The sequence below is a fragment of the Geotrypetes seraphini genome, chromosome 2, assembly GCF_902459505.1.
Source record: "Geotrypetes seraphini chromosome 2, aGeoSer1.1, whole genome shotgun sequence".
Classification (NCBI taxonomy): Eukaryota; Metazoa; Chordata; class Amphibia; order Gymnophiona; family Dermophiidae; genus Geotrypetes; species Geotrypetes seraphini.
This window is the reverse complement of record NC_047085.1, coordinates 112,111,493-112,255,671: the sequence shown is the minus strand read 5'-3', so window position 1 is coordinate 112,255,671 and position 144,179 is coordinate 112,111,493. Positions and strand designations below refer to the sequence as shown.

Genomic DNA, 144,179 nt, shown 5'->3' with positions numbered 1-144,179 from the left:
GCCATCTAAAGCATAGCTAGTTAAGTGCAATATTGAGCACTTATAAACCGGTTATGGGTTACCGCATAACGACAGGACAGCTTTTTATGAGGTCCTAGTTATGTGGTTAAACTGAATATTGGCACTTAAGTGCCAAGTGCGGACTCTGCCCTAGAATACCTCCAAAATAGCCAGTTTGCAGTTTGGTGCCCCTGAAAAACAGCAGTTAGCTCAAACAGGTGATTTAACTGGCCAGGAGCCATTTCTAGCCAGTTAAATCTCTTTCAAAATCAACCCGATACTTTTTATACAGTGGTCCATGTCTGAAGGCTCACATGGGAAACTGGTTTCAGCCTATTTTATACAAAGGCATTTACCGTATGTATCTTCATAAAATTCTCCTAAATTGACATTGAGAACGATTACAACTGCTCAGACGCATGTGTAAAGGTGACTAAAGTAGGCACATATGCACATAAATCACCCATGCTCCATCCAAATTCCTCCCTTGAACATATCTATGTGTGGGTCATTTAAAGGTATGTGCCTTCCTGTTACTACACACACTTTTAGGTACATAACTCAAGTCATTTTATTTAAAAAAAACCTCTCTTATTTGTATAAAATGATACATATCAAGGCTCCTTCATATAATAACCACCATTGAGCATGTCTAATTGAAACAGTGGATAATTAAATACCATCTTTAATAATGGAGTTTTTGTTATTGATAATAATAATATCTTTATTTTTATATACCTCAATACCACAAGTTCAGAGTGGTTTACGGAGAAAGAGTCTGTATACAGACAGCGATATAACAAAAAAAAAAAAATTAGATTAGATTAGAGTCTAGTTGTGAAACAACACGATGAGAAATTCCATAGTGTTGCCATAGACTTCCAAGATCTTTCTCTCTCTATCACCTAAGCTACCTTCTTTTGTGGTTGTTTGTCATATTGACATTTGAAGAAGGTTTTTCTTCTTTTTTCCTCCATTTTGGGGGGGGGGGTATTTTGTATACCTATTGGCTAGCCATACTCTAAGAAATGAAAAGACTGGTTCTCTCATCCTTATTTTAATGTCAAAGGGTTACTTAAAAGGAAAAGACATTTTTCTTTTGGTTCTGGGTATTTTGCCTACATGAATGTGAACAAAACAATCTGAAACAAATGTGCATGTAATTTTGCTACACAGTGCACAAGTGTACATAGTGCACAAGTTAACCACCAATTATGCATTTTGCTACTACTATTCATCATTTCTATAGCACTAAAAGGCGTATGCAGTACTGTACATTTAACATTCAATAGATAGTCCCTGCTCAGAAGAGCTTACAATCTAATTTTTAGGCACCCAATTGGGGGTAAATGGCAGATAGATGCCACTTAGATTCCATTCTATAAGTTAGCACTTAAGTGCTTTAGTGCATAACTGCAGAGGAGTGTGCATGTAGGTGAAGCATGGGCAGGTCACACACATAAGCACAAAACATACAGAACACTGTAAATTGCATGCACATACCAACATAAAAGTTATAGTAGAATTAGGAAAGGTAGAGAGAAGGGCAATGAAAAAGATAAATGGGAAGGGACAAATTCCTTATGAGGAAAGGCTAAAATGACTAGGGCTCTTCAGCTTGGAGAAGAGACAGCTGAGTGGAGATACGAAAGAGGTCTATAATATGCTGAGTGGAGAGGAACGGGTCGATGTGAACCACTTGTTTACTCTTTCCAAATACAGTAGGACTAAGAGGCATGCAATGAAGTAGTAAATTTAAACCAAACCAGAGAAAATATTTCTTCATTCAAAGTGTAATTAAATTTTGGAATTCGTTGCCAGAGAATGTGCTAAAAATAATTTAGCAGGGTTTAGAAAAAAGGTTTGGATAACTTGGTAAAAGAAAAGTCCATAAGCCATTATTAAGATGGACTTGGGAAAATATACAGTTTATTCCTAGGATAAGCAGCATAAAAACTGTTTTACTCTTTTGGGATTTTGCCAGGTACTTGTGATCTGGGTTGGTCACTGTTGGAAAAAGGATACTGGGTTAGATGAACCTTCGATCTGTCCTAGTATGGCAATGTTTATGTTCTTAACTTCTTATATAACATTTAGGTACTCACCTGCCTTTTACATGATAAAGTTAGATGCCTAAATACCAACTTAGGATCAATTTTATAACAGACTCTAGGGGCCTGATTCTAAAAACAACATCCCGATTGTAGGTGGCAGTAGGCGTCCTACCACCATCTAACGGACCAATCGGGCTGCACGTTTTTGAAAAAAAAAATCAATGTGGTGAATGCCACCTACAATGTAGGTGTCGTTCGCATGTGTACAGAGGCATCTAAGTACACCTACAGATGCCTAAGGCTGGCATAGGTGTGGCTTACACCAGAAGTGGCCTTAGGCATCCGTAGGCGTACTTAGGCACTTCCATAGGTTCGAGTCAGACACCCTAAATGTAGGCCTGTAAAACACTGGCCTACATTTATGGCGTCTGTACTAAAAATAGGTATGATTCTGGATGGAGCATCTACTGGTGTTTGACACGCAGTAGGCGCCTATTTTGTAGGTGCCAACCATGGCAGACGCCATTTCCAGAATCAGGCCCTAGGTGCCCAGATGCCTTTGTAGAATACTATTTTAACACACAGATGCTGTGAATATTTGCACTTACTACTAATCATTTCTATAGTGCTACTGAAAGGTCACCTTGGGCAGCCACAAAACTTAGAGACTTGAAGAAAGCACAGATGTTTATTCAGCATATGCGGACCCTGAGCCCCAAGCTGGCTTCAGAAGTCCTGAAACCAGGAAGTTACAGAGATATTTATACATTCTTCTGGCTATACAACTGAATTCTAGAAAATACTTTTCATGTGTTACTTTTCTTAACAATCAGTGGTCCTAAGCTCACACTAGCAGGTTACTAGCAGGTCACTTATCTAAGCCCTGCAGTCTTTCTGTTATATGTCCAGGAGGGCGGAATACAATATCATGTATGCTGAGATAGCCATTAAGAAGCTAGAATGCCCAAACTAACACCCCCAGTGCAGGCAGGCTCGAACATGAGATAAGTTAGGTCTGCAGCTAAACATAATTCAGCATTTTATTAAAGAGAAAACTTAGTTCAACACTTAGGAAAACCAGTCCCAGACTCCTTCACTACTAGATGTACACATTATATACAGGTACTTTCTCTGTCCCTAATGGGCTCACATAGTAGTGTAGTGAGGGTGAGTAGCACCCGGGGAGGTGCTGCACCTCCCCCGTCCTCCCCTGGCACGCGCACGCTCCCCTTCCCTTTCCCCTTCCCACCTTTTTAACTTTTCTAGCATGAGGTGCGTGCCCATGTTGGTGTCGGCTCGCCCTCTGATGTCACTTCCTACGCCCGGGTCCCAGAAGTGATGTCAGAGAGAATGCCAATTCTGATGCAGGCAGCAACCTTGCGCCGGGGAAATAAAAAAGGTTCATGGGAAGGCAAGGGGCGCACGCGGCAAGGAGAGGAGAAGGGCGGAGAGGAGGAGGGGTGCCACGCCCTTAGGAAGACGGTGCCCAGGGCAGACTGGCCCCCTCACCCCCCCCCTTTAATATACCACTGGGCTCACAATCTAAGTTTTTGTACCTAGGACAATGGAGGGTTACCCAGAATCAAAAGAAGCTGCAGTGGAAATTGAATCTAACTCTCCAGGATCTCAGTCTGCTGCACTAGCCATTAGGCTACTCCTTCATGTACATAAATAAGCATCCTAAGTGCCCTTCTACGTGGGCCCATACTGTATACTGTATGTGCTAAGGCATGCAACTGGAAGAGAACATGGACAGAGCTTAATGGCTGATATAACTTCTGGTGCTTACATGTTAGGCACATCAGTGATGGCCTATACTAGTATTCTAAAATAGCATCTTGACACGTCAATGCCATTATAGAATAAGGGGCAAATTATGCAAATTGCACCTAAAGTTAGGCACCTACATCAGCGCACCTAGCAAATATAGGAGCCTAACTTAATTGATCAATAGGCTTAATCGGCACCGATAATCAGCACCCAACACCTCTTAATTAGCACTAATAGGAGTTAATTGAAAGTTAGACCCCCTTAATTACTGTAGTTAGATGTGATTCTACAACAGATAGACACCTAGGGCTGGATTCTGAAATGGGTGCCTACAAAAGATAGGTGTCACTTATTGTATGTCAATCACACTTAGGCACCCATTACAGAATTGTGCTTAGCGGCACCTAACAGGCGCCTGTAATATAGGCCAGGATTTTAAAGGCCTACATTATAGGTGCCTAAGTCCTTTAGGGAATCACGCCTAGGGACACTAAGCCTTCCCCCACACCTAAACAAACCTACTTTGGTGTTAGACGCCGCTAGGCGCCATGCAATAGGCACCTATCTTTTGTAGAATCGCACCTAAGAAAATAGGTTAATTAATTTTTTTTTTTTCAATTATGAGCTTGTTAAAGTTAGTTGCCTCATAGAATTTCCCCCCTAGTGCAAAGTGCAAAGTTTAAAGTGGGTGTGGTCAGGTGGCAGATTGTGGGCATGTTTTTGAGTTAGGCACCTATTTTTGAGTTAGGAGCCGTTGGGTGCCTAACCTAGTTGCAAGCATTTAGGCCAAGAAAACTCTGGCATAAATAGGGTGCGCCTAAATGTTAGAATGCTTAGAGCCACCTAACAGGTGCCTAAATTTCAAGTTCAAGTTTGTCAACACTCTAAGATTTCTTGCTTTGTACGGCATATTGTTTTCATGCCATGTTAACAACTCCTGTTCTTGCTATATATTAAAATCAATAAAATATTTGAACAAAAAAAAAATGTGATATTCCGCTTAGCAAACTTCTAAGCAACATACATTTTAAAAATATAAAATTGGGTTACATAAACTATGACACACGGACATACTGTTACAAAAGGGATGAAGGGGGAGAACTACAAAACAGGACAGAGAGCTATTGAAGGGTAGTACAAGGGGGGGAGGGAATCTGTAGTATAAGGTATTGAAAGAAATTAGATTAGATGTCAAAGACATCTTTGAATAAAAATGTTTTTAGTTTTAGTTTAAATCACTCTAGTAGAAACATAGAAAATGATGGCAGAAAAGGGCCAAGGCCCATCTAGTCTGCCCACACTAATGACCCACCCTCCCTAACTTCCTCCATGAAGAGATCCCACATGCCAATCCCATCTTTTCTTAAAATCTGGCACGCTGCTGGCCTCTATTACCTGTAGTGGAAGATTATTCCAGCGATCAACCACCCTTTCGGTGAAGAAATATTTTCTGGTGTCGCCATGAAATTTCCCTCCCCTGATTTTCAACGGATGCCCTCTTGTTGCCGTGGGTTCTTTAAGAAAAAAGAGATCTTCTTCCACCTCGATACGGCCCGTGACATATTTGAATTTTTCGATCATGTCTCCCCTCTCTCTGCATTCCTCGAGTGAGTATAGCTGCAACTTACCCAGCCGTTTTTCATACAGGAGATCTTTGAGTCCTGAGACCATCCAGGTGGCCATTCGCTGAACCGACTCAACTCTCAGCACGTCTTTATGATAATGTGGCCTCCAGAATTGTACACAGTATTCCAGATGGGGTCTCACCATGGATCTATACAATGGCATTATGACCTCGGGCTTACGGCTGACGAAGCTTCTACGGATATAACCCATGATTTGAATGGCCTTGGATGAAGCTTTCTCCATTTGATTGGCAGTCTTCATGTCTTCGCTAATGATCAACCCCCAGTCACGTTCTGCTACAGTATTGTTTTTTCTCGTAGTTCTGCGAACATTGAGTTCCACAGCTGTGAATGAGATCATTGCTTGGATCATGCTAATGAAATGTATCGAGGGGATGGATAAAAGGTGTTGAGTGTTTGATCTTAGGGATCTTAAAGGGGCATACGGGATTAAGAGTCTATCCAGAAATTCCGACAGATTTGTGATGCATGTTTGTATGTTAGGAGCAGAATTTTGTATGTGAGTCTATAGGGTACTGGGAGCCAGTGGGCCTTTATTAAAAGTAGTATAACATAGCCAAATTTTTTTACGTTTTATATAAGCTTTATTGCAGTGTTTTGTATAATTTGTAGGTGCCTAAGCTCTTTTTGAGTAATTCCTTTGTATAAAGCGTTGCAATAGTCTAAACAGGAGATAACAAGAGAATGAACCAGAATATTCAACAAGGGAGGGTCAAGAACTTTGGAGAGGGAATGTATCATTTGGAGTCAGAATTGAACTTAGTGCTGCACTAGTTAGCACCAAATGTTTAGGTGACATATATAGAATCAGGCCCTACGTGCTTACCACATGCCACCTGAGTGTCTCTCAGGAGATACCTAATTATAGAGTTAGCCCCATACTGAATCCTTTTTCCACATTTACAAACAGAAATAATACAAGTTAACCACTAATCTGCTTTTAAGATTTGCTGTAATATTTAAATACAGAGTCACTCTTTGTGACTTGAGCCATACAATTCATGTCTTAAACTTTCTTGCCTCGAAAACTTTATTGAGTTCTCTGCAGGGAAACAGCGACTATTTTTAAAAGTGGCCCTCAGACATACTCTCCCTGTCTCCAAAAACCTCACTTCCATACCTTGATTTTATTTGTTGCTCAATATAATTTAGAAACAATATTATAGATATCTTTTCACATTCTCTTACACACATGACATATTTACATTTTAGACTACAATACATGGTGGTCCAGAAAACATATATTAATGGACATCAAATGTTAATAGAATTGATTAAGTACTTTCTACAGAGTTCCTTTTCTTTTGATGAGAAAACTCTTCCCAGAATTTCACTGGACTGTACGGACAGGCCAACTGTCACAGCCGTCCATCAAGGCTGAATTACATGAAAGCAGACAATGCAGGCTTTGTACTTCAGTTAAAGCAGTGGCCTCAAAAGTTTCCATTTCTCATCCAAGGACACTGTGGGACCATTGTCTTCACCCTCTCTGAAAAGAGAATGGAACAATTATGTTAGTGAAATTCCTCTACTATGGGTTTGAAAGTCTATTTAATGTCCAACCAGGAAAAGAGCAAAAAATTTAAAAGCAGAGGTTTCGTGACAGCAGGAGTGGGAGTTTCTCCTCTTTCAAACCATGTCCTTTATTGGAATGAGTATCTCTGCAGACAGATTGGCTTTTTTAATATTTTGCCCTTTACAGCCTAATAAAAACAGAAATAACATGGCAATGTTTGTTAATTTGAATGCTACTGAAATTAATAAAAATATTGGGAGTCCTTGATAAATGTTTTAGAAAAGTGTAAAACCTTTAGTTTTTTTCTCTAATTCCAGAACATGCTCATGCTGACAAAGAAATAGATTTATCAGTGCTTACATCTGCATTAAAAATAAGTGCATAGTACTATGTAATTTTATGTGGATTTTGAATGAGGTCACTTTTCAAAAGAGGGCTAAACACTAGAGAATGACACTGTGGCTGTTACCCGTGGCTAGTCGCAGGTAGCCGCGGGTAACCCATCGAAACAGTGAGGGGGGAAAAAGTGCTCACTGCGGGTACAGCGCAAGGCCATCCACCGCCCCGTGAAGCGGTGAATGGCCTTGGCCCCGCAGTTAAGGGAGGGAATGCACGCGATCACCAATCGCGCACGACCTCCTCTCTCCTTCCTACCTACCTGATTCTATCTCCCTCCCTCCCCCTTACCTTTGCAGCGCATTTTGAGTAACTTCTTCACAAAGCAGTCGTAGCCTGAATGCAGTAGCATGCATTGATGGGTGAAAGCTTCTCCTCTGACGCAACTTCTGGTTGCGTCAGAAGAGAAACTTCCGCCCACACATGCATGCTAGTGTTTGCAGGCTCCAATGGCTTTAAAGAAGTTACTCAAAACGCGCCACAAAGGTAAAGGGGAGGAAGGGAGATAGATAGATAGATAGATTTGGGTAGGTAGGAAGGAGGGAGGGGGCTGTGCGAGGGGTGCCGAAGGGAGGTGAGGTGGCGAGAGGAATGGTGGTGGAGGAAAGGAACAGACGCTGATGGGGGGGAGAGGAACAGATGCTGAAAGGAAATGGAGAAGACGCTGAAAGGACATGGGGAAGACAGAGTGGGGAGAAGACGCTGAAGGGAAATGAGGAAGAGAGATTGGGGAGAAGATGCTGAAGGAAAATGGGGAACAGAGAGTGGGGAGAAGATGCTGAAGAGAATGGGGAAGAGAGAGTGGGGAGAAGATGCAGGAAGGGAAGAAGACAGAGATGCCAAACTATGAGGGAAGAAGAAGTGAAGAAGATGGGTACCAAACCAATTTGGGGGGGGGGGGTGAAGGGAGAGGCACAGTAACAGAGCAAATGGAAGACACAGAGAGAACATAGTAACATAACATAGTAGATGACAGCAGATAAAGACTCGAATGGTCCATCCAGTCTGCCCAACCTGATTCAATTTAAATTTTTAAATTTTTTTTTTAGCTATTTCTGGGCAAGAATCCAAAGCTGTACCCGGTACTGTGCTTGGGTTCCAACTGCTGAAATCTCCGTTAAAACATACTCCAGCCCATCTACACCCTCCCAGCCACTGAAGTCCTCCCCAGCCCATCCCCCACCAAATGGCCATACACAGACACAGACCGTGCAAGTCTGCCCAGTACTGGCCTTAATTCAATATTTAATATTATTTTCTGATTCTAGATCCTCTGTGTTCATCCTACGCTTCTTTGAACTCAGTCACAGTTTTACTCTCCACCACCTCTCTCGGGAGTGCATTCCAGGCATCCACCACCCTTTCCATAAAGTAGAACTTCCTAACATTGCCTTTGAATCTACCACCCCTCAACCTCAAATTATGTCCTCTGGTTTTACCATTTTCCTTTCTCTGTAAAAGATTTTGTTCTACGTTAATACCCTTCAAGTATTTGAACGTCTGAATCATATCTCCCCTGTCCCTAATTTCCTCTAAGGTATACATATTCAGGGCTTCCAGTCTCTCCTCATACGTCTTCTGGTGCAAGCCTCCTATCATTTTCGTCGCCCTCCTCTGGACCGCCTCAAGTCTTCTTATGTCCTTCACCAGATACGGTCTCAAAACTGAACACAATACTCCAAGTGGGGCCTTACCAATGACCTGTACAGGGACATCAATACCTTCTTCCTTCTACTGGCTACGCCTCTCTTTATACAGCCCAGCATCCTTCTGGCAGCAGCCACTGCCTTGTCACACTGTTTTTTCGCCTTTAGATCTTCGGACACTATCACCCAAAGTCCCTCTTCCCGTCCGTGCATATCAGCTTCTCACCTCCCAGCATATATGGTTCCTTCTGATTATTAATCCCCAAATGCATTGTTTGGTTTGGTTTGTGTGTGTGTTGGAAAATAGAAACATAGAAAATGACGGCAGAAAAGGGCCACGGCCCACCAAGTCTACCCACTCTAATGACCCACCCCCCTAATTTCTTCCAAGAAGAGATCCCACAAGGAAGATGCAAACCTGAGAACCACTGCAAACCTGAGAACCACTTTTTTTTTCTAAAGTTATGTTTATGGAACAATAAACTTTACCAAATAAATTGCACCAGGGTTTTTTAACTCTTTATTGAAGCATTACCAGGCTACCAAACAACCTCGCAAACTGCTCGGCCGAGGTTTGTGTGCACGGGGTTAGGTCACTTGCTGGGTCCAGCTTGGCAGCACCCGGTCACAATACTCAGGGATATTTATATTCACGGCTCTTGACAAAAGCATCACTTTTGTCTTCGAGACATTTAACATAAGCTTGTTATTATCCATCCATCTTTTTATTTCAAGGAACACAATTTCCAACGTCCCAATGGATTTCGCCAATGATTCTCCAATTGGGAAAAACAATTGTATGTCGTCCGCAAACAGCCGATAGGAGATATTCAACTGTTGTAATAACACACACAATGGACGGATGTAAATATTAAACAGTGTCACGGAAAGGGCTGACCCCTGGGGAACACCAGTTTTTATTCCTCTTTGACTTGACAATCTGCCATTGACAAAAACTTCCTGTTTCCTATCATGCAAAAATGAACTGAACCATGCATGAACTTTCCCCCCAGTCCAATGTCACAGAGTCGTTCCAATAGTATCGCATGATCAAGGGTATCAAAGACAGCTGATATATCCAAGAAAACTGACAGATATTCCTCCCCCTTCTCAAACCCACATCTCAATTCATCGAAAGCGAGACTAACAAGGTTTCAGTACTGTGATATTTACGAAACACATATTGATGGTTATCCAATATCTCATTCTCTTCCTTATGCTTTTCTAACTGAAGACAAAACACTTTTTCCATGATTTTTGATAATACTGGCAAAGCTGCCACTGGACGGAAATTATGGATCATCTCTACCTTTGATCTTCGGACAAATTGTAGCAATTTTTAATCTATCCGGAACTGTTCCGTTCTGTAGGATAATATTAATAATCTTCACTAGCGCTGGACAAAGCTCCTTATCCAAGCTCTGATGAACAACTGGTGAACACAAATCTCCAGTTGCTACTGTCGGCTTGCAAGTCTAAATTATCTTATTCACTAAAGCTTCCGTCACTGGTTCAAAACAAGTCCACTCTATATCCACATCCCCAGAGCACTATTACGAACAGCTGCCATCAGGATCGCATTCACAGCTGACTTCCTAAAACAGATGGCACATCCCAGATTTTGAAAAAGATAAAGAAAAAGCTGACTGCCGAGATTTTTCTAGATGCCTTGGACTATCCACATGTGGATGAAAAGACAACTACTGTGTCAGAGCAGGTTGATATTTGGAATGAACATTTAACAAAGACTCCAGAATAAACTGCACCACAAAAAAGGTCTTATGCTCCATACACAAATGTTCCCCTTAATTTTCTCAAGAGCTTTGGACCCTTAAATGCAAACGATGGAAACTGGAAATGGGATGGCATAAATCTCACTTGGATGAGGGCAGGCTAAAACTGCAGTAAAACCATGAAAAAGTACTGCCAAGCCTTAACAGCAACCAAAAATAATATTTCTCTCAATGCATTGAACAGGCTGCCAATTCAACTAAGTACCTGTTCAGCATAGTAAACATTCTACCGTAACCCCACAATGAATTTCCTGCATAATTTGCCAACATAATTAAAAGTCTCTGCCATATTTTACAGGCAGTCTCATTCGGTATCCTGTTAGGTAACCGTGATCACACAAACTTGCTCACTCCTCATCCAGACATGTGGGACTATTTTAATCCTATAATAGAGGAGAGGAGGGCCTCGACAAAATCCTGTAGTCCTTCAGCCAACTACCTGACCCCTCAACCCCTACTCATCAAAAATAGAGCAGAGGGACAGCATATGCCTCATAAAAGGAGCCACAAAACTCATGAACACCCCTCTTTGTAATGAGCAGCAATCAACAGCTTAAAAAAAAGGACAATGGTTGAGATACTACAGATATCCAGTGAATGTGTTGAGTGTTTAATCCACAAACAGCTGGGTATGCAGAAACTGTCAACCAAATGGATGCCCAAATGTTTGAATGATGATGAGAAACAACATTGAGAGGACACTTCCAAGTTGATTTTGCAGCATTTTCAGCAAGCTGGTGCTGTTTTGGGATGACTAGTTACTGTTAATGAAACATGGTTACACCAGTAGCATAGTAAGGGGGGGAGGGCGAGGGGTGGTCCATTCCGGGCACTATCTTGGTGGAGGCACCTGCACCAGTCCTCCTCTCCCATTCCTTCACCGCCTCCCTACTAACGTGTGCCCCTTCCCTTCCCCTGTACATCTTTAATGTTCCTGGCACGAGCAGCAACCCAAACCTGCAGCTCACACCAACATCGGCTTTTCCTCTGACATCACTTTCTGGACCCACGCCTAATAAGTGACATCAGAGCAAGAGCCGACACTGGCGCAAGCAGCAGGTTGAGGTTGCTGCTTGTGCCGGGAAGATTAAAGAGGTATGGAAGAAGAGAAGGGGCATGCGCACACAGCAGGAGGAGGCAGGGAAGAAGCGGATGGGGGAAGGGGGGTGGAGAAGAGGGCAGGGGAGGGATTGTAGGCATCTATCACGGGTACAGGGAGGCACCTAGGGATCCTTAAGCTCGCAGAAGGCTGGGCATGGGCATAGTTCCGCCCGGATGTGGCCTTAGGCGAGCTTAAGCGGCCCCAGGCATCTCCCTATAGCTGCAATAGGCACCTGAAATGTAGGCCAGCATAAAGACATGAGAAAGCCATGGGGCAAACCACTGATTGCCCTGGATCGGTAGCATGGAATGTTGCTACTCTTTGGGTTTTGGCCCAGGTACAAGTGACCTGGATTGGCCACTGTGAGAATGGGCTACTGGGCTTCATGGACCATTGGTCTGACCCGGTATGGCAATTCTTATGTTCTCATTTATTTGTTAAAATATTTTATTCCATAATTCAATAAGTAAACAATTATAATTGACTTAATTCACATAAAGATTTTATCTTCTTGTTATATTTACATTTAAGAATAGATATATTAGTTTCATTCATAGATTCACAGTTTTCAGCTCAGATTTTTAATTTAATTTATATAATTTTTATTTATTTAAGAAATTTATATTCCGCATATGACCTACACTGTTTACATAAGTAACATATATAAAATTTGACAATACAACATAATTGTTATTTAAACAAATCCTACATATCATAAAATAACATCAAAAGGCATAAATCATATCCTTTCCTTGACTATGCACACAGCTTCACATTTTGATCACATTCGCACTCCATTACATAAATATGTCGACAAACAAATGGGTTTTCAATAGTCTCTTAAAACCCAATCTGGGTACAGAAAACCACAAGGTTCCAGTCAAGCTATTCTAAAGCTTGACCCACCCACCCCATCCCCCAACACCATAGCATCTCGGATCTTGGAATGAACAATAGACTGACTTTTATTGGAATTTAATTGCATGCTTCTTTCAGATCTCAAATTTCTTTGCGGGTGGTTACAAGCCACTCCTTCAGTATAGCAGGAGAGACATGGTACACAACCTGCCAGATCTTTACGATCTAAGGGAGGGATGTCACTAATCAGTCTAAAAGAAAATGGGATTTGTTATGCAAACTCTAAAAACTCTATTTTTTTCCATTGCTGGTAAAAATCTCTGGAATTCAATCTCAGATACAAATGTTTTGTTTTTTATGATATTTTGGTAAAAAGAGAAATTTGTTGTATTTTATTATGTTTGTGTTTCAAATTGTGTTTGTAATGTATTTTTTTTGGCCAGCGCGGGGGTTAGCGCGTTAAACTCGCTAGCGCGGCTTTGTAAAAGGAACCCTTAGTTTTAAGCAATTCATAAATTTTTTAAAATAAATAAATAACTATCGACAGTACCTTGTATTGCACCCTATGCTTGATCAGTAAACCAGGGTTCATAATCTAAAGCACGCGAGGACAAAGGCGCGCCGACAACCGAGCGCGGACAACTGAGCGCAGGACTTCATTGTGCCGAAGAAAAACCGTATTTTAAAGGGCTCCGACGGGGGTGTTGGTGGGGAACCCCCCCACACACACACGCACTTAATAGAGATTGCGCTGCTGTTGTGGGGGTTTGGGGGGTTGTAACCCCCTCATTATATTGGAAACTTAACTTTTTCCCTGTTTTTTAGGGAAAAAGCTAAGTTTTCAGTATAATGTAGGGGTTACACCCCCCCACACACACCCCAACATGGCAGAGTGAAGCAGTGCGATCCCTATTAAGTAGAGTGTCTGCGCTCAGTTGTCGGCGTGCCTTTGTCCTCGCGCGCTTTTGACCCGTCACCCTAACCAGTGCAGTCGTTTAAGAATCGGTGTTATATGGGCCACTCTAGGCACCTCCGTTATCCATTGTGCTGCTGAATTTAGAAGTAACTGCAATGCCCATAACTTCACCTTTGCAACTCCTAGACACAATGCGTTACAATAATCGACCTTGCTTAGAATTAGCACCTGATTTGTCTTACATTTTCCCAGCATGTCAATAATATGGGCTCCTTTTACGAAGCTGCGTTAGCGGTTTAACGCGCGTAATAGCGCATGCTAAACCGCCGGCCGCGCTAGACGCTAACACCAGCATTGAGCTGGCATTAGTTCTAGCCGCGTAGCATGGGTTTAGCATGCGCTAAAAAGCTGCGTGCGCTACAACCGCTAACGCGGCTTCATAAAAGGAGCCCTATTTGTTTTAATTTACACGTTTTATTTTTTTTCAAGTATTTCTTTACAATCCTTCAATATAGTCTCCCTGCTTTGCAATGACCGAGACCCAACGTCCAGGAAGCTTCTTTATTCCATCCAAGACACCATTTTTGTTCAGTTGCCGAATGGCTCAGGTAACGGCGGAAGAAAGTTCTTCCAGAGATGCAAAACAATGTCCACGCATAGGTTGTTTCAACTTTGGAAAAAGGTCGAAGTCTGGTAGATTTATGTCTGGACTGTAGGGAGCATGAGGTAACACCTCCCAGCTGTATTCATGTAGTTTTTCAATGATGAGTGGAGAGCTCCATCTTCTCCACGACCATAAAAATTTAGATGAGCTCAATAAAAATTAAAAAAAACAAATGATGATTTTTGCTTATGATCATAAAGGCATCATCATCATCACAGACAAAGTTCCATGTGGAAGAAGTGTCACAGCAGTGTATTATTGTGATTTTTTGCAAAAAATGTGCAGAAAAATACACAAAACCTGACCTCGGTTGCTCTTGGCTGGGCCACTCATTCTTCACGACAATGCTCGCTCGCACATAGGGAATGTTGTCATTGAAAAACTACGCGAATACGGCTGGGAGGTGTTACCTCATGCTCCCTACAGTCCAGACATGAGTCCACCAGACTTTTGACCTTTTTCCAAAATTGAAACAACCTACACGTGGACATTGTTTTGCATCTCTGGAAGAGCTTTCTTCCGCCGTTACCCGAGCCATTCAGCAACTGAACAAAAACGGTGTCTTGGATGGAATAATGAAGCTTTCCGGACGTTGGGACTCGGTCATTGCAAGGCAGGGAGACTATATTGAAGGATTGTAAAGAAATACCATCTTATTTTTGTATACCATTTTGGGGTCCTTTTACTAAGGACTCCTTTTATCAAGGCACGCTACGGGGGTTAGCGCGTCGGACATTTCATCACGCACTAACCCCTGCGGCAGCCTAAAATCCTAATGCCTCGTCAATGGAGGCATTAGGTACTAGTGCGGCAGGCGGTTTAACACGCGGTATTCCGTGCGTTAAACCGCTACCATGCCTTTGTAAAAGGGCCCCTAAGGCACACTAGCTGTTTTAGCACGCACTAAATATTAGCATACGCTAAACACTACCGCGTCCATAGACTATAATGGACTTATTAGCGTTTAGTGCCCGCTAATATTTAGCACGCACTAAAATGGCTAGTTCGTAGTAAAAAGACCCCTTTGTTTTTATCATTGTTCATTAGTACCTAATTGTAAACCGCTTAGAAAACTTTGATAGGCGGTATATAAATACCTAAAATAGATGTATAAATTACCCCCCTCTTTTACAAAACCTTGAAAGCAGTTTTTAGCACAGGCCGGTAAGATGAATGTTCTGCACTGCTCCCAATGCTCAGAGAACTCTATGAGCTTCAGGAGCAATGCAGAACATTCCGCAGGCGGGCTTTCGTGGTTTCGTGGTTTTGTAAAAGGGAGGGTTAGGTCCTTACGATTTGTGTTTGATAATGTTTATTTTTTATTTTTATTTTGTTTTTAGACTCCTGGTGCAGGCCTTTGGCCGAAACACAAATCATGTTGAGTCATTATAGGGGGCCTTTTACTAAGGCGCGCGAGCTAAACGCTAATGCATCCCTTATAGGCTATGGACGTATTAGCATTTAGCGCACGCTAATATTTAGCGCGTACTAAAGCGCCTAAGTCAGGGGGTGTCAAAGTCCCTCCTCGAAGGCCGCAACCCTGTCAGGTTTTCAGGATTTCCCCAATGAATATGCATGAGATCTATGTGCATGCGCTGCTTTCATTGTATGCTAATAGATCTCATGCATATTCATTGGGGAAATCCTGAAAACCCGACTGGATTGCGGCCCTCGAGGAGGGACTTTGACACCCCTGGCCTAAGTAAAAGGACCTCGGTCTTTTGGTTTTTGTCTCCTTCACTGTGATATTGCCTGTTTGTGTTCTGCGGAGGATTTGTTGTCTTCTGTTTTTGCCACCCATGTGAATACCCACTTATAATTATTTGCTATGCCATTAGAGCACAGCATTATAGAACAGAATTTAGGCAGAATGCTGACATTCACATGGGTAAGTGCACCCTTATTTGCATATATGGCAGCATTCTATAACTTTATACTTGTGATTGGCACATAACATTAAGCGACTGTTAGAGAATGAGAGGGGTAATGAGATACGGTAAACAAGGCCTATATATTTAAGAGGTTCAGCCATCTTCATAAGAATAACCATACTGGGTCAGACTAGGTCCATCTAGCCCAGTATCCTGTTTCCAACCGTGGCCAATTCAGGTAACCCAAATAATAGCAACATTCCATGCTATCTATCCCAGAGCAACCAGTGCCTTCCCCACATCTGTCTCAATAGCAGATTATAGAGCTTTCCTCTAAGAACGTGTTCAAACCTTTTTTAAACCCAGTTACGCGAACTGCTGTTACCACATCTTCTGCCAACGAGTTCCAGAGCTTAACTATTTCTGAGTGAAAAAAATCGCTTGCTTATTTTATCCTGTCTTTTTTTCCACCCATTTCTAGGTATTGAGGGTTAAATGGTCATCTTTCCTCCTTGATGCTTGTTACCTTTTTTTTTGGCAGACTGTTGTGTAATTTGCCATGCATTCTCTATCTAGCCCCAAGCCTTTGCTTGTGGCCCCCACATCCAGACCTGATGCTGCTTGGTTTCTAACACATTCAGGCTTCGTCATGCCAGGACTGCAGGGTCTACATATAGTATATAAATGTTTCTGCTATGTTAGCATTTGACTGATTGCACTCTGCTTCCAAAATTATTCTCAAAGACCACAAAGTCTTGAATTTATGATACTGTGAAAGCAAACCTATGTTATGACATACTGACACTTTCTCAAACTCAATTAGCAATAAGCTAATTAACAAAATGGTTTTATGCAGTAGAGTGAGTCACATTTCTCTTTTTACCAGAATAATCCCTAGTGTGATATAAGGGTGATTGAGTATCTAATTACTTCTTAATTGAATGCACACATTATACATTTTTCTTTAGCTAGAGCTAATGCTTTTGGTCCAAGAAATCAAAGTCAATGAAATTAAGCTAAATTGGGATTTAGGAAGCTATTATAATGAAAAAGCATTACATTATGAAGTCAAATTATTTGTGAATGTAGATATTTTGGCACTGTTCTTATTATAAAAATCATAATGACTGTTTCACTATGTTACCAAGTGCTCATTTCAGTGACAAACAACATTATTACTAATGTGTCCTATCATTTGTTTATGTGAGAGAAGCATTCATTTTACTGCTATGCTTCAGAATCTACACAAAACATGGAGCTCAATGTATTTATGTTCCCTCTAAGCTGAGCGCATGAGCGATCGCTCACTATTTTCATTGGCGTTGCTCATAATTGTTCTCGTGTCGCTCACTAAAATACGCAGTGGGCGTGACTGGAATTGAGCATGGGCGGAGGTGAGAGGAAGCGCCGGCGGCGGCGGCTCAGGCCAAGCGCCGGCGCGGCACCACATCTTGATTGATCTGTGTACGGGGAAATGAGGTCAGTGGAATGCATAAGGTCAGTAGATTTCAAAAGTAGACAGTTCTGATTTGCGGGATTGTGATGATCTCCTCGGGCGACGCCGTGCCTGCGCGTCCTCCTCGGAGCCTTGTTTTTTCCCATCCGCCACTCCGCACCTCCGCCTGAAATGTTTTTTGAAGCTTTGGTCTGCTCTGCTCGCCTTAGTGTATTTTAAGTTGAAAGATGCAGCGGCAGCTCCTCTCAAGATCCCCGAATGCATCGGATTTCCGACGCAGGTGGGGATCGTGAGAGGAGCCGCTGCCACATCTTACAGCTTAAAAATACACTAAGGCAAGGCAAGGAGCAGAGCAGACCGAAGAACAGCATGAACATACCAGTAAGACTGGGGACTCGCGCATGCGCACTCCTGCGGCCACGGATCTACACCTCACAGAACACGCAGATAGGAGTGCGCATGCGCGGCTAGCGTTTTATTACATAGGATTAAGTTACTTTAAATATCAAAGAATTCATTATTTTTAAATAATTCATGGCCGTCTAAGCGGCGAGCTGAGGAAAGTTTATGTAACACAGGCAAGAAGAAGTGCTTGGGTTTTTAAACAGAATGGTTGACTGAATGCTTTGTTGAAACGGATTTACTGCATGGCACCGCACAGCACATGCTACTTGGGGAAATTTTTTATTACTCAGAAACTGATGGTGTTAAGTGCAAAATTTGTTATTCTTCTAAGTTTTGAGTATTTAACCCTCCCACAATCTCACGGGCACTCGTCCTCTGCGCCTGCTCATAAATTTGTGGAGTATGTAACTTGTCACTCATGCATTTTTTTTTTTTTTTTGCACACACCTAATCAATCCTTAGAGGGAACATTGCTCAGGACTCAGATATATTTCTTGTATAGCTGGCAAACATGTGCAGGAAAAGAACTGACCGACAAGACGAGAGCATCTATATTTCTGCCCACATACAGGTGAAACTGAGGTCCCAAGTGAGGGGTTGACTATAATTTGGAAGTTACTGTTATTTGAAGATGAACTCTGATCGGAATGGGCACGCAGAGTGCTTCAAAGTTCTCAATGCCTGATTTTTCACCACGGACAGCAGACTAACAGGCCTGTAGTATCTAGGGTCGCCATATTTCCTCTTTTAAAAAAAGAGGACACCTGTCCCCATCCCATTCCATCCCTAGCCCCGCACCATTCTGCCTCCAGCTCTGTCTCTCCTGTCTCCTTCCCGGAGGTCTGGAGGGCTTCTGCACATGTGCAGACGTCAATGAAATGACATCATGTGCTTGTGTGTGTGCAAATGAGGTCATTGGGTCGATGTTCGTGCATGCGCAGAAGGCCTCAATACATGGCCCAAAGCTCAGGGGCTTCCAAAATCTGAACAAACTGCCAGGTTTTAGAAATCCCTCCAGGTACCCGGACAGTCATCTAAAACCATTCTGAGTTCTCCTGGGGGAACGGTATAGAAAATTGACTAAATAAATAAAATACAAATGACCCAACACAGGTCGTGTTTTGGCCAAATAAAAATGCCTTCCTCAGGGGTCTATGGGGTCCTTGGTTGTCTTAAATATGATAATAAAACGGTCACAAAAAAAATCCAAATAGTTAAGAAACTACAAAAAATAGCACAACACACAAGCTTCCAAATCAAATCATGAGTATAGATGTTGCAGACAAGCTTGGCTCAGAATCTCAGATCTAGATGCTGATGTTTAAGATCATCTTTCCAACATGCCTTGCATGGGTGATGCAAGGCATGTTTAGTGACCATATAGAGGAGGCCACTCAAAAGCACAACAGTCATAAGAACATAAGAACATAAGTAGTCGCCTCCGCCGGGGCAGACCAGAGGTCCATCCCGCCCAGCGGTCCGCTCACGCGGTGGCCCATCAGGCATATTGCCTGAGCATCGGTCCCTGACTAATTTTATACCTACCTCTACACTTATCTCTAAACCTTCCACTGCTCTTATCTGTACCCCTCAATCCCTTTGTCCTCTAGGAACGTATCCAGGTCTTCCTTGAAACCCTGTACTGTGCTATTTCCTATCACGGCCTCCAGAAGGGTATTCCATGTGTCCACCACCCTCTGTGTGAAAAAGAATTTCCTTGCGTTTGTTCTAAACCTGTCCCCCTTCAATTTCATCGAGTGTCCCCTTGTTCTTGTGGTTTCTTTCAAATTGAAAAATCTGTCCTTGTCAACCTTTTCGATGCCCCTCAGGATCTTGAAGGTCTCTATCATATCTCCTCTGAGTCTCCGCTTTTCCAGGGAGAACAGCCCCAGCTTCTTCAGTCTGTCAGTGTATGTAAGGTTTTCCATACCCTTAATCAGTTTAGTTGCTCTTCTCTGGACTCCCTCCAGCATTGCCATGTCCTTTTTGAGGTACGGTGACCAGTACTGTACACAGTATTCCAGATGCGGGCGCACCATAGCCCGGTACAGTGGCAGGATGACTTCCTTCGTTCTGGTTGAGATACCCTTCGTAATGATACCTAACATTTGGTTTGCTTTCCTCGAGGCTGTGGCACACTGTGCCGACGCCTTCAATGTCGTGTCTACCATCACTCCCAGGTCTCTTTCCAGCTTACTGACCCCTAGCATTGATCCCCCCATTTTGTAAGTGAACATCGGGTTCCTTCTCCCTATATGCATGACCTTGCATTTCCCTACGTTGAAGCTCTTTTGCCACTTTTTCGCCCATTCTTCCAGTGTCATAAGATCCCTTTGGAGTTCCTCGCAATCTACCGTGGTTTCAACCTTGCTGAATAGTTTGGTGTCATCTGCGAATTTGATGACCTCACATTTTGTTCCCGCCTCCAGGTCGTCAATGAATATGTTAAACAGGAGCGGTCCCAGCACTGACCCTTGAGGAACCACGCTCGTGACCCCTTGCCAGTCCGAGTAGTGGCCCTTTACACCAACCCTCTGCTTCCTGTCTGCCAGCCAGTTTTTGATCCATCGGTGGACCTCCCCTCGCACCCCGTGATTCCATAGCTTCCTGAGCAACCGCTCATGTGGTAACTTATCGAAGGCTTTCTGGAAGTCTAGGTAAATTATGTCTATGGGTTCACCTTTGTCCACCTGGCTATTTACCCCCTCAAAGAAGTACAACAAGTTTGTGAGGCACGACCTACCCTTGCAGAACCCATGCTGGCTCGACCTTAGCTGTCCATTTTTTTTGATATGATCACAGATGCTGTCCTTAATCAGCGCCTCCATCATCTTTCCCGGGACCGATGTGAGGCTCACCGGCCTATAGTTTCCCGGGTCGCCCCTTGAACCCTTCTTGAAGATGGGCGTGACATTAGCTATTTTCCAGTCCTCCGGGATCTCTCCAGTTTTTAGGGATAGGTTGCATATTTGCTGAAGTGTCTCTGTTATTTCATTCCTTAATTCCTTGAGCACCCTTGGGTGAATGCCGTCCGGACCTGGCGACTTGTCGCTCTTTAGCTTGTCTATCTGCCTAAGGACATCCTCCTGGTTCACCTCTAGTTGGACCAGCTTGCTATCTTGATCTCCATTTTCTATTGCCTCTGGTTCCGGAATGTTGGATGTGTCCTCCCTCGTGAAGACCGACGTAAAGAAGTCATTTAACTTGTCAGCTATTTCTTTTTCCTCCCTCACTACTCCCTTTCTATCCCCATCATCCAAGGGCCCCACTTCCTCCCTCGCTGGTTGCTTTCCCTTTACGTACCTGAAGAATGATTTGAAATTTTTTGCCTCTCCCGCTAGTCTCTCTTCATATTCCCTCTTTGCTCTCCTAACCACTCGGTGGCACTCCTTCTGGCTTTCCTTGTGTTCCTTTTGGTTGACCTGCGTTTGGTTCAGTAGTCTAAGCAGCTTAAGCAATTTTAAAGCTCCTACAGGCATTCTTCATACCGTTCCAGAAATAAATACCATCACTGTCTACATGAACATCTACTCAAAGACGCCTGAGGCAACACAAGCAACAGAAAACTTCTGTACCTACTCAACCTAAGCAGCAGCAGTCATTTGACTCCCTCCTAGAGAGCTTAAACAGTGTTTCTCAGCCCTCACTTCATACTCTTACAATAGGAGGGGGCTCATTCATTACCAACACCGCTGGACATGGCCGCCATCAGAAATTTCTGGGCCCCTTACTGAGCAATCCTATTGGGCCCCCCCATGCACCCCTTCCCCCCCATCCCCCCCTCCATCCTCCCCCCCTTCTTCCATGGGCCGAATACACACATACTTTTCTCTGTCGCCGCACTCTTTGACCAAAAGATTTGTAAGCCTGCAACCACGTCAAGGTAGACTCTTTCAACAGGGCCCTAACCTAACCTAAACTAATCTATACCTATCTATTCTAAACTAACATATGTCTAATACTGAACTAATAACAAACTAACAAACATCTGCATAATAAATAACTAATAAATAATAGTGCTAGTAGCTATAATTCACTTTTGAATGTAAAATCTCAGTTAAGGATTTCTTTTGACCTTTGTAGGCCAGAAGTAGATCACAATTGCACAATATTTTTTGTAACAAGTATTAAATGTGTTTTTATAAATACTGTAAGCTTAATAAATATATCAGAAAAAACTACACATCTGAGCGCATATCTGAGCATACACATCTGTATGATCCCATCCTCCTCAGCTTGCCTATAGCTGCATCATGCATGTTTAAAATGTACGATATGTTGATATGTGCACCTTCCTTCCTTCCCATCCATCCTCCTCAGCCTGTCCTTACACATCCACAGCTGCATGTTAATGATGATGTATATGTTATGATGATAAATAAGTGCATATGAGCACATCATTAACATGCAGCTATGGATGAATATAAAAAAGAAACAATATTCTGTACAATTGTCAATTTATAAATCAGCGTCTTCTCCCCACTCTCTCTTCCCCATTTCCCTTCAGAGTCCTCAGCCCACTCTCTCTCCACTTTCCTTCAGCGCACACACATAAAAACAAGCAAGTAATTTATATCATTTTCATTCTATTCATTCATAGAAATTAAAGTCTAAATAATGCCAGTCACATAACAAAACATGATTTTACAAAAATAATTCCCTGCACAGTCAAGCCTGCAAGGATTATTAGATGTCTTTCAGCAGCTCCCCTCCCTCCCCCTTACCTTTGTGGCCAAGTCAAAATGATCTACCAACAATAAAATTTTAAAAACACAAAGCACACTGTACGCAGAGAAAATGTTAATTATCATTTATATTCCGCGGGTTTTCAAAAAGGTCAAGGCAGATGACTTTATGCAATCAAATTATACAAAAATAGACAAATATTCCCCCTCCCTTTTTACTAAAATGCGATAGCGGTTTTTAGCGCAGGGAGCTGTGCTGAATGCCCCACGCTGCTCTCAACGCTCATAGGCTCCCTGCGCTAAAAAACGCTATTGCGGTTTAGTAAAAGGGGGCCATAGTGCAAAATATAGACAGCATATATAAATTCTCAAAGCAGACACATTTTGATCACTAAATTGAAAATAAAATAATTTTTCCTACCTTTGGTAATTTCATCAGTCTCTGGTTGCACTTTATTCTTCTGACTGTGCATCCAATATTTCTTCCCTTCTTTCAGCCTCCTGTATGCTTCCTCTCCTCCAGACCTCATTCCCTCCCCAAACTTTTTCTTTGTTTCACCCTGCCCCTTCTTTCTTTTTCTCTTTCTCCATACCCCCTTTCTTTCTGTATGTCTGTTTTTCTCTCTCTCTCCGTGCCCCATTTCTTTCTTTGTTTCACCCTGCCCCTTCTTTCTTTCTCTCTCCATACCCTCTTTCGTTCTGTATGTCTGTCTTTCTCTCTCTCTCCGTGCCCCATTTTTCTTTGTTTCACCCTACCCCCCTTTCTTTCTTTCTGGCTCCCTGTCCCCCCCTTTCTTTCTTTCGCCCTGCCCTCCCCTATGCCACCACCATTGGGAAAATGCTGCCACCGCCACTGGGGAATAGGCTGCTACTGCTGCCATCGGGAACAGGCCGGCACCTAGTTCGCTCTGCTTCTCTTCCCCGCAGGGCCAACCAACTCTCGCCACCTGACGTCAATTCTAATGTCGGAGAGGACGTTCTAGGCCAGCCAAGCAGCAATTGGCTGGCCCAGAACGTCCTCTCCGACATCAGAATTGAAGCGGGTGGCGAGAATTGGTCGGCCCCACAGGGAAAAGCAGGGAGAACTCGGCGCTGGCCTGTTCCCGATGGCGGCGGTGGCACTCAAGTGGCTAAAGAGCCGCAGTTTGCCAGCCTAGGGAGAACACTGGAGGGTGGCCAGCTGTGCACCCCCTTGGGACGTAAACCTGGGGCGGACCTCCCCCCCACACCCCCCTACCTTGGTATGCCACTATCTGTACCTCACTCCCTCCCTATGACCAAAAATTCTCCTTTCTTCTATTCCCCGTGAACACAACCATCTCTTTCCCTCCCTTTTTCTCTCCCAAGTCCATGCCTTCTGTGTCCAAAAACACATTCCCTCCCCCACCTCAGCATCTCTTTCCCTCCCTTTTTCTCTCCCAAGTCCATGCCTTCTGTGTCCAAAAACCCATTCCATCCCCCACCTCAGCATCTCTTTCCCTCCCTTCCTCTCTCCCAAGTTCATGCCTTGTGTCCAAAACACACTCCCTCCCCCCCTTTTGTGTTCCGCATTTGCCTCCCAGCCCATCTTTGCAACTTTATCAGCAAAACGGAGCTCGAGCCGAGAGGCTTGTCTCCTGTTTCCTGCCTGCCCTGCAGCGCACAAATAGCTGACCGGAAGTATTCTCCGACGTCATCGCTGACGTCGAAGGGGAGGCTTTGCTTAAGCCCTCCCTCTAACATCAGAGCTGACATCGGGGAACACTTCCGATTGGCTATATGTGAGCAGCAGGGCAGGTAGGAACAGAAGACGAGCCTCGCGGCTCGAATGTATTTAACTCCGCGGTTCCCCCGTCCAGCTCTCTCCTGTGCACCTGGGGCGGACCGCCCCTCCCTAGGTATGCCACTAGGACCTTGGGGGAGCCCGGGCCCCTGAATGCAGGACTGGTAGTACTGCCCTGATGGCGGCCCTGCCGCTGGACCATTGAAACATCAGATCAATTGGTCCTCCAAGTGGTGAGCCAGGGATATGCCTTTCATTTACAGAACAGACCATTGAACCACTCCCATCAGAGAGCCCTCCTCCACCAAGAAATCTCAGCCCATGTCCAGCTCAACGAAATAGAAAAGTTTCCATTGCAGGAGAAAGACAAGGGGTTTTATTCAAGGTACTTCCTTATCCCAAAGATGTTTGGCAGTATTCATCCGATCCTAGACCTCAGAGAACTAAACAAGTACCTGTTAAAGGAGAAGTTTTGAATGCTCTCTCTGGGAACCCTGTTACCTCTTTTAGAAAAGAACAACTGGCTATGCTCTCTAGATCTTAAAGAAACATACACACATATTTCTATTCTCCATGCTCACAGACAATATCTTCATTTTCATCTGGGAACATGCCACTTCTGGTACAAAGTCCTTCCATTTGGGTTGGCATCAGCACCCAGAGTGTTCACCAAGTGCTTGGTTGTGGCTCACACAGATTCCACATTTTTCCTTACTTGGACAACTGGTTGATTAAAGTCTCCACACCCCAACAAGGCTCAGCAGGCTTTGCTTGCAACTACTCAACTTCTTGAGCTCCTAATATTTGCAGTAAGTTATCCCAAATCTTACCTGGAGTCCACTCAGACTTTGGAATTTATTGAATACAAACCAGACACTTGCTTTCCTCTCTCAGTAGAAATTCACTACACTACTTCACCTCTGCCAGGAAGTCTCTTCTCATTTCCACCTAACTGCATGTCACATGTTACAACTTCTGGGTCATATGGTTTCCACAGTACTGTATATGTGGTCCCATGTGCCTGTCTTCACCTCAAACATCCTCAGTGGGCGTTATTCTCCCAGTGGTCTCAAGCAACTGATCTTCTGTCCCAGTGCTTGTCAGTGACTCCATAACTCAGAGGCTCCCTTCTGTGGTGGATGTCTCCAACCAATCTTTTGAGAGGTCTCCTGTTTCAAGTACCACCTCATCAAAAGATTTTGATGACCAATGCTTACGAGTACATTTTAGGATAGAGAGCTAACTTGGTCTCCACACCCAGGGATCTTGGAGTTCTGTGGAGACACATCTTCAAGTTTCAAGTTTATTTAAAATTTCTTATACCGCCTAATCGAACCTCCTAAAACTACGAGCAATTTGCATTGCCCTGTTCACATTCCAGGATTATCTCCTCAATCAAGTAGCAGTGATTTGGAAAGACAACCAAGTAGCATGTACAATGTGAACAAGCAGAGTGGAACAGGATCTCACCACCTCTGCCAACAAGCCATCCAAATCTAGTCCTAGGCCACTGCTCGCAACATTTTCCTGAAAGCAGTATATCTAGCAGGGAAACAGAATATATTGGCCAATAAATTGAGCAGAATTCTGCAACTACACAAATGGTCGCTCAACACCTTTGTCTTACGACAGATATTTGTAGCTTGGGGAACCCCAGAAGTGGACCTATTTGCTTCCCCCTACAATCACAAGCTCTCTCTTTTCTGCTCCTGGTTCTACACTCCCAAATGCCAGGAAATGGATGATTTTCTCTTCGACTGGTGAGGGAGTTTCCTCTATGCATTTCCTCAGATCCTGCTTCGCCAGGGACCAGTATTTCCTCTGATCCTGCTTCACCAGGGACCAGCCACCATGATAATCATTGTACCTCAGTGGCCATGTCAACCTTGGTTCCCTCTCCTCCTACAAATGATCAGACAGGAACTAATCATGCTGCAAATCATTCCAACACTGCTGATACAGAATGAGGGCCCTGTACTACATCCCAGTCTACGTTCTTTAGCTCTCACAGAGTTGTTTACAACAAAATAAAAAATACATAAAAATTGTGCAAGAAAGGAACGCCAATTTTTGATAGGACAGAAAAGATGTCAATCATTCAAAGATCATTTATAGTACAAGACAGAGACAGTCCAGATATATAACAGTAGACTATGCTTCTTCTAGTAGTCTTCACTTGTTTTGTTGTTTTATTTTTGTTATTCTGAAATTGATTTGATAACAGGTAACAAAGTTAACAACCATAATATGATCTGTGAATGATGACTTTCACAGTAAAAAATCTAAAATACAAGAACTGTGTGGCAGAGTCCAGTCCGGGTTTTCCTGGAACCTGTGCACATTCACCCAAACATTCATAGTATAACCACTTTGGAAGGTGCAACAAAAGCTTTTATTTGTGTACAGCTCTGAGTCTTCTTTCTTCACAGGCTCAGAGTTCAAGTAAACTCTTAATTCAACACAAGGACATCAATATTTCCACAGACTGAGGCTCTTATAATCATGTGCTTTACCAGCTATTATGTTATTCAGGCTTTGTCTTTCTTCAAGACACTATTCCATACAGTTTATTCAACATAAGGTGATTTACCTGAGCCACCCAATCAGCAATCCACTCAGCAACTGTCTCACCTTGACAGTCTCTCTCTCACTTACCCTCTTTCTTCCCAGGGCTTTGCTCCAACCCATGGCTAGGGAAGTTTTCTCTCTCTCAGACCTCCACTCAGGGAAGTCTCTTCCTCAGGGACCTTTCTCTACTCACTCCAGGCTAGGGCATATATCCTCCTCCCTGCTTGAGTCCTGCCCCTCTGACTCAGCAGAGTTGCATTACTTCTGTTCTTGTGGCTCAGTTCTGAGCTGCAGAGCTCAGTGCATTCTGGGACACATAATTTATCCCCTTTTTGGACTAGCATCCCCTGCTACCTAGTGGTATAATTGCCTTACTCCCTCACAAATCCAGCGGTGAATCAAGATGTGGTAAAAGATTATCTCTTACCGTACCTTGATGAATTCCCTACTTAATTCCCTTTAGTAAAAGGGCCCTCAAATTCATTAATCAGTATGATGTATTCTATGTACCAATTTTTTTTTTTTTTCAAATTTAGGTCTTGGCACATTATTCCGTAATATTGTGTTCCAGGTAAAATGTCTAACAGTGCTAACTTAAAAAGCAAACCTTTTCTGTTTTCTTTTCAAACTAAGATAGGAGGCTTGCGCCAGACGACGTATGAGGAGAGACTGGAAGCCCTGAATATGTATACTTTAGAGGAAAGGAGGGACAGGGGAGATATAATTCAGACGTTCAAATACTTGAAGGGTATTAACGTAGAACAAAATCTTTTCCAGAGAAAGGAAAATGGTAAAACCAGAGGACATAATTTGAGGTTGAGGGATGGTAGATTCAAGGGCAATGTTAGGAAATTCTACTTTACGGAGAGGGAGGATGCCTGGAATGTGCTCCAGAGAGAGGTGGTGGAGAGGAAAACGGTGACTGAGTTCAAAGAAGCATGGGATGAACACAGAGGATCTAGAATCAGAAAATAATATTAAATATTGAATTAAGGCCAGTACTGGGCAGACTTGCATGGTCTATGTCTGTATATGGCCGTTTGGGGAGGATGGGCTGGAGAGGGCTTCATTGTCTGGGATGGTGTAGATGGGCTGGAGTGGGTTTTGACAGAGATTTTGGCAGATGGAACCCAAGCACAGTACCAGGTAGAGCTTTGGATTCTTGCCCAGAAATAGCTAAGAAGAAAAAATTTAAAACATTTAAATTGAATTAGGTTGGGCAGACTGGATGGACCATTTGGGTCTTTATCTGCCGTCATCTACTATGTTACTATGGGTCAATGTCCATTCCTATCAGTGCTGAAGTCAAACCAAATCAAAACAGCACTATGCTTTTAAAATAAAAATATTGATGCTAGTTTGAATTAAAGTGCTTCCTACAATAATAATGTTGCCTTTGTTTCACCAATCTCCAGTAGCACCAAAACACAATATTTTTGTTTCATACAGGGCGCTGTTTATATTTAAAATTTTATATAAGATCAGGAAACCAAAAAGAATAGTAACAGCAGCATGATGATGAATGATTGTTTGTTTGAATTATTGCAATAGCAAAACAGGGAGGAACTAAGTCCCAATCTGTGAGAATTTCCTCAGGGGAATTTTGTTAACGCCTCAGGAACCAGAAATGCTAGAAGGATAAGGTTTGGCACAGTTCAGTCATATCATACTTCGTTCTTCTATTACTTAATCAAATGTGTTCAGAGAAATGTGAATTGGTTTATTACTGAGCCCTAGGATATGCACAGGTAAAAGTCTTTGCTCTGTTTTGGGATAAAGTAGTAAAGTTGTTCTGTTAGTCTGCTTCAGAGGTTAATAAATAAAAAATTATGAGTAGAGCATGGTGGCCAATCCAGGTCACTAGTACCTGGCCAAAACCCAAAGAGTAGCAATATTCCATTCTACTGATCCAAGGCAAGCAGTGGCTTGCCCCAAGCCTTTCTATGAGCGTCGAAGCTAATATTGCCGCAACTGCGATAAAAAAGCCTAACGTGGCTTCATAAAAGAGGGCCTAAATTTGAACATCAATGTTTGCCTGTATAAAATATTTATGTCATAACTAGGGTTACCATATGGCTCCAGAAAAAGGAGGATGGATTGAGACATCCGGGTTTTACTTCTACTGCTTTCAATGGAAGTATAACCCAGATGTCTCAATCTGTCCTCCTTACGTTCATTGCTTTCAATGGAAGTAAAACCCGGATGTTTCAATCCGTCCTCTTTTTTCTGGAGCCATATGGTAACACTAGTCATAACCATAATAGTGCTATCTAGTATTTTTATGTAAATCCTGCTTAGCTTATCTTTGAAATGGAAAGGGGTTCTAAATGAGTCAGATACTATGGAATTGTCTTCCTCCCCCTTAAGTGAAGATGAAAAGTGGGTCAATAAAAGTGTTTTAAAAGCCTCCATTTAAAAAAAAAAAAAAAAATAGTAGAGCATATCTGAGTGGCAGGTTTAATTCCAGCCTATTGATAGAAGGATAGTTCACAGTGCAGAAATATCTTAGTACAGCATTGGGGGCACTTTGTTACTATCAGGGCAAAATCACTGGATCACAGCATCCTGTGCTCCATGCATCTACCTTCAAAAAGCAAGCAGTGAGTAAACCTACAATCTGAAGCTGCACTAAATTAGTAAGCTGAAAAATATACATAAAGAGCAGTCCTTGTTTACCTATATTCTTGTAGAACATGCTATTCTTATTCACTTCTGGTTTGTTTGGGGGGGTTATTAACGGTAATTTATTTTATATGCTTATTGCACAGTTAAGTTCCTGCATTACAGGCAAATATTTTAAGGACCAGTAAATAAAAATATATTTCTAAAGAGTTCTATCAATTCAAAACTTAATTTATATATATATTTTTTCCAGTACTAGCTTCTATGGATTTATATAGAACAATGCTGACATCTGGCAGTCAAGTGCAGTAACTTTTAGCATTTGTGATAATCTCAGCTGCAGATATTTTGGTGAAAAAGAAAAGATAGTTCTCCCCTGTTGATTTTAAGATTTTAGTTTACCATAATTATTATGTTTGTGTTAACTCATGTGAACCATTTAGTTCTTAAGCGGTATAGAAAAATTTTAAATAAATAAGATGCAATGAGCTCCTCACAGACACCCAGAGTACACCTTGCAAGATCTATTAAGATTAAATAACAAGACTATACAAAAGTCAATCTGATCTAATGATGAAGTCTTCTAAAGTTGATTTTAGGTCCCCTATGCAGTACTGAGTGCCTCTCAGCTAGAAGCAAAGACACCGATAAATCTTTTTTTAAAATACAGCCAGAAGAAATACTGTTTCCTGATCACAAGAAAACAAACATAGGAGTGCTTGACATTCTTAGGAAGTTCCTTAAATACACTATAGCACAAGTATTCTTGGCATTCTCCAAGATGATAATTTTCAAATGTGATTCGCACATGGAAATGGCAATTTAGCGTGTAAAAGGATGTATTGAAAATAATCCATCCTGAATGGATAAAGTATATGCACTGCAGAACAATGGAAACCATTTTGTATAGGGAAGGTTCCAACTGCATGTATGAAAAGATGATTTGCACATGAAAATCCACATAAGCAGCAGTGGTAGAAAAAGCACTACCTACATGCATACCAACAGTACACAGATTTGAAGGAGATATGTTTCAGGCATAGTTTTGGTAGAACTTCAAGGAATACAGGTGTTTGGAGGAGAATGAGATGGCTGTGGGTTTTAATTTATGACAGTATATTCTAACTCTTCCGTCTTGTTTGTTATGATTTTAGCATTTGCATACAGACATTTCAAACAGTGTTTGTTGTTCCTATTGATCAGCAATTGACAATGTAATGGTATATATCATGAGAGGTTCCAAAGAATGAAGTCTGTATAATATATGATATGTCCACCACTGTTTTTCCTTAAATACTCAACAGGGATTATGATTTAATATCAACATTTTCATTAACACACATATATATTTTTTAGAAATTATTGACTCAAATCTGTCTTGCTAAATGCCATTATGACCTTGAAGTAGTCATTAATATTGTCAGAGTTGATTGTTCAATTATTTCATTTACTTATTGAATTATCTTTCCTTTCATCTCTTTTTGTCAACTATTACTTGATTTTCAGGGATGATACATACTTAAGGCCTTACTACACAGATTCCAAAAATGGTGCCAGTTTTTCCTATCAGCTCTAGTTTTTGAGATATAGAACATGTGCCATATACTACTCTTCACTCTGCTTGCCCATTAAAAAAAATCATGATATTTGAATGTGGAGGGGCATAATTTAAAAAAACGTCTAAGTCCCCTTTTGGCCTAGGCCCTAAACGCTGAAAGTAGAAGCAGGGAAAATGTCCATTCTCAAAAAAAAAACATCCAAAAGGAGGTTTTTTTTTAGAATGGCCTGCCTCTACGTTCAACTGTTTAAACGCCCAGACCACCACTACATCTAAACTTACAACACATAATCAACCAAACAAAAACCTAAGTCCCAAACAACAAAAACAAGAGTTTTTAGGAGAAGGAGGGGCCAGTCCTTTGCCTAAAAGCTGGATTCTTACCGGTGTCTGTCAAAAACAACACCGGTTACAGAATCCACTCCTCCAGCAACGATTGCGGCAGGAGAGATGGCTCATCTCCCCTGCTGCGATGGCGATTGCCCCCTCCCCCAAACCATGGCACTTTGGGGTGAGAATCACAGCAGGGGAGATGAGGCATCTCCCCTGCCGCAATCCTCACCCCACAGTACCCCGGTTCAGGGGGTGGGGGATGCCATCGCAGCAGGAAAGATGCCCAATCTCTCCTGGTGTGATCCCCCCCTGAACTGAAACAGGCAGGAGGAAGCCCAACCCCTCCTGCCCCAACACCAATTCCGGTTGGCCCAGGCGCCTAAGGCAGATGGCGGGACTGCTGGGCGGTCGGGCTTGAGATCCATCCATCCGTCCAACTTCTTTTAGGTAAGGGGGGTGTTTGTGGTGGTGGGGTGTCACGGGGTCAGTGATTTGGGGGTTCAGGAGGCCGATCAGAGATGAGGCATCTCTCCTGCCACGATCGTTGCGGTGGGGGGTGGGCAGGTTGCCGGGGCTGCTGAGCTGATCACGGCAGCCACGATCAGCTCAGTGACCCCTTTTTCAGCACTTATACCTGTTTTGACTTGGTCTAAGCCAAAGCATATAAGTGCTGACTAGGAAACCTGTTTAAAATTTTGGCTATACCTGCTTTACGACTATGTCTAGGTCGGCCCACCTCCTGCCCTTTCCCCTCCTCTAAAAACGCCTCTTTTCGCTTTCTACGTTTAGAGGCAGGGGAAGGCCTAAGCTGATTTTAGATACGATCTGGCTTTTTGATCGTCCAAGTACCGATTTAGGCCACTTTTTAGATGATTTTTTTGTTTTGATTATGAGACTCATAGTGTTTAAATTAATATTTTGTAAGCATGAAGGAAACATATTAAAATTAAAAGAAAAGTGTACAACATGAAAATCTACTTATTTCATACCAAAAGCGAAAGTTTATGATACAAACTTTCCAGTCATTTGACACACAAAAAGCTCCTTTTGTAAGACTTCCGAGAGTAGGATCTGCCAGGACAATCCCGCATAAGATTACAGCAATAGTCTGTCATCATGTATGCATCCCATCTTCCTTGGTATCTGGCTTCCATTGATTTTATATCTGGATGAAATATTTCACCTTCCTCTTCGCTTCTCTGTGCAGATAATGGACTTTTACACTCATGTTACAGTCAAGCCTGTTGAAATGAAAGAGTATATCCTCCACTAATTGTGTGTAGTTGTCTGCCTTCTTGTTGCCAAGAAAGTTTTTCACAAGAACAAATGAAGACCAGGCACATGATTCATTTTCATTCATTGATGCTATGAAATGTGGGTCATTTATAAGTTGTCTGATTTGTGGATCATCGAAAATTCCTGCCTTGTTTATCCATGGGTTTTTTTTTTCTATGGGGCTCATAATCAAAACTGAAATACGTCTAAAACCTGCCCAAGTCTGCACTTGGATGATCTAAAAGAAAGGTTGTCCAAGTGCCAATAATTGAAACAGCTTTTTAGATGTATCCAGGGACTTTTTAGGCCTCTGAATCCCACTGTGCACCCAGAGCTGAAAGGAGCATTTTTGGGGGAGTGGTTAGGGTGGGATGTGGGCGAGATGTGCACCAACCTAGACTTAGTCATTCTGCAGGGATAATTGAAGTTTTGACGAGACTGCTTAGACGAAATTTATACGTTGTGAGTTAGATGATGTATAACTGCCCCAAAAGTATCCAAAGTGACCAGATAACCAGTGCAGGGACAAAGTAAAAGACCTACACACACAATCCATGTTCACTGACCCCGTTGCACCCCCACAAAGTTCAGAATAAAAACATACATACCTACAGCAGCACTTGCTATAGGAAAGCCTAGTAGAGCTGCACAGAGTAGTCTGGGGGGTGGTCTAGTGAACCATAGAGAGGAGGATCCAGGCCCATAAGCTACTCTAACCACTACATCAATGGTGGAAAATGTGAGCCCACCAAAAAAAAAAAAAAAACCCTACTGTACTACCATATAGGTGGCACCTGCAGTCATAAGGACTATTGGGGTTGTAGACAGGTGGGTAGAGTAGGTTTTGGGGAGGCTCACCATGACCTATAAGGGAGTTGTGGTGAGATGTTTATATGGCACCCTTTTTGTAAAATTCACAGCAGTGCCCTATAAGGAGCCACACTGCTCTGTTGCCATACCTGGGTGGCCAGACCATCATAATGCTGGCCCCTCCCACATCTAAAAGGTCTTGTTCTGGGTGTTTGGGACTTGGACAAAATGTTGATAGAGAATGTGGTATAAAGATAGATGGTCTGGACAATCAAACACTTGGACGTATAGATAGACGATTTTTTTTATTTTTTTTTATATTTTGGACCTACTTTTTGAGAATGGACATTTTGCCGCTGCCGACTTTGGGCGACTAGCACCCTATGTTCAAATCAGACTTAGATGTTTCTTTTGATTATGCCCCTCCACATATTCAATGCATGAACCATCTTCATTCAAAGCCTTTACAAATTGTTTTATCAGGCCTAGCCAAAGATCCATTGATTACATTTTGTCCTCCAACCACCATATTCCCTCAGAGGCCAATCTTTTTTTTGACCAATATTCATGTTTGGCTCTACTATCCCAAAGGCATACATTCATCCATATCAGTGGGGTGTTGGCAGGAGGCAGTTGGCATCCCTCTTACCAGGGATGTTGTGGAAGGGTGCCGGCAAGAGGAGTGGCATCCCTCCTGCCGGGGATTGTTTGGGGGTTTGCGGCAGGAGGGAGTGGGCATCCCTCCTAACGCAGACAGTGTGGGGGGGTGGGGGATTCAGGGGTGGCAGCGGGAGGGAGTGGGCAGCCCTCTTGCTAGCCGACCTGTAGTGGATTTGGGGCTTTCCTGCCATTGCTACTGAGCTGATCATAGCAGGGAGATTCCCTTGCCATGATCAGCTCAGCAGTAACACAATTCTCTAAATGGCACCTGTGAAATGAGCACCAGTTAGAGAATCGGGGTGGTTAGGAGAGGTTAGGCATCTGTCTGTTAAGACAGATGCGATTCTGTATAGGACACCTGTGTGTGATTCTCAAAAAGCTTAGGCGGCTGCTGAGACCGGGCGTCCTATACAGAATCAGGCACTTTGTGCCTAAGTGTTCAGGCCCTGTGTGTCTAAGGGCTCCTTTTACAAAGCCGCGTTAGTGGTTTAACATGCGTAATAGTGCGCGCTAAACTGCTGGCTGCGCTTGCCGCTACCACCTCCTCTTGAGTAGGTGGTAGTTTTTCGTCTAGCGCGGGGGTTAGCGCGTGATAAAAAGTCACGACGCAATAAAGCCGCTAACGCAGCTTCATAAAAGGAGCCCTAAGTGTTTTGAAAATGAGCCCCCTAGTCTACTATGATCTCTATTGCAACCCCTATATCAGGATACCATATCATCCCTGATTTGATGATATCTTTTAAGGATATCTTGTTCTGAACCATGCACTTTTGAGCAACTGTTGGCCTTACCCCGGTCTCTAGTTTCAAAGTTGCTCTGTCTTCTTATTAAATGTTGATGCCAGCAACCTGATTCCATTCTGGTTAATGTGAAGCCCAACTTTCTGGAATAAGCTCACTCTTTCTCAGAATGTTGTCTAGTTCCTAACAAGTCTAAAACCCTCCTTTATGCACCATTTCTTCATCCATACATTGAGACTCCAAAGCTCTACCTGCCTCTTGGGTCCTGCATATGGAATGGGGAGCACTTCTGAAAATGTTACTCTGGAGGTTCTGGATTTCAACTTTCTACCTAAAAGCCTAAATTTGGCTTCCAGAATCTCCTGCTCACATTTTCCTATGTCACCGGTATCCCCATGAAGCAAGATAGCAGGCTTCTCCCCAGCACTGTCTAAAACCTTATCTAGGTGGTGCATGAGGTCTGCCACCTTCATGCCAGTTAGACAAGTGGCCAAACAATCCTCAAATCTACCAGCCACCCAGCTATCTACAGTATATGCCTAATGATTGAATCTCCAACTTCAACAGCCATCCTAACCCTTTCCTCCTGGGCAGAATGGTAAAAATTGAAGAACTAAGACTGGTAAAGGGCAGACTTACAAAGTCTATGTCCCATATATAGTGATTCAGTAGATGATGGGCTGAGGAGGGTATCGATGGGAATTTCAGTAACTTGCAAAAAACAAAAGGAATTGACCCCAAAATATCCACAAAGAAGAAAATCCAGAGAAAACCAAAAAAAACTCTGTGGAGTGACGATGTTCCCAAATGGACTTTATTTGAAAGTATCAAAGTTCCAAAGGTACACTAAAATCATCCACATAAAATAATTCCATCCACATAAAAGTAAAACATCCACATAAGAGCCTTAAAGGACCTAGTCCGCTAGGGATACAGGACCCAATACGGTCCGCAATTCTACAAAAAGTCTTCTTCAGGGGTCCCTGGGGGTCCTATAAAGGTGAGTACGTGGGAAACAATTGTGACTCACTTCCAGTTCACCACACAATTGTTTCCCACGTACTCACCTTTATAGGACCCCCAGGGACCCCTGAAGAAGACTTTTTGTCGAAACGCGGACCGTGTTGGGTCCTGTATCCCTAGCGGACTAGGTCCTTTAAGGCTCTTATGTGGATGTTTTACTTTTATGTGGATGGAATTATTTTATGTGGATGATTTTAGTGTACCTTTGGAACTTTGATACTTTCAAATAAAGTCCATTTGGGAACATCGTCACTCCACAGAGTTTTTTTGGTAATTTCAGTAACTTGAAATATGAGGATGTTGCTGGGCAGACTTTACACTATGTACTTCTGCAAATGATCAGATGGATGAATAGGCTGAAGTGGGTTTTGACAGCAACTTCAAAAGTTGAAACCTAAGGACAGTACCAGGTGGACTTTATGGTCTATGGTCCAGAAATATCAAAGAAAAAGGATAATTTAATTTAATGATTAATTTTTAATACATAGAACCAATGAGCAGACTGGTTGGAACATTCAGATCTTTATCTGCTGTCATTTACTATCTTACTATGTTATGTTACTATGTAATTCCAGGTGGCCAGACTACCCAGAGCTTATGCATGCCCGGCCAATACTCGGCCAGAGAGAGAGAGCGCTTTAAGAAAATGCTCAGTGTGTCAGAGACAGATGTAGTAAGGCAATGGAACAAGACAGAAGGAGAGAGGATAAATAACAAACGAACAGTGGCCACTGGAAACAAAATTAGCAAGACAGGAAAGCTGAAAAGAGAAACTGGGACCAACTTGATAAAAAAATAAAATGCCAACACACAAAGGTAGAAACAATATATTTGAATTTATTGATTGGAATATGTCAGCATTTAGAAATGCTAATTCTAACAATACACAGGGTGTTAGTCACTAAACCAAAGAAAAGAAAAAAAAAAAAAAGCACATATTTTGGACCTCACTTGCTTATGGTTTTTAAGTGGAGTTTTTTGCCAGATGAAACGAACTGAGGCTTTTTCTCCACAGTTTTTTTGTTTTTTCTGACTGATGTTTGAGCAATTGGGTCTGTGTATGAATGCTGTGAGTGTACCTTGTAGTGTCTCGGTGGGTCCCCCAGGTGTTTCCAATAGGACATACATTTGAGTTAATAGTGGATTTCAACAATGTCCCAGCTATAATATCAGCTGGTACAATTAATGAGGCTCACTTGGAAGCTGAACCTGTTCATTCAACCACCACACCTTAGAACATTGCATCCTTAAACCCCTTGCTTCACTCTTTACAACTTTACAAATTTCAATCAATTTTTATCAACTTCAATAATAATTTTTAAAAAAAACCATTAAAAAGGCACTTATCTAGTTGCAGTGCTCAAATTACATGCACAGCTCAATGCTGGCTCAATGGGATCACCTGTTTCACAAAGCTTCTCCACTATACACTGTAAGCAATCACACAATAGTGACCATAAAGCTCCTCTAGAGCACAGAACTTAATATTAAATTGGTTAAATATGCATGTATATATTCTCACATACCTTCTCCCACAGCCTGATATTTGTATTTTCAGCCTTCACGTTCTGATCCAACAAATGACGTTAATATCCTTCATACTCATCTATCAGTCTATCTAACCAATCCTGTTCCACTTCCTCTCTCTCTCTCTACCAATCACAGACTCTGAATCTCTATCCCAACATCCAATCATATTGTATCACAGTTACTTAGCAACCTCTCATCCAATCATAATTCTCACAGAAAAAAATTTCCATTCAATACCGGAATTGAGCCCACAAGGTTCCAAACTCATAAGCCTAAATATCCATCATTGTTCACATTAAAATAAAAGTTTCCCCCAATCCCTCCCCTAATATTAACCATCACCTGATCAATAACAAAATATCTTATAGGATCCATCGTATGATTTAAAGTTTCCCAATGAGTCACTAATGATGCACTCAAATTCTTTCTAAAAATATTAAAGTGATGTATATTCATTCTTTGATGAAAAGATCTAAGTCTTGACCACATACAGTTTCCCACATATACCACATAAGATGATCCACAACTAGTTTGATGATTTATCCAGTATTTCTTCCCATCAACAAGATTAATGAATTCAGACACTTCACTGTTATAATTGCAAGTCACACAATCCCTGCATCTAGTATGCCTATCTTGCACTACTTGAGGCACCAGATCACGTGATTTTGTTGGACTTAATAATTCTTTTAAGTTCTTATTATGTAAAAAATGCAATTCAAAGATCAACATTTGCAAGCGCTGAATGAGCCTGAATAAGCTTCCAATGCTGCCTGATGATCTTGGCCACCTGGCTTGCTGTCCTCATATACCTCAGCACATGTATATTGCTCTGTACCAGTCACCCTGAGTATCCTCTATTCACCAAATTGTTCATCAATATCTTTGGCTGCCTCTTAAAATCACTAATGTCAGTACAAATTCTGTGAAATCTCAAAAACTGAGACTATGGAAGACTGTCCTTCAACCATCTTGGATGACTACTCTCATACTGAAGCAATGCATTCCTATCAGTTGTTTTTCTGAATACTTTAATGGAAAAATGGTCACTTCTTTGGACCACCAATACATCCAAAAATCATCTCTGTTAAAGAAAACTGGGAGGTGAGTTGAATATGAGGATCCCTTTGATTTAACCATTCTATAAATAATAGGAAGGATCTGGCCAAATGGATGAACTTCCTCCCTTCCAAAGGAAAAAAAACATCATAAATAAACCAGTACCACCGAATAATATGTTGCTGATATGGGTATTAAGGTAGTCAAAATTTCTCAAATTATAAATCATACACAGACATGCCACTGAGGGAGCAAACGTTGCCCCTATCGCCATATCAGAAATCTGTAAATACAGCTGTTTATATAGGAAAAAAAATCCTCTTCAAAGTCAGCCTTGCTAAATCCACCAAGAAGTCTGTCAGAACCTGATGTGGTCTTGGGCGATGGTCCAAAGCTTATTGTAACACCACTAGCGCTGCATCCTGCTGCATTGAAGTGTATGAGTGTAACCACATCCAAGGTTGCCATTAAAAAAGGCCCATCTTCAATAGATATTTCCTGCAAACAACAGAGAAAATGGGTAGTATCTTTAATTTTTGAGGCACTCTTTTGCCCCAAAGGTTTCAAAACATTGTCAGCTCAGTTCAGTTTATTTGATATACCGCATATATTAAGAAAAGTCAAATCTAGGAATCTACAATACAAAAGCGAGGGAGGGGATATTTCTTTTGTTTTAAAAAAAATTATTTATTACGTTTTTCAACTACAGTTGTGCAACAAATGATTCACAAATATGGATACTTAAAAACAAGCACAATGGAACTTACAGACTTCAACATACAATTATATTATCCCCACCCTCCCACCTGATATAAAAGTAAAATAAAACCTTAATAAAACTATTCATGAAATCCCTAAATTAAGTTCCCATTCCATTTCCTCCCCCCACCCTCTCCCCTCCCTGGATGAGTATGTTTACATGTCTATAAAATAAAACTCATTTATTCTTCCTTACAAAATTTAGCCAATGGATCCCAAACATCCATAAAACTCTTGTAACGTTCCCGTTGTATGGCCATGCAACGCTCCGTTTTAAAGGTATAACATAAAGATTCCCACCAGAATGTGTAGCTCAACCTATCCCAGTTTTTCCAGTTTCTTAAAATGAGTTGCATGGCAATCCCTGTCATTACAAAAAGTAGCTTATTATTTCTCTCAGATAATTGACTTTTAGCTCTCATAAGTGTACCAAATAAAATAGTATCATACGATAAAGCCACTGGATTCTCTAATAAATTATTTACTTGATCCCAAATAGACCTTCAAAACTGCAGTATCAAGAGACAATAGTATAATAAATGATCCAACTTCCCAGCTTCGAGATGACAGTGCCAGCATCTATTAGACTTGGAACTATCTAATTTATTTCTAAAGCACTAGACATATAGTTACACAAAACAAAACCAACAAACACAAAAGGGGAAAGAGGTAAGGAAAGATTATTAAATATTATAGGTTAAAAAGGGATGAAAAATAACAAAAGGTAAAAAGATTGTTCCGGTTTATAAGTAAAGTTGAGATTATGAAGATGTTGACTCAAAAGCTATTGTGAAAAGGTAGGCCTTTAATTGTGACTTGAAGTTTCAGTCCTAAGAGAGTTTCACAAAGTGGGAGCCATTACTGAAAAACAAGAATCCCTATAAATGTCCAATAATATTTGCCTAAAGGAGGGGGACAATAAAAAGATTTTGTTGAGATGAATGAAGATTCTTATGAGTAGGGAACTAAAAAACTAGCCAGGAAAGAAGGAAGGCCCAAAGATTGAATTTGAAAAGAGAGGATGTTGTACTTAAAGAGAATTCTGTAGGAGATTGGGTGTTAGGACTTAAGTAGCAAAGTAACGTGGTTGAACCTGGAACAGTGATATAATAGATGAAGTATTTTGTACATACTGAAGTTGGCGAAGCTGATAATGAGGATGACTAATTAGGAGAGAATTATAATAGTCAAACTTTGAGAAAACTAGGGAGTGCAGAAGAATCTGAAAAGACTTTGGATTTAAGAGTAAATGGATAGAGTGTAGGCGACGAAGTGTAAGAAATAAAGACGAGACAATTCTAGAGATGTGGGAATGAAATGATAAACTTTTGTCCAATGTTACTTCACATATATAGAAGATGGCTCCAAAAGAGAACCCTAAGAAGACATAATTGGATATCCAGGGGGTCTAACAAAATTCTTTTGAATCTTGAGCAAAAAGATAAAATAATGGTGTAACTGGATACATAGGATCAGGGCAGGATTAACCAATAGGCCCAGTAGGCACGTGCCTAGAGTCCGAAATGGTCAGGGGGGCCCGATGAAGGAGGACATCAACATTGTTTTTTCCAAACAGCGATGGGCCCCTCCAGCATCGATCGGCAACGCGGCCCCCCCCCAATCAACGGAAAGTAAGACAAGCAAGCAACGTGGGTAAGAAAGGCAACGGGAACTAATTTTGCAAGCAGTGCTGCTTGCCCAAAGCTTCCCTCTGACGCAGCTTCCTATTTCTGCCTGGGTGCATGGTGGGGTGGGGCGGGGCAGGGGGCCCAGTGTACTTGTGTGCCTAGGGGCTCTCGACAAATTAATCCTGCCCTGCATAGGATTCGAACAGTGAAACTCAATACGAGTCAAAAAAACTCTGTCAACAACTGAGGCAATCAATTCTTGTATCTCCCCTGTCAGATCCTCTTATTTAATGTTAAGTTCTGTGTTCCAGAAGAGCTTTTTGGTCACTATTGTGTGGTTGCTTACAGCACATGGTGGAGAAATTGCAATTGCTACTCCTGAAGAATTTTTTGTGAAATGGGTAGTCCCATTGAGCCAGCACTGGGCTGTGCATATGATTTGAGTTCTGCAGCTAGATAAGTGCCTTTCTAATGTTTATTATTGAAGTTAATACAATTTGGTAAAAAGTTGTAAAGGGTGAAGCAAGAGGACTAAGGATGTAATGTTCTAAGGTGAGGTAGATAAATGAACAGGTTCAGTTCCCTTTTGAGCCACATTAATTCTACCAGCTGATATTGTAGCTAGGACATTGCCGAAGTCCCCTATGCTTCATTTCTTTAAAAATTTATATACTATATAAATCCTATATGGTAGTGACTAACACCTTGTGTATTGTTAGTATTAGTGTTTAAAGGGGTATACACTTAACCAGGTGGAGTTTCTGGAAATGTATATCTTTGATATCTTGAATTTCAGTTTCTATTCTTCTAATATTACTAAATATACAGAATCAGACTTCTTGAGGTTTCCAGTTCAGTTTTTGCCTTCATATCTTTATTACTGATCAGTGGTCCTTTGTTTCATATTTATTAAGGGTCTCTCTGTGTTTGTATATGTGACCAAGATGTGGTATTATGCTAGTATTTAATTTCTACATAGGGATCTATAGCAATCAGTCTTGCTCTGTTTTTCCAGCAGGAAATATACTGGTGTTCTAGAGTACTGTCCATTTATGTAGGGTTGTCACTATTTGAGTCCTAAACATTCTTTCTAGCCCCTGATACCCACAAGTAGTGAGCAGTGAAAGGCTCATGGGGGCTGCTGAAAATGGGATAGAGTTTTGATGGCAGGCTCTGAATGGGGTGAGGTTGCCATTGCCATCCCTGGTTATTCCAAACCAGTGAACATAACATAAGAACATAAGAATTGCCACTGCTGGGTCAGACCAGTGGTCCATCGCACCCAGTAGTCTGCTCACGCAGTGGTCCTTAGGTCAAAGACTAGTGCCCTAACCGAGACCAGCCTTACCTGCGTATATTTTGGTTCAGCAGGAACTTGTCCAATCTTGTCTTGAATCCCTGAAGGGTGTTTTCCCTTATAACAGACTCCAAAAGAGCATTCCAGTTCTCTACCACTCTCTGGGTGAAGAAGAACTTCCTTACATTTGTATGGAATCTATCCCCTTTTAACTTTAGAAAGTTCCCTCTCGTTCTCTCTACCTTGGAGAGGGTGAATAACCTATCTACTAAGTCTATTCCCTTCATTATCTTGAATATTTCGATCATGTCCCTTCTCAGTCTCCTCTTTTCAAGGGAGAATAGGCCCAGCTTCTCTAATCTCTCACTGTATGGCAACTCCTCCAACCCCTTAACCATTTTAATCGCTCTTCTCTGGACCCTTTCGAGTAGTACCGTGTCCTTCTTCATGTATGGTGACCAGTGCTGGACACAGTTTTCCAGGTGAGGGCATACCATGGCCTGGTACAGCGGCATGATAACCTTCTCCGATCTGTTCGTGATCCCCTTCTTAATCATTCCTAGCATTCTGTTCACCATTTTCGCCGCCACCGCACATTGTCGACCAGTACTCCCAAGTCTCTTTCCTGGGGGGTCTCTCCAAGTACCGCCCCGGACATCTTATATTCGTGTATGAGATTTTTGATACCAACGTGCATTACCTTACACTTATCCACGTTGAACCTCATTTGCCATGTCGCTGCCCATTTCTCGAGCATGGTTATGTTGCGTTGCAGATCTTCACAATCCCCCTGCATCTTCACTACTCTGAATAACTTTGTATCGGCCGCAAATTTGGTGGAGGATTAAGTGGCTTGCCTGGAATGTGAGGGTCTTAAAAGCCTACATTTCAGGCACCTAAGTATTTGAAGAACCATGCTTAGTGGCACCTAAGTCACCCTCTGCCCAAAGAAACGCCCACTTAGGCATTAGGCGCCACTAAGCGCCATGCGATAGGTGCTTATCTTTTATAGAATCGAATAGGTGCCTATCGCCAATTAAATTTCTTTTTAGCAATTATTAAGCTTATTAAGGGTGTTTTGCCAATTAAGTTAGGCACCTAACTTTAGGCACCTTTTAGGGAATCTGGCCCTCATTGGCTAACACAGCTACATCGCAACTTGCAAACCGTTTGGCATGGGGTTAGCACGTGGACAATTTCCTGGAGGAAAAGTCTGTTATTGAGAAAGACATGGGGGAAGTCACTGCTTGCCCTGGATCGAAAGCATGGAATTTTGCTACTCCTTAGGTTTTGGCCAGGTACTAGTGATCTGGATTGGCCACCGTGAGAACGGGCTACTGGGCTTGATGGACTATTGGTCTGACCAGTAAGGCTATTCTTATGTTCTTATACCAGCTACAAAATAAGCAGCATGGTAAGAGATCATGTGCTAATGGTCACATGCTAATGGGCCATTAATAGAAAAAATGAGGCCATTTTACCACTGCGCTATATGTGGCCTCAGCATGCAGGAAAGACCTGCATTAGGGATTGCGCTGCTCACATTTTAATAATAATAATAATTTTATTTCTTATATACCGCTATACCATAACTTCAAAGCGGTTTACAACAAATTACATACAATGAGAGTAAGAGATGTTTACAACAAGAAGTAAGAGATGTTTACAACAAGATACATACAATGAGTGTATGAGATGTAAGGGGAACAGAAAAAGTACTTTCTGGGATACAAATTGCAAATGGAAGAGAACCAAGATGGACTTCCTAGTGAAATGATTAAAATTGCAGATATCAAAGTTGTTCAAAGATTTTAAATCACAAGTGGATTATAAGAGAGTGGATGAGGCTGGAAGACGGAGCATCCAAATGGCACATAACTTTTAATGTATATGGTGCAAACTAAATCATACAGAGAAGAATAACCAAACCTACAGCTATATAATGTTAGGTTCCACCAACCAGAAAAAGGTTCTGGGAATCATTATGAACAATAAATTGAAATATGTTACTCAGATTATGCTGGTGGCCAAAACAGCAAATAGAAATTATTAGAAAATAATTGAAACTAAAGTAAAGAAACTCCAAATTCATGGACCTATTTTCACCTAACATTCATAATCAACTAGTTTTCTTATTTTGTTTTTGCTGAGTACTTCAGTACCTGAACGATGAATTCAATTTGCTGTCCTCTGCTACTGAAATGCTGCTCTGATGATTCTATCACTAAGTGGCTGGGTTGGTCTAAAATTGTCTCCTAATATCCCATCACAGCCATCCTGAAGATCTGCACTTTTAACATGTGTTTTCAGCCTTCTAAACTCCTCCATCTAAAATGAAAAAATAAATCATTATCTTAATTGAAAAAAGGGCATCATATAATAACTGTTCTAATGGATTCCTTTCATGTTCTCTTTTTTCTTCTTCTTCTTTTATTTTTATTAATATAAGATTTCTTCATATATTACAATATTTGGAAATCAAAACCAACTCAGAAATTAACATCATATATGAAAATAAAGATATGAAAAACAACAATTTCAAGCCCACATCATGGGGAGCAGGAGAATTTCCTCCGCTGCAGAAAATAATCATAATCCCATTTAAACCCAATGGAAGAATTAAAAAAAACAAAACAACAAAACATTTTCATTTACTCTCAGTCAGATCAGAAAGAAAAGTTTCTAAATGAGTCGGTTCCAAAAACACATGTGAATTTGTTTCCCAGGTGACCAGACATTTGCAGGGAAACTTCAAAAAAAAGCACTCCCTCCTGCTAGGGCTATAGATCTCAGCTAGAGAAAGGCTTTACGACGACATTGAGTTTGTCTGGACATGTCTGGGAAAACTGAAACTGTACGACCATAGAACATATACCCCCTTTTATGAAACTGCGATAGCAGTTTTTAGCGCAGAGAGTCGTGCTGAATGACCCGCGCTGCTCCCGACGCTCATAGGAACTCAATGAGCATCGGAAGCAGCACGGGCCATTCAGTATGGCTCCCTGCACTAGAAACTGCTATTGCAGTTTTGAAAAAGGAGGCCATAGTCGCGTTTTGGGGGGGGAAATAAGCTTTCATAATTATTCTTTTCTTTTTCACTGATGACATTGTAACAAGTAAAGTGGATCTTTACGTTATAGGTTCATGTTTTCACATCAGCTAGGAGGGTCCTAGTTACTAGATTAAAGACTAGTGGAGAACTAAGACATCAGTCTTCAAAGCCCACTGACACTGTGGGCAAGTTACTTCACCCTCTGTTATCTCAGGTACAAACTCAGAGCTAGATTAATGGGGGGGGGGGGGGGATGGAAATCCACTACTTAATCCTAGGATAAGCAGCATAAAATCTATTTTTCTACTTGGGATCTAGCTAGGTACTTGGGACCTGAGTTGACCACTGTTGGAAACAGGATACTAGGCTTAATGGGCTTTCAAGCTGTCCCAGTAGGACAATTCTTATATTCTTATGGACTGCTTCCTTAAACACCTTGATCCACTCTCTTGGGATTTCGTGTATAGATTACTGTAATGCCCTTTATAAGGGCATAACAAAAAAGGAAATACGACGCCTTCAAATTGTACAGAATACAGCTATTAAAATTATCCACAACGCAAAAAAATACGATCATGTTTCACCTCTTTTATTCAAAGCACACTGGTTACATGTTGAACACAGAATCAGCTATAAAATCCTACTTTTAACCTTTAAAATCTGTTTCAGTAACCAGCCAGAGTTCATTGACAGACTTCTAATCCCTTATAGGCCATCTAAATCACTTCATTCCATGTCTCAGAATCTTCTTACTATACCATCTTTAAAGTTAATCAACACATTGAGATCTAATAATTTCGCTGTTAACGCACCCTCCCTTTGGAACTTGCTACCCAATTTCTTACGCGAAGAGTCCACACTAAACCAATATAAATCCAAGTTAAAAACCTTCTTGTTCCAGGATGCATTAGGACAATAATTGTCCTTTTAAGGACTAAATAATGCTTGTCTATTTTTTACTCCCCCCCCCCCACACACACACACTTATATCCTGGTATTGTTTAGTATTACTAATTTTTAGCTTGATTTTATGGCACTTTTACTGTACACTGCCTATAAGTCTGATTAGGCCAGTGGTCTCAAACCTACGGCCCGGGGACCACATGCGGCCCACCAGGTACTATTTTGAGGCCCTCAGGATGTTTATCATAATCCCAAAAGTAAAATAAAACAGTTTCTTGATCATATGTCTCTAGCTATATAATGGCAATATTATTATTAAGACTTAGCCAAAAGGAAAGATTTATATAACTATAAGAGTTTTACCTCATGCAAAATTGCCATTGCTTTAATAAGACATTAACTATTTTTTTCTGAGGCCCTCCATGTACCTACAAATCCAAAACGTGGCCCTGCAAAGGGTTTGAGTTTGAGACCACTGGATTAGGCGGTATAAGAAATTTTAAATAAACTTGAAACTTGACAGACACTCTCAATCCTTTTTGGGCTGGAAAGAATAGAAAATGGAATAGGGCATTAAAGAATCACAGCTCATGTTACTGCAACCAATTAACAACTTTCACTCTTTTTTCCCCAAGGCATGATGAAGTTCTCTCATGCCCCTATCACCTGTCTTTATTTTCTTACTAACAAAAAGCAATGGCATTTGAGAACTAGCTGATTACAATAGCTTGAGTGTTTTACACATTAATTTTTCATTTTTGCACTGGTAACTATTTACTTCAATAACAGATAAAAGAGAATTGATAGATAAGTAAATACAGTATATACTGTGTATATATATATATATATATATATATATATATATATATATACACACTCACACACACACATTTTTCATTTCTGACATTTACCTAGCTTTGATAGACTCAAACGCTTTAACCTTTACTTAAAATGACATGCACTTCTCTGAAGGGCTGTGATATGTAACACCCCTGTCAATATTTGCATTGGGTAAGCTTTGAGCACATGTTCACATAAAAGGTTATTCTATGAGCAGCTGTTACCTGTGTTTGAGATACCGTCAAAGGGTATCGGAATAGGATCCAAGTGACACCTTCACTGCATGGTGGGATGGTAAGAGACCCTTCGTACACCCAATAATCACGCAGAAGAGGATCTACATAACAAAACCATTGTTATAAACAGAATTATTAAAAAGTGGTGCAGAGGTACAGAATTCACTTTAGAATAACAACCCTATGGTATAAACTAGAGGCTAGCAACATTTTGGGTACAATGCCAACAATTAGGAATATGCAAATGGAAAACAGTTTAATTCAGTTGACCTTATATTCCAGATTTGGGGGGCTTTTTTTGTTTTTCAGTTTGTTCCACATGTGTTTCAGTGTGGATCTGCTAAGGGGGGTGTGTGACAATAGAAGGGCATGAGCAGGTCAGAAGCATTCCCTTAAAATGCGCAGTGGTGTAGAACAGTTCCTACAGATGTTTTTGATCCATTACTAACTGTTCTGACTTATTTTTCAGGAAGGCAGCATTGGTGACAGGCTCCCCATTGCGAATAAGGTAATCCTGCCACCTTTGTATGCAACATCTATGGAAATCTTGATCTCTGCACTGAAAAGCAGGAAACCTCCAATGCTACTGTCTCCTCCCCCCCCCTCCCCTCCACTCATCTCCAAGCCTGTCCAAATTGGAGTATAATCAGATACTACGAGAGGGCCAATAGCAATCAAGTCTACTACCCTGGGGAACATTCCCTGGAGGCAAAAATATAATCTATATAGGACACCGCGCTATATACTTTAGCTATATGAGTGAAGCAAGTACAATGTGATGTACGTGGGAAAGAGGAACCCAAACTATAGCTACATGATGTAGGGTTCCACATTAGGAGTCACTACCTAGGAAAAAGATCCAGATGTCATTATTGAGGATATGATAAAACCCTCTGCTCAGTGTGTGGCAGCAGTTAAGAAAGCAACTAGAATGTTAGGAATTATCAGGGAAGGAATGGAAAACAAAGATGAAAATGTTATACTGCCTTTGTATCACTCTATGATGCAGCTGCACCTTGAATACTGTGTGCAATTCTGGTCACTATATCTCAAAAAAGATATAGCAGAATTAGAAAAAGTTCAAAGGGTGATGAAAATGATAAAAGGGATGGGATGACTTCCCTAAGAGGAAAAGCTAAAGTGGCTAGGGCTCTTCAGCCAGGAGAAGAGACAGCGGAAATATAATAGATGTCTATAAAATACTGAGTGGAGTGTAGCTGGTAGATGTGAGTCACTTGTTTACTCTTTCCAAAAATGCTAGGACTAAGGAGCATGTAATGAAGCTATTAAGTAGCAGATTTAAAGCACACGGGAGAAAATATTTCTTCACTTGAGCAATTAAATCCTGTAATTTGTTGCCAGAGAATTTGATGAAAGCAGTTAGCTTAGTAGGGTTTAAAAAGATTTGGATAATTTCCTAAAAGAGAAGTCCATAAGTCATTATTAAAATGGATGTGGAGAAATCCACTGCTTATTCCTAGGATAAGTAGCATAAAATATGTTATACTCTTTGGGATGTTGCCAGGTACCTGTGACCAGAGTTGGCCATGGTTGGAAACAGGATACTGGGCTTGATGAACCTACAGTCTGTCCCAGTTTGACAGGTCTTATATTCCTGTGGATGCAAGGCTCTTCATGTATCTGCTAGTGCTAAACTATTAACCAAGATTGCCATCAAGATTTTTTTAAGTACCTTTTATATTTGAAATGTAATGTAATGTAATGTAATTTATTTCTTATATACCGCTACATCCGTTAGGTTCTAAGCGGTTTATTTCCACCTTCAATTTATGGTATTCCATGTACTTAATTTTGATTCTTGTAAATGCACCACCCCAAATTTATATTTGCACAAAGTTGCCAATATCTTTACTCCTTTAATTGGGATATCAGTACCCTAAATGTTCCAAGACACTGTTCTCACACCATTCCAAAACATTAGCATAGTCAAAGCCTGGAAAATTGACCCAAGAACATTTGCAATTAATGTCATATTACCCTGTGCCCAGCACCAACCCACTAGCATCATTTCAATAATGATAAAGGGCCTGTCCACTTTATTAACAAAACCCCACTTGTCACCTTCTCTCACAGCTCACACTAAGGGCTAGATTATCAAAAACTTTGTGTTAAAAACTGATGGGCCACTGTCGCAGCCATTATTGTAGCGCTTTCAAAAAGGCAAGTAATTCTCCAAAAAACGCGCATGCAAATGAGACTAGCAGAGAGTAGCGAAGGTTCACTAAATTTGCATATGCCCATCACTGGTGATATTGATCGGCAAATGCGCAGAATAAATGCGCAAAAGTCCTGCCCAAATCAAAGATCAGCAGGAGGGATGCCTACTTCCTCCCACTGCCAAAGTCAAGCAACCCTCCCCTCACACACAGATATGGCAGTGGAAGAGATGCCCACTCCATCCTGCTGCCAAAGTCAAGCAACCATGGCAGCGGAAGAGATGCCCACTTCCTCCCGCCACCAAGCAACACCCCAACACCCCTCTCCAGCAGCAGGAGAGATGCCTACTCCCGCCACCAAACAATGCCCCCCGACACCCCGGGGCAGTGTTAGAGATGCCTACTCTCTCCCACCACCCCAGGCAGCAGGAGAGATGCCCACTCCCTCCTGCCACTACGCCCCCCCCCCCCCCGACACCCCCTGTGCCTCTGACAATCCCCGGCCCCCTCCTCCTTACCTTGTTTACAATGACTGGTTGGAGGGATGCCTACTCCCTCCAGCCAGCAAGCCCACCTCTTCAAAATGGCAGCCTTCCCCTCCCCGGTGCATCCTGGGATGCACCGGGGAGTTGTCTAAGGCTCTGTTTGGCCCAGGTTGTTTAAGGCCCCTCCTATGGGTTTTTTGCTTCTCCTTTAGAACCTGAAAATTCTTCTTCTTCTAGTTGACTCATCTCTCAATTTTTGGTCATATTGGCAGATGAGGGCATCTCTTTCCTCTTTTAAATCCTCAGTGGTTTTCTTCCAATTTGTTTCCCTGGACTGGATTGCCTGTAAATCCTGCTCTGCTCTCCAAAGCCAAAACCTAAGCCTCTGGTTTATTACATCAAATTCCTTTTCCAAAGTGACAACTTGATGCAGTGGCCTTGGCACTTTCACCCGATAGTCACTTTCAACTAGTAGCAACTCCTGATGTAGTTGCTCTTTCATTTGATTAAACTGTTGGTTCAGAGTTTTAAGCTGGCACTGGGCCTCCAGCAGTTGCTGAAACATCACATTATTTCTTTCTGTGAGGTTGCCAACTTCTTCTTCCTGTTCCTTCACTACTTTGTCAGTTCAGCATCCAGCCAAGTATTCTGCCTGTGCAACCATTCTTTCTCTTGTTGCATATTCATCGATACATTTTTCCTCTCCTCCTGGAGGTATGTCTCTTGAAGATTACTTTGGAGCTTGCCATTCAGCTCCTCCAGTACCTTGGTCTTGTTTTCCAAGGCATCACAGTTTGGTACTGTTTCCCTGAGCTGCTCCTTCAGCCTGGTATGTTGCCACTCTGGCACTGTCGCTATCAGCCTATCAGCTCCTATTGCAGCTGTTCCACTTTTGTTCTTGTCGCCCCTGCTTTGGCTTGGATGTCCTCCCTTTGGACTAGTAACAGGCTGACTTGGGCTTGCAATTCCTGCTTTCCTTCTCTTTTTCCCAACTGACTTTCTCTTCCACCAGTGTGCAATATTCTCCCTTAAACTGAGCTTCCTTACAGCACAGTTTTTCCCTAGCAGTTCTAGCTGCTTGCGCAGTTCACAGGCCTGGCTGACTTCAAGCAAGGCACCCTACCATTGCTCTTCTGTAACCTGGATGAGCTCTTTTGCCTTCTCTCTTTCCACAATTAGCTTTGCTACCTGCATCTGCAGCGTTGCATTTGAGGCCTTCACAAAGGTTAACTGCTCCTGCAGCAGGGTAACCTCCTCTGCTTTCTGCTTCAGGCAGTTTCTAACAATCAAAATCTCCTGTGTCTTGGCTTTCAATTGAGCCTGTAGCAAAACATTCTGGCTCTGGCTCCATTCTCTCTCTTTGTCAAGCTGCTCCTCTCGGTAGATGACAGCAAGATCTAAGGAGTGGAGTTCCTCCAGCCTGGCTTGTATTTCTATTATTGCCCCATCCTTCTCCTGGGACTGGGTGCTCTGTTCTGTTATTCCCTTAGACTTTTGGTCTAGGGCTATCTGGAATTTGGCATTCTCTGCCACTAAACTCTGCAGTGTGCTTTCATTTTCTTTTACTTTCTCCTTTTCATTAGCAGTTGTCCCTGGAAGGCATTCTTTTCTTTTCTTTTCTTTCCTTAACTGAGGTTCCTTAACATTTTGCAGCTAGTCTCTGGTCTTCTATCAGATCTTCACTATAGTGGTTAGCTACCCCTATTTCCACAGCTAGATCCCAATGCGGGCCTCAAATCTCTGCCGGGTGCTTCCTCAGGATTTCCCTTTCATTGCCTGTCATAGATAACATGGCCAAAAACTGATTCCATCCCTCAGTCTCCTCCAAACCACCAGCAGAGTTGTTATTCTTACACCTCTTGGGCTGCAATGGAGACCAGCACTTAACCTCTACCTGGAGGTCATTTGGACATAAAAACACTTTCCTTTCCTTCTTAGACTTTTTTTTCTTTGACTTGATGGCACTCCTGGATTTACCAACTGCTTCTCTCTGTGGACCAATCTTTTGACTCCTTCCTGGTGGCTTACTGACTCTAGGGTACTTAACCTCTTGTGCCTCTCTGGGTTTGCCAGGATCCTGTTGTAAGAGCGGCAATATGTACTGCCACTCTTCCTCCCATATACCCATCTTGATTTTTCAGATTCTGGCCCTTCACCAGTATAGCCTGCAGTACTGACTTTTAACACAGCACTTCAATGCAGGACTCCCATTTCTTCTTCTACTCTTAGGCAGCAGCTCCAATTCCCAGAGTAAGCACTTGTTTCTTTCTCTTTTTGGGTTGTGTTTTTCTCTTTTGCAGTCTAGGACACTCCTTTACCTAATAAGTCTACTCCAGGATTTTCAGCAAATTTGATTCCCTCAGCAGCTTTAAAGTGTGTATCTCTTCTCTTTCCTCTGTTGAGCTCTGGTAGCTACCTCAACTGAAATCAGTGAGGTAATTAAAGCACCGCTCACTTTCTCAGAGCTGCAAAGCAAAGAAGGGCTGCTAGTTTAGTAAGTGTGACCAGTGACTTAATTAAACCTGTCAGCACACTGGAGCTGTATACATAAAAACACTTTCTTTTCTTTTTTCCTTGCTTCAAAACAAAATGAGAGAAAATAACTCCTGCTTACCCAGCACTACCTTAGCTGTTAGTAGGTTCCTCTCTTCCACGTTGCTGGTCTCCTTTATGGTTCCGCAACAATCAACACTAAAAGCCTGATTCTGTATAGCACGCCCGGTCTCAGCAGCTGCCTAAGCAGCTTTGAGAATCACACATGGGGGTCCTATACAGAATTGCATCTATCCTAATGTACAGACACCTAACCCTGCCCAACCACCCCAATTCTCTAACCGGCATCCATGTCACAGGCGCTGTTTAGAGAATCACATTGCCACTGAACTAATCGTGGCAAAGAAATCTCCCTGCTACAATCAGTTGAGCGGCAGTGGCAGGGAACCCCCAAACCCCACCAAAAGACAGCCAGCAGGAAGGATGCTCACTCCCTTCCACCCCCACCCCCGACCACCCCCCCCCCCCAATACTGAGGCAAGAGGGATGCCTATTCCCTCCTGCCAACACCCCCACCCAACATCCCCGACAGGAAGGATGCCCACTCCCTCCTGGTGTCACCTCCCTTGGGACTGGCACTGGGTAGGAGGCCTATGACTCCGGTTGGCCCAGGTGCATAAAGCCCCTCCTTTGAGGCATCTGGGCTAATCAGAGCCTTAGGCCCCTCCCTGGTGCACCAGGAAGGGAAAGGCCCGCAATTCTGAAGAGGCAGGCCTGCTGGCCAGAGGGACTAGGCATCCCTCCAGCCCTTCTTGCTGATAAAGTTAAGGGATGGTCCTGGTGGGTTTTGGGGGATTGGTGGGGGTCATGATTTTGGGAGGTGGGGGTTCAGGGGTTATGTGTTTGGGGGGATTGTTTTGGAGTTTGTGGCAGGAGGACTGGGTATTTTGCTGGCCTATATTTCAGGAACCTAGCGTGGCCTTGGGGAGACACCTAGGGCCGCTTAAGCCTGCCTAAGGCCACTTCCAGGCAAAACCACATCCACACCCAGTCTTGGGTGAGCTTAAACGTCCCTAGGCATCTCCCTGCACCCGCGACAGTTTACAGTTTAGGCGGTCTGCCTCAGGTTATTGGGGTTTTTTTTTTTTAGAAAATGTGCGTCCCGATTGGTTGGTTAGACAGAAGTAGGATGCCTACCACAGCCTAAACTTAGACACCGGTAAGCGCCCTACTGGTGCCTAAGTTACGAGGAAAATGCCATGTAAAACACCTTTTCAAACAAATTCAAGGCACCAATTAGTGCTTAAAAAATGCCATCAGAATCAGGCTTATGTAGGCACTTTGCAGCACCTAACACTACTGTAGGTGTGACTAACGCTGGAAGTGGCGTTAAGTTCTATAAAACACCTACGTAGTTGCAATTCACGTCAAAGGTAGGCACTGGAAACGTAGGCCTTGAGAACCCTGGCCTATATTTTCACTCCCATACCTTTCCCGAAGAACAATTCTCTAAACAGCGCTGTCACGTGATTGATACACAATCGGCAACCACCGAAAAATGGCTCCGGGCCTTAGTGCATGCTAATTCTGTTAGCACACACTAAATTTTAGTAAAAGGGCCCCATAATGAATTCTTCATATTCAGAATAAACACTCACAAATGAACATCTTCAGAAAACCTTGAGTTCCAGTAAATCTTTCAAATTATAACTAAGCATTCAACAGCATGTTTTCACATATGGTACACAATGCATGGAAAAAAAACCTACCTGGTAATAAAGTGTTGGGATTAAAACAAGGTATCGTCTTGGACTTCCCCTGGAAAAAAATACAAAACTGTCTCATATCTAAAGTCTAATCTAAAGTATGTTTTGGCAAAACATTCATTTATGTTCACACACTAACACTGTACTAGGCCTTGGAATTCTCTCAAGGGTAAATACATTTGAAGTCTCCAATGAATTAACATTACATTTGTCCTTGTATTTTAAGCCTCTATTTATCTTCTTGCGAAGGTCAAATGCTGTTGCTCCATTCCTAGATAGTATCTATCATTCTATTTTGGCATCAAGAGACTACATGTTAATATTCTTTATTTCTCTACTTTCAGCAGCTTCCGCGCCCTATAGTTATCATTGTTAGCTCTTTCTGTAACACCATACCTTCAAATAATATCCTTACACAATTTATCTAGGTACAGCATTACTTTTCTAATTCATCATGTCAACATTTTCCAACATACCAGAAACAACTGTAGCAAAATAAAGCACTCTTCTATGACAATGACAATTAACAAAACAATATAAGGATAATATTAATAAACCTTAGGAGGCAACACCCAAACAAAAAGATCTAGGTGTCATTCACCAGTTGCTTTGTAAAAATAATATCTTTAAAGTTACTTGTTATTGTAAGGAAAAAGTAATAGAGTACAGTTATTAGTTACTTGTTTAATGAAAGTAATATGTTAAGTTACTGTGAAAGTAATATAAACATTTTATTTTTAGTTACTTTTTAATTCTTGGATATCAACAATTGAGTTTCGACATTTTAAATAATTCTAGAAATTGGAAATCCAACCATTATCTATAAAAGGTGCCTAAAGTTAGGCACCTAACTTAATTAGTTAATTGGCTTCAATAATGAGCTTTAACAAGCTCATAATTGAAAAAAAATAAAATAAAATGTAACTGGGAGATAGGTGCCTATCTTCTTAGGCATGATAGGCGCCTACTGCATGGTACCTATTGGTGCTTAACACCAAAGTAGGCGTGTTTAGGGGGTGGAGAAAGACTTTGGAGCTACAAGGCATGATTCTTTAAAGGACTTAGGTGCCTATAATATAGGCATTTAAAACCCTGGCCTATATTACAAGCACCTAAGTTTTAAGTTAAGTGCAATTCTGTAATGGGCGCCTAAGTGTGATTCACAACTAAACACCTCCAGAATGGAACTCCTTTGGATCTGCAAAGAACACTGTAACTGCACCCATCCCTCACTACACTGAGACTCAACTACCATAACTCCAAAAGACCAAGCACGCAGCCTAGGAATACTCCTTGACTCCAACCTATCGCTTTCCAACCATCTTTCTCAAGTGGTACCTTCCTCATTTTACCACCTGCGACAACTCTGAAAAATAAGGAACTACTTTTCTGAGTCTGACTTCACCCAACTACTCTATGCCTTAGTCCTCTCCCGCTATTCAATGTTCTCACAGCAAAGACCACATATCTCCAGCATCTACAAAATGCGGCAATCAGACTTCTAAAAAACCTCCAAGCCTGCAATCCTGTCTCCCAGGCTCTGTCGTCAGTTCACTGGCTGTCCATAGCCAAATGTTGTGTCTTCAAGGGCCTCGTGCTAGCGTTCAAATCCTTGCATGACATGACGTCAGGCTATATGGCAACCAAGTTTCCTTCGTACATGCCGAACAAGTCCCTCCGCTCCCAGGATGAAATACGCCTCAAAACGCCCCCCTGGTCATGCCCTTCAACTGCAAATTGCCAAATGACATTCCTACTCCTACTTCATACCGAGCCACTGGAATCAGCTGCCCCCACCAATTAGATCCCTTGAAGGACTCCTCAACTTTAGGAAAGCAATAAAAACACACCACTTCACCTAACTCCTCTGCTCATGACTGATGGATTACAAAGCAATGTATATTGGTACTAGATCCCCAGTATGTGTCGCGTTAGGATTAAAACTTTTATTGAAAAATCTTGCCCTGTAACTATGGCAAATTGCAAACTGTAAACTGTATATTGGTATTAGATCCCTAGCATGTGTCGAGTTAGGATAAAAGCTTGTATCGAAAAAAAAAACTTGTACAGTAACTATGACTAATTGTAAACTGCTAACTGTATATTATGTATGTTAACCTATAACCCGTTCTGAGCTCATTGGGGAGATTGGGATAGAAAAGGAAATAAATAAATAAGCACCTAACATTAGGCGCCTATCTTTTTAGGTGCCAATTACAGAATCTGGTCCCAGATTCTCAAGTCCTCAAAAACAAGAATTCAATACAATTAGAGAGATATTTAAAATCAAATATTGGGAAAAAATACCACGAAAAAAGCTATCAATCAAACATTATCTATATTCATCAGTGCCCAGTATGGCAGCACCAGGCAGAGCCTTACTCTGGCATCAATGCCAGCAAAGAAACAAAAATCTTGTTCAATCAGAATGGTTAGTCATAACATTCCAGGTTTGAAGTATCATTTAGAAATAGGTTCAATGACAATTTCCTTGCATCAAGGCCCTGTTTTTGAAGTATGACACCTGCTAATGCTTTAACTCTGTGTTTTTCAACCTTTTTACACCTATGGACCGGCAGAAATAAAAGAATTATTCTGTGGACCAGCATAGGTCCGTGGACCAGCGGCTGAAGAAAACTGGGCTAAGTCGTGGGCCAGACCCCGCCCATCTCTACCCAATCTCCACCCCAGACCCCGCCCCCATAATAGTACTAATTGCACCTTGCACGTCCCCATGCCTCATCTGGAAGCCTTCCCTCTGACGTTGCAACGTCAGAGAGAAGGCTTCCAATTCAGGCGCAGGATGCCCGTAGGAGTCACTGCCCGTGGCTTTGTGCACTGAATCAGTAAGGAAGAGGGAGCTGGCTCGAAGATAACGCTGTATCGATCGCACCGTGGACTGGCGGTTGAAGAACACTGTTTTGGGTCTGATGCACGTGCTGGCCCTGTGGACCGGCAGGAAATTTCTGTGGACCGGCACTGGTCCATGGACCGGTGGTTGAAGAACACTGCTTTAACTAAACAGTTCCCATTATAATGAAGGAGCAAATGCATTTCAAAATGTTCATCTGCAATGCTGCATCTTCTTGGAGTCATAATATGTCCACCGATGCTGAAAAGTCTTTCAATAAGAGCACTTGAAGGCAAACCATTATACATCAACAACAGGGCCTTGATGCAAGGAAACTGTGATACACTGATTAATTTGTGCGATTTATCATTTAGAAATAGGTCCAGTCCAGTAGCAACATCACTTCTGTTACTGACATCAGCATTCTAAAAACAGAGTGGTTAGACCTGCAGCCTCAGCATCCTGAGAGTGTGAGTTCAAACCCCCTGCTGCTCCTTGTGACTCTGAGCAAGTCACTTAAGGCAAGATTCTCAAAAGTTTAACACCGTTGCTAAACTGTTTTCCAGCGGTTTAGACCGTACGCAGTTTAGCGGCAGATTATCTCATAGAAACATAGAAATTGACGGCAGATAAGGGCCACGGCCCATCCAGTCTGCCCACTCTAATGACCCTCCCCTGCCTTTACTTTGCGAATAGATCCCAAGTGTCGATCCCATTTGGCCTTAAAATCAGGCACGCTCCATCTTAAAATCAGGCACGTTCCATCTTTAGCAAAGTTTCTAGCAGTCTCTGCCACTGATATGCAAATGGGCTCTTCAACATTGAAATGAGCCCTCCGGTGGATTTTAAAAAAATGCCAAGCCATTTTCAAAAAGCAGCATCAGCTTTTGAAGACAAAAAAAAAAAAGCGACTGGTCCAGGGGTGCCGGTCAGTGACAGAGACTGCTAGAAAGCCCTGTGTTGTGATGCAGCAAGAAAGATTCCCATTCTCTCCACTGCATCACAACACCCCTTCCCTAAAATCCTCCCCTGCAACAGGAGACATGCCCATTCTCTCCTGCTGCACTAACTAAACTTTCACTGTGATCCGACTGCTACCCACCCCGCAGCAAGAGAAATGCCATTCTATCCTGCTGCACTAAATTATCCACCATGACCTGACCCAAACACTACCCCACTTAGTCGTGACCCCCTCTCTCGTCTCCGCTGCCCCCCTCCCCCTTACCTCAACAGATGAGCCAGAGGGATGTGGACATCTTTCTCCCAGCTGCTGCTGCGTCGTCTAAAATAGTAATTCCCCTCCCCAATGCAATTGGCCAGAACACCCAATAGGTGGGACCTTAGGCATCTGGGCCAATCAGAGCCTCAGGTCAGGTCACAGTGGGTAGTTTAGTGCAGCAGGAGAGAGTGGCATCTCTCCTGCTGCGGGGAGCCCACTGTGGACAGATGAGGAAAAATGCATGAATATCTGATTTGTATTCTGTTCTGAGCTCCTTTGGGAGGATGGGCTAAAAAAAATCAAATAAATAAATCACTATTGAATGAATCTGGTGCAGTTTGTTCTGATAACAGCTTCGGTGTCTTTATTACTTTGAAAAGAAGGTCTTTGTATTTCATCTTCATTTCATTGCCTTCAACCCAATAAAGACTAAACTGTGACGGCATAACTGCAGCCAGAATCAAATCTTTGCTGTCAAGATAATGGCCAAAAAGCCCATGTTGAAGTGCATGGACCAGAGGTGAGGTATATTTAAGATCGGTACCAACTTTAGTCAGCCTCATTGTCAAACTCACCGAAATGGACAGAAAAGAGCTCACATAACATTTAGCTTCATTTTGAAAAATGTCCAGAGCAGCTGCTAGTGGGCTCATGACACATCAGTACTCACCCAGAAAAATTACTTCATGTTATCTGGTTAAATCAACAGTAGATTGAACAAGATTGTATTTCTTTGCTGGCACTGAATCTACTTCATCAATCTCAGGTTTGAGACTTGCTCCTAACAAAAATATTGCTATATTTTTCATTTACTAAATCAAAAATTTTGACATAAATAGAGCACTTAAATGTCAAAGACTTAGCCATCTTTATCACCTCATGCTGTAAGCTTGAACAATTTCACTCAAAAGTAAGTTTTCCCGAAATTAGAAGCAGCCCAATCATGGGCCTTGAGACACAAAAAAATTGGATGGGTGTCACTAAAAGGTAACTTATAACATAACTAGAAATTATAGGGTCCTTTTATTAAGGCGTGCTAACCGATTTAGCGTATGCTAATGCTAAGGCATCCATTATATTCTATGAGTGCCCTAGCATTTAGCGCATGCTAATCTTTAGCGTACACTAAATCGGTTAGCGCACATCAATAAAAGAACCCCTGTATTATTAGAAAAACATAATATATTACATTTATTCATTACATTTGCATGAAAGTAATAATTACAGTTACTCACTACTTTAAAAGTAATATATTTCCAGTAACATATTACTGCCTTGCACTGGTGTCATAAGACCATACTGGGACAGATTGAAGGTCCATCAAGCCCAGTATCTTGTTTCCAACAATGGCCAACCCCGGTCACAAGTACCTAGCTATATCCCAAGTAGTAAAACAGATTTTATGCTGTTTATTCTAAGAATAAGAAGTGGATTTCTCCAAGCCATCTCAATCATGGCCTATGGGCTTCTCTTTTAGGAAATTACCAAACCTTTTTTAAACCCCACTAAGCTAACTGACTTCACCACATTCTTCGGCAACGAATTCCAGAGTTTAATTACACGTTGTGTGAAGAAATATTTTCTCCAGTTTGTTTTCAATCTACCACTTAGTAGCTTCATTGCATGTCCCCTAGTCCTAGTATTTTTGGAAAGAGTGAACAAGCAATTCACATCTACCCTTTCCACTCCACTCATTATTTTATAGACCTCAATCCTATCACCCCTGAATTGTTTCTTCTCCAAGCTGAAGAGTCCTAGCCACTTTAGCCTTTCCTTAAAGGGAAGTCATCCCATCCATTTTATCATTTTTGTTGCTTTTCTCTGTACCTTTTCTAATTCCACTATATCTTTTTTGAGATATGGCAACCAGAATTGCACCCAGTATTCAAGGTGAAGCTGAACCACAGAGCGATGCATGGGCATTATAATATTTTTCTCTTTGTTTTCCATTTCTTTACTTACAATTCCTAACATTCTACAGTATGTGCTTTCTTAGCCACAGCCGCACATTTAGCCGAGGGTTTCAACGTATCCTCAATAATGACACCTAGATCCTTTTCCTGGGCAGTGACTCTTAGTAGAGAATGACACGGTGAAAAAATTGGTCCCCGTCACCGCCCCGTCCCCGTCTCACCATCCCCGTCACCGCCCCGTCCCCGTCTCACCATCCCCGTCACCGCCCCGTCCCCGTCTCACCATCCTCTTCACCGCCCCATCACCGCCACTGCCATCCCATTCACTGCCCCGTCACCGTCACTGCTGCATACATAAAAGCCTCAAACGGGTACGATTTTATATACTTTTCTAATATCTCCCCTATGTATCTGCCATTGCCCCCCCCTGTGTCCATATTCCATCCACATGGCATGTCCCCTTTTTGTCTCTGTCCCTATGCCCCAATGCACATAATTTCCCCTCTTTCTGTTACCTTCCTGTGTCCAGATTTCCCCTATCTTCCTCTTCCATACCAGTGTGTCTCTTCTTTTCAACCCCATCTAGCTTTTTTCCCTCTTTCTTCCCCCCCCCTGCTTCTAGCATCTGGCTCACCTGCCTGTCCTTCCCTTTCTTTCCTGCTGTGGGTTTTTCTTTCCGTTTTCATCACCTTGGCCCAGAATCCTTTTCCCTTTCACTCCCTCCTTACAGTCTGAGCCGGGAACACTAGCGATCGCACGGTCCTCGCAGCCCCCACCCGCCTGCCCAATCGATCCTAGTGTTTAGCCAGTTCTCTCCCTTCTCCTCACCTTAATTTGCAGGCTTTCTTTTTCAGCGACCTGCACGCTTTCCCAAAGAGCCGCACACGCGCGGCTGCTCAGTGTTCAATCTTCTGCTCTGCTGCAACTTCCTGTTTCCGGTTGCAGCAGAGCAGAAGATCGAAACTGAGCAGCAGCGGGTGCGCGGCTCTCTGATAGCGTGCGGGTCGCCGAAAAAGAAAATCTACAAACTAAGGTGAGGAGAAGGGAGAGAGCTGGCTAAACACTAGAATCGATTGTGCAGGCGGGTGTGAGCTGCGGGGACCGCGCGATCCTTCATGCCTCACTGCGGGGACAAGACCCATTCACCGCCCCGCGGGCGGTGAATGGCCTTGTCCCCGTCGCCGCAGCGACTGCTAGTTTTCTTCCCCGTTTTCGGCGGTGACCCGCGGCTAAAATGCGGTGGCCGCGGGTAAACCGCCACCGTGTCATTCTCTAACTCTTAGTATGGAACCGTGAATCATGCAGCTATATTTCAGGTTCCTCTTTCCCATATGCATCACTTTGCACTTGCTCACATTAAACATCATCTGCCATTTTGATGTCCAGTGTCCCAGTCTCAACTTTGAACAATTTTGTGTCGTCAGCAAATTTAATTATCTCACTAGTTATTCCCATCTCTAGATCATTGATAAATACTGTATGTTAAAAAGCAGCGGTCCCAGCACAGACCCCTGGGGAATCCCACTATTTATCCTTCTCCATTGAGAATATTGAACATTAAACCTACTCTCTGTTTTCTATATTTCAAACAATTCAATTCAATTCAATTCAAACAATTCAATAATAGGACATTACCTCCTATCCCATGACTTTCTAATTTCCTCAAAAGTCTCATGATGTACTTTGTCAAATGTCTTTTGAAAATCTAAATACACATTGGGCTCCTTTTACTAAGCTGCGTTAGGGCTTTAACGCGCGGAATAGTGCACGTTAAATTACCGCCCGCGCTAGACCTTAATGCCAGCATTGAGCTGGCGTTAGTTCTAGCCACGTAGCATGGGTTTAGCGCGTGCGCTAAAAACGCTAACGCAGCTTAATAAAAGGAGCCCATTATCAGCCGGTTCACCTTTATCCAATGTTCATTCACTCCTTCAAAGAAATGTAGTAGATTGATGAGACAAGACTTCTTTTGACTAAATCCATGTTGGCTTTCTCTCATTAATCCATGCTTATGTATATGTTCTGTCATTTTGTTCTTTATAATAATCTCTACCATTTTACCCAGCACTGACATCAGAATTCCAGTTTTCCAGTACTTTGTTGGATTTTAAAGAAAAATTACAAATTACTAACAAAAGCTCTACAAGTTCATTCTGCAAATCTATCTATACTCTGTGATGTACCATCCAGTCCAGGCAATTTGCTAGTGTTCAGTTTGTCAAATTGACCGATTACATCTTCCAGTGTTATAGATATTTGTTTTGAGTTTCTCTGATTCATCAAAATTTAATACCATTTCTGGCATCAGTAACTCCCCCACATATTCCACAGTGAAGACTGAAACAAATAATTCATTTAATCTCTCAGCTATGGCCTTGTCTTCCCTGAGAGCCCCTTTTACCTCTCGGTTGTCTAATGGGCCAACTGATTCTCTTCACAACCTCTTGCTTTTAATATACCTAAAAATAGGTGTGTCTAAATGTTATGCCATGTACGGCCGCTAAGTACGAGTCTATATATAGCAAGTGCCTTTATAGAATCTCACTAAGTGCTGTGCTGATCCAGTGCCAATTTTTTGGGTGCCATATAGAAAATTTGGCCCTAAATGGCTCAGTTGATGTACTGCAGAGCAGTGATTTCAACCCAGTCCTCGAAAACCACCTAGCCAGTTGGGTTTTCAGGATATCCACAGCGAATATACATGAGATAAATTTACATGCACTAATTTCTTAGTATGCAAATCTCTCTCATGCATATTCATTGTGGATATCCTGAAAACCTGACTGGCCAGGTGGTCCTAGAGAACTAGGCTGAAAACCCCTGTTGTAGAGCACACCATTGCATAGTTTTATTCCTTTCAGCTTTAGATAAGAAGAAAATTATCATTTTCAATCCAAAAAAAAGGTGATAGAGACTTTATTTTCTAAGACATTATGAAGAAGAGATTTTTTTTACTTCAACTGTATTCCAGAGTAGTACATTACAGTTATAGCTCTTATCAGTGGCATAGCGAGGATGAGCAGTGCCCCTCCCCCGCCCTCTTTCTCACCTCCCCCCCTTCCACGTGCACATGCACCCCTTCCCTGTACCTTTTTTAATTCAGAGTGAGCAGCCACCAACTTATGGCCCGCATCGGCTTCGGCGCTCTCGCTGACATCGCTTACTGGGCGTGGATCCCAGAAGTGATGTCAGAGAGAGCGCCGAAGCCAACGTAGGCAGCAAGTTGGTGGCTGTTCATGCCGAAGTTAAAAAGGTACAGGGAAAGGGAGGGGGGTGCATGCAGCAGGGAGAGGAGTGGGAAGGGGGGAGCGGAGAGGGAGAGGGGTGCCAGTACCCCTTGCAAGATGGCGTCCAGGGTGAACCGCCCCCTTCGCCCCCCTCCCTCTCCTTACTACGCCACTAGTTCTTATGACTTCATCAGCTGAGTGATCTTTTACACTGATGGCCCCAGATTCTAGCTGTGATTTATTGTAGGCTATCAGTGAACTCTCTTCAGGTGTGACTCAAATCAAGATATAGATATGGAACATCTATGTTTTTAAGCATAAGCAGGAGTGCGTGGCACAGTGGTTAGAGCTACAGCCTCAGCACTCTGAGGTTATGGGTTCTAATCCCAACCTGCTCTTTGTGACCCTGCTCAAGTCACTTAATCCCCCATTGCCCCTGGTTAGAGTTTCCATATGTTCAGAACCGGCAGTGACATGTTGTTAGCCCAGAGATGCGTTTCTAGAGAGCCTTTTCCCTGACGCAGCGGGGATGTAACTCTATCCTGCAAAACCTAGGCCACGTCGGAAGATTGAAAGTATTAAGCAAAGGCCTTGGTTTCTAAAAGAGCACAAGCTAAGTACTTTAAACTCTGAGGGGCATTGAAGTAATTTATAGCACAAAAGCACTTTCTATAAAGCACTTTGAAGCGCCAGTGCACTTTAAAAAACTAGCACAATTTTTCCTGTCGGTTTTGAGTGTTGAAATGAACTGTGAGGTCTCTTAATTAAATTTTTCAAACATGAAGCATTAATGAATTGTAAAGGTTTTTAGGATTTATATATCTCAATTAGATTAATTGGAGAATGAAGAATAATTAATGATTAAGTAAGGAGAAAAAATAATTTAAAAAATCTTAAGAAATAAAGAATAAATTAATGGTTTTAGTTATGGTAGGGAGGATGGATTCAAGCTGGTGATGTAAACAGGAGTAAGAGAAAAGAATTGTCTTTCTCTTTGAAGAAACCCCAGAATGGAAAAAATACTCCATAATCTGAGGCTTGTTCCCATTTAAATAATAACCAGAGAAAAAAATTACCCACAGTGTCATTTTGATCTATATCTGTGATTCTTTATTTTATATTCCAGAAATAGGAGGACAGATTGAGACATCTTGGTTTTATTTCCGTTGAAAGCAATGGAAGTAAAACCTGGATGTCACAATCCATCCTCCTTTTACTGGAGCCATATGGTAAGCCTACCCTGGGTACATTAGATAGAGTGTGAGCCCACCAGGACAGATAGGGAAAATGCTTGAGTACTTGAATGTAAACTACGTAGGCTACAGGTGAGATATATATATATATATATTTTTTTAAAAAATAAATACTGATCTGTTATCTGTTTTAAAATCTGTGTTCATGTCAACTATAAGGAGCCTCCAGGCGTGTAGTCATTGTCACAGAAACACTTCTGATCTTGAGCTCTTTATTCCTATTTATCTTATTAACACCTGCTTCTCAAAAATGAATCAGGTTTAATTCTTTCTACCTTGTTCAAAGTCTTACCTTGTACTGAATATCCTGTAGAATTTCAGTCACTACCTTTAATCCAGAATGTTCTTTACCTATCTATAAAAACAAAGAGAAAATACTGTAATAACAACAATTAAGGACTGCTCTTAAAACTGAGACTATTCACATTTTGCTAACATCTTTTGAGATTACAGTAGGATATCCAAAGTCAATTTTTCTGCTTGCGCAGTAGGGTTGAAGGACAACATAGAAAAATGGAGGGTCATTTTCAAAATTACATCAAAGTCCAATTTAGGATATTTTGCTGAAAACATCCAAAAATCGAGTGGCAAACAGTGATTTTTAAACCAGAGAAACGTCTCTTTATGTTTTGAAAATTGCTGTTTTCTAGACATTTTTGTGCTCGATGCATCCATCTTTTGGTACCGTTTTCAAAAAGGAAAATCCAAGGGAAAAATGAACAGAAATAAACCATTGTGAGGGGGGGGGGCAGGATTCCTAGTAGACTGGCCACACAAACATCTCAGCAAAGCAGTGGAGCAGCTCAGGGCCCATTGCAGTGAACTTCACTCAAAAGGTCCCAGGTGCACATCTCACCATAACCTCCTTATATTGTATGGTGAGCTCTCCAGGAATAGCAAAAAATGTACTATACCCAACTCTATACCTCTATAATAGCCCTTAAGCCTACAAATGTATTCTTTATGTAGGTACAGTAGGTATTTTGTGGTTTCTGGCAGGCTTACACTTTCCACCACAAGTGTACCAGGTAGCATGGGAATTTGGCCTGGGTCCCCTTCTCTACAGATCACTGCATCAATCACTAGGTTACTCCAGGGACCTGCTTGCTGCTCAAAAAACGAATGCCCATAATATCTGCTACTGTCATAGAGCCTGGTATGTACTGTCATGTTCACCTCTTAGGGGAGTGGGCGGGGACAATGACCACTAGGGGATTAAAGGGGGGGGGGTCATACCTTTATTCCTCCCATGGTCATTTTGTCATTTGAACACTTTTTTTTAGCATATAGTTGTCATTGAAACAGTTCTAGACAAAAATATTCTATTTTTTGGCCTGGATGTTTTTTATCCACATTCCATTTTTGCGTAAAAACATCCAAATCATAAGGCTATCCTAGTCCCGCCCAAAACACAACTGCAACATAACCCTTTGCGATCTTGATCTACTGCAGAGAAAAACATCCCAAATATGAGTTTTGAAAATTGTGATTTGGACATTTTTCTCAGAAAAACATCCATCTGACACTTTATGCTGCCTTTTGCATATTTTTCTGTTTCTAAAATGACCCCCATAGCAACATAGTAAATGTCATCAGATAAAGTCCTGCATAGTCTATCCAGTCTGCCCAACAAGGTGGCCAGAGATGAATCTGGCACTGCACAGGTTCCACTTCTTCATTAATCTGTGTCTCTCCCTGCCAATTTTGAGGCACAGACTGTAGAAGCCTGCCTGGCACTTGTCCTACTTCCAAACTACTGGAATAATTATTGAAGACCACTCCAGTCTTAATCCTGACCTTTTTTTTGCCATTTACGGGACACAGACTATAGAAGTTTGCCCGGCATTAGTCTTACTTATTTTATTTATTTATTTTCAATGCTTATAATGTTGCATTAGACCAACGCAGCTCATTCACCAGGAACTCAATTTCTGCATCATTGAAATTGCACTTCCTGCTACAGGCCTTCTTTTTGGGTGTCATATCAATTGTGAGATGTGGAGGTTTGAAAATCCCAAGATGGGCATATTTATAGGGCCTTGTAGAGGTTTCAGCTGCAGCCACTTAAGACGTCTGGGAGATGGACATTTCTGTTTGATTATGACCCACACATGGAAATGTTTTGGGAATAGTGATGTCTAAATGTCGTGACTTAGATGTCGTTTTCAATCCACAATATTGCCTTAACATTGCTAAGAGGGAGGTGCCTTCGCATCAGCCTGGAATCTTCCACATCTGGGAAATTGACTTCTTTGCTCTCCATTCTGTCTCTGCAGCATCATGCAGCTTAACCCTGGAGGCGATGAGCCAGATGGAGTCTCTCATTTGCCGCTGTCTGAAGTTAAGCGGAGATCTCTGAACCTAATCTTCTCCTTCTGTCAGGGAAATGACTAAGATCTGGTCTTATGTTTCTACCAACAAAGGAACACCCCCCCCCCCCAATCCTCCCTGTCCCTTGATTTTTGTAGGACCTGGCTGCTAGATAAGAGAGAGCACAGGCACTGCTCAGCAGGAACACAAGGGACAGCAGTAAACTGTGATACAAACTGTTTTAATGTTAGTCACAATTGCACATATCCCCACAGTCCCAGAGCATAGATGTTTAAAAAAAAAAACATTTATACTACACTGTCATGGAGACACCCATTTGTGGCTGCTTTCCAAACCAGGAGAGGGGGAAGATGTTCTGGTAATGGGTCCATGCAGCATGCTTTCCACAAGGCTGAGGTTCATACAGTCCACATCTGATGGCTTCTCTCCAGCCTTGTGTTTCACGTCATTCTTCAGCTACTTCCATAGTATACTGGCAGTCCTCTATATCTCCATTTGAATGATTATCTCCTTTTGGGTGGGCCATGTGTCCACACATTCCCATGGTTCTGTGTGGCACTTTTCTAGATTTATTTTTTTTATGTAAATATTTAAATCACTCCCACAGTCTTCTGCCTTCTAGCATCTGGAAACTCTATCCTGTCCTGAACCCTCATGTTCAGTAGGCTCTGCGGCAGAGACCTGCACCCTCTATAGGGCCATCTGCATACTCCACTAGGGAAGAAGGGCCTCCACTAGCTGTTCCTGCTCTTTGTTCCCTGGAGGCAGCTCCTGGCTGATGTCTACACTATTCCCCGGCCGCTAACCTGCCGAACACAGAGTAAACACTAGTCTCTGCTATGGCCAAGCACACCTGCTAGTTAGTGACTGGTTGTGATTGTGAAACAAGAGACACATGTATAACTGTTCCTTTCCCTCCTTATGCTTATATCCCTTATAGTTGTATATAGTTAATTTTGCTTCCCTCCCCTTCCATGTCCTCATTAATGTAAATATGAAGCAGCTGTTTGCACATCTTCCAAAGCACTCAGCAATGCTTGTTTTGGGCATGGAAACATGCTGAACATAGAGAAAAATAAAGTTTAGGCACTGCCTATACACATCTGCTTGTTGGTTCCAGATGGGTGGCTAGTGCAAGAAAACCATACCTTTACTTTGAAGAGCTCAATGCAATCTGCATTGTAGGGTGGGTGATCAGCCCATAATGTTATCTTCCAATGCTTTATCTCTGACCTGCATTGTATACTTATGTCCAGGTGACATTAGCTACATTAAGAGATCATCTCCTTTGGTCATGTCATCTTCATACCCCTCCCTGAATCCCTGGAGAGACCCTGGGTGTGCTCTAACTATAGGGCATCTGGGAGAGTCATGAGGCCAGATATTGGATTCCCAGGTCCTGAGGCAGGCCAAGCTCTCAGTTGGGGAGAAGATGGTCCAAGAATCTGTCTCAGAGACATGGTCAGGCATCAGCAACATTTCCTGCCAGAGGCATAGCTACCATTGAGTAAGCCCTGCAAAATGCCCAGGGCTGCTTGAAGTTGTGCCTTCCCTCTCTCTTGGCCCTCTTCTTCCTAGCATCCAGGCCGTCATCGCTCCAGCTTCCAAACCTCCCTGCCATCAGGTCAGTCCTCCACACACAGCAGCAGTCCATGGAAAAGAGGGCACCGAAAGCTGCCTCTCTGACTGACAAAGCCTTTCCTCTGCCACATTCTGCCTCTCTGATGCAACTTCCTGTGAGGAAAAGCTCTGTCAACCAGAGAGGCAGCTTTCAATGCCCTCTCTGCCTTGGGCTGATGCTTCATATAGCAGACCAACCTGCCAGTGGGAAGGAGGTTATCACCAGATTTAGCAAAAAAACAAGTTTGAATTGTCCCTGAGTTGTGATTGGACACTATTCCTGCTATGATTGGAACTGATTTCCAGCTTCTATGGTCCATAACAGGAAAGATTCACATAAGCTCCTCCTCTTTGGATCGCCGCTAGACATCTGTAACACACCTTGCTAGAATCTCTACATCTATGCCTCTATGTTCCTCTCCCAGCTAATCTACAACTGAAGAGCTTTTCTTCCTACAAGGGACCATCATCTCTTTAAGCTACCCTCTGCAAACAGACCTTCTTTACCCTTCTAACCAGAAGCAACAATAAGAAGAAAGAATACTTTTTGGGCCTTTTTCAGATTGAGTTACTTCTAATCCAGTTTAACAATATTTTATCTTGTGACACATTTCCCTTGTTTAAAGATTCCCAAATTATAACTAAAATTACTGCATTGCCTGCATAATCTTGTAAATAAACTCGTTCTGTAGAATAAAATTCTGGCTCTTCCTTAAATGCTCTAAGTATCTGTTCTTAAATATTACACAGAGCTAAGTTATAAGGTAGTGCATTCTCCAAATTAACATCTATTTATATTACATATTTTTCTTGTTATAGAGCAAAGATGAGTGGGAAGAGAGGAAGCAAATGTTGGACTGGGCCTCTTCTCCCTTGAAAAAGGAGACTGAGAGGAGACATGATTGAAACATTCAAGATAATGAAGGGAATAGACTTAGGGCTCCTTTTACTAAGCTGCGCTAGTGGTTCTAGTGTGCGCTTAGCGCCCGCTGCATTGCCTTGTGCGCTAGACGCTAATGCCAGCATTGAGCTGGCATTAGTTCTTGGTGCGTAACGCACATTAAAAACACTAGCGTAACTTAGTAAAAGAGGGGGTTAGTAGATAAAGACAGGTTGTTCACCCTCTCCAAGGTAGAGAGAACGAGAGGGAACTCTCTAAAGTTAAAAGGGGATAGATTCCATACAAACATAAGGAAGTTCTTCTTCACCCAGAGAGTGGTAGAAAACTGGAACACTCTTCCGGAGGCTGTTATAGGGGAAAACACCCTCCAGGGATTCAAGACAAAGTTAGACAAGTTCCTGCTGAACCAGAACGTACACAGGTAAGCCTAGTTTCAGTTAGGGCACTGGTCTTTGACCTAAGGGCTGTCACGTGAGCGGACTGCTGGGCACGATGGACCACTGGTCTGACCCAGCAGCGGCAATTCTTATGTTCTTATGACTGGAAGGGTGGAGAGAAAAGATATAGACTGGACCAGGGGAGAGGGAGGGAGGGAGGGACACTGGACCAACAGAAGTAGAAAGAAAGAGATGCCAGACCAGGGAGGGTAATGGGAGCAGGATGAAGAGACATGGAGAGGTACAAGGCCACAGAAAAAAAAGCTGCCTGTGGAGGGAACAAAGAAGGACAATACTGGACACAAGAGGAGAGGAAGGATAGGGATACAGAGGGGGAGGCTGGACAAAGTAAGATAGGAACACAGAGAATATACTGCAGATGAGGGGAGAGGATGGGGATGGGGACACAGAGGGAAGATACTGGACATGATAGGCAGAGACACTTAGAAAAAGATGAATGCTGGATTTAGAGAAGTGTCAAAAGGACAGAAGATCTTGGAGAAAGTTAAGAAAAAGAACTGAGACAAACAGAAGAGGCACAGTAGGAGTAAAACAATAATCAAACAGCAAAGGTGGAAAACAGTATTTATTAATTGCAATATGTCAGCTTTGTAAAATGTACATTTTCCCTCCTCCCACCCCCACCCTCCTCGGTGTAATAGTAATAGTAGTAATTCTTAAAAGAGAGCAAGAAACAAAATCAGAGGGGATACAGAATTAGAGAACATAAAATGAAGTTGCAAGGAGGGAAACTTAAAAGCAACCTCAGACAATTTTTTATGGCCTGTGGTGGATGCTTAGAATAATGTATCACAGGAAGTGGTGGGATAGTAAACTAACAGAATTCAAAAAGATGTGGTATAAACAGAGGTTCCTTATATAGCATGAAGATGGAATAAAATTATAGAGCATATTCACTCATAGTAAAACAAAATTACTATCATATTTTTAAAGAAAAAATATAATGATCTTCTAACCCATCGCTCCTAATAATTCCTCCCAAAAGTTGTATGTGGATATAGAAAATCAATTAACAATGAAATAGAAACAAAGAGGCATCTTACACTTTACCAGATTAGGAAGATGGAAACATCGTTACGAGTTACATCCATTCTGAGTAATAACAGAACTCTTAAATTATTACCTGTACAAACAATGAAATAATAGCTATTCCATTAGGTTTCCCCAATGCCTCATCAATACTGCTGTATAGAGTTGAATTCCAGTGCGTCAGATGGAGCTGCAAAGAAATGACAGAGAATGTCAATATATGCTGCCACTAATTTGTAGTTTATTTTTATTTTTTGTAATTCTTTATTGATTTTCCAAACTTAAATAGTGCAATACACAAAAATATCACATATGTCAATAAAGCACATTCAACTTACAAATATACATAACCAACTATTTCCTCCCACCCACCCACCCATCCAATGATTATTCAATAAAACACAGAAGCATAGATTTTCCCAATAACCATACCCTATTTGAATTAGTAATATCCTCCCCCCCACCCCAAATGTAAATATTCAAAGACCAAAATAGAACAAAAATAGCACACACACCCCTTCCTGGATGTGTACAAATAAACAAAAACTGGCTCACAACCAAAGACCTACTATAGTGAAGATGTCAACGGGCCCCAAACCAATTTAAATAAATTACTGTGCCCCCCAAAAAATAGATGGGTGCATTTAGCTGAAGAGCTCTACACATGCCAGGGAGAGTGTGGCACAGTGGTTACGGCTAAAGCCTCAGCACCCTGAGGTTGTGACCCTGCGCAAGTCTTTGTAAAAAAACAACAGTTGGTTAAGTGGTTTTGATTGTTGGAGGGGTTTTTTGTTTTGTTTTTTTAAGTCGATGGGAGGGAGGGTACTCGGGGAAGGCAGCCAAGAAAAAGATCTGGGGGTATTGGTGGATAACACAATGAAGCAGGCGGCACAATGTGCAGCGGCCTCAAAAAAAGCGAACAGAATGTTGGGCATTATCAAAAAAGGTATCACTACCAGAACAAAAGAAGTTATCCTGCCACTGTATCGAGCAATGGTGCGCCCACATCTGGAATACTGCGTCCAATACTGGTCGCCATACCTCAAGAAGGACATGGCAATACTCGAGAGGGTCCAGAGGAGGGCAATGAGGATGATAAAGGGTATGGAGAACCTTTCATATGCCGAACGGTTGGACAGGCTGGGGCTCTTTACCCTGGAGAAGCGGAGACTGAGAGGGGACATGATAGAAACTTATAAAATCATGAAAGGCATAGAGAAGGTGGAGAGGGACAGATTCTTTAGACTAGCAGGGACAACTAAAACAAGAAGTCATTCAGAAAAACTGAGAGGAGACAGATTCATAACGAATGCAAGGAGGTTCTTCTTCACTCAGAGGGTGGTGGACACCTGGAACGCGCTTCCCGGAGAGGTGATAGGACAGAGTACAATTCTGGGGTTCAAAAAGGGACTGGATGACTTCCTGGAAGCGAAGGGGATAACAGGGTACAGCTAGAGGTTTACCTTACAGGACATTGAGCGAATAGGGTATGGATATTTTAGGTTAGGTAGGGAACACTTTCAGGTCATGGACCTGGGGGGCCGCCGCGGGAGCGGATTGCCGGGCACGATGGACCCCTGGTCTGACCCGGCAGAGGCAACGCTTATGTGCTTATATATAAGTCTCCTCAAGAAGAGCTTAGTAAGGATAGACAGGGAAAAATGCTTGAGTACCGGAATAAATTCATGTAAACCATTCTGAGCTCCCTTGGGAGAACAGTATAGGAAATTGAATAAATAAATAAATAAATAAATAAATGTATTTTTAAAAAGAAAAAAAAAAAGCCCAAGAGAAATTTTGGGTGTAAGATTCATGCTCCTAAGCCCTGGAAAAGAAAAATAAGAGTCAACAATGTCAATCATGGAAAAATAGGATCAATAAAGTGAAAAGCATCAGATTTTACCATGCACTTCATTTCAGTTTGCATGTGCAATCCTGGCCACTAAACATGTTAGATTTACTTCTTCTACTACTACTACTACTTATTATTTCTATAGCTATAGTAATATTCAGACAGTGGTATCAGTATTTCTTTTTTTTAATGCAGTTAGAATGCCCCCCAAATAGCCATTTCGGACTGATCACTAACCAGGCATTTTCAACAGCACTGTCTGGGTATGTGCTGCTGAAAATAATTCTTCAAGGGCCCCTAGGCACATAAATACACTGGGGCCCCTGGCCTTGCCCTGCCCCCATTTATTTACCTGTTTTCTTATTTACTTATTTCCACTTGATTTCTTTCTTTTCTTTTATTTTAAAATTCAAAACAAACAACAAAGATTACCATACCAGTGACAGTGTACAGTTTTTCTTCTATGCAATCCCCAAACATCTCTGAACTAATTCCCCCTTCCTTCCCTTCCCACCGACTTGCTTTTCACTCATGGATCCTGAAAACCTTAGTGGGATCCATGAGATCTGCGGGAGTTGAAAAAAAATGAGGATCCTTATGGACCCCATGCCATGGCCACTTTCTTTTTTAGGCCATTGCGCTTTTAGTTCCATGGGATCCTTGTTTTAACTTCTACCCTTGATGGCTTCTTTTCTTTTGTGGTTGGAATTGCTGGTGCTGAATACTGCATAAATTGCCTACTGTCTCACCCTAGATCTGTGAGGCACATATCCCAAAGCTAACATATTCCAGGAAATACATTTAAAATAAATTCTTTTTTTCCACCTTTGTTATTCCACCTTTCCACCTTTATTTTTCCATCATGTTGGTCAATGCTAACAGAAAACCATGTCTTTCATACACACAGAACACAGAAACACCCTTCCCAATATGGAATAAGTAATCACAAACTAATCTCCACCCCCCCCACCACCCCCTTTTACAAAAGTGAGGAAAAGGTTTTTAGCACCGGCCAGTGCGCAGAATGCTCTGCACTGCTCATAGGAACTCTATGACAGTGTTTTTCAACCTTTTTTGGGCAAAGGCACACTTGTTTCATGAAAAAAATCACGAGGCACACCACCATTAGAAAATGTTAAAAAATTTAACTCTGTGCCTATATTGACTATATATAAAGTAATTCTCTTGAATAGGAATCAAATAAACACAAAGAAAGTATTTTATAATTACTTTATTATGAAATATTAAGTAAACAGAATAGTGAAAAATTATAAAATACTTTATTCAGTGCGAAACCTGGGCCTGTTTGGCAGAACACAAAGCTGATATTCTGGCTGGAATCGAAGAAAGACACACACGTAGCTCTTCGTCAACAGCTCTCAGTCTCTCTCTGTATTTGGTTTTATGCTTCGCTCCCATTTCCTCACACAAAGCTGCAAATATGCGACTTTTCACGGGTCGTGACTTTACAAAGTTTACCATGCACACAACATCATCCAACACATGAACTAGGACTGCTGGTAAAGTCTTGGCTACGAGGGCCTCGCGGTGTAAAAAACAATGCGTAACAATCACATCTGGATTTCTTTCCTTCACTCTGCTTACAAAGCCTTTGGTGCGCCCGACCATGGCTGCAGCTCCATCGGTGCAGACACTTGTGCAGTTTTCCCACTTAAGTCCTCCTTTTTCAAGGTATTCTGATGTGACCCGAAAAATTTCTTCTCCTGTTGTTTTTTCTGGCAATGCCTTGCAAAAAAAGAAGTTTTCTCTAATTGCATCACCATCAACAAAACGCACATTGGCCAAGAGTTGAGCATGTCCACTGATATCAGTAGACTCGTCAAGTTGCAATGCAAATTTCTCACTGATACGGATCTTTTCCAAAACCACACTTTCGATGTCTGCAGACATGTCATTAATACGTCTGGAAATTGTGTTGTCTGAGAGAGGGACTTTGGCTATTTCCTTAGCTGCTTCAGGTCCGAGTATCTCCTCTACAATAGCTTTGCAGGCAGGAAGTATTAATGTCTCTGCCACAGTGTGCGACTTTTTTGACTTGGCTATAAGTTCAGCAATTTGATAGCTAGCTTTAAGAACTCTTTCATTTACCTTTGTGGTTTTTCTCATGAAAGTTGCCTGTTTCTCCGTGTTGTCACGCAGGCGAACAAAATAGTCCGCATTCTTGTTTTGAAGCGAAGGGTGTTTCGTTTGGAGATGGCGTTTAAGTTTGCTTGGGACCATAGCACTGTTAGCTAGCTTTTCACCACACACCACGCACAGTGGAGTTGGTTTGTTTGCATCTCCAGTGAAAGTAAATCCAACTGAAATATAGCTTTCGCTATATTGCCTTATGCCAGAGAATTTGCTTGCGCTAACCATCTTTGCTTTCTTTTGACCCCCACTCATACTTGGGTTCTCATCTGGCTCCAAATTTTGTTCAGAGTCTAGTTCTTTCCTTTTCAAAACTTGTCCATCACTGCAGTATCTCACTGTCACTCAGGACTTACTGCGCTTGTCTCCTCCAGATAGCCGCTGTCCGTCACACTCAGCACTCTTCTGATCGATCCCCGATGAGCCGGCGGATGACAGCTCCAGATGACAGCTCTGTAAAACTAAACAAGCCAGACCAGCACAGATCAATCCTACACCGTCAATCCTAACAGAAAACCATGTTTTTCAAACACACAGAACACAGAAAACACCTTCGCCTAGTATGGAATATGTCATCACAAACTAACCCCTCACCCTTTTACAAAACTGTAGTGTGGATTTTAGCCACAGTGGTAACAGCCCTGACACTCATAGAATTCTGAGCATCAGAGCTGCTACCACCATGGCTGGCGCTAAAAAACGCTCCACAGTTTTGTAAAAGGGGGAATAAAATAGAAATACACAGTTTCAACGCTGTAGCTCAGAGGTGCCCAAACTTTTTGAGCTTGTGAGCTACTTTAAAATGACCAAGTCAAAATGATCTACCAATAATAAAATTAAAAAACACAAAGCACACTATACGCTGAGAAAATGTTAATTATCATTCCTATTCTGGGTTTTTTTCAAAGAGGTCAAGGCAGATGACTCTATGCATTGTCACCTCAGTAACAACCATACAAAAATAGACAAATATACCCTCCATCCTTTTTATTAAACCACAATAGCAGTTTTTAGCGCAGGATGTTCTGGCGAAACCGTTAGCCACGCTCTTCAATCTCTCCCTAGGTACGGGGAGAGTCCCCCTAGACTGGAAAACAGCCAACGTTGTTCCTCTGCACAAAAAGGGCTGCAAAGCAGAGGCTGCGAATTACAGGCCAGTGAGTCTCACATCAATAGTGTGTAAACTCATGGAAACCCTGCTTAAAGGTAAATTAGACACAATATTGGATGAGGGAAATCTGAGGGATCCCTGTCAACATGGATTCACTAGGGGCAGGTCATGCCAATCCAATCTTATCAGCTTCTTTAACTGGGTGACAGGAAAGCTAGACTCGGGAGAGTCTCTAGACATAGTGTACTTGGATTTCAGTAAAGCTTTCGACAGTGTCCCGCACCGCAGATTATTAAACAAGATGAAATCGATGGGGTTGGGTGAGAAACTAACTGCATGGGTCACTGATTGGCTGAGTGGAAGACTTCAGAGAGTGGTGGTCAACGGCACCCTCTCTGAGACATCGGAGGTGACTAGCGGAGTGCCGCAGGGATCAGTCCTGGGACCATCCCTTTTCAACATATTCATAGGGGACTTGACCCGGGGGCTTCAGGGTAAAGTAACACTGTTCGCTGACGACGCCAAACTGTGTAATATAGTAAGTGAAAGCAATCTCGTGGATAGTATGACGCAAGATCTGATCACGTTAGAAAACTGGTCCTCGACATGGCAGCTGGGCTTCAACGCTAAGAAGTGTAAGGTCATGCATCTTGGCAGTAGAAATCCATGCAGAACATACACCTTGAATGGAGAAGCACTAGCTAGGACTTCAGAAGAACGGGACTTGGGAGTTATCATCAGTGCAGACATGAAGGCTGCCAAACAAGTAGAGAAGGCCTCATCCAAGGCAAGGCAAATGATGGGATGTATCAAGAGAAGCTTCGTCAGCCGCAAACCTGAAGTCATCATGCCACTTTACAGATCATTAGTGAGACCTCATCTGGAATACTGTGTGCAATTCTGGAGGCCGCATTACCGTAAAGATGTGCTTCGAGCCGAGTCGGTCCAGCGTATGGCCACTAGAATGGTCTCCGGACTCAAGGGTCTCTCATACGAAGAAAGACTGGGCAAATTGCAGCTCTATACTCTAGAGGAGCGCAGGGAAAGGGGTGACATGATTGAGACATTTAAATACGTCACAGGTCGTGTCGAGATGGAAAATGACATATTCTTTCCCATGGGACCCTCGGTCACAAGGGGGCACCCGCTTAAACTCAGAGGAGGGAAATTTAGTGGTGACGCCAGGAAGTACTTCTTCACGGAAAGGGTGGTGGATCATTGGAACAAACTTCCGATGCAGGTGATCAAGGCCGCCAACGTGCTCGACTTTAAAAATAGATGGGATATCCACGTGGGATCCCTACGAGGGTCGAGCTAAGGAACTAAGTCATCAGCACTCAGACTTAATGGGGTGGGTCAGTAGAGTGGGCAGACTTGATGGGCTGTGGCCCTTTTCTGCCGTCACCTTTCTATGTTTCTATGTTTCTATGAATGCCCAGCGCTGCTCTTGACGCTCATAGGCTCCCTGCGCTAAAAACCACTATTGCGGTTTAGTAAAAGGTGACCATATTGTAAAATATAGACAGCAGATATAAATTCAGAACTGTGCATAGTAAGTGAAGGGAAGTTTTCATCTCTGGGAATTTACCCAGTTAACTATTAAGTTATTTGGGCAAATTCCTTTGAAAACTGTGGTAATACTGCCTCCACTTTGCTAAATTTAAAATAAAATCATTTTTCCTACCTTGTCTGGTGATTTCTGGTTGCACTTTCTTCTTCTGACTGTGCATCCAATCTTTCTTCCCTTCTATCAGCCTGTATGCTTTCTCTCCTCCACACCTCATTCCCTCCCCCAACTTTTTCTTCCTCTCTCCCTGACCTTTCTTTCTTTTTTTCTGTTTCTCTTCTTTCCTTCTGTTTCCCTGCTTGCCCCCTTTCTTTCTTTCTCCCTGCCGTTCCCCAAGCCACTGCCACTGCCGCTGCCATCGGGGAACAGGACCCACCAATGGATAACAGGCCCCAAAGCCGACGCCAACGCATGCTCACCCTGACGTCAATTCTGCAATCGGAGAGGAAGTTCCGCCCAGCCAGGCAGCGATTGGCTGGCCCGAACTTCCTCTCCGACTGCAGAATTGACGTCGGGGAGAAGAAGACTTATCGGCTCGATAGATTAGATCGCCAAGACAAAGTGAGTCCTGGGTGATCGACTCACTTTGCCTTGGCGAGCTACTAGCGCCCCTGCCTTAGAACACTGCCTAGGACCCTGGGGGAGCCCGGGTCCCCTGTCAGCTCCGGGCCCCTGAATGCAGGACTGCCCTGCGGCACACCAGGCAACATCTGCTCTATGAGCATCAGAGCAGTGCAGAGCATTCAGTGCTACAAACCTCTTCTGCGCTTTGATAAAAGGGGTGGGGGTAAAAATAGAAATATGTATACAAAAACTAAACCATAAAGAAGCCAGGCTCTGCATACAATGCAACAGCACAGAAACAGTGGTGCATGTCCACTAATACTGTACAAATGTAAATTTTTTATTTCTTTGGATCAATTTTCTCTGGGATAGTCTTACTTATACTTCTATCAGAGTATGTCTATAAACTTCTTAAACATACTTTATTATCACCCCTCTTCAAATGCTTTCAGTTTTATATGAACTTCAGTGACACAACTCAAAGCTTAAGCTTTATGTGCCAAATCGTCATTGGTTCACTTCTTAATTTAATGTATAATTACTTTTTCTAATGTAATATAATTGTTCTATTTGTCAAATGTAGTATTTTCTTTAATACAAATAAGTGCTTTCAATAATTGTGATTTCACAGTCGGCGTTAGTGACAGCCGACATGTTTCACCTAGAGCTTTTTCAAGGCTTTTCCCCTTTTAGTTGAACCTTCCAACTGCCATCCGCCTGCCCTCTTCTTTCTCTCTCTTCCATCATCTGCCCCTTCTCTCTCTCTCTCTCCACCCCTATTCCATTGAGTATCCAGCCCCCTTCTCATTCTCCACCCCAATTCCATCGAGTTATCCTGCCTCCTCACTTCCCCACCGCTGCTTTCCCACATGCTCCTGATGGCACAAGATAAACCTCAAACACCACTTAACCTATTCCCCTTTTTGGCCCATCTTCCTCCCTTCCTCTTAACTTTGTGGTCACCTTTCAGTTTCAAAATCAATATTTTCTTTTCAGATGGGCCCTGGCTCGGCAGCTGTTCTCTTAAATTGCAAGCGGCTGCTCAGCCCAAAGCTTCCCCTCTGATGCAGCTTCCTGTTTCCACCTGGGTGGCTTGCATGACCAGGTCAAAGGGGAAGCTTTGGACTGAGCAGCTGCTTGCAACTTAAAAGAATGGCTGCCATTATATAATTTTGGTACCGGATAGTTTCAGCTCCCTGAGGCTTAATAGTTTGGGGAGTCATAAGAGTTTGGGCTCCTGACTAATAGGGTAGCTTCCCTAATTGTTGGGATTTTCTTAGTTTGGGTTCCAGGGGACTTTGCTGGATTATGGTTGGAGGTGGGAGGATTTAATGGGGCCTTTATTGTTGTACCTGTTTGTTCCAGTTGTCAATAAAAATTGTTGAAACATAACAGTGCTGTAGGAATATAAAAAACATAGTTTCATTCTCTTTTCACTGGGAGCTCTCATCTTTGGAGTTTTTAGAGATTATTTTTCTACAACTGGCTTCTCCTTGGAAATAGACCCTAGCACTGATTTCTCTGTAGAGCACATGGGGCCTCTTTTATCAAGCCAAATAGTGTACACAAACACAGTAAATGTACCAGATGACATAGGGATTGAAAGGCCTTCAGTGCATTTGCCGTGTGACACTCACTACCATAGCTGCTACTCCCTCTGACTCCCACTCCTTGTGCCCGCTGAAGAAGCTAGGAAGCTTAGAATTTTGAGACGAGGCCATGAGGTCTAGTTCCAGGAGATCTCACTTCCATAAAAAGAGCTGGAACGCCTGAGCCAAAATTCTCAATATCCAGGATGTAGAAGATTTCGCTATTACTAACATTTACACTTTCTAGAGTGTACACAGTGCTGTACACCGTAGCATACAATAAATGGGCCATGCTCAGATTTTGCAGAGAAAAAGTCTATCCAAACTCTTTTCCTGACCCATAAAATGATCTGCCAACAGAAGAAGAAGATGAGGGTCCACCCATTAAAGTAGAACCACAAATTTACCCACCAACTGAGTACATCACCTACTGCCCAGGCTGTAGAGAAATACCCCATCATAATACTGACTGAAAAGACCTTCAGCGTCATTCCGGAAGAATGGTCTGAAGCTCCAGAAATGGTAGCCTGACCATGCTCCAGAGTAGAAGAATGAACAAGTACTGAGTCACCTCTTAAGACCAGACTCCTGGAGCTGAAGATGGAAGGCACCGAGCCCCCCAACCCAACAGCCCAGGATGTTCGGTGGCCATGAGCTAGTCCAGCAAAGACCGAGGCATGCCTTTGAAAAGAGAAATCTCGCTGAGCCACCAAATCATACAGAACGATGCGTGAGGAGCTTACCAAATAATTGGAGCCCTGAGATACCGGGAACCACCGGAACAAAAGCGACTTCTGTAGCATTATAATAGGAAAGCAAATCGAAGTTCCCAGTGGAGTCAGCAACAAGGATCCTAGAACCTGTACAGAATCCCTTATTCTTAGAGATGGTGACCGAAGAAGAATGCAAACCTGAAACTGAGACCCATCACCCTAGTCTCTGGGAAGAAACACATTTCTCTCCTATATTAATAAAAACATGTCCCCGATATACCTATAAATAATACAGGAGAAAAGAGTGCTGTGCAAATTTGAAGATTCATGTCCAAAGAACTAGGAAAAGAAACCACCCTTTTCGTGTCAGTCAAATGGCCCGACTGGAAGACGTCTGAATCAAACAGTCAGTCAAGAAGAAATTAGGTGAATCGCCTGGTAGCGCCAAAACGGTACCACTGCCCACATTTTCTAAAATGTTTGTGAAGCCTTGAGTAGGTGAAATGGCATGTGCCAAAACCGAAAGCGCTGCTTCAAGAGAGGCAAGCAAATCTAGTGCCGATTAGGAGTTCATAGTGAAAATTTAAATATTCTCCCAGTTTGCTGCAGAAATGTGTAACCCAGAGAAACTAATTCAGCAGAATGGGATCCAGCCTGCCCAATGCCCCCGTCTTGGGCACCATGCAGTAAGTGGAACAACGTCCCATAGTTCCTGAAGAACTACAAGAACTGCTCTGAGGACCAGTAACACTTAAAAGGGAAACACAAAACATAGAGACTCCAAGACTGAACTGTAAACCTGAGGAGGATGCAAAGTTGCAAGCATCCTGAAAAATGTTAACAGCCCCCTGACCTGACATTATAGCGTCTTCTCCCTCATGAGAAAGTCTGAAGAGTCATTGGAAGAAGTCAAGATCCCTTCAGAATGAAATGCAGAAGGTCAGGGAACGGCAGGATGAGAACTGTAGGATCTGTAAGAAGAAAGAAATCTCCATGCAAAGTGAGCAAAATACGTATGTCCTTTAAAGTGAATATGTACTAGATGCAATCAAGATGCTGAATCTACCGCCCCGTGGAAAACAACAGGTATCAGACAAAGCTCAGATCACTAATGAGAACTTTAAGGATGAGGCTAACAGCCACATAGCGCGCACTCCTCCACGGGTTTGATAGAATAGGTAGCTGGCTCCTGGTTAGAAGGAGCTGCACGGCCCATCCTGTCTGTTCGGGGGGGTCCGTCTAGCATGTGCCATGAGAAGATGGCGACAGGAGAAACCAGCGTGATAAGCATTGAAATCTGAAGTCCAGGCCCTCTCAGAAATAGAGAAAGAGAGTCCTGGCCGCAGGAAGATGTGAAGTGTCATTATGCCCATAGAGACATCCCGAACTTGGAAACTGTTAGGCATATATAAACCATATAAACTTTTAGGCATATATATCCTATGCCACTACTAGACACATGCAGCACAGCATAGAGGCCCAAATAAGAAGGACAGTTACCAACAGACAAAGGCTCAATCTGCAGGGACCCTAAGAGACAAAATGAGATACCCGTGTGAAATACAGGGCACTATCTTACTGCTGATCTCACTGTGCCATATGTCGACCCAGTCCGGAGATAAACCGAGACTGGGTGACCTAGCATAGGTCAGAGTCTCTCTGGTAATCCCCTTGAGTGCTAACCCCAGAGTCCAATTAAACTAGCAGCTTCCTTCAAGGGAGTACAGCAGGAACACAGACATAGGCATATAAATCTGCCCAAGCTTGTCCCAAAGCTGGTGAAACATGTACAACTTGTCTGAACCGGAAAGGAGAGAAGCCGCGGCATACCCTAACCAAAGTCAGCTGTAAATAAACTACCGGAACGCTGCAGCTCTCCCGCCATCGCTGGAGACTGAAGCTTACACCTGATTCTCACTGACATGTGGCCGCTGCATCAACGCTCCTAAAAACATAGTTGGATTCAAGCCCCACAAAATTTACCCTGCCGCAGCCTGCATAGAAAGAAAATCAGACTCGGGGAATAACCAGAAGAACGGTGCAATGCTTCCCACAGCGCCGGAAAAAACATGTCCCATCTCATGCGCGCTGCTATAAATCGGCACCCGCACAATCAGCTGCACATGGCTGTGACAAACACCGACGAAAGAGAGCCTCGGAATAAACAGGACTACTACTGCTGCACTAAAATCCAACGAGGAAAACAAGTATGAGCATGAAATCACACCGCTACTGCCGCGCTGTAACCAACAAGGAAACCAAGCACGTGCATGCAAAGGGCGGGAAAGTCCCGGTTCCCTCAACGGATTTCTAGTTATAAAACTTAGCCTCAATAAAATATCCAATAAAATATCATACAATGACCAAAACCACAGTACTAAGACTCCCAAACAGAACCTGAAGTTCAAACAACAGTGAAAAACACATACATACTCACAAGCTTGTTGTTAGGGCCGGTTGAAGCCAGTAAGTGCCGGTTGTGCAGTACTAACAGGGCAGAATGTAGCAACTGTGGTCTCCCTTTTTTTTTTAAACAGAGAAGGGAAAGAAGAAAAAATTGAGACCCAGTCAGACCCTCTAGCAATGGAGGGAGGGTGAGGCAGGGACCTGGGGGGGGGGGGATGGATACCCCTGTCTCACTGAAAAGAAAAACTCAACAGAAGAAATAGCATCGCCAGCTCACTGAAAAGAAACCTCAACAGGAGAAATAGAATGGCAGTCTCACTGAAGAGAAACCTTAACAGGAGAAAAAAAAATTCCAGTCACAGCCAGAATCCAGGAGCTATTCGAATAGCGACCATCACCTGCTGGGAGATAGAGCATACTGGAGATACAGGAGGAGTGCCAGCCAATAGGACCACCTGTTAATCATTTTCTCTATCTCCGCCTGCTGGTAGATGTGTGCCATCCCATTGGTCTCTGAATTCATCTGCTGCTGTTGCTAAGGAATGAAATTTAAAAAAAAATAAACTAATAATATATTCAAAAATAACTGCTGAGTATGAGGAGTTCTTCAATTAGCCAGCCATTCTATTGCACTGACATTCCAGAACCTCTTAATTTTTTGAGCATTTTTTCTGTTGTCTTTCCTGTGGTTTTAACAAGACTGACTTTCCTGGGGATATAACAAGGCATTTTAACATTCAAAGGAAGAGTCCTGAAGAAAGACTTTTTACAAAGTTCTATTAATTTTTTGAGCATTTTTTCTGTTGTCTTTCCTGTGGTTTTAACAAGACTGACTTTCCTGGGGATATAACAAGTCTTTGAGGTCGACTGGTTCTGTGGTTTTGCAACTTCTTATGAAACCTAATATTGATTTGACAAGCTTGTCCTGGAAATTTTGTTCTGGTCATCAATTTTTTGAAATCTAATTCTATTTTTTCTGATGTTATGGATTAACAGATGATAGATGTTTATTTGATTTATTAATTATAATTTATATATCTTTTTTAATATTATGGCAGATACTTCCATAATAACATAAATAATATAGAGATATGAGTTTTATTTTTATTTTATTTTTTTTATCCTCTAGCTGTAACATTAGTGTTTAGTAAAGATGATTTGAATCTTTTATAAGTTGAGAAATGGATTACTTTTATCTTTAGATATGATTTTCTTCTAGTGTGACAAGTATTTAGTATTTATATATATTTATTCTTATATGTTCTTTGTTTGCTGATTTTAGGTTTTTAATTTATTATAAAATTTATAATGAGGGAATGAATGGATATGAATTTTAAAGGTTGGGAAGATTTGGAATTTTTATTATTTTAATGTTCATTTATATTCTGGATATCTAGTAATAATCATTTTATTTAATCATTTAGTCTTCATTTTTAATATTTATTAATTTTTCTAAATTTGTTACATGTTTTGGTTGAATAGGATGATAATTTTATATAATAATTTCTACTGTCTCTAATTTTAGATAATATAAATTATATAATTTAATATATTAATTTTAACATTTCATATTTCAATATTTATTATTTTAATATTTTATTGGGTATCTATTAATCATAAACATTAATTTATTTATTCATTTAGTTTTTTATATTTGGTATTTATTAATTTTTGTGATTTTTGTTTTGTTTGGATAAGTTGGAAATTTTATATAATAAGTTTTAATGTCTATAATGAAAAATGATATTAGTTATATAATATAATTTATTATTTTCAAGATTTCATTTTATGGTAATTTTAAGTAATGATTTTAATTTAATTCATTATTTTAAGATTTTATTATGGTATGAATTGATAGTTTGCTGGTTGGGGATTTCTTTCGATTTCCTGGTCTTTATGTGTGCTGTCATTCACTTATATTTGTTATGGGGGATGGGTGTGGGAGGGTATATAGGGGTTTTAAGGGAGGGTAATTGGATGTTTAATTGGGATAATTTATATATAAGAATTAAAATCTTTTCAGGTCATTTTCTTTGGTTCCTTAAAATAAATATAAATATAAATGTATTTTAAAATGTATTCGTTGAATGTTAATGGACTCAATCACCCTATAAAGAAAAAGAAAGCCTTATCTTTTCTTAAAAGACAGGGGGCAGATATTTATTTCCTGCAAGAAACTCATTTATCTGCATTAGAATCAAGTAAGCTGGAAGGGGGTTGGGTTAAACAGTGTTTTTTTGCCCCTGCTGTAGGCAAAAAAAGCTGGTGTGGCTATCTTGATACATAAAAAATGTATGGCTACTTTTACTATGTTATCTATGGATCCTTTCGGAAGATGGGTCCAAGTAAAAATGAGCTCAGGGAAAGATACCTTGATACTGTTCAATATCTATGCACCTAATTTGAATCAATGTGAGTTTTTTAAAAACCTTCAACAAATAATTTTACCATCATCTTCCTCCAATTTAATTTTGGCAGGGGACTTTAATGCAGTAATGGACCCTATTTTAGATAAAAAGCCTAGTAAAATTTTAAAATCTTTAGGATTAGATAATTTGATAAATTCTTGTGGTTTAAAAGATATTTGGAGGATTTTTCATTTCAATGATCAGGAATTTTCATTTTATTCCCATGTTCACAAATCATTTTCTAGAATTGATTATTTTTCGTTTCAGATAATTTAGTACAGAAGGTTAAGAAGGCGAATATAGATTCAATTATACTTTCAGATCATGGGGGTATTTGGATTGATTTTGAGATAGATGAACAAGAAAATAATAGACCTGTTTGGAGGTTTAATAATACATTGCTAGCAGATTCCAATTTTATAGAAAAATTTAAGTTAAAAATAAGTGAATTTTTTCAGTTTAATGAATCAGAAGAAATGTATCAGGAAATTTTATGGGATGCCTTTAAAGCTACCTTGAGAGGACACATAATTTCATACTCAGCATATGTTAGAAAACAACTAAATAAAGATTTTTTAATTTTAGAACAAAATATTAGAGAATTGGAAATTAAATTAAAGGAAAAATGGGAACAAAGTATTTATCAGAATTTGCTAAAAGTAAAATTTAGATACAATGAGATATCATCACAATTGGCTAGAAAAGAGTTTGAGTCCTATTATGGAACCTCATATAAGGCGGGAAGATTACTAGCTAACTATTTAAAAGCAAAAAAAAGGAAAGCTAATATAATGGCTATTTCAGATGATAATGGAATAATTCATTCTCAAATTAAAAATATTTTACAACAATTTTTGAAATTTTATGAAAGCTTGTATTCTTCTGAGCATTATTTTAATAAAGAGAAAGATGGTTTTGAATTTTTAAAGTTGATTAATGGGCCTAAAGTTCCTGATCATATGAAAGAAAATCTCGAAGCACCTATAACACAAAAAGAAATTCAGAGGGCTTTAAAGTCCCTTAGAGTTGGATCCGCTCCAGGAAGTGATGGATATACGGTAGAATTTTTTAACTCTTTTCAAACTATTTTGTTACCCCATCTTTTCAAATTATATCAGTTTCAACTAAATAAAGGTTGTATTTCAGGTACTATGGCAGAAGCTTTAACAATAGTTTTGCCTAAGCCAAACAGAGATCCCATGTTGGTTTCAAACTATAGGCCTATTTCTTTGATTAATGTTGATGGGAAATTGTTAGCTAAAATATTGGCTTTGCGTTTGAATAAGGCTCTCCCTTATATTATTGGTATGAATCAAACAGGTTTTGTTGCTCAAAGACATTCTTCAAATAACACCAGATTAGCTTTTCATATTTTACATTTAACAAAGGATATAAAAGATCCGGCTTTCTCTGTTTCTTTAGATGCAGAGAAAGCATTTGATCGGGTAGAATGGACTTTTATGTATCAAGCAATGGATTGGTTTGGTATTGGTTCTCGATTTATACAAATGATTCAATCCCTGTATAGCTCCCCATCTGCTAGATTATATATAAATAATACTTTTTCAGAAAGGTTCTTTTTAGAAAGGGGAGTTAGACAGGGTTGTCCATTATCTCCTTTGTTATTTGATATTGTTTTGGAACCTCTACTTTTAGCTATTCAACAATCAAGGGAGATAGAAGGTATTCCTTATGCAGGTTGGGAATATAAAATTTCTGCTTATGCAGATGATATTTTGATTCATTTGAGAAATCCGGAGTCAACCATTCCACATTTATTGGATTTGATTGATAAATTTGGAAAATTTTCAGGTTATAAAATAAATTGGAATAAATCAGAAATTCTTCCACTAAATGTACATTTGTTTCAGTTTAGTTGGAAGAAAGATGGAATAAAATATTTAGGAATTTGGATAAAAAGTACATTGGAAGAAACAATGAAGGTAAATGAAAAATCCTTATTACTAAAAGTTACAGAATTGTGTGAGCAATGGAATCCTTTGCATATTTCTTGGTGGGGGAGAGTGCAAACAGTAAAGATGATGATTTTGCCTATAGTTTGTTACCAAATGAGTATGTTACCAGTTTATTTTCAAGAGTCCTTTTACAAAAAATTAAATAATATTTTGACAAAATTTGTTTGGCTTGGGAAAAAACCAAGAATTGCTTTAGTATCGTTGCAAAAATCAATTGTGGAGGGTGGGGTAAATTTTCCAAACTTTTATAGGTACCATCAAGCCTATATATTGCGTCAAGGTATGTATTGGATCCTCCCTGAGCTTACTGATCATCAACCAGATTGGTTATATTTGGAACGGAATTTGGTGTCCCCTATGAGACTTCCACATGTATTAAGTATCAGATTTAATAAATATGCTAAGGACAATATAATTTTATTGGATACTTGGAAAACTATTAAATTTATTGATAAATTAACAGAGGTACCAATAATGAAATCTACTTTACAGTCCTTATGGTTAAACTCCAAGATTCAAATAGGCGGTGCTGGAATCGCTTGGAAGAATTGGATGCAGGCAAATATTAGGACATTAGATGATCTTATTTCTAATGGTAATCTGCTTGAGTTTTCACAACTGTAGCATTCATTTGGTATTTCAAACACTCAACAATATAGGTGCTTGCAGTTGAAGCAGGCTATTCATATGGGGTTTCCTGAATGGAAAAATTTGAAAACTTATTTTAGCTTGCAAATCCTTTGCTACCAAACAGATTTAATAGGACATCAGGCTGCCCAGTGGTATAAATTGATTTCTGGATTTTTAAATAAAAAAACAAAAAATAGTCTTAGAGATATTTGGAGTATCGAGTTAAAACAGCATATTTCTGTTTCTCGTTGGCCACGAATCTGGACTTGGAGATTAAGATGTACAATGTCAGCATCATGAGACAAACATGGTTGTTTTTATTACATAGAATTTTTTGGACTCCAGTTCGGTTGAATAAAGTAGATAGTTCTAAATCTAATAGATGTTGGCATTGTCATATTGATATTGGGACTTTGGATCATCTTTTATTTTTTTGTCCATTGATACTTGGCTTTTGGAAGTCGATTTGGGGGCAAATTAATAATATTCTTCAATCCTCTATTCCTTTGACATATGAAGCAATAATTTTTGGAACGATTCTGCATGATAAACCCACTTTGGATAGAAATAATAGTCGCCTTTTCATGATCTTATCAGGAATAGGGGTTCAAATGATCACATCTAATTGGAAAAATCATGATAGGATTAATTTTAGTTTTTGGTGGGCAACTGTATGTGCAACATATAAATATGAAAAGATTATGGCAGAGCGTTTAGGGTTTGTTAAATCCTTTAAGGGGATTTGGGGTCCATTAACTAATTTTGTCACATTATAATTAAAGTGATTCCTTTTTCTTTATGTTAGATTCCTTTGCACATCCAGGGTGGGTGGGGGGTGTATTATTTATTTAGAGGTATAAATTTCATAATATTCTATAATATTGATGAGTATAATATAATATCATTACTGTTATAGGTTAAGAAGGGATCTAAAATTTTTATTGTAATATTTCTGATGTTAATAGTGTATTTTCATATAGTTGTTTTTTTTTTCCGATTTTTCAAATGTATACATTGTCAAGTTCAAAATATCAATAAAGAAATTAAAAAAAAATAAAAAATTGCAGAACAGATCTGATGAGGAACTATAGTGCAACTAACTCTGATTGGTGAAGTTATTTCCATTGGAGGCGCTTCTGAAAAGCTGGCTGAATAAGTAAAAAATGATTGATAAATGGAACTGTGTGTTTTCAATCAAAGGCGGTACACTATGTTAAATGCATGCATAAACTCAGAATACTCACAAATGAACAAGATCTATGTTAAAGCTGGAGCAAACCCTGACAAAGAGGGGGGAAAACAACACACACACATAAAACCTTTGCTAGCAGAGCTGGCAAATATTGAATCTTGAAATAGTCCTGCAGTTCCAAAGCTGAAAAATAGTGCTTCTTCTAGCAGAGCTGGCACTGAATGAGTCTTAAATTATTCCAACAAAGTAAATAGTTTAAAAACAAAGTTTGTCCCCTAAAGGGAACAAAAAAAAAAAGAAAGTTAATCACACCAGTACTTGCAAACAGGATCAGAATATATAAACTCTCAGCACCACAGGAAAAATACCACAGCTTCCAACAAATAGCTTCACACCCATTCTATAATGGTACACCTAACTTTTAGTAATACCCATGACACATCCAAGTTCCTCCCTTTGCCATACCCTCTCTTGATATTCACAAAGTAAAATTTATGTGCACCACTTTATAGAATACACTTAGGTCTCCTTTTATTAAACTGCGCTAGCAGTTTTTAGCACCGGGAGCTAAGTTGAATGCCTTGCGTGGCTCCCGACGCTCATAGGAACTCTATGAGTATCGGGAGCAGTGCGGGCTCCCCATGCTAGAAACTGCTAGCGCAGTTTCATAACAGAGGGGGATAGAAAGTTATGTACGGAAATTCTGCTTAGTGCCAATTACTTGTTAATTGTCAATTATCAGCACTGATTTGCATGTTAAACAATTGTTGCATGCACAAATTATCAATGCACACAAATTTGTGCATGTAACATTGGTCACGGTCGAATCAGGCCCTAAGGCCTAGATTCTGTAAATGGCGCACATTATCAGTGACTTCCTTAAAAACAGCCGCTGATCGCAGGTCAATCACGCAACGGCGGCGTTTACAGAATCACAGATGGCCTTAGCATATTTTCTTTCCCTGAGTTTTGCATATCTACTGGTTCTTCGTGATGGAATGTATACCTCATCACACTAAGCATCATATTGTGTGTTAATAGAATTAGGGGGTTAGTGAGCTGTATTGAATATATATTCCCAGCAGTGCCTACAACTGGCTCTATGAATAGCTGTGGGTGCACAGTGCAGCGATGCCGGGCACCTCTTTCCCAGATGCAAACTTTCCTCAACGCCAACACAACAATGAGTTCCAGTTCATGTTATTCTTGTCATTGTGGCCACGGACCATTAATAGAAAGGAACCCTGGCAAGAAGGGAAATATTAGAAAGGAACATGTCTATAGGGAGGTGGGGGGAAACAGAAGAGGCAACAAACTAGTAGTAGTAACGTGCACTGTCACTAATGCTGTTGTAGATCCCAACAGAGGTTTGGCAACAGTAGCAGTGGCTCAAGGAGGTAGAGGCAGAAAGCAGCAAAAAGCCAGCACTATTATTGGCTGGTTTTCTGACCTGCTGGCCTCAACCTTTGAAAAACAGCTAGGCAAACCAAATACTAGCCGATTGGCAACCCTGTTGGTACAGCAATAATCGCTATAAGGATACATTTTTTTGAATGGTGAACACTCCCCCCACCCAACCTCCACAATTTATTTTTGAAGCCTAAAGGGATGGAAATGCTGGAAATATTTGTTTTGTATTTGACTCCCACTATAGCACATTTTTCTGGTGGAAGGAATACATGGTGTGGCATGTCCAAAGGAGTTGTGTCCTAAGTGTAATTAATGAAGAGTTAAATAGTCCTAAGTGTGAGGGGTTGTCTTTTCACTCTCTACCAAGCTGGTAGGAAACCATGCACCCCAAGGGGTTGCTAGGCTGGGGCTGGCTAAGACAAAGAGAGGGAAAGCCTACAGATGAATCCTCATCCTACTGGTAGGTAGCTAGGCTAGAGGAGAATTCTGTAACACTACAGAGATGGGCTTGAAATTGCTTCGGTCAGGAGATAGGAATTCCACAGAAGCTGTGTGTTTAGTGGAGCTTAAGATTAGAAGAGACTTAATGACTTGTGTGCTACAAATGTCTAAAGAGGAAACCTGTAGAGAGGACAAAGAACACAGGAACCAGAAGGAAAAAGAGATATAGGGCTGAGTGTTGTACTTGTTATACTTTGAAGAAATCTCAGACCCTGTGTTGTTATTAAGAGACTGGCCTGGAAAGTGAACTTTTTGTAAACCTGAAGAGTGAGAGAATGGATGCAGAGTTGGAAGACAGCATCTCAGGAGCCCGAAGCTGCCCCCTTCCCACCCTCCCCCACACTACAGTGTGTACACACCAGCATCAACTACAATCATTTTTAAAACTTTTTATCTGCATACAGACCCGGATGAAAGGTGGGCTCCAGGGAGATTCAGATAAAACATTTCACGTTTAGGTGCCGTTTTTTGTCTACAAAAGTTTACGTTAAACTTGGGTGAGCAAATATTTCCTTCATAAGATCGAAGATGCCTACTATTACAAAAGTACTTTAGGATATGAAATTTATTCATTCAGATCAGTAAACAAACTTTGAAAGTTCTAAGATTAAAGAAAAGCTCCACAGTTGTGGAATCATAAAGGGACCTGCAGCCTAAAAAGCTCTGCCGAACGTTTTGGGTATCCTAGATCCAAAACGTTCCCCTCTAATGATTTAAGTTGGAGAATCTTCAGAGACCTACTTCAGCTAGTGCAGTGGTCTCAAACTCGCAGCCTGGGGGCCACATGCAGCCCACCAGGTACTATTTTGAGGCCCTCACTATGTTTATCATAATCACAAAAGTGAAATAAAACAGTTTCTTGATCATATGTTTCTTTAGCTATAAATTACAATATTATTTTTAAGACTTAGCCAAAAAGAAAGATTTATAAACTATAGTTTTACCTCATGCAAAATTGTCATTTCTTTAATAAGGCATTAACTATTTTTTTCTGAGGCCCTCCAAGTACATACAAATCCAAAATATGGCCCTGCAAAGGGTTTGAGTTTAAGACCACTGAGCTAGAACATCAGTTTCAGTCTTGCTTTTACAGTAGTTTCGTTTATCTGTTAAACCACCTTTCACAAAAATAGCAACAAAGTGGTTTACAAGTGGTAAAATAAAAAAAATTAAAAAAAGACAAAAAGGACAGAGACACCAAAAAACAAACTTACATACGAACACAGGATTTTACATACTGGGACAGTCCGAAGGTCCATAGAGTCCAGTATTCCATTGCCAACAGCAGCTAATCCAGGTCACAAGTACCTTGTAAGAGCTCACTTTATGTACAGCACTGTGTAGGTCTAGCAGTGCTATAGACATGATTAATAGAAGTAGTATTAGAGTAGCCACTTACAAAATACCAGGACAGAACATGAGCAGAGTTTGCAAATATGCATATGTATTACAAAATATGCTAATCTATGTGCATATTTGAATAATCTAGGCACTGATATTTACATATGTTCTAGAGCAGGTGTAAGTGTCTGTATATGCAAGCTAGTTATGATATTTGTCGCTTATGCTACTACAGCATGTTATAATGGCAGATATGCACTGTTTTATAAAGACATATACCTGTGCCTAAGTAGGCTCCTATTTGTCTTTTTTAAACCAGGGACCTTGTTGTAAAATTACCCTGTAAATCGTAAAATCATATACTATTTGTCTTTAATGCATATTTTTGTGGGAAACACAAGCTAAATAATGAGAAAAGCATCTCATTATTGCAAAATCTGAATTGAACAGTTTGCCTATAACATTCCTTTATTTGGCTGCTTAATCCCTAGCAGTGGTGTAGCGAGGGTAGGAGGCGCCTGTGGCGGTGACGCTGCCCTGCGCCCCCAACACCATTCTCGCCATCACCCCACGCCACACTCGGGCCCTCCCTTCCTACTCCCGTACCTCTTTAAATTTTCGCCAGCGTGAGCAGCTTCTCCGGCCTGCTGCTCACGCTGGTGTCAGCTTTCCCTCTGATGTCACTTTCTGGCCCCGCAACCCGGAAGTGATTTCTGAGGGAACCAAGCCTGCGCGAGCAGCAGGCTAGAGTAGTTGCTCGCGCTGGCGAAGATTTTAAAGAGTTATGGGGCGGGGAAGGGAGGGCACAACAATGACATGGAGGGGGTGGAGAGCTGCCGGCGCCCCCACTGAGATGGCACCTGGGGTGGTCCACCTCTCCCCCCTGCCCCTCTTACTATACCATTGATCCTTAGCATAGTACCACAAGACAACTACTAGGGTTTGCAAGGCACTATTATCAAAGCAGTGGCTAATCCAGAAGGAACAAGAGGATGAGGAAAGAAAAAAAAAGAGAAGAGAATTACTTATCTGGTGTTCTGGTCCAATGAGTAGAAGGAGAAAGAAATAAAGAATCAAGTTTTTAGTTAAAATTTTCAACAAGGATTCTTAGGGAGTCATGAGGCCAGCACCAAGTCCCAAAGGGAGGAGTGAGCGAGTCTGCAGGGCGCTGCCACTTCTCCTTAAGGATACTCTCTCACAATGTCAGAACCACCTTAAGATTCATAGTCCCATCCAAGGGGGAAGTGACACAGGAGAGGTAGAGCCAAGAGAGCAGGAACTAGGAAGTATAAAAGCTCAGGCCACAGCTAGGTTAAGGAAGCGACACCCAACTGCTTATGCTTCCACCACCTGTGTATGAACTGCAATCGCAACAGTCATGTAGGCCAAGTTTGACTTGGAACCTTGCAGTTTGATATCTTTGACCCAGCTGGATGCAGACTGGTCTAGGTAAACTGCTAACAATTGTACTGGTAATTCTGGGGAGCCAAACCAGAGCCCAACAGTGTATGCAACCTGATGTGGCCCTATAGGGGCAGGCAAGAGAAGATACTTGTATGAGAGTTATTATGTTCACTTTAACCCACTGTGTGGCTCTGGTTTGTCCTAGCTCTAGGTCCGCCCTCAGCAACAACAAATGATAAAAGGGATAAAGAAAGAGAAGCAAAGAAAAAAGAAAAGGAAAGATAAAAGTGTTGGTGTTGACCGTAAAAGGTAAATCTATGAGGAAAATGATTCAAATGTCTTTAGCCTATTACTATACAAAGGCATTTGAATCATCTTCCTCATAGATTTACCCTTTACGGTCAACACCAACACTTTTATCTTTCCTTTTCTTTTCTTTTCTTCCCTTTCACTCTTTGATAACTGTAACTGTAACTATTCATGATACCACAGGAGGTAAATTTCACAAAAGAGAGTGAGTGGATCCCTGGAGGGTGCACAGATAAAGATCAGTAATTCATGTTACTATCTGCAAATATATAACACTAGTCTTTAAGCCCGTTACATTAACGGGTGCTAGAATAGATGTGTGTGTCTGTCTTTCTTTCTCTCTCTCTGCTTAGCTGCTTTCTATCTGTCTGTCTTTCTTTCTTTCTGTCTCTCTCTTTCCTCGGGTGTCCACCACCACCCCTTACCTGCTCCCCCTGCCAGCAGTAGCCCTTCTCCCTTCCTTTTACCTCCCCCCGTCCAGCAGCACCTCTTCACTGCTCCCCCTGTCCAGCAGCAGACCTTCTCCCTTCGTTTAACCTCCCCCCTGTCCAGCAGCACCTCTTCCCTGCTCCCCCTTGTCCAGCCGTAGGCCTTCTCCCTTCCTTTTACCTCCCCCTGTCAAGCAGCACCTCTTCCATAAGAACATAAGCAATGCCTCCGCTGGGTCAGACCTGAGGTCCATCGTGCCCAGCAGTCCGCTCACGTGGCGGCCCAACAGGTCCAGGACTTGTGCAGTAATCCTCTATCTATACCCCTCTATCCCCTTTTTCAGCAGGAAATTGTCCAATCCTTTCTTAAACTCCAGTACCGTACTCTGCCCTATTACATCCTCTGGAAGCGCATTCCAGATGTCCACCACACGTTGGGTAAAGAAGAACTTCCTAGCATTTGTTTTGAATCTGTCCCCTTTCAACTTTTCCAAATGCCCTCTTGTTCTTTTATTTTTCAAAAGTTTGAAGAATCTGTCCCTCTCTATTCTCTCTATGCCCTTCATGATTTTGTAAGTCTCTATCATATCCCCTCTAAGTCTCCTCTTCTCCAGGGAAAAGAGACCCAGTTTCTCCAATCTCTCAGCGTATGAAAGGTTTTCCATACCTTTTATCAGACCTGTTGCTCTCCTCTGAACCCTCTCGAGTAACGCCATATCCTTCTTAAGGTACGGCAACCAATATTGGATGCAGTACTCCAGATGCGGTCGCACCATCGCCCGATACAACGGCAGGATAACTTCTTTCGTTCTGGTTGTAATACCCTTCTTGATTATACCTAGAATTCTATTCACTCTCTTAGCGGCCGCTGTGCACTGTGCTGTCGGCTTCATTGTCATGTCCACCATTACCTCTAAGTCCCTTTCTTGGGTACTCTCATTCAATAACATCCCTCCCATCGTATAGCTGTACCTTGGGTTTCTGCTTCCCACATGTAGTACTTCCCTTCCTTTTACCTCTCCCCTGTCCAGTAGCACCTCCCCATGTCCAGAAGTAGGCTTTCTCCTTTCCCTCCTCTTCCTGTTCAGCATTCGCTAGCCCGGGCAGCCTCGCCACTGCCACTGGAGCTTTGGTCAATAACAGTGAGGAGTCAACTGGAATCCCATGGCACAGCTGATCCAGCTGCCTCCTCTGCTGAGTCATATTTAGACGTTCCTGGTGCATGTGCTGCTCCTGCTCTCTCAGCCTTTCCATCTGCTAATAGATCTGGTGTAGTCTGCTCTAGTGCTCAGATTACACATGTTGCGCCTCAAGCAGTGCCTTCTGCCCCTCCTCATACTTCTGTGAAGACAGTTTGCTCATGCTCTCAATCTCCTCTGCTTTCTGTCTGACTCGTAGAGCTGCTGCATTAACCCTTTCCTTCTCAAGCCTCAGCTCTTGCCACTCCTGCTCCAGTTCCTCTCGGGCTAAAACAAGCTGCTCTTCCTTCACCCTCAGTTCATTCAGTTGAATCTTCAAATCTGCCTGTTCCTTGGCAATACTCTTGATGGTGCCCTCCCTCTGTGAATTGATCTGCAGTGCACGGCTAATGTCCCGCTCTGTTCGCTCTTGGCTACGCTTCTGCTGGGCGTGAAACTCCAACCACTCCATGTGAGTTTTCTGCGTTCTTCCACACACTTTGCCCTCTCAATCTCTTCCCTTTCTATGCTCATTTGCTGGGTCAGGACCCTCCTTTGTTCTTCCAAGGAGCACTGTAGAGATTCAACTTTGGACTGCTCAGCAGTCACTCTCCAGTGTTCCTGCTACAGAAGTCGTGTTTGCTCGCTCAGCCGTGCTTCCGCAAGCCGCCCCACACGCCTGAAATCAAATTTAGCACGGAGGCACACATCACGCTGTCAGGGAACACGGCGTTGTAAGTGCTCATGCGCGCTTAGGGTTTTATTATAGAGGATAGTAACATAGTAGATGAAGGAAGATAAAGACTTGAATGGTCCATCCAGTCTGCCCTTCCTGATTCAATTTAAATTTTTTTAATTTTTTCTTCTTAGCTATTTCTGGGCAAGAATCCAAAGCTCTACCCAACTTGGGTTCCAACTGCCGAAATCTCCATCAAAACTCACTCCAGCCTATCTACATCTTCCCAGCCCTTGAAGCCCTCCCCAGCCCATCCTCCCCCAAACGGCCATATACAGACACAGACTGTGCAAGTCTACCCAGTATTGGCCTTAGTTCAATATTTACTATTATTTTCTGATTCTAGATTAGAGAATGACACGGTGACAAAATTCATCACCGTTCCCGTCCCCACGGATAACTGCGGGAAACCATCTTCATGTCATTCTTTAAGGAGAGAGGGAAGAATTGGAGTATGAATGGCCACAACCACTGACCCTCAAGCTTTGCTTTGAAGAATGCTGGTGTAGAAGGACTGAGGTTGAAATAGACACTAGAAAATGATATGGGATTATTTCCCGCGGTTATCCGCGGGGATGGGAATGGTGATGAATTTTGTCACCGTGTCATTCTCTATTCTAGATCCTCTGTGTTCATCCCACGCTTCTTTGAACTCCGTCACCGTTTTCCTCTCCACCACCTCTCTCGGGAGCTCATTCCAGGCATCCACTACCCTCTCCGTAAAGTAGAATTTCCTAACATTGCTCTTGAATCTACCAGCCCTCACAGAAGCGAGAGCCCTTTGGGGCTCGCCCGCCTCACCGAGTAACAAAGGGTTTTTATTAGCTTTTGCAATAAAGATTTTTTATTTTGAAACAAAAAAATCTGCTATGTTAAGTTTTTACATGACACCCAGGGAGCTCAAGATAAATCCTTCCTCTCACTGGAAACCCCATCCTCTCCCCTCATCTGCAGTATATTCTCTGTGTTCCTATCTTACTTTGTTCAACCTCCCCCTCTGTATCCCTATTCTTCCTCTCCTCTTGTGTCCAGTATTGTCATTCTTTGTTCCCTCCACAGGCAGGTTTTTTTTTCTGTGGCCTTGTACCTCCCCATGTCTCTTCATCCTGCTCCCATTACCCTTCCTGGTCTGGCATCTCTTTCTTCCTATCTCTGTTGGTCCAGTGTCCCTCCCTCCCTCCCTCTCCCCTGGTCCAGTCTATATCTTTTCTCTCCACTCTTCCAGTCATAAGAACATAAGAATTGCCGCTGCTGGGTCAGACCAGTGTTCCATCATGCGGCGGCCCTTAGGTCAAAGACCAGTGCCCTAACTGAGACTAGCCTTACCTGTGTACGTTCTGGTTCAGCAGGAACTTGTCTAACTTTTCCCCTATGACAGACTCCGGAAGAGCGTTCCAGTTTCTACTAATCTCTGGGTGAAGAACTTCCTTACGTTCGTACGGAATCTATCCCTTTCAATTTTAATCTGCAAAAAAACCCTGAAGTACTGAGGATAGCCAAAAAAAAAACAAAAAACTAAGTCAAGGGTTCTTAACCAATGCTTAACGCACCTCAAGGGATGTGGGAAAAGGTCAATGGGGTACAGAGAAGGGTCTCGAAATAGAAGGCAATTTATTGCAACTTAGTGGACAGTTATTAGCACAGAAACAGACTGAATGTATGTGATATGCAAGTTGTGCTGCCAAAAACTGAACCACATCTTTAAGCGTGGATCAAGGGTAAACAGTACCAATGCTCTCACTAATGGCAACAAAACATATGTCTTTTTACTTCATTTGCACATTTTTTCTCCCAGTTGCACAATCATGTCTTTGAGCTAAAGGCTGTGACCCAATGACAAAATTACTGAACTGTTGCTGTGCTTATGAACAAAATGTTTCCTAGTATGTACCGTATCTTTTGTAAATGATCATTTTATTCAATACTATGCATAATTTATGAAGCATTCTAGCTTAAAGTATGACTTATTCGGTAGTATAACTGTTTACTACTGTAATTTTAATGACATGTTAGCAGTTAGCACTGTTAACAGCCACAAGTGAGATATATATTGGAAGTTGAGTAGCCGAGTAATTACAGTGCCTTTATAGTTACTTTATTTGATATACCGCAATTATTAACAAGATTGTTAAACCAAAGCGGTTTACAATGAAAAGGGTTAAAAATTATAAAATCAATAAGGACAAATAGGGTAAATCAACCATGACAAAACAAACACAATTTGGCTACAACGAGAAGGAAAGATTTACAATATATTATGGGGAAGAACAAAAAAGAAGATAATAAAATGTAAAGGGGAATAGAAGAAGAAAAAAGAAAATTATAAATGAGTAGTGTCAAATGTCATTTTAAAGTAATGAGACTTAAAATTTTTCAAAGATTTTTCAGTCCTTGGATATAATGGAAGGGAATTCCACAGAATAGGGGCCATTACTGAAAAGATGGAATCCCTGTAAATATCCAAGAACATCTGCCTGAAAGATGGCACAGTCAGCAAGCGTTGATGAGAGCAACGAAGGTTCCTATGAGGCGAGTAGGGGATCAGATGGCTAGCCAAAAATAAGGGAAAACCTGAAGACTGAATCTAGAAACAGAGTACGTTAAGCTTGAAAATAATTCTATAAGCAATTGGAAGTATATGCTCTGCTTTGAGCCAAAGGGGTAATATGTTCATATTTAGATCGACAGTAAAGCAATCGGAGAGCAGTATTGTTAGTGCAGTGGGCTGAGAACCTGGAGATCTAGGTTTCCTTCCCACTGAGGCTCCTTGTGGCTCTGGGCACATCCATTGCTCCAGGTACAGTACCTAGATTATGAGCCCTCTAGGGACAGAAAAAGTACCTGCATATAATAAAAGCAGACTGCTTTGATTATCCTAGAGAAAGGTGATGTATTGTTTATTTGAAGCTTCTATGCCACTACTCATGACTAGGTAGTCAATTCAAAGCAGTTTGCATTAGCTTCTGTAACGGTGTTACAATACATGATCTTCACCCCCTCTTTTACTAAGGTGCGCTAACCGATTAGCGTGTGCTAATTGAATTAGCGCACGCTAATCGGTTACCGCACCTTAGTAAAAGAGGGCCTCAGTAATGGTGTTACTATACATGAGCTATGTCTTACGATTTAACGTACCAAGTAGCTAGTCACTAGTGGACACATGGCTTAGGAAGGGGGAGCGATTAAAAGGGTATGGAAGCTAAAATGATCACCAAATGGATAGCTCTGCCCTTTGGCTGTCAAGTTCATGGCTTACGTTTGTACTGGACTTTAAGATCTTCCTGCAGTTTTTCACAGTCCGCATGTGTTTTAACAACTTTGAACAGTTTAGTGTCATCTGCAAATGTAATCACCTCACACATAGTTCCAGTTTCCAGATCATTTATAAATAAGTTAAATAGCACTGGTCCCAGGACAGAACCCTGCAGCACACCACTATTTACCCTCATTCATTGAAAAAAAATGGCCATTTAACCCTACCCTCTGTTTTCTGTCCGATAACCAATTCTTATCAGGGGGGGTCAGTAAATGACAGCTACATAGAGGGGTAGAGGTGCAAATAGATGGATAGAGTGGACTCCAAAGGAAGAGAAGCGGTGAGACTGAGATGGAATAAGGGGTTGAAATCTGCAAGAGGGTGAGAGCAGTAGCCCAACACCACCTCCACGACCATTTGGATGAGGCATATGGGAGAACAGGTAGCCTCCATGACACAGGGCAGCAGCCAAAGTACAGTCATTCGGGCAGATCCAGATCTCAGTCAGTGCGAGCAGATGGAAAGATCAAGAGATGAAAAGGTCATGGACGTAGGCAAGCTTATTGGAGACAGAGTGGGTATTCCACAGGTCACATGAGAAGGGCAAGGAAAAGGAGGGAAGGAGGTGGACAGAAATAAGATTGGTGACATTGCGGTGTGATCTGCATGTTTAGGGTGGGAGATGGTTGGGAGGACCAGGGTTGGGTTTGATATCCCCAGCAGCAGAGCAAAAGGAGCAAGAAGATACGGGTGAGAGAGGGGGAAACAAGGGAGGGCCTGCTGCATCGCAGGTGAAATGCTCGCAGGTGGAATAGGAATGGCTGAATGAGAGGGAGAAAGTGTTGAAGTTTTAGGACAGAGAAGAAGGTGGGTAAGGTAAAGGGCTTAAAAAGTGAGTGATGTGGTATTGAGTTCATTGGTTTAAGGCAAGGGTTTCAAATGTCTGTTCGTGAGGGCTGCAATCCAGTCGGGTTTTCAGGATTTCCACAATAAATATGCATGAGATCTATTAGCATACAATGAAAGCAATGCATGCAAATAGATCTCATGCATATTAATTGGGGAAATCCTAAAAACCTGACTGGATTGCAGCCCTTGAGGACTGACATTTGACACCCCTGGTTTAAGGTGAAGGGAGAGGTTGGGGAATGTCAGGATCAAGAGGTAGAAGAGTGCATAAGCCATTGTGTTGGAAGGGGAAAGAGGAACAATGGGAAGAAACAGGCTATGAGCTAATCTCAGACAGATAATGAAGGTGAGAAGACGCATAGGGAGGTAACTTACTATTAGCTCTAATAAACTACTCTTCTCACTTACATGTAGTTTCATATGAATTCTTAGCAGCAGAGAACTATGAAATAAGCAAACAGTTTTCTTTCTGTCCTTAGATTAGGAGGCTATTTTTGTAATAACAGTAGATAACCCTGAACACATATCTTCAAAGCGAGTTATAGGGGAGGAAATACACTCAACATTTCAATAATTAGTTTTAGAAAAAAAAAAATATTTCCATTTCCCCTGCCATCTCAGATCATAAGGGCATGTTTTTCAAGCAAGGTGCCCTTATAGTGACATGCAAATGAGCCAAATGTACAGGGGACATAGAAACCTCAAGAACCACATTTCCATGAAACAACAGTACCTATACTGCTCATTAGTTCAGCCCCCAAAGAAGTGATTACCACAAAGATGTAGTTCACTTGCTATAAAATGTATTAGATGCACTGCATACACTAAATAGTTTACCAAACAAAATACTGGTCTGCACCTAAAAAATATTTTTTGTTTGTTTATACTTTTAATGAGATGTATCGCTATATACAACAGAGGTTCAAGAAATGAAATTGAACAATCAAGCTACGTGAAACAGAAAATGAGAAATGTAAACTTCTTAAACCCTATCTATTAGGGTCATGCCTTGTTTTGTTATGATATATTAATTGTTCACTTATTTTTGCTTATTGTAAATTGCTTTTAATTGTATTTTGTTCAAGGTAGGTGACCTATTAGAGAAGGAATAGCCTAGTGCAGAGTTTCTCAACCGAGTTTCTCAACCGAGTTTCTCAAGCCATGTACCTCAACCGAGTATTCCTGAGCTCTGATCAGCAAAGATATTGAAACAGGCATTCTAATCTAAACAGTTTTATTCCGCTTTAACCACAGTAGTTCAAGGCGGATTATAATAAGATCATATAACAATAATTGCATTCTACAAATCCATATCTAGTACTCCAGATACAAAACCATTAGATCAGCATACTTGTTAAACAAATACAATGAAATAAAGATACCTTTTTCACTGCCCTTCTAACACTTGATGCCCCTAATCTCACTAGGTAACTTGTTCCAGAGATAAGGTCCAGTACCAATTAACAATCACCGGCTAGTAATTATTTTATGGCAAGCTGTTGCAGAAGGAATAATTAATCTAATTTCCCATAAAACCAAACAATCTAATCAGAAAATAGACAAGAAATTACTTTTTCTACTTCTGGTTATTTTGTTTTTCTAATTGTTTTTGTTCTGTCTGGCTTCTGTTTTCTTCAGTTTTTTCCTTAACTCTTACCGTTTTTGTCCTTCCTCCTTTTTCTTTTCAGCTTTCATAAATTTAATTTTATGCGTCTCTGTCCAGATTTAATTAATTCTTTATTGTACACTATTCAATTTCCCTCTATTCATTGTGCCTACATACAACTTTCCATCTCTTTCTCACTCCAGTTTTGCTATTCCCGTCTTTCATTAACTCTATCTTCTTTCCCCCGTCCATCCAGCATCCCCTTTTTCTCTCTGATCCTTCCATCTAGAATCTTCCCTCTGTCTCTCCTCTTCCATCCTGAATTTTCTCTCCCTGTCCTTGCATACAGTTTTCCCTCTTTCTATTCATGGCCTGTCATCCAGCTTCTTCCTCTTTCTCTCTCTTCCCCTTCCATCTAGTTTCCCTCCTTCCATCCCCTCCCACATTGTACCTTCTGTTCCCCCAGCTACTGTCCCAGACCAGCAGCAGTAATGGCAAAATAACATCAAACAAATAGTCTGGGCCCACAGTCTTCCTGCACGTGCTGTTAGCTCTGCTGGTGCCCTACCCTCTCTGACATCTACTTCCTGTTTCAGAGCAGTAAGCCAGCAGAGCTGACAATGTATGCAGAAAAACTGCAGCCCTGTGACTGCTGTTATCTTCTTTTGACACTGCTGCTGGTCTGAGGAAGCAGCAGTGGTAGGGGTGACAGCGAGGAGGCAAGGAATGATATGGTCTTAACACAAAATAGAGTTGACCAGTTGCTGTGTAGCTCCTGCAGAGGTCCTGCATAATGAGAACCTGTGGCCTCGCGGTTAGCACACCCAGGCCCAAATGCACTAAGAGGATCGGTAAGACCTTGTGGGTCTGCACCGATCTGATTTTTTCACCGTTTCAGCAAGAGCTATTGATGCGATTCTCACACATGCACAGAGGAATTCTCACTCCCTCCTGCCAATGTGACCTCTTCCCCCCCCCCCCCTGGCAGCAATACAGGAAGGCCCACTCCCGCATCCCCCCAAACATTTCCTACTCCTCCATAAAAAAAGGCAGAAGGGATGTCCATTCCCTTCTGCCACTAAAGGTCCCTCGCCATCCCCGCCACCCCCTGAATACCCCTGTACCTTTTTAGACACATTGGAGCAGGATGGAAGCTCAGTCTGTCCTGTCCATAGGTCCGCTGCTCTGAAATGGTGGGCCTTTTCCTCCCTGGTGCATCTGAGCCAATCAGGTCCTTAGGCTCCTCCCTCTATCCTGTGATACAAGGGGGAGGAGTCTAAGGCCCTGATTGGCGGGGAATGGCAGGGGACCTCCAATGGCAGGAGGGAGTGGGCATCCCTCCTGCCAATTTTCTTTCACAATGGGGGGGGATTAGGCATGGCAGGAGGAAGTGGGCATTCCTCCTGCCATTTTCACTAGCATGGAGGGGCCGATTCGCGGTGCCTTCATTGGGGAGGGCCATCATCGGTGGAGAGATGCTTTTTTTCTAATGGGACAGATATTGTGCATGTGTAACATGCACAGCATCTGTGCCCATTAAAAAAAAGGTTTGACAGGTGAGTGTCTGGTCTTGACTAGTCGCTTTTTTGGATAGCTAAAAGCGATCACTTTTTTTAGTGCATTAGGAAGCCATGTTAGAGCATCAATCATTCTATTAGTTTCCATGGCATTTTAATATTAATTTGCTTATTTTCATAGTCAGATCGGGGAATGAGCAATCATGCAGAAAACCAGGCGGTGAGCCGTTTTCTGTATCGGGTCGGCAAATGCGATTGTTGCTAAAGCTGTTTAAAACAGGTTTAGCGACAATCGCTGGCTTTCGTGCATTTGGGCCCCAGACTCAAAATTCCTCTGCTGCTCCTTGTGATCTTGAACAAACCATTTATCCTTTCATTGCCTCAAATACAAAAACCTGTGACACTCCCCCCATTACCCCCTCCCCCACCGACAGGCAAATTAGAGAAGATGTCTGAATGTAACCTTGATCTATTACTGAAAAAGATGGGAATGAAATCCAAATAAATTAATAATATTATAGAACATGTGGCAAAAAGTGTAACCTGGGAACATTCTTCAAAAGATTTTTTTCTCTTATAACATCATGAATAGTTTCTCATGCACCCTGCTTTATTTTACAGCTCTACTTTCTTTCTTTTAGTGGCGTAGTAAGGTGGGGCGGGGGGGGCAGTCTGCACCAGGTACAGTCATCTTAGGGGTGCCCCCCAACTCCTTTCTGACCACCCTGCCACATGCATGTGCCCCTTCCCTTCCCTCATACCTCTTTAATTTTCCCTTTGCAAGCTGCATTACAAACCTGCTGCCCACGTTAGTGTTGCCTCTCTCTGACGTCACTTCCGGGCCCCGCACCTAGGAAGTGACATCAGAGGGATAGCCGACACAAAGGGGGCAGCAGTTCATGATGTTGCTCCCGCCTGGAAAATTTAAAAGGTAAGGAGGAAAGGAAGGGAGTGTGCGCACGCGCGCAGCAGGGGGAGTAGGGAAGGAGCAGGGGGCAGAGAAGAGAGCGGGGGAAGGGTGCTACTGTGTACACCACTTTGGTTTGCTGTGAAAAGAAATATCCGAATGTCTCATGAGCTCTCTTTTGCCAAGATATACAGTAGGAGGAAATTATTTTGTAGAAAGTGTTAGGATATATTTGCAGACTTCCCATTTCCTTATCAGCATCTCACAATCACGAGCAGCAGAAGGTCAAGAAATAACGAGAGCTGACACTTGAACTATGGGTGATGCTTCAGAGGAAGGAACTTAATGGTGGTGCACTTCCCAAGCAATATTTTGAGAAGACATGCTTATTTTTACCTTTTATTTGTTCTATTCTTAGTTATACTAACTAGTCAACTACCATCCCATCAATGTATGTTCTTCCATGAATCCAACTGTTTTAAAAATGTACTGCTCTTCTGATTTATACTGCATACATATTTTGATACGTCAATAAATGTACTTTTTAAAAAATCTGGTTGCCTATTTTCTGTGAGCTGTTTACTAAGAAAACAAAAACAAAAAACTGTGGATACAGATGTTCTGGAGATAATTTATTAAACACTGACATATAAAAACATGAAAATTCAATGAAAAAAGTATAATGATAAAAAATACAGTGATAAAAATCCAACCGAACTCTACACGGTCCTTGTTTCGGCGAACACGCCTTCCTCAGGGGTCCAATGGTTTGCAAACTCATATATAAAGAATTGGACTGAAAAGTCTATTGTCTTTAAACATGTGAGCAAAGAACACCGCAGACAAGCTGAAGTTTGATTTTTATCACTGTATTTTTTTATCATTGTACTTTTTTTAATTGAATTTTCATGTTTTTATATATCAGTGTTTAATTATCTCCAGAACATCTGTATCCACAGGTTTTTGTTTTCATCGGTGGATTGTTTTCACTGTGGATTATTGGGTCCCCCCATTTTTCTTTGTTGTGCTGTTTACTAAGAGACATTGCTTGAATTTGTTTTTCTTCGCTGATTTTGCTTTCTTGGCAAAACTCTTGTGCAGCATGACTGCAATGTGTACAAATTCCTGAGGGTTAACTGAAAGAACAAACAAGAATGTTGGCCCGAACACAAAATCCTATGACCAAAGAACTCTAATTTTCTTATGGCCAATCTTGATAATCTTCAAATTTTAGTAGCTGTTTTTAGGATCCTCAGAAAGTCTTCCGAGAAACTTAACTCATTGAAGACGACTCTCCTCATTGATCCTTATTGTGCTACACTTAATACCCAATCAATGTTATTTATCTTGTCTTATTTATTTTATTAGTGCATTTCTATAGCATAGAAGCATGAGTTAAATGTAACTTAACTTGGTTGCATAGTAGCCCCCCTTCCAACGCGTTTCAAAATTCTTTCTTTGGGTCGGGTAGTTAAACCAATATTCAAACATCGAATGGCGGTAGCTATCAGCTGTTAAATCAGATCAGTTCAATACTTTGCATGAACATGTTTATCTACCCAACCCTAAGGAAGAATTTTGAAACACGTTGGAAGAGGGGTTACCACGTGACCAAGTTAAGTTAACTTATGTAGACTATACTATAGAAATGGACTAATAAGATAAATAAGACAAGATAAATAGCATTGATTGAGTATTAAGTATAGCACGATATGAACCAATGAGGAGAGTCGTCTTCAATGAGTTAAGCAACTCGGAAGACTTTCTGACGATCCTAAAATCAGCTACTAAAATTTGAAGATTATCTAAAATTTGAAGAATATCAAGATCTGCCATAAAAAAATTAGGGTTTTTTGGTCATAGGTCACAGGTGACTTCTTTAGTTCCTGAAAGGCCTTATTACGGTGGCTCAGCCCAAACACAAAGCATCCGTGAGCATTCAATGCCTGCTCATCATTGTTTTATGTCTCACAATACCATTTGAACCACTGTATTGGAAGATGTTCACTTTCTCTTTTTTTTTTTAATTCCACTTTATCAAAAATGTCTAGACAGATTGCGGTAAAGGAAGAAATCAAGACAACATGACAAACTGAGAACAGTAGCACTGCCAATTCCATATAGGTTTGTTCAACAAAATTAAATACTCACCATCAGATCCCAATCTAGACAGCATTGGCTATATTCTGTTAACGGCGCCAAAAGTTAGATGCCGGCAAGTGCCTAGATAGTGCCAACCAGCGCCTAACTAAATTGCTTTAATTGGCGCAGTAATTGAACTCACCATTTAAAACCGATTAAAAATACATTTTAAAAAAGTAGGTGCCACTATGTGCTTACTGGGGTAGGCGCCAGAATTACACCTATAGCTTGGCACCTAGCGGCACCTAGGGTCAAAGTAGGCATGTTTAGGGGCAGAGATGACCTTAGGCATCACAAGGCACTGCTATATGTGATTCTCTGAAAAAATTAAGCACTGGAGTTGTAGGCCTTTAAAACTCTCTCCTATATTATTGGCACCTAAGTTTTTTCTTAGGTGCTGATAGCTGCAATTCTGTTAACAGCACCTAAGTGTAGGGTTACCAAATTTTCCATCTGGTAAAAAGAGGACGCATGACCTTGCCCTGTTCTGCCCCCGGATATGCCCCGTTCTGCACTTGGATCCGCCCTGTTCTGCCCCCAACCCAACCCCACACAAACCTCGTCTCTTCGGGCCGGGGCTGGACTGCATCTGCGCCTGCACAGATGTACTCCAGCCCCAGCCTCACCGGCTTTTCAAAACCCGGACAAAATGTTGCATGTTTGCATGTATTTTTTAAATATGTGTTTAACTTTTTTACCAAACTTTCCAAACCACCCTCATATGTGCATACATGTAAATAACAAAACACTAAGGGCTCCTTTTACTAAGGTGTACTAGTGGTTTTAGCACGCTACAATACCGCACACTAAATGCTAACGCTTCCATAGAGCTTGTGTTAGTATTTTTCATTTAGCGCGTGGTTGGCGTGCGCTAAAAACGTTAGCGCGCCTTAGTAAAAGGAGCCCTAGGGTTACCATATGGCTCCAGAAAAAGGAGGACGGAGCAAGACATCCAGGTTTTACTTCTATTGCTCTGATGTTCCTCTATAATAAGCCGTATTTTGCAAGCTTGTCACAATTTTGGTAACTCTTATCTAAACTTCCTCTGCTACACATCAGCCTCCAAAAGTGAACACACATCAAATATGACTAGTTGAGCAATGACTTTTAGAAAATCATCATCTTGTTCTTTCCCTGTTGGTTACATATGTAAAATAAAACTTTGGGTGCTGATGAGATTCAAATCTATAAGGTAAAAGAGGAAATATTAAATTCTTTAAATTGTTTATTTTATTATATCCTCATGCTGAAGGTCAATCACATTTATTTATTAACTAGACAAACCAGTTTTACAAGCAACAAGCATGCCAGTGAGAAATATTTGTAGAGCATGTCATATAAACTTGAAAATCTGTCAAGTTTGATTTGTGGAAATAGAAATTGAGTAACTTGTGCTAACCATTTTATTTTGTTGTACTAAAAATACAATTCTCCCATCTTAGAAAGTTACCCTATTTAAACTTTGGCAACATTCTTCTTGCATATGGCCAGGGTCATGCATTTTGTTGTGTTGGCGCAAAGGATCCTGAAGCTGCCTGCCAGGTAGGACACTGAACAAATAGATGGGTGGTGTTTGGTAGACGGCAGATCTTTAACAGAATACCAGTTGGTGTGAAATTAATAAATATGTTCTGGACTATGTGATAAACTGCTTTGAGACTCCATTTTTGAGTTGTCTTGGCCCAGATCAGGAATGAACAATATAAGAGAAGAGCAACTAAGATGGTTAAGGGGTTAGAGGAGCTGCCGTACAGTGGAAGATTAGAGAAACTGGGTCTCTTCTCCCTCGAACAGAGGAGATAGAGAGGGAACATTATCGAAACATTCAAGGTACTGAAGGGGAGAGACTTAGTAGATAAGGACAAGTTGTTCACCCTCTCCAAGGTAGGGAGAACGAGAGGGCACTCTCTAAAGTTAAAAGGGGATAGATTCCGTACAAACGTAAGGAAGATCTTCGCCCAGAGAGTGGTAGAAAACTGGAATTTGTCTAACTTTGTCTTGAATCCCTGGAGGGTGTTTTCCCCTATGACAGACTTCAGAAGAATTTGATAGAAGAGGCCCTTAATCTTGTAGAAATTAATTCTTGACCCTTAATGTGAAAACAATAAGGAGTTTTGCTCTTCTTGTGGGAATTATTATTTTCATATTCATCTAAGCATCTGGTCACTTCCATTCAGCAAAGCCACTATAAAAATTTATAGAAAAACCAAGCAAGTAATATGATGATGATACTGAAAACGTCTTGAGGCCTAATCTGAAATTACTAATAATGAAAAAAGTACTTTATTCTGAACATAAAGGTTTAGGACAGGGGTGTCCAATGTCGGTCCTCGAGGGCCGCAATCCAGTCGGGTTTTCAGGATTTCCCCAATGAATATGTATGAGATCTATTAGCATACAATGAAAGCAGTGCATGCAAATAGATCTCATGCATATTCATTGGGGAAATCCTGAAAACCCGACTGGATTGCGGCCCTCGAGGACCGACATTGGACACCCCTGGTTTAGGACAAATTAATCACACTAGGGGCTCCTTAACACGCGGAATAGTGCGGCCTAGAATGCCACACGTGCTAGCCGCTACAGCCTCCTCTTGAGCAGGCGGTAGTTTTTTGGCTAGCGCGCGCTATATTGCACGCTAATCCAGTGTGTGCGCTAAAAACGCTAGCGCACCTTCATAATAGGAGCCCTAGATCTCATAGTGTCAACAGTCCTGGGGAAAAATTGGCCCCTGAGAATTACTTTAATAAATCCAATTCAATATATAAAGTTGAAGAGCAAGTTTGCTTGAGTAAACAGGTCACTGATTATTATTTTCTGACTGTGTTTCACTGAGTCAGAAAACAGAAAAAGGGAGTCCAAAAGTACAACCAAAAACAATGACACCCACACAGGTGAAACTGCCTCCCTCCTTAAAAGCCATCCCTTATTGTGTTCACAGTCAGAAAACAGAAAAGGGGAGTCCAAAAGTACAACCAAAAACAATGACATCTTTAAGAACTTTTGGACTCCCTTTTTTTGTTTTCTGACTGTGAACACAATAAGGGACCAACTTAAGAAGGGACCCACTTATCAAAAATGGCAATATGGCAAATTTTAAATATCCAAACTCTTTCTTCAACTTTACCATATAAATATCAAGTTGCAATAAGTAATATACGAAAGTAGATCACTCTGGGGATTCTCAGAATGCCACCCTAACATAAATCAGTGTGGCAGCACTTGTCACTGATTCCACCCAGTTTTGTGAGTTACTACTTATAGAACTTGTTTTTTATATTCCATATTTTTTTCTTTTTCTTTTTTACTTAATTCATCTTCATATTTACTTCACTTTTATCTTCACTTCTTATTTTAATTCATAGTAACATTTCCTCTTTTCCCCAAATAATTATGCATTAGAACTTAGCTTTCACAAACATTGCATAGATCGGGATGGTGCAGAGAAAGTACTGAAGGGGGGACTTTTCTTGAAACAGCCTTCGGGCGAAACATGTCGAAATGACAGGGTCCTTCCTGATGTGAACAGGAGAATAACATTAAGATTAAAAGATATTAAAGTTTATTAATTTTTATAAGTAGAGCACAGAGCACTTTAAAAACATTTAAGTATTAAATGAAAATAATGTAGCCATAGAAAACACTTGGCTAACAACTGGCATATCTGAATCCCCAAAAAATGGTGAAAGGAATATAAGAATATTTTAGGATACTGAATGTTTATAAGAGTGATTATTGACAGTATCTCACTATTGACTGCAGTATATACTGTTTAGAACTTAGCTTAACATGTTATTGCACTGCTCCCCACTAACGTGTTTTACAAAGGTGCGGCTAAAATGCCACGTGCGCCTGCTGCTGCCTCCTTTTAAGCAGGCAGCAGTTTTTCAGCTAGCATGCGCTAATTGTGTAGGTGCACTAAAAACGCTAGCGCACCTTCGTAAAAGAAGCCCTGGGTGGAATCAGTGACAAGTGCTGCCACGCTGATTTATGTTAGGGTGGCATTCTGAGAATCCCCAGAGTGATCTACTTTCGTATATTACTTATTGCAACTTGATATTTATATGGTAAAGTTGAAGAAAGAGTTTGGATATTTAAAATTTGCCATACTGCCATTTTTGATAAGTGGGTCCCTTCTTAAAGGCCATCCCTTATTGTGTTCACAGTCAGAAAACAGAAAAGGGGAGTCTAAAAGTACAGTGTTCCCCCGGTTGTTCGCGGTCGGCGGTTCGCGGTCCCGGTCATTCACGGTATTTTCCAACCGCGAACCGCCGACAAGAAGAGGGCAGCGGGAGAGGCAGGAGAGAGTAGCCAGAGCATCGCGAGTGCAGGAAATCACTCGCGGTACGCGCCGACCGCCTCTTCCTGCACAAAGTCGGGCCTTATCCAATCAGGAGATGCTTTGATACGCAGCTCCTGATTGGATAAAGCCTGACTTAGTGCAGGAAAAGGCGGTCGGAGTGTACCATGAGTGATTTCCTGCACTCATGGCGCTCCGGCTGCTCTCCTCCTGCCCTCTTCAGGCTCCCCAATGAAAAACCGTATTTGTGGTTTTTCGAGATTCACCAGGGTTCCTGGAACAGAACCCCTGTGAATCTCAGGGGAGCACTGTACAACCATAAACAATGACACCTTTAAGAACTTTTGGTCTCCCTTTTTCTTTTTTCTGACTGCGAACACAATAAGGGATGGCCTTTAAGAAGGGAGGCAGTTTCACCTGTGTGGGTGTCATTGTTTTTGGTTGTATTTCACTGAGTAACATTTTGCCTCTCTTACCTCCATAGGAAATGCTTTAAAATTAACAGTATGCTCAGACCCACGTTGGTTCTCTCTTCCCCAGTGAAATCGAACTTCATGTAGTTCAAAGTCATGGCCACGAGGCAAAGGACCTCCAACTAAAACTGCAAGAAACATAAATTAAAAGAAAATGTTTTTCCAGAATTAGAATACATATACTATATACAATGATGAAGTTTTCAAGAAGGAGAGCCTCAGCACCCTGAGGTTGTGGGTTCCAACCCTGTGCTGCTCCTTGTGACCCTGGGCAAGTCACTTAATCCTCCACTGCCCCAGGTATATTAGATAGATTGTGAGCTCACCAGGACAGGTAGGGAAAATGCTTGAAGTACCTGTATGTAAACCGCTTTGAGTGTGGTTGTAAAACTACAAAAAGGCATTATACAAGTCCCAATCCCTTTCCCTGATGTCATAAGGCCTCATTCCACCAATGACTAAGAACCAACCTCATCAGTGATGTCACAATGGCTTCATTATTCTAGGCTCATTATTCTAGGCTTATATTGGAGAAGAGTGTGGTGCAGTGGTTAGATGTCCACTGTGGGTTCAAACCTTGTGCTGCCTCTTGTGACCCTGGGCAAGTCAATTAATCCTCCAATGCCCCAGGTACATTAGACAGATTGTGACCTACCAGGACAGATGGGAAAAATGCTTGAAGCACCTGTATATAAACTGCTTTGAGTGTGGTTATAAAACTACAAAAAATTGTAGCATACAAGTCCCAATCCCTTTCACTTAAGAACTAAACACAAATTATGGAATTAAAATCTCAAAAACCAGTTTTATTTCTATGTCAGATGGCTACATGTGTTTGAATGAAGTATTGTAGCTGTAGTTACAGATGATGTGCAAGCGTTTACAGTTATTACCTTCCTGTAGCCAAGTTTAATATTGATAAAGGGCCTGGTAGTCAAGGCATTTTACTCAGATAATGTTCACCACTATCTGGATAAATAACTTAGCTGGGACATTTCTGGCTTAGGTTCCCCATAGCTATAGAACTTGTAAGATAAGGACAACAGACTTGAACTATTTGATAACTTTTCTACATATCTTTGGATACAGTTTCTCTTGTTGCTATCTGCCTCAGCCACATTTGAATACTACTCACGATTAATGAAATAAAATCTGTTGGTTCAGAACAGCACGATTGGAAGTTACCCAAAGTCTGAATTGCCTCTCAGAATAATCCGGTCTTGGCCTTGGTACCAATAATCTATCTTTATTTCTTCTGTACCCTAGTTCTCACTCCATGTTCACTAGGCAACTGAATAAGCAATTACTGCAATCCAGGACCATAATCTTCTAGGACCATCTACTAGAGGTAAAGACTGCACTTTTTATGGAAGCGTTCCAATGAATGATGATTCTGATTGATTCCAGTTTTTGGATTAATATATTATGGAGTGCTGTGAATTAATTGTCACTGAATGATCTGTCACTGAATGATCTGTAATCTTTGTTTGCATAAATTTTGTTTGTCTTATTTTATGTAAGTTATTATTTGTAAAGCCGCCTAGAAATAAGCAGTTGAGAAATCTTTTAAATAAATAAATAAAGCCATCACTTCCTTCATCTGAAAACATTGGTCCATGGATATACAGTTATAGTATGTTTTCACTTGCTTTCTTTACAGCAAGAATAGCTGCTTTATCCCAATCAACACACAATCCTTCATTTTGGGGACCAAAAATGTTGCTCAGTCCCTCTTTCATGACTAGGAGGCAAATTATGCAGGCCCTCCTTCCTCTAGCCTTTTTCAGATATGTCCTGATCTATGCCATCTTCCTACAGTCATCTCTTTGTCTGCCACTTTTACTATGCTCAGCTGTTTTGCAATGGCAGTTTCCAGACTTTGTTCTTGGCAGCCACAGAAATCTTTGCTTTCCCTTTTCCAAGGCTGGCTTAAGAGGTAAAGCAGTGATGCACTGGCTCTGGGTGCTGAAAGCCTGCCTGCCTCACCAGCTCACCCTTCACAGCAAAAAAAAAGTTTGTTCCTTCACTCCTCCTGCTGCACTGTCCTACTGCCGGCACTGGGACAATTTGAAAAGTGCAAAAAGGCATTTCCTCCTTCTCATGAAAATGTAGGAAGTGCCTGCTTTTGCTTTGGAAAATGCTACGGTGCTGGTGGTAGTACTGGCCAAAGAACTGCACAGTGGTAAGGGAGGAAGCTGATGCTAGGGCTAGAAGGGGGAGGGGCTGATGCTGGAATGAGGATAATGGGGCTGATGCTTGGGACTGGAAGAAACTTGGGCTGGAGCTGGAAGGGGGGCTAGTCTCAGTTAGGGCACTGATCTTTGATCAGAGGGCCACTGCATGAGCGGACTTCTGGGCACGATGGACCACTGGTCTGACCCAGCGGCGGCAATTCTTATGTTCTTATGAGAAAAGGGTTGAGACCAATGCTCACTCTAAGGATTGGCTGGGTACGTGCAAATTTTTTCTCATGTGAGCAACAAGTTCTAAAAACCAACAATTTTCCAGATTTGTGTAACAAATTTTGGAAAAAATAATAAATTTAAAGCATATTCAGGGAAGAGGTAGGAGGGAAATGCTGAAAGCTGTTTAGAGGCTGGATCTATGCACAGAGCCTGGGAGACAGAAAGTCTGCAGCAGGAAGCTTGGGGGAGAGCTGCACTTAATAGCAGCTGTCTCATTAAGAGCCCCAGGATTGTTTTGTGAGCTACAGAGAGTTTAAGGCAGTACAAGGAATTGGTGAGGAAATGGTGTGTGGCTGCAGTGAAAATTTCTATGTGTGTGGTTCCTTAATTTGCAATTCACATTCGGCGGTTTTAGAGAAATTGAAGGAAGACAATTCCCTGGCAACAGTACACACGATAATGTTGCTAGTTTTATGCAACATTCAATCACAACTCTGGTCAGGCATTAGAATAGAGGCAGAGTTTTACATATTGGAGAATCGCGCTGCTGCCGGGACCAGTAACTATAAATTTCCACTGTGCTAGAGGCCCAATAGAAGAGGCACCTTACCAGAGGACACTGGGCAGTAACATCACGAGGCAGAGGGTGGCAGCATCTGACATTACACACTGCCGCTGGGACCAGCAACTCTAAATTTCCACTTTAGTGGCACGCAGCAGGTGGTGTGCCATAAGGGGTGTGCCACAAGGGGCACGATTGGCCCCTTGGAAGCCCCGTAGGAGCTGAAAGGAGCCTGAAAGGACTTTGTGGAATAAAAACTTGGTGACTGGAGACTGAGGTAAAATTTTCCTATATGATAATGGTGAAGCGGAAGGGGAAAGCAAAAGGAACCAGTAGACCAAAAACTGTTGATCCAATGGACAAACATATTCAATCTAAGCAATCTATAGTGTCTGAGTGATTTGTCCAACTCGGCGGCCTCACTAAGTGAGGATGGATGTTCTACTCCTTCCCACCCCCATATACTCTTGTTTGCCAACCTGGGATTGGTTCCTCTAATGGTACAACCCAAGTAGACAAAATATCTGCTGACTTGAATGAATCCCTTCAGGTACAACCAAGTGTTGCCAGTACTTTTCCAGAAGTTGTAATTTGTCCAAATTGATCTAAAAATTTGGACCAACCTCAAGATATTACTTTGAAAGATATTAGGAATGAAGAGTGCATAAAGACCACTATACCACAACTATGTAGTTTTTCCCAACAGACAGTGGAGAAATTTCATGAGGTCAATACAAAAAACAGCAAGTTGGATACCAGACTCTCTCAGGCATCTTTAAATTTACCTAATTATCAATCTGTTTCTTCTGCTTTTGTTAAAGACAATCTGATTATACATAAGCAAATAGAATTTCTTGAAAATCGAATGAAAGCTAAAACATTACATTTGTTGAATGTTCCTATTTGTTATCTCCTGTCTCCTGAGATTTTGCTACACAGATATTTAAAGGAGGTATTGTTTGGGGATAAAGTTGAAGAATGAATTATTTCTGATTGTAGGTATGTGTCTGTGCCAAAAGCTGAGATTGTTGAGGGAAATGCAAAGGAGGGAGCTAAAGAGTCTGAATTTGACAGAATTTCTTGAATCCTTGCAAGAGGAAATTGTTTCTAGAGAAACCTTCCCTGCAACTTTTTCAACAGGAGAAGATAAATGTTTTTAAAACAATGTTTCAGGAATAAAAAATTCTCAGTTTTGTGGTCAGCCCATCTGGATGTGGCTAGGTCCACATAACTGCGTCACAAGGAATTTTTGAAATTGAAAGATAGAGTTATGTCTTTGGGAGGTAATTTTTTTCTGCAATTTCCTTGCGAATGTGTAATAACTTTACATTTTAACAGATATATTTGCTTTGATCCTTCTCAACTTGAGAGATTGTTGTTTTAAAAAGAAGTTTCTGTTGTGGGGTAGGGGATTAGAAGGATGGATTAAATATAGGATGAAGATTTGTTCATATGCATGTGACTACAGGGCAATTAGGATATTATGTGTGTAACCAATCTGTTAATCACATACGGCCTCTTTTACAAAGCCGCGCTAGCAGCTGCGCTGCGCTAACAGCCCCGAAGCCCATAAAGATTTAAAGGGCTTCGGGGCTGTTGCTGCACGGCAGCCACTAGTACAGCTTTGTAAAAGCGGCCGATAGTTTTATGTGGTATATAAATTTTTTAATAACTGTTAAAAAAAATCTTTGTTGCTTCGTCCCACTGATGTGGAAGATGTCTTTCATTTACATTATTTCAGTTGTGGATTAAAAATTGATTATCGGATAGATAACAGAGAGTATGGTTAAATGGTCATTTTTCTCAATGGAGGAGAGTAAAAGTGGAATACCACAGGGATCTGTACTGGGACCGGTGCTATTTAACTTATTTATAAATGATCTGGAAACTGGAACGACAAATGACTCCCGGCCGGCCGGCCGCCGCCGGCACTGTTCCCTCTAAGCTGAGCAGGAGTCCTCCACCCACAGTCTCACCAATAGAGGGTGCTGTTTTACTGTCACATTTTTCAATTGTGAGGGACAGGCAAGTTCTGCAGGACTCCAGGGAACATACCTGTCCTTAGCGACTGAAAATATTCCACCCCCTAGTGGTAGCAATGCAGCTGGAGGACACCTGCTCAGCTTAGAGGGAACAGCACTGATTAAATTTGCAGATGACACTAAACTATTCAAAGCTGTTAAAACGCATGTAGATTGTGAAAAATTGCATGCAAACCTTAGGAAATAGGAAGACTGGGTGTCCAAGTGGCAGATGAAATTTAATGTGGATAAATGCAAAGTGATGCACATTGGGAAGAATAACCCAAATCATAGTTACTGAATGCTAGGGTCCACCTTTGGGGTTAGCGCCCAAGCAAAGGATCTGGGTGTCATTGTAGACCAGGGCCGCCATCAGGGCAGTACTACCAGTCCTGCATTCAGGGGCCCGGAGCTGACAGGGGGCCCGGGCTCCCTAGGCCACAGTCTAGGGAGGGGGCGGGCCGCCCCAGGTGCACAGGAGAGAGCTAGACGGTGAACCCGCGGAGTTCAATACATCTCGAGCCGCGAGGCTCGTCTTCTGTTCCTACCTGCCCTGCCGCTCACATATAGCCGATCGGAAGTGTTCCCTGATGTCAGCGCTGACGTTGGAGGGAGGGCTTAAGCAAAGCCTGCCCTCCGACGTCAGTGCTGACGTCGGAGAATACTTCCGGTCGGCTATTTGTGCGCGGCAGAGCAGGCAGGAGACAAGCTCTCGGCTCGAGCTCCGTTTTGCTGAGAAAGTTGCAAAGATGGGCTGGGAGGCAAACGCAGAACACAAAAGGGGGGAGGGAGTGCGTTTTGGACACAGAAGGCATGGACTTGGGAGAGAGGAAGGGAGGGAAAGAGATGCTGAGGTGGGGGAGGGAATGGGTTTTTGGACACAGAAGGCATGGACTTAGGAGAGAGGAAGGGAGGGAAAGAGATGCTGAGGTGGGGGAGGGAATGTGTTTTTGGACACAGAAGGCATGGACTTGGGAGAGAGGAAGGGAGGGAAAGAGATGCTGAGTTGGGGGAGGGAATGGGTTTTTGGACACAGAAGGCATGGACTTGGGAGAGAGGAAGGGAGGGAAAGAGATGCTGAGATGGGGGAGAGAATGGGTTTTTGGACACAGAAGGCATGGACTTGGGAGAGAGGAAGGGAGGGAAAGAGATGCTGAGGTGGGGGATGGAATGGGTTTTTGGACACAGAAGGCATGGACCTGGGAGAGAGGAAGGGAGGGAAAGAGATGCTGAGGTGGGGGAGGGAATGGGTTTTTGGACACAGAAGGCATGGACTTGGGAGAGAGGAAGGGAGGGAAAGAGATGCTGAGATGGGGGAGGGAATGGATTTTTGGCACATAAGAACATAAGAACTGCCATCTCCGGATCAGACCTTCGGTCCATCAAGTCCGGCGATCCGCACACGCGGAGGCCCTGCCAGGTGTACACTTGGCGTAATTTATAGTCCACCATATCTTTATATGCCTCTCTTAAGGAGATATGCATCTAGTTTGCTCTTGAAGCCTAGGACGGTCGATTCCGCAATAATCTCCTCTGGGAGGGCATTCCAGGCGTCAACCACTCTCTGAGTGAAGCAGAACTTCCTGACATTAGTCCTGAACCTGTCCCCCCTTAGCTTCATTACATGTCCTCTAGTCCGTGTCAAATTGGACAATGTAAATAATCTTCTCTGCTCTATTTTGTCGATTCCTTTCAGTATTTTGAAGGTCTCGATCATATCCCCACGCAGTCTCCTTTTCTCAAGGGAGAACAATCCTAGTGTTATAAGTCTATCCTCGTATTCCAGTTTCTCCATACCCTTCACCAGTTTTGTTGCTCGTCTCTGCACCCTCTCCAGCAGTTTTATATCCTTCTTTAGGTAGGGAGACCAATGTTGGACGCAGCATTCCAAGTGTGGTCTGACCATTGCCCTATAAAGCGGCATTATAACTTTCTCCGATCTACTCGAGATTCCTTTCTTTATCATGCCCAACATTCTATTTGCCTTCTTTGCCGCTGCCGCGCATTGTGCCGACGGCTTCAGGGTCCTATCTATCAGTACACCCAGGTCCTTTTCTTGTTCACTCTTCCCCAGAGTTGCACCTGACATTGTATACTCGTATTCCTTATTCTTATTGCCTAAATGCATTACCTTGCATTTCTCCACATTGAACTTCATCTGCCATTTCTCCGCCCATGTTTCTAACCGACACAAGTCGCTCTGGAGTTCCTCTGTATCCCCCTGCGATCTGATTGCCCGGCATAGTTTTGTATCGTCTGCAAACTTGATGATCTCACTGGATGTTCCTTCTTCCAGGTCATTGACTTGGGAGAGAGGAAGGGAGGGAAAGAGATGGCAGTGTACACGGGGAATAGAAGAAAGGAGAATTATTGGTCATAGGGAGGGAGTGAGGTACAGATAGTGGCATACCGAGGTGGGGGGGCGGTCCACCCCGCCCCGGGTTTATGTCCCAAGGGGGTGCACAGCTGGCCACCCTCCAGTGTTCTCCCTAGGCCGGCAAACTGCGGCTCTTTAGCCACTTGAGTGCCACCGCCGCCATCGGGAACAGGCCGGCGCCGAGTTCTCCCTGCTTTTCCCTGTGGGGCCGACCAACTCTCGCCACTCGCGTCAATTCTGACGTCGGAGAGGACGTTCTGAGCCAGCCAATCGCTGCCTGGATGGCCTAGAACGTCCTCTCCGACATTAGAATTGGCGTCGGGTGGCGAGAGTTGGTCGGCCCCGCGGGGAAGAGAAGCAGGGCAAACTCGGCGCCGGCCTGTTCCCGATAGCGGCAGTGGCAGCGGCAGCATTTTCCCAATGGTGGTGGCATAGGGGAGGGCAGGGAGAAAGAAAGAAAGGGGGTGGACAGGAAGCCAGAAAGAAAGAAAGGGGGCAGGGTGAAACAAAGAAAAATGGGGCACGGAGAGAGAGAGAAAGACAGACTTACAGAACGAAAGAGGGTGTGGAGAGAGAAAGAAAGAAGGGGGCAGGGTGAGAGAGAGAGAAAAACAGACATACAGAAAGAAAGGGGGTATGGAGAGATAGAAAAAGAAAGGAGGGGCAGGGTGAAACAAAGAAAAAGTTTGGGGAGGGAATGAGGTCTGGAGGAGAGGAAGCATACAGGAGGCTGAAAGAAGGGAAGAAATATTGGATGCACAGTCAGAAGAATAAAGTGCAACCAGAGACTGATGAAATTACCAAAGGTAGGAAAAATGATTTTATTTTCAATTTAGTGATGAAAATGTGTCTGCTTTGAGAATTTATATATGCTGTCTATATTTTGCACTATGGCTCCCTTTTACTAAACCGCAATAGCGTTTTTTAGCGCAGGGAGCCTATGAGCGTTGAGAGCAGCGTGGGGCATTCAGCGCAGCTCCCTGCGCTAAAAACCGCTATCGCGTTTTAGTAAAAAGGGAGGGGGAAAATTTGTCTATTTTTGTATAGTTGTTACTGAGGTGACATTGCATAAAATCATCTGCCTTAACCTCTTTGAAAACCCGCGGAACATAAATGATAATTAACATTTTCTCTGCGTACAGCGTGCTTTGTGTTTTTAAAATTTTATTGTTGGTAGATCATTTTGACTTGGCCACAAAGGTAAGGGGGAGGGAGGAGAGCTGCTGAAAGATATCTAGTAATCCTTGCAGGCTTGACTGTGCAGGGAATTATTTTTGTAAAATCATGTTTTGTTATGTGACTGGCATTATTTAGACTTTAATTTCTATGAATGAATAGAATGAAAATGATATAAATTACTTGCTTGTTTTTATGTGCGTGCGCTGAAGGAAAGTGGAGAGAGAGTGGGCTGAGGACGCTGAAGGGAAATGGGGAAGGGAGAGTGGGGAGAAGACGCTGATTTATAAATTGACAATTGTACAGAATATTGTTTCTTTTTTATATTCATCCATAGCTGCATGTTAATGATGTGCTCATATGCACTTATTTATCATCATAACATATACATCATCATTAACATGCAGCTGTGGATGTGTAAGGACAGGCTGAAGAGGATGGATGGGAAGGAAGGAAGGTGCACATATCAACATATCATACATTTTTAACATGGATGATGCAGCTATAGGCAAGCTGAGGAGGATGGGATCATACAGATGTGTATGTTCAGATATGCGCTCAGATGTGTAGTTTTTTCTGATATATTTATTAAGCTTACAGTATTTATAAAAACACATTTAATACTTGTTACAAAAAATATTGTACAATTGTGATCTACTTCTGGCCTACAAAGGTCAAAAGAAATCCTTAACTGAGATTTTACATTCAAAAGTGAATTATAGCTACTAGCACTATTATTTATTAGTTATTTATTATGCAGATGTTTGTTAGTTTGTTATTAGTTCAGTATTAGACATATGCTAGTTTAGAATAGATAGGTATAGATTAGTTTAGTTTAGATTAGGTTAGGGCTCTGCTGAAAGAGTCTACCTTGACGTGGTTGCAGGCTTACAAATCTTTTGGTCAAAGAGTGCGGCGACGGAGAAAAGTATGTGTGTATTCGGCCCATGGAAGAAGGGGGGGGGGTCGGGGGGAAGAGGTGCGTGGGGGGCCCAATAGGATTGCTCAGTAAGGGGCCCAGAAATTTCTGATGGTGGCCCTGTTGTAGACAATACAATGAAACCTTCTATCCAATATGCAGCGGTGGCCAAAAAAGAAAACAAGATGCTAGGAATTATTTTAAAAGGGATGGTTAACAAGACTAAGAATGTTATAATGCCTCTGTATCATTCAATGGTGTGACCTCACCTGGAATATTGCATTCAGTTCTGGTCTCCTTATCTCAAGAAAGATATAGCGGCACTAGAAAAGGTTCAAAGAAGAGAGACCAAGATGATAAAAGGGATGGAACTCCTCTCGTATGAAGAAAGACTGAAAAGGTTAGGGATCTTCAGCTTGGAAAAGAGACGGCTGAGGAGAGATATGATTGAAGTCTACAAAATCCTGAATGGAGTAGAACGGGTACAAGTGGATCGATTTTTCACTCCGTCAAAAATTACAAAGACTAGGGGGACACTCAATGAAGTTACAGGGAAATATTTTTAAAACCAATAGGAGGAAAATTTTTTTCACTCAGAGAATAGTTAAGCTCTGGAATGCATTGCCAGAGGCTGTGGTCAGAATGGACAGCACAGCTCGTTTTAAGAAGGGTTTGGACAATTTCCTGGAGGAAAAGTCCATAGTCTGTTATTGAGAAAGACATGGGACAAGCCGCTGCTTGCCCTGGATCAGTAGCATGGAATGTTGCTACTTTTGGGGTTTTGGTCAGGCACTAGTGACCTGGATTGGCCACCATGAGAACAGGCTACTGGGCTTGATGGACTGTTGGTCAGACCCAGTAAGGTTATTCTTATGTTCTTATGTAATTAAAGAATGATCAATTTTTTAAAAACTATCACTTAAGCACTGTTTGTGAGAGTTAATGATCTGATAATGAAACAACAGCTGTGCATTCTGACCAAGTGACTGACAAGGTTCATATCTGCGAGAATACAGAGTAATTACTCTGTGTCTTTGCAGCATCAAACATGTACAGTAATGTGTATGAAACAAAGCTAAGCAGAAACTCTGTGGCACCGATCGCTGCCCATGTTTTCTTCACTAATGATGTTTTCCATCAGGCACCACCTGTCGTAGTAGATATGAAGTTGCCCTTATGTTCCTTGAAACAGTAATAAACCATCTTCAAAGCTGAACAGTTAACAGATCAAACGTGCATAGAAAAAAAATCAATTATGAAGAACTTGGCTATTGCTCCCTGGCTTTTTAGCTTGCCAATATTTCCTTAATACTGTTTTACGTTTAAAAGTTGTGTTTAAAAGAAGTAAAGGTTAAAATAAAGGAGATATGATAGAGAGAGGACCCATGTAGAAGCACATCAAGCATGTGGGAATTGTGTATATTGCCCTTTTGTGCTACAACAAGACAGTATATTAATCCCGCTGAGTGGGAATAAGAGATATACCCCCTCTTTTACTAAGGCGTGCTAGCCGTTTTAGCGGGCCTTAGTAAAAAGGACCCCATAGTTTGAGAATGGGTACTAGGAACGTAGGGAGAGAGGAGACATGATCGAGATGTTTAAGTATATCACCAGCCGTATCGAGATGGAAAAAGAGATTCTCTTTCTCAAGGGACCTCGGCCACAAGAGGGCATCCGCTCAAACTCAGGGGCGGGAAATTTCATGGCGACACCAGGAAATATTTCTTCACCGAGAGAGTGGTTGATCCTTGGAACGAGCTCCCAGTGACGGTTGTCGAGGCAAACAGCGTGCAAGAATTTAAGAGCAAATGGGATGCCCAGTGGGATCCCTTAGAGGGTTTAAGTATATCACCAGCCGTATTGAGATGGAAAAAGAGATTCTCTTTCTCAAGGGACCTCGGCCACAAGAGGGCATCCGCTCAAACTCAGGGGCGGGAAATTTCATGGCGACACCAGGAAATATTTCTTCACCGAGAGAGTGGTTGATCCTTGGAACGAGCTCCCAGTGACGGTTGTCGAGGCAAACAGCGTGCAAGAATTTAAGAGCAAATGGGATGCCCAGTGGGATCCCTTAGAGGGTTAAGCTAAGGAAACATGTCATCAGGTGTGAGATCCCTAGGATAGTAGACTTGGGGGTGGGTCAGTAGAGTGGGCAGACCTGATGGGCTATGGCCCTTATCTGCCGTCATCTTCTATGTTTCTATGTTACTCGTAATTCAGTGGGGATAGTTTATTGCAGGGGTAGGGAACTCCGGTCCTCGAGAGCCGTATTCCAGTCGGGTGTTCAGGATTTCCCCAATGAATATGCAGGAGATCTATTTACATGCACTGCTTTCATTGCATATTCATTGGGGAAATCCTGAAAACCTGATTGGAATACGGCTCTCGAGGACCGGAGTTCCCTATCCCTGCGCTAGGGCAATTAAACTGAGAATAGCGGAGCATTTAAGTAGCAATACAGTGAGATAAGTGATTGAATTTAAGTATTTTGTCTTTGAATTATCCTGGTGATGGTGGAATTGGAACCGTGAGGTGCAATGATGGTTCCTTTGGCAGCGTGTGCTTTTAATTAATTGAGCACATTAGGTTGGTGGGCTGAGCACGTCACTTGAATTATAATTTATTGTATTTAAAGTGAATAATGAAGGTAGAATAATGTATAATTGTACACCCTGTGATATGTGAGAAGTTTAATACTGTTTTGCCAGAAATCACCCCTATAACAGTAGCTCCCTATTTTGTCTATTCTATAACCTGGCGCCAAAGTGTTTGCATGTAATTGCACAGGGGGTATTCACCTGGGAGGGTAATGGGTATTACTAGTAATCTCACACTTTATAAAATTCCAACATTTTCACACACAACTGCACCAAGCAAAACCATTTACATCAATCAGCTCATAGATATGGCATAAGTGGTCATAATAGAGTTTGGCATATAACCAGGTATTTATGCTAGTATTCTGTAAGATTTGGCATGCAAATGTTCCACTATATAATACTAGCTAAGAAACCAAATTTTGGTGTCCTAAATGTTAGTGTCTGCTGTTGAATCGATCCCTTAGAGGTCATTTCTAGGAAAGGGATGCCTATACTGAAGCACCTACTGGGAACCTATTCTTTATTGAATACTGATCAACAGCCAAAGACCTAGTATACTGCATATGCTTGTATCTAGATTGCTGAAAAACAAATATATATTATAGTATTTATACACTTAACTCTGCACCCCACCCACACTCCCACACCCACACTTCAAATTACATGCCATCATGTTTAGATGCCATGTTGTGAAATAGTACGAAACCAAAATACCAGTATCCAATCTAGATTTTTCCCAGTTTCTCTCTAAAAGTCAAATATTTTTGCTACATCCTTTCAGTTCTTTATGGAGCCATACCTTGCAACTGTTATGCTGTTAATAAAATTGTAAGTTTTACGTTAAATTGCACCTGCTGTATACCGCATTGGGTGAATCTCTTCATAAAAGCAGTTAAATCCAAATAAAGAAATTATTTTCCATTACCTTAAATTTCTGAATCAGGGCTACTGTCTCTAGGGTGACTTTAGTCTTAAAACACTAGGCATCATATAAAGCTTCAATATTTCCATCTTCCATACTTATATGATATATAGGGAGAGTGTGGTGCAGTGTTTAAAGCTACCCTGGGGTTGTGGGTTCAAACCCACACTGCTCCTTGTGACTCTGGGCAAGTCACTTAATCCCCCGCAATGTCCCAGGTACATTAGATAGATTGTGAGCCTGCTGGGAAAGACAGGGAAAAATGCTTGAGTACCTGAATAAATTAATGTAAACCGTTCTGAGTTCCCTTGGGAAATTGAATAAATAAATAAATAAATCTTTCTTAATACTTCCAGTTTCCAAGCAATTCTATGGCCATTTTACTTCTTTCTAGACCTTATACTTTATCCCAATACCTGAGGGATTTTTCCTCAAATATATATGCAGGTGCATTTTCAATAGAAGTCTAAATCCAACTTTGGATGTTTCCCATAAGACATCTAAAGTCAGAGGCAGAGAAACGGTCATTTTCAAAATCAGTAAAACCAATAGACATCCAAAATGTTAATTTTTTTAACAATTGCCTACTTGGACATCTTGGCCACCAGGATGTCCAACCTTAAGACATCCAATTTTGTTCGCCATTCTCGGCCACAAAAACATCAAAGTTCAAAAGGTCCAAATCCAGACCCTTCGGACATGGGATGGGCCAGCATTGTAATGGACTGGTCATGCAGATATACCAACAGAGCAGTGGAGCACCTTAGAGAGCACTGCTATGACCTTCACATAAAGGGTGCCAGGTGTATATCTTACCATATACCCCTTATAATTTATGCTGAACACTCCAAAACTCCCCCAACACCTACTATAGCCACCAATAGTCCTTATGGCTGCAAGTGGTACCTATATAGCAGTGTAGTAGGGTTTTGGTAGCCTCACACTTTCCACTAGAAATGTAGTGGTTAGAGTGGCTGATGGGCCTGGGTCCTCCTCTTTATGGTTCACTAGCCCACCCAGCAGGCTACTTAGGTTTTCCCATACAAGTGCTGCTGTGCTAGAGACAGCTATGCACTGTTTCATTCAGATCTTTGTGGGATGGAAGAAGGTTAGTGACCACTGGGGGAGTGTGATGGGGTCATAACTTAATCCCTCCAGTGGTCATCTGGTCAGTTGGGTACATTTTTGTCACTTAGATTCTTTTAAAACAGGTCTAGCTCCATCCAGGACGTCTTTGGAAATATTTGATTATTACCACAAGACATCCAAGTCTAAGCATGCCTAGGCCCACCTAAAACACACCTCCAACATGCCCTCCCCACACCCCCCACTCTTTAGTTTTGCACACGTGGAGGGGCATAATCGAAAGGAACGTCTAAGTCCATTTTCTTCCAAGTTGCAAGTCATACAAAATAAAAAACAGCTTAGGACACATTTTCGAAAAATACGTCCAAATTATTTTCCGTTATGAAAATTGTCTAACTATACGTCCTGCCGATCTGATCGTCCAAGCTGCTAAATCATCCATCATTATACCACATTTTCATCCAAGGCAAAAACGCCTAGAAACAGACCTTTTGGACATGGGAGGGGTCTACAAAGTGATGGACTGGACAATCAGACATGGCACCTAAATAGTGAGCACTGCTGTGAACTTCACAAAAAGGGTGCCATGTCTTCATCTCACTACAGCTCCCTTATAGATAATAGTGAGGCCCCCCAACCACCTCCAAAATCCCCTAGACCCACCTATCTACCACCCCTCTACCCTCTTGTGTCATGTGTGTTAACCCAGTATGTTTTTTAATTTATACGTCAGTGTATTTGTATTTCTATTTTACTTGAATTGTACATCGCTTAGGTATTTAATAAGCGATTTATCAAGCACTAATAAAACTTGGAAACCCCAATAGCCCTTATGGCTGCATAAGCCACTTATAGGGGAGTACAAAAGGGTTTGGGGTATTTTTAGGGGAGTGCACATGTTTAACCAGCAATGCAATGATTACAGTGGCTTATGAGCATGGGTCCTCCTTTCCATGGGTCCCTAACCCACCCCCAAGATAACTTAAGCCACCTCTGTGCAGGTCGACTAGGCTTTCCTATGCCAGGCTTCCAGGTGATGATGGTCTGGAGGCTGAATTTTAAAGGTGTGATTACAATTTTTATGGGAGTGGGGGGGGGGATCGGTGATCACTGGGGTAGTGTTTGGGGGTCTGTAGTTTGTGTCTGCAGTGCTTATCTGGCGACTTTAGGTTTTTGTGACTTAGACCATGTTTTAAATGGTCTAAGTCATAACCTCCAAGTTCCGTCTATGCTATGCTGTATAACTTTCGGTTATACATGCAGTACAACTAAGTCTAAGCCTGCCCACGTCCCGCCCAAATCCCACCCTCGACACTCCTCCTGAAACGCCCCGTTTAGCTAAGGTCGTTCAGCGGCACTGTGAAAGCCTAAGTCGTTTTTAAATACGTCCAAAACCCGGTTTGATTATCGGCACTTAGACGTTTTTGACTGATGATCGTCCAAGTGCCGACTTAGGCTAGTTTTTGGATGTTTTTCTCTTTCGATTATGAGCCTCATAGTGGTTAGGATGCCTCGCAAGATATCCAGAAAGATGGCTTTGAAAATCAGCACTTGGACATCCTGGCGATTAGGACGTCCAACTGCCAATTTATGCCATTTTTTGGATGTCTTAGGCCCTCTTTTACTAAAGTGTGCTAAACGATTAGCGCGCGCTAAACACTAACCCGTGCATGTTAAGTCTATGGACGTGTTAATGTTTAGCGCGCGCTAATTCGATTAGCGCGCTCTAATCAGTTAGCGCACCTTAGTAAAACAGGGGGTTAGGGTTTTGAAATTGCCCCAAATAAAATAGTACCAAAATAATCCATCCAAAAAATAAGTATCATTTTTCTTATTTCTCACCTGTTGCAAGTCAGAGATAAAAATTGGGTCTAACAAATGACCACCCTGATAGGTGAGCAGTCTTACAACTTTCTTCAAGTTCCCTGAGGCTAGCACATCTGTGAGAAGTGACTCTCTATGATCTTTGGGATCCTCAAAGAGTGAATAGAAATCTCCAAGGACCCTAAATTTGACAAAGTGTTGTCTCAGCAGATTACAGCAGTGTCATCCATTCAATATCCTGGTTTAAGCCCAATATTTTTTCATCCTCCCAGCATTCATTCTCCATCAAATATCATTAACCTCATGCTTTCCAGTGATGGACCAGAGGCACTTGTATGGAATCTGTCAATATCCTTGACTTATGTTCATTCAACCGAATTTGCACTGGTTTGGGGCATTTTTTTATATTCTGGAGTATTTTTTGTTTAGTTTTGTTTTCCTTTTCATATCAGCATAAACATTAGTGTCCAACGTTTGTTCAGAATAAAATAAATAAGCAATTATAACCATACCTGACTTAGATTTTAGAATTATTTGGACTGTATGTCCATCATTAATTACTTCACAGTCACGACAAACAACATAGTTTGGAGACAAGCGTACTTCCAACAATGAGGGGTCATACAAAGCTTCTCTTGAATTCAGGTTAATAGGGGACTGATATTCTCCATTAGCTTCAGGGAACAGTAACCCCCATTCAACACCTGAAAAGAGAGGGAGAAAAAAACAGGAACTCAAGTTCAGTACAAATGGCTTGTCTCCATCTCAAATATAGACAATCTAGGAACATAGCCTAAAATGTAATCTTTCAAGGTCTAGCTTTTGTCATGAGAAACTGTCATAGATTCTGAACTCTAGTGATACGCTCTCCTATATGGGTCTTACTCAAAGATTTTTCCCATTTGAGAAAGGACTTAGGAATAAGATGTACTACAGGATTTCCCTCATGTGGGGTCCAGGGGAAACTACTTATTACACTGTACAGTACACTCAAATCAAATTGAAACAAAACTCAAATGACCTCACAGCTGGAGAAAGCTTTGGTGGCAACGCCAGAGATGGGAAGTAAGACCAATGCTTCTATGGTCTGAGTCTCGTAAATGGCAAAGATGGATCATGGTCAAGGCTGGAATGGGTTTCAATGACAACTCCAGTAGTTGGGAAGTAGAACCAGTGCTGGGCAGATTTCTATATTCTGAGCCCCAAAACTGGCAGAGAGAAAAATTAAGTATGTGTATAACATGTCACATTCAAAGCATATGCTTTGATTGCAGGTGTTGCATATCTCTAAGAAGGGGAAGGGTAGAATCAAATTTGATATTAGCAATTAAATGATGCCAGAGGTGGAGGAGGGGAAGACACTCGGGATTGAAAGCAATGGTATCATATAACTGCCTGCATGAGGTTACCATGGTGGGCAAGTTGCTAACTGCACTATTTATGATGCTAGTGTTAAATCGTGAAAAGTAATGTGTGCAGAGTACAAGATACAACTCTGGACACCTTTTGGGCAGACTGGATGGACCATGCAGGTCTTTATCTGCCAGCATTCATTATGTACCCTATTTATCTTCATATTCTGAGTTGGGGCTCAAGTAAGAGAAAAATAAAAACTCATGTAAAACTCAACCAAAAAGAAAATGAAAAATCAACCAGCACAGCAGCAGAAACAGAAGAGCCGTTGCTAGGCTGTTGATAAAGGCATTGAGATTGATATTCAAAGCGATTTAAATAACCAGGAGAGGCTCCTGGCCATTTAAATCAATTTTCTGGGACTAACTAGGTATATTCAGTGGCACTTAACTGGATAGCTTTACTAAACCGCCTCATCCAAACTACCTCTACCAGGCATAGAAAAACACACACCCCATTTACCTACCCTCCAATCAAAGAAGTAAAACAGAAAAAACTATACGACGGCCTACTAGCCATTCAAGCAGCAAAAATAGATAACCATATCTCCAACCTATTGATAACAACCCCAGACTACAAGATGTTCAGAAAGAAAATAAAAACTATACTCTTCAAGAAATCCCTTAACAAAGCTTAATACCACGAATACCCCCTTCTTACCATCCCCTCCCTTACCCCTGATCCTACTTATCCCTCTCTTGGAAATGACCTCTGATCTAACTTTGTAACCCTTCTTCCATAACTCTTTTGTAATCCGCTTTGAACCGAAGGCAATGACGGAATAGAAATCTGTAATGTAATGTAATATACCCAGTTAAGCCAAAACTGACTATTTTGTGAGCAGTCCAGGGGACGGAGTCATCACTTACCTAGTCAAGTGCCAATATTAGTGCTTAACTGGATAGGTTAACTAGATAAATAGGACCACACAAAATTGAAGAAGACATGGCAAATGAGGTTCAACGTGGATAAGTGTAAGGTGATACACGTCGGTAACAAAAATCTCATACACGAATACAGGATGTCTGGGGCAGTACTTGGAGAGACCTCCCAGGAAAGAGACATGGAAGTACTGGTCAACAAGTCAATGAAGTTGTCCGTGTAATGTGCGGTGGCGGCGAAAAAGGCAAACAAAATGCTAGGAATAATTAAGAAGGGGATCACAAACAGATCAGAGAAGGTTATCATGCTGCTGTACTGGACAATGGTGCGCCCTCACCTGGAGCACTGGTCGCCGTACATAAAGAAGGATACGGTACTACTCGAAAGGGTCCAGAGAAGAGCGACTAAAATAGTTAAGGAGCTGAATGAGTTGCTGTACAGTGAGTGATTAGAGAAACTGGGCCTCTTCTCCCTTGAAAAGAGGAGACTGAGAGGGGACATGATCGAAACATTCAAGATACTGAAGGGAATAGACTTAGTAGATAAAGACAGGTTGTTCACCCTCTCCAAGGTAGGGAGAACGAGAGGGCACTCTCTAAAGTTAAAAGGGGATAGATTCCGTACAAACATAAGGAAGTTCTTCTTCACCCAGAGAGTGATAGAGAACTGGAGCACTCTTCCAGAGTCTGTTATAGGGGAGAACACCCTCCAGGGATTCAAGACAATGTTGGACAGGTTCCTGCTGAACTGGAATGTACACAGGTAGGGCTGGTCTCGGTTGGAGACCTAGTCTTTGACCTAGGGTCCGCCGCGTGAGCGGACTTCTGGGCACGATGGACCACTGGTCTGACCAGCAGCGGCAATTCTTATGTTCTTATGTGAATCCAAGGCTTGTTGAGACTGGTAAAATGAATTTTTGGTGTGCAAGAGTTAAGATATGGAACTCCTTGGTGCGTCAAATATGAAATTGGCATGTTTAGAAAATTACTTAAGATGCAGCTATTTGTAGACGCCTTTTTCTAGCCAATAATTGTCCTCTCTGGCAGAGTTGATGAATTATTAATGCAAGCTATGGTATTATTTTTTAGACATGATTTCTGAGGATTGTTTGTATGTTTATTTTATCAAGTTTTGGTTTTAAAATTATACATGTAAATTATGTAAACCGTTTAGTTTTAAACGGTATAGAAATTTTTAAATAAATAAATAATATCCATTTTAGCTTTAGTGTAATCTGACTACATATAAGCAGATATTCAATGCTGGTTCCCAACATGGACAAAAAATGCTGACTGCCACTGGGTGAATATTGACCCCACTATGAAGAGATAGGGCCAGCACTAGCAGAGCAAGCACCTGCTTGAGTTGGCACGCTTCCAGAAGCAGCACTTCAGCCATCATTTTGACAAGAAAGACTAGGGACGCACATTCATTAGCAGGCATTCCGTTCATTAAAGCGCCTTCATTTTAGAAGGTGAAAATCAATTTAACACATTAACCTATAAATTAGCACATGTACAGTTGATTAGCATACATTAAAAATATATAGCAAAGTGCCGCTGTGGGTTAAAACTAGCAAAGAATTCCAATTCTAAAAAAGAAACAAACACACAAAAGTTCAAAGATGTACTACTGAATACCTTGTGCCTGGTGTGGCAGAAAACTTGCAGCTTTCCTTGTCTAGGGACTGTATTTTCTTAATATCAGCCAAATTTTCTTGATGTCTGATAAAAAGTTGTTTTTTCTTAATCCTGTGTTCTAACATTAGTATGTAAAGTCTTACCTGATCTAAGGCCTAAATATTTGAAATCTAAATTTAGGTTTTTATGCCAAAACATTATCTACATAAAAAATAAATTCTTAAATTGGAATTGGTCAGTGCAAAATCTAGGAAGTCTGTCATGGCTAAAGGCAAGGCTTGTAATTATATGATCCCATGCCACCAAATTAAGTTGCCATATGGAATCAGGGAAACTGATACTCTCTATACAACTCTCCTTCAAACAAACCTCATACCTTAATATCAGGTATGTGTCAAAGAGAATGGACATAAGAACATAAGAATTGCCATACTGGGACAGACTGAAGGTCCATCAAGCCCAGGATTCTGTTTCCAACAATGACCAACCCAGGTCACAGGTACCTGGCACTTAGGCCCAAATTCTCAAAGCTGTGCAGAACGTTAGGTGGTAGTAATTGGTGATAAACGATGCGGTAATTGACCGCATTGTTTAAAACCAATTAAAATCTAAGGGCTCCTTTTATGAAGCCGCGTTAGCGGCTTTATCACACGTACATTTTTAGCGTGCGCTAACCCCCGCACTAGCCGAAAAACTACCACCTGCTAAAAAGGAGGCGGTAGCGGCTAGAGCGGCCGGCAAATTAGCACGCGCAATTATGTGCATTAAACCGCTAACGCGGCTTCGTAAAAGGAGCCCTAAATTTTTAAAAAATGTAGGCATTTGCAAGCACCTACAAATGACGGCAGCTAACTCCCATCCATAGGTGTGGTTTACGCCAGAAGTTGATGTAGGCGCCTCTGATACAATTCTCGCCAAAAGTAGGTGCCGGAGGTGGGAGTGTGTGGTTAAAGCTACAGCCTCAGAACCCTGAGGTTGTGAGTTCAAACCCACGCTGCTCCTTGTGACCCTGGGCAAGTCACTTAATCCCCCCATTGCCCCAGGTACATTAGATAGATTGTGAGCCCACCAGGACAGACAGGGAAAAATGCTTGAGTGCCTGAATAAATTCATGTAAAACCGTTCTGAGCTCCTCTGGGAGAACGGTATAGAAAAGTGAATAAATAAATGTAGGCCTGTATAACCCTGGCCTATATTTCTGGCACCTAAATTCAACATGGCTGCAATTCTCTAAACTGCGCATCACGTGACTGATACGCAATCAATTCCGCTTTTCTACGTGAATGCCGCTAGTGGTGCCATTTAGAGAATCCAGCTCTTAGGACCTGACCATGCCTAACTTGTAGGCGCCGGTTGGTGTGGTTGTCAATCAACTGCTAGGCGCCACTTATAGAATTGCACTTAACGGTGCCTAAGCATGGTTAGGTGTCACCAGGCATCCTTGTGGTAGGCTTAGGTATATTAGGCCAGGGTTTTCCTGGCATAATTTACCACCATTAATATTGATCTAATTACAAGAGGCCAAGAGGCCATTAAGTAGTGCTGGGCTTGTAAGCAAATACATGGCCACAATTTAATGGGGGGATGGAAATGAACCACTTTATGTGCCATGCTAATGGTGAAACCCCAAGAGCTAGTGGGAAAAGAAATTCGGATGAAATCAGAAAGGAAGCTTGCATAGTACAATAATACCATTGGAACTGCAGGGTATGCAGCATCAGTTGAAAGTAGCTACTTCAGTGGGTATTTTATCCCTTAGACTCATCTGGAATATTGAAGGAGTTCATAAAAGGGGAGCTTTTAGATAGTATAGGTCCCAAAGGAATTTAGGATTGGTTGCGCTGGGGTCGGTGATGGTTACAACTATGATTCTGAATGGAAACGGATCAGAGAATGAAAAAGGTCAAGGAGCCTGGGATGGGTCAGTGATTATGCACCGACACAAGTGCATATATTCACATTAAAGCTGTAGTCCCTTATAACCATAGTGGCTCTTGCTGCATTTATTTGGGAGAGGGGGGAGGTGGAGGGTAGCTGGGAGGGATAGGGGAGTAGAGGTTATTTCCTGAGTAAACTTTTGATTTCCTCCTCTTCCAGTACCCCTCCATTCTTCTGTTGTCCCTACCGGACCTGCCACCATCACTACTACTATTTATTGTTATTTTAAAAATTTATAGACCGCCTTTAAACAAAGCGGTTTCCATAAAAATAAACATACATAATTGCAGAGTACAAAACAGAATTACATTTCTAAAATTAAAACTAAATTACAATATCATGAAATACATTTTCTTTAAAAACAAAACACATTTGCACCCAACAAACAAACAATGCCAAGGCAATTAATAACAAAGGCACTTAAGAATCTACATATTGACTCAAATACAGAGTCAAGACCGAAGTTGCATCAATCAGGAATATGTTAATAAAAAGGCTAAGTAGCTCTACAAATAGGCACCAAAAAATAGCTTGGTTTTCAACAGCTTGGTTTCAAAAAGCTTGGTTTTAAACTACTACTTATTTTCTCCCAGGTCTAAGTACTAATGGAACTCAGCATTGTATTAAGCCTTTAATTACAAGACTGTACTCATTCTATCCCTGCTGTGACAGGCCCCAATATGAACTATGCATGTTGGGAGGGGAAGGGAGGGGGGAGCTATGACAGTTCTTGAATACGGGTCTGTTCAAGGCTCTGCACCATGCTCAGATATGCCAAGGGTAAACCATCCCAAAGGAGATTTATCATGCCAAGGAGTGAGATTGAAGGCCATAGAATGAGATTTTTTAGAGGCTATATCAAGGGTATAAAGCTAGAATGGTGTAGTGCTGCTTTTGGAAATGAATAAAAGCAGCATTACTGTATTTTTTGCTCCATAAGACGCACCTGACTATAAGACGCACCCTAGATTTAGAGGAGGAAAACAAGAAAAAAAGACATTTTGAACCAAATTCTCCCTGCCAGGCTCTGCACCCTGTCCCCTCTCCCTGTCAGGCTCTGTACCCTGACCCCCTCTGGTGGTCTAGTTGTGGGCAGGGACAGGGCACAGATGTCAAAGCAGATGACTTTTTTAAATATGCAATATCACCTCAGTAACAACTATAGAAAAATAGACAAATATAGTGCAAAATATAGTCAGCAGATATAAATTCTCAAAACTGACACATTTTGATCACTAAACTGAAAATAAAATCATTTTTCCTACTTTTGGTGATTTTTCCTTTCTTTCCTTCCTCAGACCTAACAATTGTCCCTTCCTCCCTCCATCCTATGTCCCCCTCAATGCCTTCCAGCCTTTGTCCTATTTCCTTCTCCCCCTCCCCCCCTCCTGTTGTCTGGTGATTTCTTTCTTTCTCTCTTTCTTTCCTTCCTCAGGCCCAACAATTGTCCCTTCGTCCTCCTTCATTCTCTCCCACCTATGTTTCCCTCACTGCCTTCCAGCCTTTAACCTCTTTCTTTTTCCCCCCAAGCCTGCCCGCCCGCTCGCTGGATTTTTAATTACCTCCCGCTGCTGCTGCTGGGAAGACACATTGCTGAAGGGTAAGTGCTCCAGGCCGGATGAAGCAGCAGCAGTGGGGGATACGCCTGGCTCAGCAGCGGATTGAACTCGTCAACGTGGATTGAACTCATCAGCGTGGAACCGCAAGCCATAACCGCACTGTGGCTCGAGAGCGAGGGATGAGCAGGGAGCCAGTATGGAACAAATTGCTGGGAAGGGCCAGGCAGGTGCAGCAATTGCACACTGCCGGCCCAGACCTTCTCTTCAATGTCAGAATTGACGACGGGGGTAAGACTTCTGGGCTGGCAGTGTGCAATCGCTGCACCCGCTTGGCCTTTCCTTCTTCTACTTGCGGCGGCAGGCGACGAGTAGCAACAGCAGCGGTGGTGGCAGACGGTGGGCAAGAAACCCTGATCTAAGGTAACGGGGGGGGGGCAATTTGGGTATTCGCTCCATAGGGGACACACTTTTTTCTACCCACTTTTTTTAGGGAAAAAAGTGTGTCTTATGCAGCAAAAAATATGGTAAATGATATTAACATTTCTTTGGAGCCTCTGAGAAAAGTACAAAGTGGGAAGCAGTTTGGGTAAATTTTTCAAGCTGAAAATTGTCTTCCACCCAGTAGTTAAAAGTGTGAATGAGACTTGGCATCTCTGCATGCTGTTCTCCACTTGGCCTGAACAGCAGTAGCTGCGGCAGCAACAACATGCAATAGGAGAAGGGAAGAAGGCAGATGCTAGTCACTAATGTTTCCTCTAAGCCAGTGTATCGCAAACTGTGTGCCGCACAAGATTTCAGGTGTACTGTGAGATGCCAGGGAGGAGGAGAGACGCTAGCGAGAGACACATCCTGTAGGCAGTCAGTCACCGCCAGTACCTCTCCTCCTCCCTGATGTCTCTCCTCCTCTCCGTGCCTCTTCTTTTTCAGCAACTCCCACTGGCGGCTCTGGGCCCTGTCTGGAGGGCCTCTGTGGATGCACATATATTGATGTGATGATGTCACGCAAGTGCATGACATCATCATGGCAACATCCGCCCACTTCCGGGTGCCCTCGAGCCACGGCTGCCAGTTTAGTGTGCCACATTTCGTAAAGTTTATGAGACGCTGCTCTAAGCTATGCATGTGTACCTGTGCACAGAGATCATGAACTCTGCAAAACAGTGCACGCAAAAAATAAAATACTGAGACAAATGTTAATTAGTTATTATAAAGTGCCACAAAAAACTGAACTATTCACATGTGCCTGATCTGAGCAGCTAAGCACCATTACTTTCCTTAAATTAGTGCTCTGTCAAGTTAGCTGTTCAGGTCTCTTCCCAGGATGATCTATAATACTGTATTAATAGATTGTTAACATTTAATAATGACAGCAATGTTCCCACTAAGTTACATGAGAGTACAGCGAGTTGGCAGTGAAAGTGATCCAGCAGTGAGAGTGGATGGCAGTTGTGAGAGAAGAGGAGTCCTGGGGATCCGAAAGTGCATAGAAACATGATGGCAGATAAAGGACAAATGGCCCATCTAGTCTGCCCATCCGCAGTAACCATTATCTCTTTCTCTCTCCAAGAGATCCCACATACCTATCCCAGGCTCTTTTGAAATCAGACACAGTCTCTGTCTCCACCACCTCTTCTGGGAGACTGTTCCATGCATCTACCACCCTTTCTGTAAAAAAGTATTTCCTTAGATTGCTCTGAAGCCTATCACCTCTTAACTTCATCCTATGCCCTCTCATTGCAGAGTTTCCTTTCAAATGAAAGAGACTCGACTCATGCTCATTTACATTACATAGATATTTAATTGTCTCTATCATATCTCCCCTCTCCCTCCAAAGTATACAGATTGAGAGGGGAGATATGATAGAGACATTTAAATACCTACATGGCATAAATGTGCATGAATCGAGTCTCTTTCATTTGAAAAGAAGCTCTGGAATAAGGGGGACATAGGATGGTGATAGGCTCAGGAGTAATCTAAGGAAATACCTTTTTTACAGAAAGGGTGATAGATACGTGGAACAGTCTCCCAAAAAAGTGGTGGAGACAAAGACTGCATCTGAATTCAAGAAAGCAGCAGACTGGATGGGCCATTTGGCCTTTATCTGCCATCAAGTTTCTATGATTCACCCTGTTGAATCGATTTTTTGATTTGATTTGATTTGATTTCAATGACATAGCTTTTTAAGTTTAAACATTTTATTTAATCGAGGCAATATTATGTGAAAGATAGGAACATCCAATCTTTGACATAGTGACTATGCTGCTTACATATTGGTCTGACCCAGTATGGCTGTTCTTATGCTGTTATCTTTCTCTTAAAGTGCTCGCTTCCATTTTTCTCTTTTCTGCTTCTATCCACTCAAAAGTAACTATTGCTGTATTCCTTTTCACTTTTAATCTAATCAGCTTTCTATCCCCTTCTCTTATCCCCTAGCTTTCACATTTCCCATCTACCTATTCCCTTTTATCTGCTCCTCATTATCACATTTCTACCCTCTGTACTCATTATTCTCCTCTCACTCATCTCCTTTACAAGTCTCCCACATGAATCCACCATTTTTAGCATCACCCTCCTTGTCCCTTACTCCACCCTTGTAACCCAGAATTTCCTTCCTCTCTTTCTTTCTCTCTCACTTTTCCTCCCTTCCACAAGCCCAACATCTCTCCTTTCTGTCCTTCTACTCCCTCTTCTCAAGTCTGACATCTCTCCCGCCCACCCCCTTCAGGTTCTAAATCCATATCCCTTCTACCTTTCCCTGTCTCTCTCTCCACCCCTGCTATCTCTGAATTGTTCATCTCTCCCTCTCCCCACTTTGCCCTCCTCCACCAAGTCCATCTCTCCCTCTCCAACTTTCACATCCTCTACCAACTTTCCCTGACCCCCTTTCACCCCTTTGCCAACTCTCCCTCTCCTGCCCCCCTCTGTCCTCCCCAAAGTCCATCTCTCCCTATCCCCCTCTGTCATCTCTCCCTGTACCCCTTCTAGCCCCTCTGTCCTCCCCATCCATATCCCAAATCTTACTTCTCTCCCTCCCTCCTTTACCCCATCCCTGAGTCTATTTTTCCCTCCTTTCCTCACTTGTCCAACATCTCTTACTTCTCCCACTCTCTCCCCACCGAGTCCAATAGTTATATTCAGGTGGCATTGTTGAGAGAGTGTCATCTTGCTGCTAACCAGCGTACCTGCTGGTTGGCTCTCTCTGCCACTTGCCTTCCTGCCACCAACACTTTCACCTGTCTCCCCCCCAAAAAAATTTGCATTTTTCCCATGCCCCCACCATCTACCTTTCATTTGCTGTAAAAGTTGCCGGGCGGCAGTGAGCTACCCTACTGCCAGTCCCGGCGTCTTCTCTCCACTGCATCCCACCCCAGTGGAAACAGGAAGTTATCAGAGAGGGCAGGCCACAGTGGAGAGAAGACATCGGGACCAGCGGCAGGGTAGCTCATCACTGCCTGGCAACTTTTACAGCAAATGAAAGGTAGATGAGGTGGGGGGTAGAGGAATGGGAAAAATGCCAATTGAGGGGAGATGGGTGAAAACGTTAGGTGCTGAGAAGGGGAGCAGCAGAGAGACCCAACCAGAAGTATCTTATCTGATTTAGTTGCTAAAATGTTGGGCAAGCCTGGAAAATGGAAAAATTTGGATTCGCCAAACAAACAATTGGGAAAAGTAGATAAAAAGGCTATATTGGTGGAATTGAGAGGAATATGAGACCTATTAACAGACCCAAAAAAAGACATTGAGGAGAAAAAGGAAGAAATTGTATCTATGAAGGCTGAAATACTAAAGTTTAACTCACAACTGGAAAAAAATGAAAGCAGAGTTGAAAAGTTAGAAAACAATGTAAAAGATCTGCAGGGAAATTTAAAAAAACTTTAAAATTGTGTTTATTAGGCTGTTATCTTGTAATGTTTCCTTAAAATTTTTATTAAAATATTTATGAAAAATAAAAAGCAAGTCATTCTCCAAAAAACACTCATGCAAATGAGGTTGGCGGAGAGTAGCAAAAACTCACTAAATTAGCATGTGCCCATCACTAGTTATAGTGATGGACACATGCGCAGAATAAACAACAAAAAAAAAAAACTCCACAACAACAGGAGAGATGCCCAACATCTTCCGCCACCAACCAACATACCCCCAACCCCCCCTTTCCTCAGCAGCTGGAGAGTTGCTCACGCTCTCCTGTTGCCAACCGACACACACCACCAGCAGTGGGAGAGATGCCCAGTCTCTCTTGCTCAACTGACATACCCCCAGGCAGCGGGAGAGAGGCTCAATGTCTCCCACCACCAACCAACAACCTCCCAACCCCCCTTGGCAGTGGGAGAGTTGCCCACGCTCTCTTGCCACCAACCGACACACACCACCGGCAGCGGGAGTGATGCCCATGCTGTCACACCCAACTGACACACCCATAGGCAGCAGGAAAGATGCCCAATGTCTCCCGCCACCAACCAGCACCCCCCCTCCCCCACAACCCCCCTCGGCAGCGGAAGAATTGTCCATGCTCTCCTATAGGTGGGGCCTTATGCATCTGGGCCAATCAGAGCCCAATTTGCATCCAGGAAGGGGCCTAAGGCTCTGATTGGCCCAGATGCATAAACAACCTGGGCCAATCAGAGCCTCAGGCTCCTTTCCGGTGCATCCCAGGATGCACCGGGGAGGGGTAGGCCTGCCATTTTGCAGAGACCGGCCTGCTGGCCAGAGGGAGTAGACATCCCTCTTCCCCTGACGCATGTATGCCTTCCCCCCCCCCCCCCAATGCTTCTAACTCTGCCAGTGTGAGCAGCAAACTCCAACCTGCTGCTCTTGCAGGCCTCAGCTCACCCTCTGAAGTCACTTCCTGGTTGCACGCAACAGTGGGGTGGGGGAGGAGTGGGTGGGCAGACAAGACGGCAAGGGGTGCCACCCTCACTTTGCCACTGTGACTGATTATACGAGGGGCTGCTGAAAAGTTCTCAGCCCACCCAAGAAGAGAATGAAGTGGAGCCATGACACTTTTCATTTCAACGATATGAAATGAACCGAAAAATGTCAAGAAAACACAATTATTTGCCAATGCCTTCCTATGCTAATGCTTATTCCTTTGATAATATCCTCTTGAGATTTCCCTGTCAGTAATGTATGATTTAAAGCATGTTGTATTTCTGAATTGATGGTATTAGACTTGCTTTGCATGCTAATGTGAATTGGTGTGGCTATCTACCTTAGAATTGATCATTTCATTTGATGTGTATGTGGGTTTGCCTTGATTTTTTTGATATTTTATATTGGGAGGAAGTCTATGATGTTGTCCAGACATGTCTGTTATATGTGGAAATCGTAGGGAAACAAGATTTTATGTGTGTGACTTGGAAACCGCATAGTTGTATGCAGTACATTGGTACCTTGGTTTATGAGCATAATTCGTTCCAGAAGCATGCTTGCAATCCAAAGTGCTCGTATATCAAAGCAACTTTCCCCATAGGCCATAATGGCAACTCGGATAATTCGTTCCACTGACTGAATACCGGTAGGTACATCTCTCTGACCCGATCCCCGACCCGACACCCAATCCGACCCCCGAGCCAACCCGACCCGACCCTGGGAACTGGCTTTGTTGCTTCCCCGAGGCACTGCTCCCTCCCTTCGCGATCGCCTTCTCCCCCCCCACTGACCGGTCCTATCCTTACCAGTGCGCCGCCAGTGTTGAAAGTGCCTGCCGCCGGTTCTCTGCTGGGTTGCTGCTGGGCCTTAAGCATCTGCGCATGCTCAAGGCCTTCTGGCTCTCACTCTCTCTGAGATTCTCATGAGATTCGATCAGTTGGGGGGGAGGAGGCGAGGAGGCGATCACATAGGGAGGGAGCAGCGCTGGTGACCTCGAGGGAGCAACAAAGCCAGTTCCCGGGGTTGGGGATGGGAGGCTCGCAAATCGGGTCAATGCTCGGTTTGCGAGTTAAAGTTTGCTCGAGTGTTTTGCTTATCTTGCAAAACACTTGCAAACTGCATTACTCGCAAACTGAGCTTTGACTGTATATAAATTTTTAAATAAATAACTTGTACGTTTCATGGCGCCACATCATTCTCTTCTTGGTTGGGCTGAGAACTTTTCGGCGACCCCTCGTACCCAGCACCTGGACTAACTTGCTACACACCCTATAGCTTAGATCAGGTCCTCATATCTTGTTTAACTGTACAAAGAACTTGCCTTGAATTTAGCCACCCATCTATTTATACCACTCAACTCTATTCTACCCATCTTATCGCTATCTATATATCTGGACTTGACCACCCGACTACATAGTAAGCTCTATTGTAGAAAAAGCACTTGCGTCACATCTATTTTATTTGAATGTGTGCTTCTCATCGTTTCATTGGTATTACGCTGACATCATATTATATCTATGATATCTAAGAGTGTTCTTCCATGCTGATATTTATCATATTTGTATTATATGATTGTTCTCCGGTGCTGTTAAATATGTATACTTTTGATTCTGTTTCATGTTAGTCCTATTATTAGTTTAAATTTGCCATTTCCAAGTGTACCTCATTTAACCCCTCTCCCCCTTTTACAAAAGTGTAGCACGGTTTTTACCGCCAACCACGCCGGTAACAACTCAGACGCTCATAGGAATTTTATGAGCGTCAGAGCTGTTACCGCCACGGCCGGCACTAAAAACTGCGCTACGCTTTTGCAAAAGGGGTGGGTTGTTGTATTTATGTTAAACTGCAGCGCCTTGGCTGAATCCCTTCACAAAGGTTGTTAATAAATCCCAAGAAATTTAAATAAATAATAGTCCTGATTCTCCCACACTGAAGACTTTTTGCCGACGTGGCCCCTGCTTGAAAAGTAGTGAAGACCTCTGTATTAATGTTTTCTTAAATATTCTGTAAATTGTTGGGGTTTTGGGGGGGGAGGTTTTGATTTAGAACTGTCTAACTTTTGCAAATGAACTGGGGTCCAAAAAATCCTATGCAACAAGAAAAACCAAGTTTGTCTCATAGATGCTGACGCTGTACATTTCAACCTCCAAGTCCAAATTCGTGGCCATCGAGATGCAGAAATATACTGCTCAATCTCAATGCTCCAAAATGTCTCTAAGACTATTTTGGGGGGGGGGGTTTATTCAAAAATTCCGAAACTAATTTATACCATCGGGCGGCCTGATGTCCCAATAAATCTGTCTGGAAGCATAGGATCTGCAAGCTATAATAAGTTTTTAAGTTTTGCCAATCAGAGAATGCATGCTTAAACTCAGGTAATAAAATAAATAAATCTTCCTACAACCCAAGCATCCCCTCCCCCAGACAGCCTGTTCCTTACATACATAAGAACATAGGTAAGGCGAGCCATGCTGAGTTACATCAAGGTCCATCCCATCCAGCATCCTGTCTCCAGCCATGGCCAACTCACAAATATTGGACAGATCCCAAAATCATGTAAATCTACTGTAAGAACACATAATCAAGCCATAGAAGCACCTCTGCAGTACTTTGAATCTCTATCCAACACAAAAACACTAGCTTTCAAGGGAATTTAAAGTCAGACGTCTAGAGTATTTTTTTTTTTTAAATACAAATGCCAAAATGAAAAAATCCCATTAATACAGCTAGCCAGAACAAAACTTGCATTTGCAGAATCGCCATGCCATAATCAGCAGGAATGAGCACCCTGGGGTTATGGGTTCAAACCCACGCTGCTCTTTGTGACCCTGGGCAAGTCACTTAATCCCCCCATTGCCCCGGGTACATTAGACAGATTGTGACAGACAGGGAAAAACGCTTGAGTACCTGAATAAATGCATGTAAACCGTTCTGAGCTCCCCTGGGAGAACGGTATAGAAAATTGAATAAATAAACTTAGTCTGTAGAAATGAAAAACCACGAGAGTCCAAGTTATGAATACTTAAAAATGTTCTTGAAGGTCTCTAGAAACTCTAGTCAAACTAAAGAAAGTGCTCAGAAAGCATTTTTGGGCTGCTTGTGTCATTCCTGTAGAAAACCAATCTACATCTCGCATGTGCAACATATATAAACGTGTAAATTATGAGAGGAAAAATTATTTTAAAAGAAAAAGTATACGGAACAAGATGTTTGCTAGAAGCAAAGCAAATTTTCTCAATGAGGTAATAGCTGTTACTATAAAGTTCAGCTGTGCGTGAAGCAAGAAGAAAGGGGGGGAGGGGGAACCTGTCAGGTAAGTCCAATACTATTCTTGCAACCAAGGTGAGATCTGTAACGCCTAGACTAGAGTAAGAAACCTGGACCTGTGGTCTGTGCAAAACTGAAGCGCCATGGATTGCCTTATTTCCCTATGCACGAGTAGGTTGAGCTGTCTCGGTTAGAGTCTCCTACCTTCCTCGTACCCCCACTCCAGCTCCTCCTTCACCGACTCCGAGTCCTCCTCGATGAAGCCCTTGTCGGCCATGGGAAGCCTGCAGCCGGCACAGAAAGAGGCAAGAAAGCCACTGAGCAGCCTTTACACCACTGCCTGAGCTGAGCTCTCCAATCTGTGACTGGAGTCTGGGAGGGAGGAAGGGAGGAGAGTCAGCTGAGGCTTTTGTCAGATATATGTGTGTGTGTGTGAAAGAGGGAGAAACAGCTTGCAAGTGGCAGACGGAGTTGATTACCACACGCCCTATACCAGGGCTAGAGGCTGAATGAAAGGCACTAAATAAATACCAGTATGTATATATTTGTTCATGCCCTGTCCTTCTCTTCTACTGCTTCTACCTTATTCCTGGTGCTTGCTTCTTTTTTTTCCACCCTTCCAGTCTCCGACCCTGACACTCTGCCAGCCTCCTAAAGTTTGGCAGGGATATATGGCCCACCAGTCTTCCAGAACCAGCCAGCATAATTCATACTGTAAGGTCACTAGAACAGCACTACCAGCACTGTCAGCTCAGGAACTATTTTTTCTTACTGAGGCTCGGCCAGATGTTTTGTTAACACTTTTTCATGGACACAGTCTTCTCTCACCACAGGAAGATAATTTTATAGAGCATTTTCCATGTGTAAAACCTAGTTCACAAACAGATAATGGTTCTTATAAAAATGTGCAGATGTATACACATGTAAAAAGTAAGCATACAAAGATGTGATCTCAGTGGCGCAGTAAGGGGGAGGCAGACCACCCAG

At 42.1% G+C, this 144,179-nt stretch overlaps 1 protein-coding gene across 1 annotated transcript; it reads right to left on the bottom strand.

The window, feature by feature from the left end:
- Nucleotides 1–37,044: 37,044 nt before the first annotated feature.
- On the bottom strand, nucleotides 37,045–143,629 carry CA8 (carbonic anhydrase 8). The gene is made up of 9 exons (XM_033935034.1): nucleotides 143,397–143,629; nucleotides 128,137–128,328; nucleotides 111,736–111,860; nucleotides 71,251–71,346; nucleotides 65,110–65,172; nucleotides 54,358–54,406; nucleotides 47,422–47,534; nucleotides 44,565–44,730; nucleotides 37,045–39,216 (listed from the first exon to the last, which is right to left on the bottom strand). Exons 1-8 carry the CDS (start codon nucleotides 143,467–143,469, stop codon nucleotides 44,596–44,598), a joined length of 846 nt encoding a protein of 281 aa, XP_033790925.1. The 5' UTR covers nucleotides 143,470–143,629; the 3' UTR covers nucleotides 37,045–39,216; nucleotides 44,565–44,595.
- Between the last annotated feature and the right edge of the window lie 550 nt (nucleotides 143,630–144,179).

Excerpts from the sequence above, each read along its gene's own strand:
- CA8 (XM_033935034.1), bottom strand. The coding sequence starts at position 143,469 with ATGGCCGACAAGGGCTTCATCGAGGAGGACTCGGAGTCGGTGAAGGAG. Across the intron at positions 111,861-128,136 it reads AATTCTAAAATCTAAGTCAG|TTTTAGTTGGAGGTCCTTTG; the intron begins GTATGGTTATAA and ends TGTTTCTTGCAG. Across the intron at positions 71,347-111,735 it reads TTAAAGCATTTCCTATGGAG|CTCCATCTGACGCACTGGAA; the intron begins GTAAGAGAGGCA and ends ATTTCTTTGCAG.